The sequence below is a fragment of the Sycon ciliatum genome, chromosome 4, assembly GCF_964019385.1.
Source record: "Sycon ciliatum chromosome 4, ocSycCili1.1, whole genome shotgun sequence".
Taxonomy (NCBI): Eukaryota; Metazoa; Porifera; class Calcarea; order Leucosolenida; family Sycettidae; genus Sycon; species Sycon ciliatum.
Genome location: NC_088646.1, coordinates 2799687 through 2940526, shown reverse-complemented (window position 1 = coordinate 2940526; position 140840 = coordinate 2799687). Strand labels below are relative to the sequence as shown.

Sequence of the window (140840 nt, the reverse complement as noted above, 5' to 3'; positions counted from 1 at the left end):
CAGGGCTGGTATGATTTCGCACTAGCTCAAGGATTCCAGATGTTCAGTGCTAATTTGTTCTCTGTTCCACTAGTCTTGTTGCTGTGGTGCCCCCCCCCCCCCCCCCCCCCGTTGAGAGTACATCTAGGCTAGAGGTGTACATGCACATGGACCACCACGTCACTCATTGTCTTCACCTACATGTATAATTATAGACCTATACAGACTAGATTAGCTGGCAGACTGCCTAGCAGATGCTGAGCATGCAATAAGTACCAGTACAAAGTACAAAGTACAAAGTACATGATTGTGTACATGTCGAGGGTCAGTTTTCCCAGGGATCTCTCCATAGCTTCTTGTGGGTTTCCATGACTGTATATGAATATAAATTTATAATACAATTCATTCCTACTCGCTGCTGAGTGCTGGCTGGCCGGCTGGCCTCTCACTGCTTTCCTCATTGTCGCTGGGTTTCTTCTTCTTCTTATTATTATAAACTAGGGGTGAAACAATTATACCGAGTACTCGAGTACTCGCTCGGTTTTTTCAAAAATAATTGTACTCGGAATAAATCAGAGTACTCGTTCATACATGGTACATGCATTTACTACAGAAATCTGCAGTTTCAGGGCAGCAGTCGGCAGATGGTGATGTGCAGGCTGTGTGGTGAACATTTGTTCACGAGTAGAGAGAGCCCAAATGACCCACCAACCGATATACCCGAGAAAAATGACTGCTACTCGGTTCAATCAGGGTTGTATCATGTTATTTTAAAGCCCTTGGTGTGCATTTTTTAGGAGATGAAAAATACTCGAATACTCGAATATTCGATCGGAGAAAATCAGAGTACTCGAACTCAGGATCTCAGTGCCAACTTCCACCCTTATTATAAACGCTTGATGCATTACAGTTGAACTGTTCCTGTGCAATTACTCTTGCGTCTTGTCAGTGCTCTACACGCCTATATGTACATGACTACATGTAGGCGTGTAGAGCACTGAAGTAAGGTTAGTGTTGGCATCGTGTGTGGTGAGGCCTGAAGGTGCCATAAATTTTAGGAATGGATGCCTTGACCGTCTTGGTACCAGTCCAGCAAGAACCTGAGACTTGAATGTCCTGAAAGCATGCAGCCTGTCTGGCCCATTCCCTGGTCATGATATCACTATTTCAGGAAGTTGTATCAGCGGGGGGGGGGGGGGGGGGGGCGCTAGTGCCGGAACTGTAAGGGTAATGAGTAGTACTTACTGCCTGGTTACCATGGTTACCGCTACGTCACGTACACGTACATGTACATGTACATGTTGTATAGGCACTCTGACTGTCTGAGCTAGGGCATGAGTCGCTGCATGGTCAGTGGTCACGGTCTTACTCAAGACAAAACCCTGTAGTCTTCCGCACTGACGCTAGCTGATGTCATGAGGCTCAGTGCTAGCCCGGATCAGAGATCATAGTGTGCTCATGCTTGTCAAAGGTTTCACAGGCGCTTGTCACACACTGGCCTGTCAAAGCCTGTCATGTCTGCCAACTGCTCCTTCATGATTAGTGACGATGAATGTACAAGTAGAAGGTTGGACGTAAAATTAAAAGCACGTTCGACGTCGTGGTGTAATTTACTTCTAAATGCCACCACCATCACCACCTGCACTCACAATACATGACTGTACAGTACATAATTATACATATAAAGAAGAGAAAAACCTGAGTGTAGAATCTAACCTCCTTCCCCCTCCCCCGTTACTGCCAGGACTCAGTGCATAACCAAGACTACACACACACTGCGACTGCGAGTATAACCAAGACTACGTATTCATCATAACAGACATACATGTAAGCTCCCTGGCCTGGGAACTTACTTTACTATTGATGTACATGAGTTTTGACAGTGACGTTTTGTACATGTACATGTATAATGACTACTTCAGTGCTAGTAATACTACATCATCTACATGTACATGTACATACATGCAGTATGAAACTATGAGAGTATAAGTAACTATAACTATTACTTACTACTGAAGTAGTAGTATAAGCCAAGCCAGATGTGGATGGCCAAGCTGAGACGCATGTCAACAAAAAAGAACACTGACGGGCTTGGCTAGTTTCTTTCGGAGCCTCCCCCTTGTGTAATGGGTTCGGTGGGGGGTGGGTAGGAAGAGGGGCGGAGGGGAAACGAGGGGGGCGGGGGGAGTCGTTGACCAAGCAGCTAACAACTGCGAGCACGGCTATGCATGCAGTCTACATCACGTGATTCGAAGAGTGAGACTTGCAGAGTTGAGTAGCTGCTTGCGCATTGTGCATGACTTGTTGACTTGTGTCCTGCATCATGCGCATTCATGGCAGGACTCCAGATCATTGGCATTGCTCCCTGATAATGATATACACTGGCCTGGTGTCATGTACGACATGAACATTGTAGATGTATGGGAAGTCGCGAGTCGTGACGAAAAACACAATAAATCACGTGTTACTGTTAGATTGTTGTACGAATAATAATATAATCGTTTCCCAGACTGACATGATTATCAGAATCGACTACCGCCACTGCCAGTAATACTGGCAGCCTGGTACTGTGGTAGTGTGTGTGGTAGATCTACGTACATTGTAGCTACACGAAGTATCTCATCGTGACTGACGTGACCAGTGACCTGGTGACAGTACAATGTATACAGCCTATAAGTATAGTATGCCTAGCTAGCCCTCCTGCGCAAATAATATTATGCGTGCTAAATCTGTGATTATCAGCACAATCATCATCATCATCATCACATGCACATGCAGTGTATATCAGCGAGCCGGCTCATGCCGCATGCGCCTGGCTGTTATGTACCAGGCATCAAAATCTGTATGGCGCGACCCGGCAACCATTTCTCCACACTCTGTCGTCAGTATCGCTCGCGCTTCCTCGGGCTCAGGTTCTTGTGAAAGAGATCATTCCCAGTGTTGAGAACTCAAGTCAAGTCCTCTTCAAGTGGACAACCAAGCCGCCGAGCGTCCCCGGTAGAGTTCTACTCCGCGAGCAAAGCTTTGTCTATGATTTCGCCTGACGGTCGAGAGCTGATCAGACAAGACAGCGCCACAAATCCTAGCCCCTCAACTCAGCCGTCGCACTAACGTTTTCCAGGAAAGAAGAGAAGCAGCGACCTGCGTTCCGGAGACCAAAGCGAAGCTGGTCTATTTCAACTGTTTGGAAGGTAAGCTTTAGGAATCTTCGCTCAGATCAGATAGGCTGAGTTCTGACATTATGAGCCGCAGATTGCTGATCATGACTGTGCTGGTTGTTGGTGACATGGATTCACATGCATCACATCAGCACACATACCGACAGTAGTACCACCGCCCGGTAGACAGTCCTTACCCCTGCGTTTCATGGTTTGGGCGTGCATCACAGGGATATTCAGAACATGTGTTGCCCATCCGTGGGCACATGGCACGTTGTTCGTCTGCAGTAGATCATGACATGAGTGAGTCTATCTACTCTGCTGATCTATCACAGGGATCATGCAGGATAGAGGGCGGGTAGAGGGGGGGGGGGGGGGGGAGTAAATACTCAAAAATAGACAGAGGGTAACAGGCAAACCTGGGCGACTGCATCAAGCAAAAACGGCTACAGAAGTTATTTGAAGAAGAGGTTGGTGCGACTTCGGCGATACTCGGTGGGGAATTGTGTGTTGCTCCCTACGTGGGAGCTCGCAGTTTTCCTGCCGACTTGAATTCTCACTTGACTGACTCATGACTGCCATCCAGAGCACACAAGAAGTCCATCGAACCGAGAAATTATTTGGCAGAAACAATGGGCAAATCTTGAAAATGCCAATTCTGTCGGAAGTCCCCAGGGAAATTTGTTACTGATCAGCTGGAGACACACGTACATGCCAGTAGCAATGCTGCTCTACCATGTACCAACAGCATGCTGATGATAGAAATGTTCAACCCAGGGTTGGCGGAACCGGTCCGGTTGGTCAGGCCATCGCCGGGCCTGGCCGACTTTTGGACCACCGACGTGTGTTTACTGCTGGTTAGGTCATGTGCAGCCACCAGCCACCATCTCATATACAAACTGTATGACAGGCTAGGGTGTGGCCGGATCAATCAAAACCTCCTTCCGCCGGTCCTGCAACAGTTTAACGCAGCTATTATACCATACCTCATGTATAGCTCCAGTGCCCTCTCCAGTGTATAGCTCCAGTGACGCTGTAACCAGGGCTAACAGTTGCGGATGCCAAAACATCACTGATCAAACTGGAAAATAGCACAATGCACTCCAATATTTTCCCTGCCATACCATGCAGTCGACCATGCACTGCCGCACCACTTTAGTCAATGCCATCAATGAGCACCACTGGATGACCCATTCTGGGTCAAGCTGCCAGTTCTTGCGGGAAGCAAAGTTAGGAAGGTGTACCTCCTTCGTGTAGCCTTCCGTCCCTCTCCCACAACAGGCTGAAACTGGGCAGGATATAGGAGGTGCGACTAGTTGAGCCATTGTTGTGCCACTGACCGGAAACTTGTCCGCTGAAAAAGTGTCCAGAAAGTAGCCGGATGTCACGTGGGCTCTGGAGCAAGCCATCCTGTTGTGTATCCTACTACCAATGGTAAACGTGAGCTGGGTCTGCATCTACCGTCCGTGATGCCAGCCTTATAATCTTGTTTGCTTTTGAATTGGCAGGGCAAAAACAAAAAAAAGAGCCCTTCGCCTTTTTTTCAAAATTGGGTTTCAGCTGGTTTAGGTAGTTTGGTATCTCAATATGCCAGCAGAACGGATAATATAGTTAAATGGCCGAAAGTGCTGAAAAGCTTAAGTTATAACTGTAGCAGTTGGGTCGCGGCTTGTTTCTCAAGACTTTGGCAATGGTGTATGCGAACATTTTACCCTGCCCGCCGGCTCACATTTTCTTTCTGCTTTCAAACTGAGTACACAGTCTGGTTCAACAGAATATGATGTCTTGTGACATCGCAGTGCTTTCACTCAGTCTATTGGGTGCTGGCAATATGTTTCTGCTCTTTCTCCGCATGTCTGTCCTGCTCACTTCATTTGCCCCCCCCCCCCCCACACACACACACACATACACAGCCTTGCTGTGCGAATTAAATAGGCCTCTGTTCCTGTGTTGCACAAGACTTTAAAGAAAAGCTGTAGAACAAGAACAAAGTTTATGTACTCTTCGGCAAACACTGCTGGCTGTTGTGAGGACATTGGAGGACTAAGACATGTCCCTAGCGATCCTGTGTGAAGCCAAGGTCAATAAGTAGAGTCTCCCCGCCCTTGCTCATTCCATTCCGCTATTAAAGCAGGCAAGGCTATGCCAACCGTACAGGTCTGCCAAGTACCTTTCAGCTATCCCTGCCCACGGCTTGAAGCAGCGGCTGTACAACTCCTCAGCAGCTATCGTGTGTGGAGTGAGCATTGCAGAGCTCGATGTGCATGTGCATTCTTACAAAACAACTCTTTTAACTTACTCGCCTCTGTCTCCTTCAAAGGAGCAACCAGCAAACTTACTTTCACCCTCATTTTCACCGCCATTCGCCATCAGTGGCCGGTAATTCTCCTACAAGGTACAGTCAGACCTCGCATAACCGCACACATCCGTTTTCCACAAAAATATCCGGATAGGCGAGGGAACCGGATAACTGAACACACACACTGTATCTGTATGTGGCATATCAAAAGCAGTGACATCGTACATACATGTAGACGGGTCCTATGCAGTACAACTAGCGTGCACAATATGTAAAACAAGCGACAAAAATGACAAGTGCATGCAACTGAGTGCTAATCGCATGCATCCAGCAGGTCAAGGACCTCATATTGTTTGTACGAGTACAACTCCCTGATTCTAGCTTCTTTTTTTTCCCAATTTCTATACTTTTTTCTGAAAAACGTAAAATATTTGGCACCTATGATCAGGGGATGGCCCACGCCTGGTAAAAAAAGTAAATAATTAAAGAAAAAATTAAGATTCTAGCTTCTGCAAGCCACGTGCAACCGGATACAACGAAGCTTTGTGTACACATTTCAACCAGTTTGTACACAAAATCATGCACCGGTGTGCGGATTGCGAGGTCCGGTTATGTTGTATGCGCAACGTACGCTGCACATCGGTAACCAGCGATTTTCTTCCGGATGGCGAGGTCTGACTGTAGTATAATCAGAAGTCCCCAGACGGCTACATAATTATACCAAGAGTCCGTAAACATTGCTTTCAGAGTGTGATGGAGGCATGCTACGTAAGGAAGGCAGCGCGAAGCATACTGACCCCTAACCACAGTCGCATACTCTTATTTATGGACTCTTGATTGTACTGAGATGTCTTGGTCCAAGGAGGCTGCGGCCGATGGCTTGTCTAACAGGAGGGGCTTGACATGTCCTTACAGAAGCCACTGCAGCAACACCCAGGCACATCTGCTATCTAATTTGTTGAAAGCTCTTTTATTCATTCATTCCCTCAGACCAATGAGTATTCATTGGCTTACAATTTTTTTAAACTGTAAAAAAGCATTTCATATCCAGTACATGTACATGTACCGCAATGAGAAGACTTGCCTTTTATCCAGGGTACTTTATACAGAATATTCACTGTGCCTAACGTTTTTAACTTATGCTACCTGGCGATTACTAACTTAGCAACAAACTCCCAGTACGGTAGCTAGGTATGCCATGCCCATTATTTCTTCTCCTGCGTCATACGGCATGCTTCTGGAATTAGTGCATCAAGCTCTGGGCACTTTTCGGGGGCATTCCCAGTGAATATGGTGCTAATCAGTATGTGCATACACGTGTTGGGGAGGTGCTACGCTGGTGTGGTGGTTGCGCTGTATCAAGTCGGTGTAAGGATCGGGTTCCTGCAGAGAGGTGTCCCGCAGAAACAGCAACTTTTCTTTAGTTCACATAACGATGGATGCCTAGTGCGAATATACAATACCGGTACCTGATATAAAATTGCTTCTTACACCTTGAAATGAGTGCGACCACTCACATGGGCACTTGACACCAGGCAGTGAGTAGTAGTACAGTTTGACACAACAAAACAGGTAACCCTCTGTTATCCCTGACAAGGCAGACTGTTTACGGACACCCATCCGATTCCATGTTTGTGCATATCATATCCCTTCCAGGCATGTTGTTTGTCTTGCACTGTAACTATTCAATTCCTGTCTCATTTCTCACCTCCGCTTCCTCCTCCCCTCCCCCTTCCCCTCCCTTCTTTGTATGCTAGCACCTATCAACGCCTTCTCGTGAGCTACAGTATGGGACTATGGGTCTCAGCAGTCAATCAAGGGCTAACAAATAACAAATTGATATTTTTAACAAGTACTAGTAGTACAAGTTGATTGCTAGATTCTGTGATGCAGATTCCTCATAATCAGGTACGGCTCATCACTGTACACTGACTGTACTCTTTCTAAGCATTGCATTGTTGCAGGCTACAAGTACAACTAACTTAGTTACTTGACAAACTGGCTTCCAGTGCTATTCTCTTCCGGTAATTGCAATGCTGTCATTGTGGACAGCATACACCACACAGTACATGACGTAATGACAAATATTCTTCTTACTGCAATAGTAGTCAATACTGGGCCAGTGCCCAGTGCCCACTGTACTGGCACTGCACTGGCGTCCCACGTGAGATGGCTGGGTGTGCAGACTGATGTGGCTCATGGTACTCTATAAAACAATTCGGATAGTGCTGTGGAGTGTAGTGCTGTGGAGTGGAGTGTAGTGTAGTGACCTCAATGCAGAGAACAACGATAACGTTCTTTGACGAATACGCATTTGTGGGAAGTGGAGAGTCTGCAGTGACGCCTGCTGTTGAACGTTGGTAAAGACTTTGCCAGTTTGGTTGTCGGATGCGCAAGTCTAGGAGTCGCACTCAAACCACGACATGGCCATAATAATGGGTAATCCGTCTTGACTAAAGTCACTTCCAGCTTGGAAGGTACTGACTCAGTGACTGCGGTGCATGCAGATCTACACTTCCAGCCACGTACTGACTGTATGCCCCTCCGTGGCCATACGAGTACATGACGTGTGACTCGAGATACGAGTGTGTTGATGCCCGTAGTGTGCACCGAAGTGTAATTCTGCATTGCACGAGACGGACATGTATGCTCCTCCCCCCCCCCCCTCTCTCTCACCCCCTCTCTCACCCTCTCGCTCCCTTTCTCCCTCCCTCTGTGGTGACTAGACGCTTGCCTGCAGCCCGGAGCTCTAGCAATCAATGCTGCTCAACAGTAGTGCCACTACCAGGTAACCTACCTTTCAAGTGTCTACATGTGCGGTACTTTGCTGCACATACCCTCATTACGAGAGGGAGTCCGTGGTATGTACGATACCCTGCACGCACTCCTTTCTCGTCAGACTCAAAGTCCGTTTGACTCCTTTGAGGCCTTTCCTAGGCATGGGACATTTGCATCGAGCCAACAACCCCATTGCACATCGGTCCTCTTCTTTTCGTCCACCCTGTGTTTCCGCTCCTGCAACAGGGACCCCGCTGTGACTATCCAACAATGCACTACTACTAGTAATCCAGGAGCGAAACAATATTAAGTACACGTAGCGTGCTAACGAGTATTCAGTTGCTAAACTACAATGACCACAAGTCCAACATGATCAATACTTCTCTTAGAAACGCTATCGGAGAGAGGTGTTTTCAAGTGCTCGTGTAGACTACCTCACAGCCAAGTCACAACTACTGTACTACTACTAGTACTTGAACATCCGCCTGTTGCAAACACCGCCTCCAGCAAACGCCGCCTCCTTTGGTTCGATCATTGTTATCCGGGACGGGGAGTGACCAGTTAGAGCATCACACAAGGCTTCGCTGCTTACCCTGAAGTTGCTGAACACAGATGATGTCAAACGGCCGCGGGGCTATCCTCCAAAGTCCTGGGTGGACGTCCTGATGTAGTGCAGAACGCTGACAATCTAACGATCGAGTCCAGAGGACCGGAACACCAGAGTGCTCAGCTTCCCCTTGGCCTAGCTTGGGACAAATGCGACCTGTTGACAGATGTGTTCACGGAATGTAGTTCTCATGAGTCATGACTCATGTGAACGACTTACGTACAGGAACTGCCAGGCTGTGGCGGTGCACTTGTCCCCAGCAGGCCAGAGCTCTAGAGCCTGGCAGAGGCGTACACAACAGTGTAGGAGGTGTCTCGATACATGTAGTATGTACGCACATTGACTCACACGCGCGCGCATGCACGCACGTACATACAGATACACGCGCGCACAGCCACCCACACGCGCGCGCGCGCACACACACACACACACACACGCGCGCGCTCCTTGCGCTTGTGGCAGAAACTCGATCAGCCCTCGGCCTCGGTCTCGCTCTGTCCTGCGGGCTGCTGCCATTGAAAGGGGTCACACAGGAGTAGCGCCATCTGCCAACTGGACCCGCACCCACTACCAGCTCCAGCCAAACTCGGCTGTCACAGAGTCAGGGTTTGTCCAGTGCTGGCCGTGGTTGACAGTGCTAGTGCCAACACGCCGTGCTGAGTGCTGTTGTGGGCTGCACTACCGCACTTCAACCGGCACTCTCAGTACAACCGTGATAATGCTCTACACGAATAGCCTTCACCTGTTCACTACAAATCGTCATAATAATTGTACCACTACTGGCACTAGTAGTAGATCTACGTACCGATATCAGCCGTGCATCCCACATTCCCAGGCTGCTGCGGCTTGACCGACGCATACAGCCTCACGCTTGGCAGCTCACAGACACCTGATGTGCCGAGGCAACGAATCGATGGGTATGTCTGCTCATTTCGCCAGCATTAGGATATCGATAAGGTGAGCATCGGCTCGGCAGAGAGTATGCGGATCTGCCGAACACAGTCTCGTACATCTACAACAAACCCACAACTCGGCGGGTGTGATGTGCCCACTGACCTGCCAATGCCGAACCAGACTTTTTGTGTCGGTAGCCTTGGGACTTGGGTTGTCGCCCCGTGCGGTGCTGCCTGGGCGACTGCTCAACCACAGCGCATGCGCTCTCGACTTGCTTATGCGGAGACTGGACAAGTCGACTCAGGATTTGAGATCGAGAGTGAGTGGAGTTCCCGTGCGTTTGTTGACTCGTCAGGTAGTTGGAGGTTCAGATTGGTGTTTCCGCAACAGGAGCGCATGTTTCTAGCAGTTCTCTTTAGCTTGACACAGGTCATCGGGAACCATTAAAAAGAAGCACCACAAGTGGGAGAGCACCTTTCCTGTGTAATACTTGTGCCTCGGCCAGCCGTTCTTTGTCGTGAAGTCAGACGGGTTTGTATGGTAAGTATTTATTGTATAGTCGCATGCTGGCATAATCACGCTTACTTCGTTATCTGTGTGTGGTGTAGTTAGGGTTTTGTGTGAAAGAACTCATGCCGTCATGGCATGGTCTGCCTCCGACTCCTAGATCCTTGAGGGCTTGACCCTTGCTTTGCAGAGCTAGAGGTGCTAGCAGCTAGCGGTTTCTTCGTGCAACACAGGCTTGAGTAAATTGGCTACCGGTAGCGTGGTGGTGCCAGTGCAGTTCTGTTGCATGTTGGGACTTCTTCTGTGTTGGAGTTGTCAGCAGCTTGCACTACGAGTCTCGTAGGCTACTGAAACATTTGCGTTCAGTTGCATGCACTTGACTCGCTTTTGGATGTGCATGTCCGTAAACTGCCTTCTGCGCGTGTACTGTCGCTGGTTTTGCCTGCTGTTTGGGAACGCGCGTGGGTTTTCTCGTGTCCTCTTCCCAGTGCAGCCCAAGTGGTTTCTAGACTTTAGAGGTCACGGCTAGGTTTGGTGAGGAGCAGCCTGAGAAGCTTGACATTGAGCTTTCCTTCAGCGGAAGCCTTGGCCGGGGAGCGCAAGAGTTCAGTGGTGGTTGGTGTGCTTTGAGTCGCCCAGATTTGAAAAGGTATGCAGTATGTTGTCGGGAACGTGGATCAGATGATTCCTGATGATGTGAGTGCGTGTGGCCTGGGACCATTGAGTTGATGAGGACTGCCACACGTCGTCACTGAAGCCGGCAGTCTTGCTTCTTTTCTCTTTCCTGTTCGTCTAACCCACTAACCATTCATGCGACCCTGACCTGGGACTCCTCTGGCTGCAGCTGTGGAGTTTCGAATCAGGGCTGAATACATGACTACTGTATCATTCTTTCCTGAACTGGGTTTGAGTCAAAATAATAATAATAATGAGTCCTGAGGCCGTGACGGTTGCGCCTGGTTCTAGGGTCGCTGTGTGGTCAGTGAATTGACATCTTGGGGTTTGTTCTCTACTGGATGCGGGATTTTGCGTGCGTGTCAGCTTACAAGATTGTGTATTTCCTGGTACATGTACTGTATAGCAGCTGGTCACCTCAGTGATGAAACTTATCAGTCATGAAAAGAAAGACCTTGAGCCAGGTCACAGCAGCGACTAGAGATCAACACTGAGTAACTGATCCCAGAGATGAAGGATTGGTGGCTCAGAGGACTTGTCACGTAGTGCTTTGGGCGCCGACTCGTGCAGTTCAGATGTGTGTTGGTGTTCTCTGCCGTTATTGTCCTGACTACTCCGTTCATAATACATACACTGACGAGTACATACAGCGCGGCCGAGCACAATCGACTGCCTATCAATACATGTGTATTCAACAGCACACCTCAGCCCGGTACACCTCAGTCCCAGGCAGTTATCATCGTGACTTGCGCATCATCAGCTCAAATTCCGCAATCTAGAGTAGACAATGCATCCCAGCCTCCTCAAACCATGATCTCTCGACTCCGTATCCAAAAGACCGCGAGTTCAGCTGGTTTTTGGTCTTAGCTTCCCTTTTAGATCGTTTCGATGTGCGTGCCAATATCGGTACGAGACTTAGGGGCGTTCGTTTTTGATCTACAGGTTTGGGTAGAAACTACTTCTTTCGGTAGAGGTCACAGTGTTCGTTTTTTTTTAAATATTCTACTCCAAAGGGTAGATTCTACTTTCCTCTACCGGCTCTACCAGGAAAAAGTTGGTAGAATCTGGTAGAAGTTGGTAGGGCTCTAGAGCTACGGGATTTCCAGCAAGATCAAGGATTTGTACACATCTCCATCCAAAAAAGGAACATTTCACGTACACATCGTGTAAACTACTAAATCCGGTAGAACAGCGTTCGTATACTTGGCTCTACCATCTACCTCTCGGTAGAGTGACTCTACTCTACTCTACCAGGTAGCTAAAAACGAACGCAGCCCTAGTGGTTGTTGCGAATGTCTTTCTACACCTCCCCTGTAAACAGGAGATGCATAGAATTCAGGTGCGTGAGGGGACTGACTTGCTGAATGCCTGAGGACCAGACTATAGTTTAGTCACCTTCGCTACAGTCTATTCAGAAAAGGATGAGCGCTGGCTCTGGAGAGCTCCCGTGTTTGGCGATTTTGTGGTACACTGTGCAGTGCCGCGCGATTCGAAACTTGAAAAAGGGTCCAAAAAAGGCACCTCAACTGGGGTTCGAACCGCAAGTGTACTGTTATGCAAGTGGAGTGAACAGCCTGGATGTTCAGGGTTTTTACCCAATTGAGTGCTTTGGGGGCAAAACCTGGCCGAAATCCTATTCTTGTTATGGCTTGCTTTTTGGAGAAATAGACTTAAAAAACACAATTGGAAGAGCATTCCATGGGGGATTGCCAAAAAAATTGTGACAAAAACTCAAAATTTGACCCGTTTATGGCCAAAAGCTAGGAAATCATCTTTTTCTGAATGGACTGTAGATGACAGTAGTGTTTTGCCGCAATGCCGGACGGGTATGACAGACGGGTATGACAGACACATGTAGAGCGTAGATGCATTGGAACCACTTCGCAGGCAGCCTGGGGACTCGTGACACCGTTTTTTGCCGTACAGTGAAGTCAAAAATGACATAAGCCACGAGCTACTCTGCCTCTAATCCATATGCGGAAATGTACACTCTTGTTTATGTACTCTAGATTGCATGCATTCTTGTACATCTCCAAGTTTCTATTTCTCTCTCTCTCTCTCTCTCTCTCTCTCTCTCTCTCTCTCTCTCTCTCTCTCTCTCTCTCTCTCTCTCTCTCTCTCTCTCTCTCTTGATGCCGTATTCCCACACAAGTACAAATGAAACACATTGTCTAACATTTTAAAGTGTGTGTATGAGATTGGAAAACAGAATTTATCGTTTGCCATTTGTTGTGAGTTATGGAACGTGCGACTGTAGTTTTAGCCTGCACGAATACCATCTATTGCACCAGCTTTACGGTACCCAAACTCCAAAAATTGAGCAAAAGACTAATTCTGCCTTCCAATGTGAAGTTGACCACACATGGATTTGTGTGCTCTTGACACTCTGATGTACATGTACATGTACTTGAAGACTGGTGTTTGCATGCTGTGTGAGAACTGCGTGTGTTATGGTGGCTTGCTATCTGCGACATGGAATGTATGCTGTGTATTAACCCGGACTATGTCTTGTGCACGCTTGTGTGTGTGTGTGTGTGTGTGTGTGTGTGTGTGTGTTCATGTGTGTGTGCGTGTGTCTGTGCGCACACGTGTTATGATCTACTCCCATACACTGTGGTTGCATCATCACGGATCTTCCATACTAGTGACTAGGGTTGGTTGCAGAGGAAGCCATCATGAGCACCACCACAGACAGTCCAACACCATCACAGCCTGCCAGTGCTCCCGCAGCCGTGGCAACCCCCACAGCTGCTGCGGCAACGGCAACAGCAGTGCCCGTTGCTACGACTCCAGCTACTCCTGCCTCATCAAGATCATCTTCAGCGCACAAACCCTCGCGTAGCCGAGGGCCTGGTAGCGGTGGTCGCGGTGCATCAGCAGCTGGACATAGCCCGACAAATCGCCGGTAAGTAGCCATATGGGCTGAATTCCACTTCGAATATGTCATACACAGCAAGCCATTGTACATGTTGTAATCACCAGTTGAGTGGCCGAGTGGTCGTGACCTTGCCTGCGAATCATGACGCCCCGATTCGCTGGTACCAGGGATCATATAATTAGTATACCCTGCTAACTGCTAGCAAATGTGGTGATGCATGCACAAACATCTTAACCAGCAATGAACTGCACCAACACCCATGGTCAACTGACTACTCGAGTATTCAAAGCAGGGAGTAGTAAAATACAGGGAGGTGACACGAGCATGTATGGCCAGTTTGACGATTGCCTCAGCACCGTTTTCACCCGGCGGGTGAGATTGGGGTACAGTACTATGGGTACCGAAGTGTGTAGACACGCGCGCGGATCAGGATTCTCTCGATCAGGGAGTAGTAAAATACCTACCGCCAAAGAGACTCCTACTGCAGCCCGTAGAAACTCAGCGCTGAGAATTTCCAACAATTGTCTGCCTTCACAAAGTTTGGTAGTCGACCAAACTACCACTATGTCAGGATAGAAGTCCAGCAAGAGTGGTATCACTTTGGGAGATATCCCTGCGTGCCGTAGATTATTCCTGTGTCGATACAAGCTGTTTACGACGACGTAGCCCGCATTTCAATCCTTGACAAACTTAGAAACATTTCATTCCGAAAAGTGAACTCCCGAATCTCCAGCATACCATAATATGAAATGCTCATCATCACAAAGAAGGTAGAGAAGCACTGGTTGATCACAACTGAGGAGAAATTAGTGCCGATCGTGTGGTGTCCTAGAGATTTTTTCGACTTCGAAATCGGTGCACTCGCTTTTCATCTCCAATCGTACACGTATTGTTCTCAAGGAAATCACCTTCGTTCTATTGCTCCATGCCGTCGATCGGGACGAATTTCGGAAGGGTGGGACCTTTCCATATGACGATGATACAGATGTATCACAAGAGCAAAACAAATGCTGTTCCATGAGATGGATAGACCTTTTCACGGAATTAGTTCTTCGACAAATACTCAAGATTGATTCAGCAGATCATCTTTTTTTGCGAAAGAAAAAAAAACAAGCGCGAGGCACCCATCAAAAATCACGATTAGTGGCGTGTCACCTCCCTGTATTTTACTACTCCCTGATTCAAAGTAAGACTGGCATGGATGCTGCTAATAAGGTTTTAAAGGGCACAATCCGATCACTCTCGCTGTGAAGCGTTGCATGAGCATTGCATGAGAGCGTGTTTGGACTGATGTTAATAACCTGCAGTGGTAAGGGACAGCGTAAAAACATGAATGACGATCACACTACGGATAACACGCCAATAAGTAGCTGGACGAAGTGTGGGGAATGTGCGGAAGAGGCAACGTGGGCAAATTTTCTCTGGCTTCTGCTTCAACAAAGCCTTATTCTCGTACTTGAAGAACCAAGACTAAGTGTCTATGGCTTGATTTCATCATTTTCTATGGTTGCCATGAAGTCATGTGTGATTCACCATGCAAGATCGTGGACATTTGCCGCCAAGTCACCTAGTCACTGCATGTTCACCTACTACTACGTCTAATAAGCAACAAGCAAATAAGTGAGCAAGATGGAGGGAGCATTGTAGCAAGGCTCCAAAAATAATTCTAAATCAAAGCAGCGCTGAGCCTCACGCTCTGCTTTTTATGCTCCCCGACACCTTTTCCAGGCCACTAGAGGAACCATGCAAGAAGCTTGGAAACGATTCACATTCTATCATTTATGTACACGTCGTAATCCAATGAATTGTTCTTCTGTGCTTCTCGTCTGTTTGCAGAATCCAGAAGGAGCTTGCAGATATCTTAGATGATCCCCCGCCGAATTGCAGGTCAGTATATTTTTAAATTTTTTTATTGAATTAGTCCAAACTCCACCACACCACACGCACTCTCTGGGCAACCTCATTCAGCTACACGACTCCAAGTTCTTATACATGTAGATATTGGGCATGTAGATATTGGCAACACGTAGTGATTGTAAGAATACCGAATGGCTAGAACTTGTGAATAGAAACATGTTATGCAGAGAATGACCCAATGCTGTAGACAGCAAGCTGTTTCGGCCATAAAGGCCTCATCAGTACAGCTGCAGAGAATGACTGAGAGAATGAAGAAGTGCGATCCCACACTTTGAGGTAACGGAAGTGCTAACACACAGAGAATAGGTATATAACCGACACAGCGCCAGAAACAGCTACGATTTGTTTGTAGTGAAATTTCAACTCAAACTGACATCCTACTGCTAATTTTGGTGACTGCTGCTATTATTTCTCGCTTGAATTTTTTCCTTTTCTCAAAGTTGCGTGTGTGTATGTGTGCGTGTGTGTGTATGTGTGCGTGCGTGTGATTGTGTGTGATTGTGCTGGTCCTGTTCAGTGCCTCCCTGATGGGTGACAAGCTAAATGAGTGGATTGCTACCATCATGGGACCCAGTGGGTCTGTATATGAAGGCGGTGTTTTCTTTCTCAGCGTTACGTTCCCATCAAACTATCCCTTTGAGCCGCCAAAGGTTAGTCATGCATTGGCACTCACTGTTTGTTCTCTTCGTACCAGATGCATGGCTTTGTTGCTGCTGCCGGCTGGTACTGTCGTTCTTGCTGGTAGTGCTTGGGATTCTGTTGCTTGTTTTGCAAGACTGAGCTGGAGTTGTGCTTTTGCTACTAGTATCTGATGTACGAATGGTTCTCGTACTTGTATTGTATTTTATTGTATTGCATTGCATTGTATTTTATTATTTACTTAGGCAATCCTAACAGACCCCACTGTCTTATTACAGGGCACCCAATGTATGCAGTGAGTTCCTGGCGAAATGAGTTGGGTGACTTCACTTGCTGCTTGTCATGTGCGTATATATATGGTGTGTTGTTGTTGTTTTCCCCCAGGTGGCATTTAAGACAAGAATATACCATTGCAATATCAACAGTCAAGTAAGAACTGCTTCCAGGTCTTTGTCAATGTGTGTGTGTGTGTGTGTGTGTGTGTGTGTGTGTGTGTGTGTGTGTGTGTGTGTGTGTGTGTGTGTGTGTGTGTGTGTGTGCTTGAGCGTACGCGTGTGTGGCTTGTAAGCCTAGAGCTTCTGTACCTTGTCTATTTTATTTCTTCACCTTGCCTGTTTACAGTGAGCAGTGCATTTTAGCCCCTGGGATGTGCGATGCTGTGAATGCTGCTCCGCTGGTTGCCTGCTTTTGGTGATATAAGTGAGCAACTAGCGTGCGGGAAATGATGTCGTGTTTCATGTTTCTTTACTATCCATGTGTTCGTGCAGGGTGAAATCTGCCTGGACATTCTGAAAGATAACTGGAGTGCAGCGATGACTATCAACAAGGTGCTGCTCTCCGTGTCAGCCTTGCTGACTGATTGCAATCCCAGCGACCCACTGGTGGCCAACATTGCACGCCAGTATCAGGCAGACCGGGCAGAGCATGATCGTGTTGCACGCGATTGGACGCGTCGCTTTGCCAGATGATCCTTGCTTGCTCGGTGCTCGCCCTGTCCGAATTCTGGTAGATCTGGCGTGCCTTCTAAGTTCTAACTAACTAACTTCCCTGCTTCACCCACTTACTGCTGTCATGTTCCTGTGAATTCTTCTAGCCTGCCGCATCCGCGTTATCCTCCTGCCATCCGCTGTGTAAACAAAATAACATTGGTCGTTGATTTATAATCTTCGCAACTGAAGTCCTTCTCAGCCTTACCCTCCAGGAAGCGAGCGCAAGAGAACCAGCAAGAAAGCAACTTGAAACGCCTCTTGCGTCTTCTTCTTCTTCTTTAAACTTGGCTGTTGCGTGTGTCGTATCGTTCGTCTCTCGATCGCCCTCCGTTTTGTCTTTGAGATTATCTTGCAAGTAAAAGGAAGAAAGAGAGGGATTTGGCTTGCAGAGGCCCTTCTCTCTTGATGTAACTTATCCTTTACCCACTATAATCGTTAGGTACATCACTCACTATGATCATTGGGTACACCACTTCTGATTGTTGGTGCTACCCCAGTAAAACATGCATTTCAAGTTCTTTACTTTCACAAGTGTGTCTCTCTGTGGCAAGTTTTTAAAAGTAACTATTTTTATGACAAGTATGTCACCTTTGCTAGATGTTTGGTCTTGATACGTATAGACTCCACTTTAGTGCCAATCGCAGATCATATTTTGTGGAGTATACAGAACCGTAATCCATTCCTTTGTGCAGATCTGTAATACATGTACTTGTACGTGTGATGTTATTTATTGAGAATGCCAAGGTACTTGGTGATGTGATGTTTGCTGTTGTCTAGCTTATGCCCATAACCACCGAAGTTGAAGCACATGACTGTTCCGTGTGTGTGTGTGTGTGGTCAATTCATCAGCCTTGCAAGCTGTTGAATGGTGTAATCCCAGCACAAGTTGCTATGTCTAACATAGCTGTTTGCTATCATCGCTTCCACGATGGGCATGTCTGAGGTGTGTGTGTGTGTGTGTGTGTGTGTGTGTGTGTGTGTGTGTGTGTGTGTGGTGTGTGTGTGTGTGTGTGTGTGTGTGTGTGTGTGTGTGTGTGTGTGTGTGTGTGTGTGTGTGTGTGTGTGTGTGTGTGTGTGTGTGTGTGTGTGTGTCAATGAAGCACAAACATGTTGTTCTTCCTCTCTGACATAGCTCTGAGACCCTCATCCACCAACTACTCGCCTGGTGACGTGTGGCTAATCAACACTGCGCTGCTCCCAACTATTTGCGGAGCTTCCTCGCGGTGACCATTATGATGCTAGATTCCTGCCCATGGACCTGGTCACTGAACATGAAACCTTCCAGTTGGAGAAGAGCCTGTACTGGTGTGCACGACATCAACTCATTTTCGGCTCTAGCTCCACTTCAAACTCATTCCATACACAGTCGTCAGAAGAGATGCGTATACCAGTAGTATACATGTATGTCGCCGACGTTGGGGGGGGGGGGGGGGGGGGGTGTAATGGACTCCAAGGCTTGCTTGATGTACATGACTCGTACTATATGTCCAGGGTGAGTCGGCACGCAGTGTATTCGCTTCCAGTCCAGTGTGTAATGCGGCCAATGGTGTGTGGTACTGGTAGGTCCTACCAGTACCTAAGATTCCAAACGGAAAAGTAGAACGACAGATCTCTGCTTGGCAATGCATGCGAAGGAAACTCCAAGTGACAGTGTCTCAAGACTCAACTGCCACTGGGGCGGTCACCCATTCGGATCCGATCTGAAGTTGACTGAACTTTCTTGGAAATCAGTTACCGGTATCTGCGTGCTCGCTACGTCCGTGTTCTTCTGTAGAACACAGGACACGAGTTACATATACCGGTATGTGCGAGTCCAAGTCAGGTAATACATTGTAGTATTATAATAATTAATGTCAAACTCAAAGTGAAGGGACTCGGGTAATAAGCGCCATCCGATCGATTTAATAAACAACCGTTGAACTCTTCCTCTCCTCTCCTCTCCTCCATCCGCTCTCACAGCCGACTCACTGCTACCCGGTAGCCATTACACACAACAGCCATACAAGGAAGGGTTGCAGGTAGATACTGAAATTCCTCCTGACAGCTGTTTCGCCTTCATAAGGCTCATCAGAGAAGGTGATATTGAGTAGGATGATATCAGGTGGAAATGCCGGTCAAAATTAATGTTAGCAGCTTGTGATTAGATTTCTCACCTGCCATTTTCTTGGAACCCCTGGCACTGTGTTTGCTGGAGAATTGTAACTTCTCATTCTCACACTTTGCCTGTAATCTTGCGCCTATGTTTTGTAGTATAAATCTGACCATCTCCACCTGATATCATCTGTTGTGTCAACAAACGCAAACACACGAGGTAGGGTTTGTGACTTATCTTTCAGAAGACAAAGAGAAAAGACCTCTTGTCCATAGCAAAGGACAGGCAGAAAACCGTGATGCATGTGTGTACTAGTATGCGTACACACGCGAGTGCAAAAGGGCAATGCGTACAACAGGCAGAACATATATGGATACACCACGCCCCTTCTGAGATAAAAGACATATTTATCTGATCAAAACAATCAAAAACAAAACACACAGCAGCAATGAAGTGCATAAGTAACAGCAACAGTCATAGGTCCGGCAGAAGAGCAGAAACAGAATGAGGACAAAGTCATCAGTCATAAGATTGTCCGCGTGTGGATATCACATTAAACGGGACATTCTGCTGCCGATGGCGATGACTGCGGCGTGGTGCAGGCTGTGCTGGGGCATGTACACCAGGGGCAATAGAGGCAACTGGTGTCTGGCCTTGTGCCGCGTCTGGAGCATAAACAGTAGGGACGGCTGCAGCTGGCGGGGGTGTAGGAGAGACTCTTGGTCGGAGGAAACGGCGGTTGCGCCAATAGATGCGGCCGCTTGGAAGTTTCACCAAGTAGTCCCGGTGCTGACCAATGGCTACGATTGAGCCATGAGCTGACCACAACTTGGTCCGGGGATGCTGGATGTCGACATGTGCTCCAAGAGACAGACGAGGAAGGGACCGAGCAGAGCGGTTGTAATGCTGCTGAGTCGACTCCAGGTAGTGTGATGAGCGCTGGTCAACTTCATTAGCGTGTGTTTGCCATGCAGGAGCAAAGCTGGAATGGTGGGCAAACACAAAAGACGACAGAGGCCGGCCGTAGAGAGCTTGGGCTGGACTCTGACCAGTGGCGTTCGGGGTATTCCTCCACTCAAGCAACGCACGTTGAAAGGAATCCACGTCGAGGTCGCCATTACTAGTGGTCTTGTGAATTAGCGACTTCATGGCTTTCACGGCATTCTCGGCAAGCCCATTCGACTGCGGATAATGGGGAGAGGATTTAGCATGACGGATGTGCCAGGTATCACAGAACTTAGCGAACACATGGGACTGGAACTGAGGGCCACCATCACTGGTAAGTACCTCGGGGACACCAATGTCAGGAAACCAGCGGCGAAGAGACCGAATGACGTCTGCAGAGGAGGCAGTGCGTCCGAGCTTGGCAACGCAGGGCCAGCTTGTTAGTCGGTCCACATACACTAGATACTGCAGGCCTTCACACTCAAACAGGTCGGCGCTGCAATGCTGGAATGGCAGATCTGGAGCACGATCATCCACACGGAGTGGCTCCTTCGGTTGTGAGGCGCTGTGCAGGCGGCATTTGTCACAACTACGGACAACATGCTCGATGTCGGCTGACAATCGTGGCCAGAATACAATCTGCCGGGCACGGGACTTCGTGCGCGTCAATCCTTGATGGGATGCGTGTAAATCAGACAAGACACGCTGCCGGAGAGCGACGGGAATCAAGAGACGGGGTCCTTTCATCACTAAACCACTGTCAATAGAGAGGTGCTCGTGACCATTCCAGTACGGCTGGAGTGACTCAGGCATGAGGGACCTCTTAGCAGGGAAACCAGACACGATGAACTGAACTAGGCACTGGTAGTCAGGGTCGGCCTGGGCGGCGGAGCGGAGCGCGTGGTACTTCAGGCCACCAGACGTATCAAGCGTGCACGCACGGATAGCAGCGCCCTGAGAGGCAGTACTCTCACCCAGTTCATCGTCAGGGCAGGGGTCGCTGACTGGATGGCGGGACAGAGCGTCAGGGAAAGCATGATCCGTGCCTTTCCGCCAGGTTGCGTGTAGCTGATAGGGCCGAAGTTTCAGGACGAGCCGCTGCAGCCGGGGATTCTCTATCTGATCCAAGTAGTAGGAGTTCAGAATAGGGATGAGCGGGCGGTGGTCGGTAATAACTTCAAACCGAGCACCGGAGAGATAGATCGAACACTTGCGTACTGCCCAGGTAACTGCAAGGCATTCAAGCTCAATGACGGCGTATCTCGTCTCGGCATCAGAGAGGAACCGGCTTCCACATTGGAGTATGCACCAGGTGTCGCCCTGCTGCTGCCACAAAACATAACCAAGTCCGTTCTTCACGGACGCATCAGTTTCTAACCGAAGCGGTCGGCCAGGCTGAAAGAACGACAATATCGGGGGAGAAGCCAGGGCAGCTTTGACGGCGTTAAACGCGTCAGTATGTGCCGACTCCCACAGGAACACATTCGTGGACTTCAGCAACGGGCGAAGCGGGTCGCTGAGCTGTGCGATACGGGGCGAGAAATCACTACACTGATTGATTAGCCCGAAGAATGAGCGGACGTCAGTGCGATTAACGGGTACTGGGAAATCAGTGATGGCTGCCGTCTTGTCACTGTCAACAGTGTAACCATCCGTGTTGATGTGGTAGCCACAGTAGTCGACTTCTGGGACGCCGAAGACGAATTTCTTGGCGCTCAGGGTAATGCCGTGCTGACGGGCGCGGAGCAGAGCGTCACGAACGTGGGTGAAATGAGTCGTCAGTTCCGTATCGTACACAAGACCATCGTCAACCACTTTTACGAAGTTGGTGAGGCGATCAAACGCTGCGTCGGTACGGGAGTTGAATACATCACCAGCCGAGACAAGGCCCTGCGGGTTGCGAAGAAACTGGTACCGCCCCCACGGTGTGATAAAGGTGGTGAGCGGCTTGGCATCGTCGGACAGCGGGACTTGCCAATAGCCATGTCGGGCGTCGAGCTTCGTGAAGTAGCGGGCTTTGCCGATGGCTGCCACTGCGTCATGTGGTGTACGAGCAGGATGGGTGGGTCTGCGTACCTGATCATTCAGCTTTCGAAGGTCCACAGTCAGTCGCATCTCAGTTGTGCCCTTCTTCTCAACGAGAACGATTGGATGGCACCACGCAGAGGGTTCTGTGACTGGCTCGATAATGCGATCATCGACCATACTGTCCAGTTGGGACTTTATCTGATCCCGGTAGGCAAACGGTATGGTGCGAGCAGTGCGGACGCAGCTGGGTTCTGCACCTGGTTCCAACTGAATGTCCATGGGCGGACCATCCATTGGTGGAAGCTGTGAGCTGTCGAAAACGTCGGCAAACTCTTCCAGAAGCTGCTGTTGGAGCTGCCGGGCCGTGTTGGGTTCAGTACGGGCAGAACGGACAAACACGGAGGGCCAAGAAGCAGGCAACAGATTCAAGGCACAGAGGCTTTGGCGGGATAGCAGTGCCTCATCCAGGCCTTTGTACACGTGCAGTGTGGTGTCGTGTGTGACGGAATCGAGCGTCAAGGTCGCCTGGATCTTGCCAAGACTGGTCAAGGGTGCGCCATCAGCGGTGCGCACAATATCCTTGTCGGTAGGCAGATTCTCAATAAAGTCTCCGAGGAGCTCGAGGTGTGCAGGGCCAATAGCGTTGATGTCGCTGCCGGTGTCAGGAAGCCAGCGCAAACTGGTTGGCTTGTCGGCAGACACGAGCTGCGTGTTGACGGCTATGGTAGCCCCTTCACGGGAGGACGCGGCACGTTGCAGCTTCAGCTGACCGACAGTCCTCTTAGAAGCAGACGGACACATGGATAAGAAGTGACCGGTGCGTTGGCAGCCATTGCATTTGCGATCCGCAGCAGGGCAGGGTCGCTTGCTATGAGCGGTGCGGCCACAGTTGGGACACTTGTCCGGCGAGGGCTTGCTGCCAGACTTGGTATCCTTGGCTGCGGGTGCTCGAGCTTGCTTGGATGCCATTCCTTTCTGCTTCTTATAGCTGGAACGAACGGCACTCACGGACGCGTCTCCAGTGGCCTGACTGGGGATACGTGACGAGGTTTGACTGGCAGCCTCCTCGGCGCGGCATAGGTCGACGCAGGTTGCCAGGGTTAGATCCTTCATTGCCAGCAGCTTGTGTCGAACGTCATCCTGCAGGATGCCGGTAACAATGCGGTCTCGCAGAATTTCATCCGTGTTAGCCTGGAGCGACTGCTGGCATGTTTGACACATACGCCCTGAGCATGTCGAACAGACATCCAACCCGGAGAAGTTGCACGCATGAAACAACTCCCTCAGGGATGTGTACCACGCGTCGAACGTCTCTCCAGGTTGCTGGGCACGGCGGTAAAATTCAATCCTGTCCAGCAGGGGGTTGCGCTGGCGCCGGATGAACTTGCGTAGTTCAACCATGGCCTCCGGGACATCATGGGTGTTTGGCACCACAATCACACCTTCACGAACGAAACGTCGCAGGTCCTCATCCAAGGCCTGCCTAAACGCGGCCATCCTTGTCTCGCGGGGCTGCGCTGACAACAGCTGACACCGGGAGTAGTCCTCCCAGGCCTCGCTCCACGATACAAATTCAGCTAGATTCGCCGACGACAACAATATGGGCCGATCCACAGCGACGAGCTTGGTGGATGGAGCAGGAGCAGACGAAGCAGGTGCACTCGTGCTGCTTGATGATCCTTGCGACATTGACTGCAACAGAGTTTGGAGCTGCGCATCGCGCTGGGCAGATGCTTGCACTTGAGCTTGGATCAGCTGCACCAGTTGGTTGATGTCCGGCTGTGACTTAGCACCATCCGCCATGGCGAAATCACAACTATCGATATCGTACTACAAGGCTACGAAAAAATTCTAGAACTTCGAAACGGACAATTTTCGAAGCGAAACGAAAACGGGCAGAGAGCAACACTACAGGTGGGCTACTCTACAACTGCAATGGAACTACTAGTATACTAAGACTACAGGTAAAGTAAGACGTTCACTGCGCCATGTTGTGTCAACAAACGCAAACACACGAGGTAGGGTTTGTGACTTATCTTTCAGAAGACAAAGAGAAAAGACCTCTTGTCCATAGCAAAGGACAGGCAGAAAACCGTGATGCATGTGTGTACTAGTATGCGTACACACGCGAGTGCAAAAGGGCAATGCGTACAACAGGCAGAACATATATGGATACACCATCATCCTTCTCAATATCACCTTCTCTGATGAGTCTTATGAAGGCGAAACAGCTGTCAGGAGGAATTTCTGTATCTACCTGCAACCCTTCCTTGTATGGCCGCAGTGTTGGTGTGTGTAATGGCTACCGAGGGTAGCAGTGAGTCGGCTGTGAGAGCGCGGAGGAGAGGAGAGGAAGAGTTCTTTACATTTTATTGGCCGAATAGTACCGTTCACCATTTGAAATTAACAACAACAACAATAATGTTCCGTGGACTGCTGTCTCCGCGATGAGGGGTCGGTATGGTCAGCGTCTTTCCACAATGTGCATGTACATCCTCGTCATCAAATACAGTACCGGTACCACGGGACCACGACATCAGGTTTGTTACGTGACTTACAGTGGTGGTCAAAAGTTTTGACCCACCATGCAGATTTTTCTAATTCTGAAGGTTGGGGCTGTAAGCTACTAAATTTTTGGTTGAGGACCTCTGAATCAGGCTGAATAGTGACGTAGAAATGAAAAATGCTGAAACACGGAGTCATCTGGGGACTACTGTGGTCAAGTATATGTAAAAGGTGGGTCAAAACTTATGGCCAACGCCCGCACTATCATAAACCGCCAACAGGATACACGAAATAGTGTGATTTCTAAAAAGTATTCAACTAAACTAAAGTCTAGAAGTCAGTCCCGGCCTATTCCAGATACATCCACCACTTTGTAACCCCTCCCTTGGCCTTGATGATCGCTTGCATACACTGCCGCATTGAATCGACGATCTTCTTGCGCTCGTGAGGAGAAATCAACTTCTATGCCTCCCGGCACACTCGCCACAGCTCATACTGGTTTCTGGGGGTGATTTCGACATCGTGCTGCTTCAGCCCAGCAATTTTGCAGAGATTCTCAGTTGGATTGAGGTCAGGTGGCTGCAGGGGCCATGTCAGGACGGTGATGCCGTTCACCGTCCGCCGCGCCTCCGTTCTGTTTGCGGAGCGTTTGCGGCCATAAGACACCACCCACAAGCTGCATCATGCTCAGCAACATCATGTTTTCGGATGATGCGAGGTACTGGTCCACATTCATCGTATCCATCACCCGGCAAATGCGCGCTACGCCGTTGCTGGCCATGGCTCCCATACATTGATATTGCCGTCGCGGCGCTTCACAGTTTTGCGGGTGCATGTGCCAGCCAGAACCTATCCTGTCCACCTCCTGACGTAAACTGCATCACCAGAGCCCTTGAGGTTGATTTTAGACTCATCAGTCCACAGAAATTACCACCAGTCATCACTGCTCCAGTCCTTGTGCGTCTATACAAATTTAAGGCGTTTTGCCTTATTCACAGCACTGATGAAGGGCCATTTGATGGCCATACAGCCACGTAGGCCTGCTCTCTGCAACTTGCGTCTCACAGAACGCACAGAAATCGCGTTATCACCGTCGCTCACCATCTCAGCTCGCAGGCAGTGACGGATTTGAGGCGATTCGCCATTGACTTCATGATATGGTGGCGATCTTGTCTTGCACTGGTCTCTCTTGGTCGGTCTGATCGTGGTGAAATGAAGTCAATTTTTGTTTCCTGACAATTCTACGTATCGTAGGATTACTCAAATCCAACAGAGGAGCGATACCACGCCAAAAGAGACCGTCAACACTCAGCTTCACGACCATTTCCCTCACATCCTTGCTAATCTGACCTCGGTTCACTAAATTGGCTGAAAATACCATCTCCGTCGTCAAAATAATCAAGTTTGATATCGCAAACTCTCGAAGTGAGAAGTCAAGTGTTGATTTTCAACTTTCCCGGCACGTGCATCAGCCTGACAACTTTTTTGAAACCGTACGGCACGGTACAGCAAAATTTGGTCACGTGGCCATAAGTTTTGACCCACCCAAATGATTATGTATGGTGATCCATCACAAATCTCAGTTGACAACGGATTCTTGCAAATTTTAGTGTCCTTGCCAAGTTTCAATCAGCTTTGGCCTCAAAGAAGTCAAAAACGGCGTGTTTAGGAGCCAGACTGAGCTGTACTGACGATTCCATGGGGTGGGTCAAAACTTTTGGCCACCACTGTATGTCCTCCTCGCGAAGCCGCAGTTACATTATGTAGTTAGTTGCTCCACAAACTGTTACTTGAAAGTCAGGTGTTCATCTTCTCTCCCGATCCCATTCCTTCAACAACCACGCGGAGTCCGCGCCATGCCACCACAAACTAGAGCACTAGCGACTACATGTACAGACTGTACAGTCATGACGATGTAGTCGACTCCCCGAGTCCCCAGACTCCCCACCGACCCCAGACTCCCCACTGCACTGAGTCCCCACTCCCCAGTAGACCTACACGTATACGAGACGAGTACGAGTACTGTAGCTATGTCGCTCACACGTGACTGATCGCATCACGTGACATTTATCCAGTGATGACTCATTGATGATGCAACTGGCAATCGCATTTTCTAGCGCAATGACTATGTTCGAGTTCCGAAACTATTTTTTGATTTTCATTCAAGAACTACCAATGATTATGTGAGTTCATTTCTTATTCTGCTACCTGCAATAGTGATTGTCACACTGTGATGAAGTAGGAAGAACGGGTTGTGTGCTGAAGGCTCCTCTCTGTTCACTTTATTCTCGTCTATCACGGCAGCTCGTGACCAGAATGGCGTGCCAACCGATCAGTATGTTTGCTGCGAAAAGAGCTTCGTTTCTGTCAAGGTCAGTTCATGTTTGGACCAGATAGTTCCTGGAGCTGCCCTGAAGCTGGTTTCAATACAGTGCACGTGGAGTATGACACATTTGTTGGCTCCCAATCCTTTCATGAAGTGAAATACAAGCAATTTGTTCATTCTTCACAAGCCTAGAAAAAGTGCAGACAGGAAAGACATGTCAAAATTAGGGCTGAAACGATTACGGTTTATGCTTATCGGGTAGCCTAAGGGCCGGGTTCCACTGCGGCTCTGCGGATCCGCTGAACTTGGCTGCATGCAGCGGAGCAGCGGTCGTGCTCCACGTTTTTTGATTACGTTTTACCTGCCTCCGTGTGCACGCGAAATCAAATAAATCTTCGTGTTCTGGCCTGCGCAACGAATTAAAATTTGAATTTTAAAATTCTCGCGTGCAAAACAATGCAAAGTACAGGAAACAGGTCGAGCCGCGACCGCGGCTCGCAGTTTTTGATCAAGAAAGCTCGCGGTGAGCCGCGGCCTCGCTGCTCCAGCTCGAGCCGCGGTCATTATGGTAATGATGGCGTTTCAAGCCGCGGATGATGAGCAGCGGAGCCGCAGTGGAACCCGGCCCTAATGCTATATTGGTTCGGTTATCGGTTATGGAAGATTATGGGCGGCTTGCTTTGACACAAGTGTAGCATAGTACATGTACTCAATAATATCATAGTAAATTGTCAGCTGGTGGAATGTGAGAAGCGACTGGCTCTAGGACACTGGTGACATTCAACCAACCGCTGTAACATACTGTAAAAGCCTTATAATTATATTATTGTAACGAAGTGCTAAATATAACGAGTTAACGAGGAGAAATCTGTCGTTAAAATAGAAAACGTTATACAGAAATCGATACTTATACTGTTGGTAGTGAGCGTTGAGAATGAGTGAGAATGGTTACCTTTGGCACACGTAAACTGGTCAATTTTAGGAAATCGTTATGTTCGCGGCTTGTTAGAATAATGGCTTTTACAGTATAGAACGAACTATTGCATCTGGTCGGCACATCTTGTATAAAGTGGCCAACAGAGTGGCCTCGCGTTCGTCTGCGCTTGCTTAAGCTTGGTTGCTATGCGTGAAATGTCCCGCCAGTTGACAACCGACTATGTGGAAAGTGGAATGCAGCTATTAAAATATAAAGATACGGAAAACCACGGACAGTGTGTACGAGTTCACACTAGAAAAAGACAACATACTAGGAAACGCCACGGCATAAGAGGAAAAACAGCGAACAAAACAAATGGACTTTTCCACCTTGTTTCGAGTTGCAAGCTATTCTACAATTGCAGTTACGGGCAGTGCCTGGTCGCAGAGTGGCCGGACATTAGAAGAGTCCTTCTGCCATCCAATTCTGATAGCCACCGTCTTTACCGCGCTGGGGAGATTCTATGTAGAGCCCCAGCTATGCTGTTTTGTGGTTGATTTTTTGTCCTCTGTTGTGCATTGCTGCCGAAATGTTTTGCAGGAGATGTCTCGTCGCCTGCTCACAGCAGTCCAGTTATCAGCACCGCCAGCTGCACACAGCCAAGGCATTGCCGTCGCCGTGTTTGCTCACGGGAACGATCCCACAAGTCGCCAGTGTCCAGAATGCACTGATCTTTTCCAGGTTGGTGGTAATGAAAGAGTTCATAACAGCTTTTCATGTTGTCTTGTGCTGCAAGTATTACATTACCTCCATCCTTGCTTTTCCTGGATGTGTTATTGCCATGGTAATAGCAGGTTCTCTTTGGATTATTCATCCGCTTCATCCCTACTGGTAGTCCTGTTTCTGTTTTGTCTTTGGTGGATACGTGCTAGCCGAGTGTGTTGAATTTACTTTGCGTTGCAGTCTCTTGGAAATGATTTCTGCGGCTGTACTCCTTTGACCTTGTGTGTTGCTGGATAGATCACAGAGCTCTCCTCCAACAGAGTCGCGGCACACCACGAGCCAGGCTGACACGACAGCAACACAAACCCTAGATGATGAGCCACAGCAGCAGCAAGAGGAAGACAGCACACGAAGCAATGGTAGCCAACAGCAGGCGCAGGCTGACACCGGCGGTAACACCAACTGGAAAGAGGAGCTACTGGACCGTGCACTGCGCCTAGTACCCCAGTACGGCTGGAGCATGGCCAGTGTAGAGAAAGCAGCTGAAGAGCTCAACCTGTCATCGTCGTCCGTGGGTATGTTGGAGAATGGTGTCGGCGACCTTGTGCTACATTTTGAACGGCAGTGTAACCAAGATTTGATGACACTGATCACACAGTGGAAGGCGCAGGAAGAGGACGCTGGCCGCAAGTAAGCACTTGGAGTTGCTGCTGTTGATGCGGCTGCTGCTGCCATTGTTGTTGCTGCTGCTGCTAATAACAACTTAGTGGTGGCAGCGGTGGTATCAATGCCGCTGTGTGGTATCAATGCCGCTGTGTGGTGTATGTCTGATGTTCCTGAATCCAAAGGTTCTCTCAAATAATCTGATCCACACTGTAGACCCAGGTGCTCGAAGTCCGGACAGCTATCCTAAGTCCGTACACCCATAATTTCATGTTCTGTATTGTATTCGACTCAAATATTTTATCGAGGGGACACTGTGGTATGTTCTCCTGGCACACCAATTTTCAGGGATCTACGATAAGCAGAAGTCCCATACCGCGCGAGTGGGTTTTCGAGTGTCCATACGAAATACAAATTGGGTTACATTTCATGAAAAAATCAACTTTGCCAAGACCGATTTTGAACGGATACAGCGTCAAACAGACCTTCACTCAATCATCAAAAGCCAGCTTAGAGCTGAGTCTACTGGTTAAAAAAACATGATGCAAATCCGATGTATTGGGTTATCTGCTGGCTTTCTTTTCACAGAGTTGGCATGACAAGACTGATCCGCGAGGCTGTTCGACAGCGTCTGTCTATGATCATTCCTCATCTTGAGTCTTGGCCTGAGGTTAGTGAAATGGGACTCTTACCCGGGTGTCAGTTTTTTCCTAGCTAGGTCCCTGTACTGCCAAGGCCTCTGGAATAATGCATTGCATTGCGCCAGTGCTGCATGTGAAGTACAAGTGGAAGGAATGTTTGGACTCTTCAACGTCCGCTGAAGTTGAAGAGCAGATTGTTTGTTCGTTTCTTTTTTTAGTTCGAACTCTACGTGTAGCTCCGAATTTGCCACAGATGTAACAAAAGATCAAGAGTAGATAAACTCACAAGAGTGTGCAGCTCTGGATAGTGGTGTTCGTAGTGTGTGTTTCCTTCAAAGATGCCAGTGTGGCACAGTCCGGCAGTGACCTGCACAGTGTTGCACCATGCACCTGCCCGGAGTGGTCCATTGCCAGAGCGTGGTCTCCACTGTGGTGCCATGTATATTGCTACTTGTACCTGCTTGTCCAGTAGACGTGTCTCGCAGGGGCTGTGTCTTCCCTTATACCTATTTGTCCTGGTGTGTGAATAGCAAGACGAGGCATGATGGTGCAGTTGACCAAGTAGTTTGTACAGATGCTTAGAAACCGACTCAGCAGACCTCCGACAAGCCAAGCACAGTGAAATGCTCAGAGTCATACTGAACATCTTTGCCCCGCTTGTTATTGTGCCTTTGTCGGAGATTATTACGTCCATTGAGATTAATAATGTGCTATTCCAGCTTGTTGATGTTCAAAGTACGTCTCCTCTCTATGCTGTATTCGATGTGGTAGGCACTCGCTCATTTCAGTCAGCCTTCAGTCACTCCGTACGCGTTTGAGATGCTTCTTCATCTTGTTGATGACATCTGGTATGTGGCTGGCGACCGAAGCACAGATGTAAGTTAACCTTGTGCCACTACTTTGCCTTTCCATTTGAAGCATATTGAGTGTTGATGTTATCGCATAATTGCCACAGTCAACCGTGATACAGGACTTTCTCCATTGTCATGCCTAGTCGATAACAGGGTACACTGCACTGTCTGTAGTGGTTGTGGTGGCAAAGCAGCCTGCTGAGTATGTATGTCACACCAAGTTTCTCACGCACCTCCCTTGCTTTTCTCTGTAACATCCCACCTAATTGAGCGACGCAAGAGTCCGACAGCATTGTGTGCCACACGAATGGGGCGTGTTCTTGTATGCATGCTTGGCAGCATGTGTCTACATTGCTGTAGGTCCATCATCAAGCTTGAGTTGGAACTACTTCCGGCTACAGTGTACTACTAGTACATGGCCCACTCATGACTGTTGATCTATCGGGCCGCTGTAACCCATTCCTTGCACCCAACTAATACTTAGCCAGCTAGCAAGCTTGTGAGGTAATCAGATTGCAAGACAGATGCCCTTTTTCACACTCCCAGTTACCTCTGTCCACGGACGCCCCATTATGTCTAGGCATGCACTTACTTGGACAGGAGAAAGCCACAATGTTTTATACTGATGTAGACCAACTATGGCCTTCCACTCATGCAGTGTTCATTAACGTTATTTTGTTTCCCTCTCTCTCTCTATCTCTCTCTCTCTCTTTCTCTCTCTCCTATAACAGTTCAGTTGGTACACCAAGCGTGCCATGCTAGCAACAGTCTACTGCTCAACCGGTGAGTTTAGAACATTGATCTGTTTCTCCCTTAGTCACAATGATCAGTGATGTCATTGCTGCTGATGCTGGTGCCTGCGTTGATGCTAATGCTATATGCACCAGGCCAGGTTAAAACTTGAAGTGTGCCGCTATTCCCTAATGCCATGCAGAATACCAAATGTTCCAAGTTTGCTATGCCTATTTGTGTGTGTGTGTGTGTGTGTGTGTGTGTGTGTGTGTGTGTGTGTGTGTGCGTGCACGTGTGTGTGCACGTGTGTGTGCATGTGTGTTTTATGCATGTTTGCATGTGTGTAAATACCTGCATGTATGCACACAGAATTGTTCATGTTACAAGACACATCAGCTGACTACAGTGAGACCTGGCAGTTCCTGGACCGGCGCCTTTCAGATGTTGGACAGATTGGCAGTATCCAGGCAACTGTAAGTCGTACTAGTGTGTAACTGCCTGCACTTTTTCTATCCAGTGCTGCAACGCCAGCATCTCACGCACAAGGTTCAAGTACTTGTATGCTGACAAACGGTATAACGTGACCATGAGGGAGTTGTAGCACGGTTGTGTACAACCCTGTGCTCTGTAGATATCGTGCAGAGGGTGCTGGTTGCGCCTACGGGTTTGTCATGGAATGTGAAAATCTGCCGCCGCAGACACCTGACTTTTAAAGGTTTCACACGCTTGGGGGTCATGTAGTCTTGGTATAATGGTATTACGCGATGGAGTCTTGCTGCGCTGGTGATAAGTCGATACATTTGTCAGGCAAGCTGATGAACTTGGTTACTACTCATACAGTGCATGTCACACCCAGCTTTAGAATGTGGCCCAATGATCTCATGCAGGTAGTAGTGCAGATTATCTCTCTGAGTTGGCTGTCCTGGCCACACCATGTCATGCCATCACCTTTTTGAAGTATGTTTATGAACATCTCCTGTAGGTTGCCACATTCCTTTCCAGAATTGCGTCTGTAAAAATGACATCTGCAAGGTGCCACCTATTATTGTACAGTATTGTGCTTTTTGCAAGCATGTCCCGTCATGTCCTGGTCTTATCCCTTATGGTACAGTCATGTACTTTATACAGATTAGATCTGTTATTCAGGACTCGCTGGGGTGATGTTGCCTGAACTATCTATTCATAATACTTAATAGCTACCATTGTAATGTCAACACTCTGTGCTTCATGATGTCCAGCTGACTAGCCCTGTATCCACACTACAATGGTACAAAGCTGCAGTAGCTGACTGGCCCTGTGTTCACAGTACAAAGCTGTAGTAGCTGACTGGCCCTGTGTCCACACTACAAAGCTGTAGTAGCTGACTGGCCCTGTGTAGTGGATGTCATGGTAACACCTGTCAGTACATGGCCACAGCCACCCTGGGTACCCATGTGCATGTGCCATTGTCAGTATTCCTAATGAAAATGGTACTGCCACAGGCATTGCCTGTACTTTGGGTACTGCTGAGTGTTTTCTGGGGTTTCCCCTGGTTCGTTCCCAGGACTTCCTGCCTTGATAGTACAGGCTCTGTGTGTCTGCGGTCATGATGGTGCAGACTGTGCATGTCCACCCATCTGTTGTCTGATGGCTTTAGTAGCAGTCTGTGCGTGTGTCTGTCTTTATGGCAGGTGGTATAGTCTATACAGTCCTGTGCTGCATATGCTTACACACCATACATGTATGATGTAGACACAACTGCCAGCACTGGTATTATAATTATGGCCTGTGATGAGTGGGTCAGGTTACAGTATGGCCTTTGCCAGTGCCAGTGGTACGAATGATAAAGTCAGACCAGGAGCTCTGTGAAACACCTGTCTATGTACACGTCTCCAAACTGAGCTAACTAAGGAAACTTCTCCTTTCCTGATCCTGTTGCAATGAATGTCAGTGATTGCATCACACAGATCAAGATCACTAACATGTGTATAACTTGTGGTCATGTTGATGTCCATGTTATGACTGTAATGCCAGTGCCTTGGCTAGCCAGTTGTACCCAGGCAGTTGTACCCAGGCAGTCATACCCAGGCAGTCATACCCAGCCAGTTGTACCCAGCCAGTCATACCCAGCCAGTTGTACCCAGCCAGTCATACCCAGCAAGTAGTTCCCAGGCAGTCGCACCCAGGCAGTCGTACCCAGCCAATTGTACCCAGGCAGTAGCTACTTACTGACCTATAGGAGTTTTCTATGCCTCACACTTATTGAGCAGATACTGTCTTGGGTGAGTGTGTGTGTGTCCGTGCATGCGTGCGGGTCATAGTGTATTTCCAACCTTGCTGCAGCAGGTGTTTTTGTCTGTAGGGACAGCACGGAAATTATGCGTTTCTTTCCAAAGGGTGTGCAGTCTACATGCAGTCGTGCAGTACGGCGTTTTCTAGCTGATCTAGTCTCGGGCTCAAGGAATACCTCCATGTATAGCATGTATGTCCTGGCCTTCAGAGGCTATTAGGTGACGTGCAATATGCTATTGTCGCATGCTGTGGAAACTGGGCGATACCAAGCTACATTCTGTGCGACTGTGACCATTCGGTGAACGGAAGGAAGAGCTTGATTAGTGGCACTGACTTCTTTCATATACTAATACTGGAAGTAACAAAGCAGAACAACTGAGATCAATATTGTTATCGTGACTCTGCCCTTGTTAGGGTATTGAGCACTATTTTGTAGCAAGGATCTGAGTCACTTTGCCTATTCTTGAAGTAGATAAACCCCGAGCAAACAGATCAAGCCTGGCATGTTTCTCTCTGTGGTGCTGTGCGCAGGTTCGGCAAGCAGTCTGTACGGCCGTGGAGCTAGGCAGTGTCTCACTGTACACGGTAAGCATTGTGGGTGTGCGTGGGTGTGTATTTGGGTGGGTGGGGATGTTTGTAGGGTTATTGTCCCTGCAGGTGTTCTGTAGTCACGATTTTGTTTTGGATGTTGAAGTGAATACTGAATAGACAGTAAGGTATCCATTGTTGTGTGTATATGAACCGCCACAGGCATGTTAGCGCTCTGCATGCCCATCACTACAACTACGCAGACAGTGTTAGGACATGTACACACATGTTCAGTTTTGCCAAATTAGTCGAGCTGTATACTTGTTGGAGTTGTAGATGCGGTGCTGATATTCTGCTGTGGATTGTGAAACTGGCACCCACCATACTCCCTATGAGCAGTGCACTGTAGACAATGCTGGTCTATTGATGTATTAGCAACTTCACGGAGCTACTTCAAACTTTTACACGGCCTTCCAGTTCTAATACTTTTACCGAATATGACCTTCCCTGTGTGAAGAATCCGCATTACTGGGGTTTGGGGAGCACGGCCGGGATCAGCTCTTTTTCAGGGACTCATTTGTAGTGGACAAAAACATCTTAGTGTTCCAGCAGAACATGCCCTTACATGTATGAGCATGTTCTGTACAGCCTGCTAGATTGGGAGTGCATCTGCAGCAGGTGGCAATGCAATCAGTGTGCTGTGTACTCCTGGCTGGGTGTTTTACTACTGTCTTGCTGACAGTTTGACTTAGCCAAGCTTGCTGTTGACTGCCCAAAGTGCTTTACTCAACAGCAATCTGAATAGAGAACAGTAGCATGACTGTGGTGGAGTGGTGGCCTGCGTGCAGAGGAGCATGCAGGCCAGTTGTGGTGGCAGTGGCATGAAACACACACACACACAGGAATGTACTTGTGAATATCAATCCGGCTGGGGACGGGCATGGCTCAGTTAGTAATAGTAGTCAGTTTAGTGGTAGTGCCTGCTGCCGTGCACTTGAGAGTGCCTGTGTCCTCAATTCTCCCCGGGGTCTTGGGCTGCTAATGCTGGTGCCTCAGCATTTCAGGGTTAGGTCTTCTAGCACAGATAGTTGTGGTTTGTGCATGCATGCATCCAGGCAGGTGACACCTGGATAAGAAAATGAGATGCGTGACCGCCCGGTTTGCCCTCTTGGGGAATTGCAGCAAACAAAGATGGGATATTCCCTTTCCTGGCCTGGCCTTTGATCCAGCACCCCCTAGCCTGCAGCACTTCAAAGTGTATTATTCTTGTTCACCCTCTGCCGCACCCATCAACCTTCCCAATTGCTTGACATGTCTTGATGTGCATTGTCATGTGAATCAGTCAATAGTGTGCTGGCTGGCTTGGCCATACAGGAGCAGATATGATTAGGAGCCCTGTCAGTAAACTTGACAGGTGTTTTTGCTTTGCGGCTGGCTCCCTGTCATTATGTGTATGCCATCTTTACTCTGCGAAAATAGTAAACTGCACAGTCTATAGGGTACTACTATCTTGCTGCCTCTTGGTGGTGTGCTGTTGCGGCCTGGGTGAGTGGCTAGTTAGTCCAACCTAGGTGGCATGTGTATGCACTCATATTCCCAGTGTCAAAAGTCAGTAACCCCCTGTGGGTTATCATTGAATCTTGATATCACCTGCACGGGTAGGTCAGGTAGTTACCCAGAAGGCCTCCCTTGCTGTCGCTGTGCGAACAGTCCGCACAACATGCAGTGACCAAGGCTCTGGGTTTGGCCATGAGGAACACAATGGTCTTTGCCCAACACCCAACATGCATGCCAGCTCTGGTCATGCAAACCCTAGAACTCAGGCGTGTGGCAGTGATGGCCAAGTTCAAGTGGCTGCCTTCATGAGTGACATGAGAAGTCAAACTGTCTTCTCTTTGCTGGTGTCCATCTGCACTGACCTGTAGATGAAGAAGTTATACTGGAGGCAGTCTGTACTTCAACTGATGACTCAGCATAATCAAGTGTATTGCTATTTTTGGAGTCTGGAACACAAACTTTGAGGAAGTACTTATCCAAGGGTTAAATTAAATTAGATACTAAAGGTGCTGCCTCTTACCAAAGCAAGTAAGAATAATCTATCCCCATCGTCTATGTACAAGTAAAGCATACTTCTCAAGGTATTATCACAAGTGTCCAAGCACGAAAAGAGCAGTCACATGTTTGCACGCATCTTTGGACATTGTTTCTTTCTGCTTTGTGCTCGGACTGCTGCTACTACAGGCCCAGAAGCTATCAAGGACTCTACCACCATTGAACTCGGACCTGTGGACACGGCCATTCTCTGGCACCAGATGAAAGCAAACTAGACCGGAGAGGCGCTGCTATCCCTCTGAACACCGGCGTTCAGTGCTCCAGACACCTTCAGCTACCAGTGCACACCATCATACTCATTATCAAGAAGCATCACTTCCCATTTAAGTTTTTCAAGTTTTTCATCTCAAGCTTGCTGGACTTCACAGACTATTACAAGTTGACAACTACAATAATGTACACTACACAATACAATACAATCATACTTTGAAGTAGCTAAATAAAAAAATAATAATGGCAATGCATTAGTGAAGACACAAGCAGAAACTCGGTGAGGACCAGCTCAATTATTTTTCGTTGATTTAATATTATAATTAAGACTCAATAGTGTGTTTCATGGCATGATGATGTGTGTGCCTTCCTTAGATCATCTGGCGCAAAAGGGCATTGATGGCTTCGCCTCTATTGCCAGTGTCACCCTTCTCTCGGAATGGCTTGGTGATGCGACGGAAGCCCTCCTTTGGAGCAGTCAATTTGAACGGCCACAGAAACTGGCTTGCACTGCGGAATCTCCGACCTACGGCAAAGATCTCGTGTATGAGATCTTCCATGCAGATAATCCCCGCCTCACCGAGCTGCTTTTCAATGAACGCATTGTCCGAGAGTGCCATTCGCCGTCCGTCCACCATGGCGTGGCCTCGCTTCATGACCAAATCGCGTGTTATCTTCAAATCCGGATACCTATAAAGGGTGAACACACACACACGCACACACACGCACACACACACACACACACACATCCATCGGGGTGCATTCAGCTTGAACAAACCTACCAGCTACATTAAGTCCTCAGCTTAGCGCAGGCTTCAGCTTCATTGCAGTAACATTAGAAGCACTTGTGCATGAGTGAACGCAGCGGTGGTGTACATGTCCATGCGCGTACTCAGCTGACCTGCTCCCAAATAACTTGAAAAAGTTGTCCCCTCTCAGGGTACCAGAGCAGCTGCCTTAATGCACACGCGTACTGGAGGGGCACACATTATTCCAGCCACAGAAACCGAGGCTCTTCCAAAAATTCACAATTTGCGACTCGGCTGGAGGCTGAGTTTTCCGCATCCATAGGAACGCCACCGTCCCCCAAGGATCAAGGTACAGATGCAGCTCCTAAAGCGGTAGGAGGTGAGTAGATCAGACCTACCGCAGTGGTCAAAGACCGAAAATCCCATTCGCTGCATCTATGCTCTTAGCCAACGTGTATGGCAGATCCCAAGTAGGCAACAATATAGAGTTTAAGCGATGACATCATCATTAGTCGACATGTTTTGGCAAAGTCGCGACAGTGAATCACTAGCGACTCACACGGCATACATAGCGCCCATAAGCGGTTCCGCTGACTCGCGGCCATCACTCGCATAACCTCTATAGTGTCAGGTCTTGAAGTAGACTCTAAGTACATGAGTTGACCGATGCCATTGGCTTCTTCTCTAGTCACGTGAACTTTCACCGTTCACATCTGAATTCTAATGTCAGTGCAATTTCCCCAAAACAGGAAGGCTAGTACACGTGCCACTAACTCACCCCCACGTCACATACGGCTCAACCACGCGCAGCAATTCCAACGATTGCTTGCTCAGCTTGATGAAACAACCGGTATATGACTTGTGCAGGCGCAGATGCTGAAGCACCTTCCGTACTGATTGCTCCATGCCACTCGCCCTACAGAAAATGGGCAAAAGGGAAGGTAAATGTACACTTGCTGCTGCTGCATACTACACAAGTGAACATCATGAACAGACAGTCACAGTCACACACTCTCTCTCTCTCTCCCTAAAAAAACTGATATTCATGCGAGGGCAAAAGCACACACTTGAGAGGTACATAGTACCAACTCACCCTCTGATGCGGATAACAAATGCCAATTTCTGGCCCTCCGGCACCTTGATAGATTTCCTCTGGCGGGTTTTACCACGATGCAGGCGTATTTCATCCTTTTGCTTATGACGTTCCGCTCGCACAAATGTTTCTGGGTATTTGAACTTCTCCTGCTTGGTCCCAGATCGGAACTAGTGGTATAACACAGGACATACACACCACATACAGACAGCAGGACATGTATGGTATGGACTGTAAGTCATTGTATAAAGTGACATACGCACAGACAGTGCGTGCACTGATAGCATGTACACAACCACATGAAGCAGTAGGGAGGGTTTACTCCATGTGTGCATACCTCCCTCTATTCTTCCCCCTGCCACACACACACACATTTTCTCACTCCTGTTCTTTTCAACCTGCTATCCAAAGTGCCAGAATCAAGTAATCACGCCATCTTCAGATTGAAAACAACATGTCCGTGTAATTTCTGGCATAGCATTAGCTCTAAGGTGGATCTGAGTTATGTATAAGTTAGTTGTCTGATATTATGTCATCCTGGTGGTGATAATCGATTATTTTCTTCAGACTTTCCCTTCTCAAACATCAAAATAAAGGAGCATATTTAGAAAAATACTATCCATACCGATCTCTGGGCATTCCTGGCTTTCGTTCGTGCCTCTTTCACCTCACGAAGAGTCTTCCGTCTCTTCAAAACAGTCTCCGAGACATGGGGAAGAGCGCTTAGGCCGCTGAAACCAAGTGACAAACGTGCAACGTATACCAAAGTGAGAACTCACGCTAATGCCGTCAATGAGAAGGAAGAAGATTTCTGATAGTACCTTTGCTCGCCGTCCATTGTGATATCACCTCTACGTATCTCTAAGCATTCATTCCTTTATTCCAGTTCGCAACAATCAGACAATGGCAGTGCACTTCTTCCTGATTTTCTTGAACGCCGAGAATGAAAATATTTTTTAGCTACATCATGTTGCACACGTTTTTTTTACATGGATCGTGCATGATTCATTCTTTCTCTTGCTTGCTCTCTGACCCAGATCAGATGCGATTCGTCGATCTCAAGGATTCTTTGTTGATGATTCGTTGTGACGTCACTTATCCAAGGAATGGCCAACATGGACGCCACAGAAGCGGGACGGTATCGATCTCAGCCGAGGTTCTGCTTTCAAAAGTGGCAAGGATTCTTTATTCAGAGAAGCTGATGCTCAACAGGTTCTGGCTCTTCGTGATAGTGTTTGTATGGGAGGAGCAGGCAACTAGAGCTCTGTGAAATGTTTGGTGATGGCAGACCAATCGATGCTGATGAACAGCGAGCAGCCCGAAAATGGGATTGGTTTTCCCATGCAATCCGCTAACAACATGGCCTTTACCAATGGACAAGATATGCAGCAAGGAAAAATGCTCCCTAACGTAAATCCGTTTGGCTACCCCATGTTTGGTGTTGGTGCACCTGGAGATATGTCTACTGCTCATCTCTCAAACCCAGGTTCGCAGATGCTGCAGGTTAGTTCTGTTACTGTTGTGAAGCACTGAGTGCATTGTTGCGTTGACTGAGCCGGTCAGTCAGTGATTGTTTGAATTTTCCCGACGATGCTGGACTCCTACTCACAGTATTGCGCTCTGGCCATTGTTCGCACCTCATTCATGGTGTACTCGTACAGTTTTACTGTATTCCTTGAGATCGGAATAAGTCTGTCGAGCACAGCTCTGCGTCTGTCTGGTGAAATTTCGGGATATCGACTCGTACTCAGTGCTGAGAATAAATTTTCGCGCTTTATTCTATCTCGGAGATAGCGGCGGAAGACATTATCTTTGTCGTAGTCTGATCTGGTGATCCAGCCTCCATTACGCTGTAGAGTGCCGCTGAGCGTGCATAGACAGATCACCGATGTCAAATTTTGATGTTCGCGAAGTCCGCTTCAATTTCCTTGCTATGATTTCAAATTAGTTGTACCCTTTCACAGCGCGTGTACCGCCGTGCACGCCGCATCTTCACCAAGTTTACATCCAGTTCGGATTTGTACGTCTTCAATCCCAGCAGTAAATTGTGATAGTTGCCTAGGGAACTGTAGCCGTGGTGGCAGCACGGAAATAGCAGCTGGCCACTTTTTCTCCTGAAGTCCTTGCCTGTCCTTCAGTCAAGATCGTAATGCGAGCTATACTATCTTCTAGTGTCTGCTGTCGTATCTCGTAGGATAGTGTACTGGTAAAGACGTTATATCTGTGCGTGCACTAGTAGTAGCAGCAGCATATTGAAGTGTGCCAGTGGGCAGGAGATTATAGGTATGTGGCCGTCTAGCTCATCTTAGCTTTGCCTGCCATTGCAGCTAGCGCCAGGCCTTCCGCTGACACCGCCTCCTAGTATTGGTATCCATGCTGTAGCTCAGTACCAATGTGTTCAAATGATTGTGTGACCCTTTTTTTGTGGGTGGCATCATGTTGCATCTGCGCGTAGGCAACATCAGTTTTGACCATTTTCGCGAATTCTCGTGCGTACTTAAGCGTGAATGTATACCTTCAAGAATACATGTTGAATCAGCCAACATGGCGAACAAAGTGATGCATTGGCTCGCACGTATACATACGATGAGAATTCAGATAGGGTGTTGTTGTCCTGGTGATTTGGTTACGTACGTGCACATACCAATTGCTTGGTCTTAGCATGTCCTGATTGTATATATGTATGTGTGGCTGGCACGGTGCCTTTGCATTACGCCTGTCCAGGGTAGTGGTACTGCAGCCGGTGCTGGTGGCAGCGGCGTAGGTGGTGCTGGCGCTCCCAATGCATGGCCGACTGGAATGGGGCAGCAATCTATGATGATGCCACAACAACATGGTGGGCAGGCCGTTCCACCATTCATGATGAACCGGCCATCATTTCCACCGCCAGTAGGTCCCATGCATATGCCACCCAACATGCCTGGTGGCATCATGCCATCTGCCAATCCACAAATGAATCCTAGCATTGGACCGATGGGCATGGGCTCCTTTCCTAACTTTCCTGCCTGGCCCAACGGACCTCAGCCACACGATCCTACAACCTGGGGCCAGTCATCCACAGTTGGTAGCAACTCGCCCGCTCTGAAAGCAGCAGGCATGGGTTTGCCGCCCGCTGCTTCTGGCAACGCTATGGGTGCGTCCAATTCTACTATGCCAACTCCATCACTGCCTGATTTGGGTGGTGATGTGGGCTTACCGCCAACAGAGGACAAGTCACGGCCATCTACAGCTGAAAGTGGAGTGAGGGTTAATGGTGAGATCCCCGGCACTCCTGCCGCTGCTGGTCACCAGGGCTTGCCGTCGCACTTCAATGCAATGATGACGCCTGGCGCTCAGCCCAGTGTTGGTGCCACAACTGCTGCTGCTGCCGGTGGTGGTGCGTCATCAGATGTGTCAGAACAAAAGGTTTGCTACTGCCATTGTCATTGCCATTGTCATTACTTTGCCAGTCGCTCACTATTGAGCCTACTTTAGCCATACAGTAAACATCTCTAGTCCGGATTCTCTAGATCCGTGCACTCCTGCCAGGCACCTTTCTGATCCCCTCGAGTCAAGAATGACGTTTCAACGAAAAACAACTCCAAGAAGTATTCATTGGTATAAGAGGTGTTTACTGCCTACAAGCAGTCTGTGTGTTTTGAATTGTTGGCAATTCTTAGTTGCATGTAGGGAAAGGTCCCAGCGTTCTCAGATAAGGGGAGCCCTACTGTAATTGTCTGCCCAAATGGTGAGGTAATAATTATTATCTAGGCTACATGATCCTGTGCCTTGCTCCGACCCAGACCCAGAGCAGGTGCAGTTGATGTACATGTAGGTCTATACTCTGCCTTGTTTTGAGAATCCACAAGGCATCCTCCGCCTCTGTGTGTCTCATTACTGAATCTTACGTGTGTGTTCTGTAGCGTTGCAGCACTCATATCTGTTCTGTGTTTGGATGTGTGTGTGTGGTGACGGTGGTCGCCGTGTGTGCGCGCGCGCGTGGGTGTTTGTGTGTGCACGTTTACGTGTGTGTGTGTGTGCGTGCGCGTGCATGTTTGTGTATGTGGGCGTGCGTGTGTGCAGATGTATCCTAACCGTTCCTTACTTGGCCAAGATGGCATGATGAACACCAACGCTGGCGCCCTGGCACCTGCGTTCGCGGCTGGTCAGCACCCTAGCACAGTGGCCCTGACTACTCAGCATGCAACTGTTCCCATGCATCCCGATGTGCACAGGCATTCGATGGCTACGGCAAACTCACCTGTCGTCAATCCCCTCATGCATCCTGGTCAGTACACAAGCCGCTTCTTGCTCTTTCTTCTTTTCTCTGTCCATCACTAGCAATCGGTAGTGTCCTGCGTTCAGCTAGACAGGATCTAGGTGGGTGTCAAAAATAGTGAAGTGTTCAGTAAAACACACAAGTCTAGTTGGATATTCATACAAATCAAGTTGCGCACCTACACAGAAGTATAGAAACCAGGCGGGCGTAGTGGTTTGTCTGAAGCGCGATGCACAATGTCACTTCTGGGACGTGATGAGTGAGTACCGATGCGATCGGGAGTTTTTCTACAAAATTGGGTAGCATATGGCTGGGGATGTGGTACTTGTTTTCACTACCGAAATCGCCGGAATTATCGTGTTTTACAGTGTTGTAGGGCGTTGCTATTCTGCGTTTGCTGACTTATTCGGAGTGCGTGCTTGTTGGGCATTGATGGCTTACTTTTTCTGAACTCCCTGATTGACCTTGCATTCCTTTTACATGTTATTGCTTTCAGGTATGATGTACCAGAATCAAATGTTTCCAAGAATGGTACGTGCAGCTCTACTGGTCGTTCTTTGTGTTCTGTGGCACATGTGGCTTACTTGTGCATGCATGCGTGTGAGAGTGAGTGAGTGTGTGCGTGGTAGAAGCTGTACTGGCTCCTCATATAGCAAGAGTACACAACCAAGAGTGTGCAACTCTACGATCTCTAGATCAGGCTTTCGCGGCTGTTTGGCTCGCTTGTTCCATCATGCGTAGCCAGAGATCAATTATTCAATGAACTTAGATATTGTAGGTACGGTTGTCGAAGGAGAACAATGTACAGTACCTCCTAAACCTGTGAACGGACAACGTATCTATGTGGTGGGCATGGGAGGGCATACGCACTTGATCACACTTCTACCGGATGTGCGAATAAAAGAATTTCCAGTGTGGGCGAGCCTGCTTGGCTCAAGATAGGAGTTGCGCACTCTATCTGTAATCATGTGGATTTACGGGAAATGTCAATGAGGCCTTTATCACTGCAATGGTCTCCTCTGCGCTTTCCATGCTGTTTCTGCTGCTGTGAATAAATGAAATTGCTACTATATGCTACTACTAGTAGCTTGAGTATCAATGATCATATGTTCCAGGCTTTATCAGTAGTAAGTCAGTATTTTGTTGATCGGCTAGCCTGACTCACGGGAGATTTGTTGGTGTTGTCTTCTCTGCAGCCCATGGACAACATGCTCCCTCAGCAACCTCATCCACCGCCAACACAGCAGCTACCACATGCAGCCTCCCCATTCCCCGGTAATGCGGGAACTGGATTAGGGACTCCTTCGACTCCCCTGCCACCAGCCGCCAGCTCTGCGTCAGCCCCTGCGCCCACAGCAGCATCTCGTGACACTGTAAGTGTTTGGTTTTAGTTTGTGATATGGGAAAGAGTTCTGCGTGGTTCTGAATCTTGTTCTTGTTTCACTCTCTTTCGTCTTTGGCGCCGTAGCGCGGTGTGTGTGTGTGTGTGTGTGTGTGTGTGTGTGTGTGTGTGTGTGTGTGTGTGTGTGTGTGTGAAGTCACTGGCCAGAAAAAGCCACTTTCAAATAGCTGTGTGGTGGATACCAGGCTAAAATTAGTGGCGGTCAATTCATCAGCCTTGCAAGCTGTTGAATGGTGTAATCTCAGCACAAGTTGCTATGTCTAACATAGCTGTTCGCTATCATTGCTTCCGCGATGGGCATGTCTGAGTCTGAGTGTGTATGTGTGATGCATATGCCGAACTTGCATTTTCAGATACTAGTGATGTGATAACTGTGTCTATGTTCCATCATCCTGTGTACTCAGTCATTCTGCTTTCCTGCTGTTGGTGCGTCCGTGTGTGTGGGTGTGTATGTATGTGGGTGTGTTGTTCACAGGGTACTCCGGCTGGAAACAGCAGATGTCCCAAGAATATATCTGAAGTGGTATGTGCTCTCTTCGCGTTCTATTTTGCATTCTGTATTACATTGTATATGACTTTTTGGGGGAAATGTTCAGGCTTCTGTACAAAACAGGTATTTCTATGTATGTTAACACTAAAACCAGGCTTTATTATGTGCCGACAGTGTATCTTGAAAACCAGGCTTCTGTATGAAACAGGCTTTAATGCATCACACTACGGTAATTATACAAAATACGGTAGTTGCGTGTGCATCATTTTGCAGATAACGAATGATTTGAGTTGTTTTTTTAATAATAATAATGATACTCAATCTGCGGACGGAACTGTTTCGTCCTTTGTGGACTCATCAGCGCAGCACAGAGAAAATGAGGCCGAACCTGATAGCAATGAAAAATAAAATTTTCCAAAGCCAGATTTAAACCAGGCCCGAACGTACCTTGCCAGAGTGCTCAAACTGACAAGTCAGTGAGCTCTGCATAGCTACCCCACATGAGAGTGCTCAACTGCTACAAGAGCAGGAGCGAAATAATAATAATATTCAGCAGTTTTACACATCGTTGCAACGTCTGTTTCCTGCATCCAGATAAGGGATAACTTCTTTCTTCTTTTTGTTTTGCGTGTTCACCACCTCACAGCTACAGCCACTCTATGAGCTTGGTGATGAACCGGGGCGCAAGGAGATGCTCGATAAGCTGGTGGAGCTGTCTCGCGACACCGGTACATGATTGTATTTGCTTTTTTTGTTGTTGTTTTGTTCGGCTGTTATCATTGGATACTAGTACATGTAGCAGGACTGTGGACAGGTCTGTGGGGCTAAGTATTTGGCAGTTTCTGTCCGGATGGATGCTCGTGTCCCCTGTAATGGATACAGAGGTTTGTGACAATTGGGTGTACTGTGGGATTGTAGGGATCTTGCAGTCCACACTACTCCGTATGTGAAATAGTTCATCATTTGACCTTGGCAGTAAGGCGCTGCACTGCACTCAACTGTTGAAATTGTGTTCTGACTATCTTGAACTGGACTGCTTTCATGTTGTGATTAGGTACACCAACACTGTACGTGCCGACGCTGTCAAGTGATCATACCCACGTTGATCTCTATCGTCTGTACGAGGTTATCAAGGGCATGGGTGGACTGTGCACGGTAAGATGTACTGCTTCGCTGCGCTAACATATGCTCATTTGCCACATGTGCACACATGCCATGGTGCTGATAGCTTGCTCCAATGCCTGACTCAGAGTGCTTCCTCGTCCAGAAGACTTCATTATTCTGGTTGTTGGAACTACGCTTTGTTTGAGCAGTGTGATTCATGGATCTTGCTGTGTGCTGAAACTTGTCTGTGTTCTGACTGGTGTGCATGTCCTATGCATTCTTGCAGGTCGTGCGCAAGAAGGTGTGGCGTCGGGTCATTGAGGGCATGGGTATGCCGTCACCATCGAATGTTAGTGCATTAGCCAGCACCCTTCGTACCCACTACCAGAAGCTTCTGCTACCTCTAGAGTGCAAGGAGAAAGGTAAAGACCTGACTGAGGAGACAAACAAAGTGGACTCGTTGCGCCGGACTCGGGCCACACAGAGACACGCGGCAGCCCAAGCAGCAGCGACTCGCAGCAGTTCGTCTCCTCGTCGTGTGGGCTCACCGGAGACCACGTCGGACAATGCTCGCTCGTCCACGACCACAACTGCTACTGCAACTACTGCAGCTGATACTAATGTGACAACAACGCCCGGTGCTGCCGCCTCCACCACTGCTTCATCCAATGTGAAATCTACGCAACAACAGCAGCAACAACGACACCCTGAAAGTGATCAGGCTGATGGGCCTGGCAAGCTAAACCCAACCAGCTCTGACTCTTCTCACGCCAATACCACAGCTCCTGCTACTGCTGCCCCAGCCACCACGACTACCGTTTCTAGTGGTGGTGGCCTGGGTGCTGGGTCTGCTATGATGCCTGGTTTCAGCACTGCACAGCCCACCCCTGCTGGTGTTACGCAGCCTGCTTGGCCCAATCAACCAGCAATGATGCAACCGCCTTCATTTCCACCTCAACAATTTCCGCACGACCCGATGCGGTCTTCTTTGGGGTTGCCTAATTCTGATCCCATGATGTCCTTGTCTGGCGGTGTTGGTGCTCCAGGGATGTTTCCTGATCCGTCCACACCGATGGATGGCGGTATGGGCTTGAATCATCCTCGACCTGGTATGCCTGCCTCTGCACCTATGGCCGATCCCCTTGCAGAGCGAAACATGCTCCAGTACAAACAACAAGTGCAGCAGTGGAAACAGCAGCAACAGCAGCAGCAATTACTGTTGCAGCGGCAGCAGATGATGGCAGAAGCTGCGGCAAAGACACCATCCTCTCTCCCCAGTATCCCATCAGCGATGAACAACACGGGGACACCGCAGTCGCCACGCATTTCTGGCACCCTAGCCAGTGACCCAGCCAATCCTGCTGCAACTCCGGAAAGTCCGGCCGCGGTCTTTGGATCGTCTCGTTCCCATGGCTCAATATGCCAAACACCGACTACAGCTATGCTGCAATCTAACAATGTAAGGTCTAAGGACGATGTACATGGATATCTCTACTCTTTTTACCTCGTGGTGCCTGTCTAGTGTTCTTGTCAGATTATGCATGTGCCACTCTGAGTCTAAGAAGGCCTGTATGGCGAAGTAATGCACAGCAGAGATACAGCCGTCATACAGTAGAGTCGTGCACTGAAGAATGTGGGGCGTGGATGTGGAGCCCAAGAACGTCCAGCCTGGAATACTAAGAATGCCACAGCCTAAAGTTAAGAACGGCGGTGTTGGTTTTCTGACAGTAGGGATATCAGCGAATGCACTACGCAGGTGATCACGTGCACATCTAACGCGTCCGACAAGCCGTGACCATCCACACCCGAAAAAATTTGCTAGTAAATCAGGATGGAAAAGAAGGACCGAATGGCGAAGAAGTGTCTGAGGAAGACGACCAGCTAGAGCCGAGCTACTTCGAAGCTTCCCTCTATGACGCTGGGTGATGGCGACAAAGGTTACTACGAATACATTCATCGCTTATTACACTGTTCTCGTCGTCTACAGGTTTTCCGAGGCACTTTCTTCCAGCTCAAAAATGGACGATCGTCAGCTAGATTTCGTAGTACGTTGGCTGGTAGCTGGCAAGATCTAACCAGGGAAGTCCCCTTTTGAAGATGTCATTGAATTGGCCTGACCATGTGGACTACACGTGCCAAGATTGGAGGAAATCCACGGAGGCGTTCGCGCGAAAATAATTGAAAGATTACTTAGGGCGCGTTCGAATTGTCACTCTTTGACTTTTCGAGGAGTTTCGTTTTTCTGAAGAGGTGGCCTTATTGGCCTCTTCAGAAAAACGAAGCTCCTCGAAACTCCACAACCTCATCCGATGGGAGAGGTGGATTAGTTCCGAAGAGTTTGGAATAGCTACGTCACGTAGTACGTGGAGATGGTCGATCTGATCGGACGTCATCATCGCCATGACAATTCCACTGAAAAACTCTAAAAATGATAGAAACCGTTCTAATGGGACACTTCAACTAATCTCTTTTACAAATTTGTTTGAACAGTTGATGAAGACAATTCGAACGCAGCCTAAGGCACCATGTACATACATGTGCCACGCGTGGTCCTTTTGAAGTTTTGAATGACCGTGACTTGTTCTCGCATGGAGGACCTTTGCCCAAGTAGTTTCTGGTCATGGCTGTCTAGACAAGGGAGTAGGGGCCCAAGTCTTGGAGACTTGCTTGGCATGGCTAGCAACAAGTGAGTTTCAGACGCAACCAAAGGTCACCAGGTGGCCTGTTCGCAAAGAAGTACGAGTACTGTTGTTCTTTGTTGCAAACATAGCTCCGTCCAGCTACGACCGTCTTCTTCCTTTGCCATGTCTTTGCTTGAGAGCATTTACCAGTCATAGGAGACTTGCTTGGCATGGCTAGCAACAAGTAAGTTTCAGACGCAACCAAAGGTCACCAGGTGGCCTGTTCGCAAAGAAGTACGAGTACTGTTGTTGTTCTTTGTTGCAAACATAGCTCCGTCCAGCTACGACCGTCTTCTTCCTTTGCCATGTCTTTGCTTGAGAGCATTTAGCGCCGGAGAATATTAGTTCCTGATGTCTCCTTTCCTGAATGAATCGAGCTCAAGCAAACCAACAAACAGGCTTCTTGTCGAGTGTCGATTTTATTTTTTACTCCTGGCCGGCCTGCGCTGAGGCTGACCCACGACCTGATTCTGCGATTGCCATTTTTTCTTGTCGGCCGTGTGCCTCATAGGTTTTTGTATGACGTAAGACATGCGCGAACATGCTGCCCAGTGCGTTCGCTGATATTCCTACTGACAGCTTGTGGGATACATAGTGTGATTCGGAACGGATAGTTTCCAAGAACGTGCACTGCCAGATTGCTGAAAGATATGAACGCCCCAGGCTAACCCCTTGGAAACAACGTTCTTGGGCGAGCGACTCTACTGTACATCCATATAGCTCTCAGTCAACAACAGGCCTAGTTTCGCCTTTTCCGCTGGTGAATTTTAGGTTGCGTTTGGTTGGGCATTTTCGGAATGTAAATGACAACCATTCTGGAATGGGAATCGGCAAGAATCACCTGACCAAACTAACGCGCCAGAATCAATTAGGAATCACTTGACATAACAATTCTATGATGTCGTTGTGGAACGGCGGCTGTCTTTTCTTTTACCCGACTCTAGTTTCCTTGAGAGAGTCATGGTACTTCTGAGTGCATGATTTGAGGCACTTGAACCTGTTGCAACATTGTTTGGCTCGTGGCAGCCATTATCATTTTTGATTCCGGAATGAGAATGCTCATTCCAGCATGTGAGGTGGAATGATCATTCTCCAAAAAGAATCATTCTCAGCGATTCCCATTCTGGAATCATGTGGAATGTGACCAACCTAACGCACTTTTTTGACCAACCAAACGGGCGAGAATGATTCCGAGTGATTCCAAGTGATTCCCATTTGGGAATGTGACCAACCAAACGTAACCTTAATCATTGTGTACCGATTATTGGCATTGTTGATACAAGTGAAACTGGTTTCAGCAACCTCCAATGGTATGATGTAGTATTCTAGTTTACTTCATCGAATCAACCGCCACCAATGCCTTCTCACCTCCTCACGCAAATGATGAATGGGACTGCCCTATTGTGATCTTTAAACACGGGTGGTCTCTGAAATCAGGATGACTTCTGCACACTCTACACATTTTGTGCCCAAGACTAGTGGTCTAGAGACCCGGTTTCACCTGCCCGTTGCATTGAGCCACTAATGTCGTCTTGCTCTCTGTGCTTTGTGCGTCTGTAGGTGTTTTCTCGGCTTCTGTCCGGCACCAGTGTCGACGGTGGTCTGGCGAATGTTGTACCACGGCCACTTTCTGCCAGAGCAGCAGCGGTGGCGGCTGCTGCAAGGAAGTCCTCAACATCTGAGGCGGCCGATTCCAGCACGAATGTGTCCACTGTGGAGCATGCCGCTCCAAAGTCGGTCAAGCGAAAACATCTCTATGCCAGTCACCTCGCCCAACTCCTAGGTACCGGTATGTACTATGTAGTGCTGAAATGATCACGTTTTTCCTGAGTGGCTTAGCTGAGATCATAACGATCGGCTAAACGATTATTGTTGTATCTACATATGCGTTCCGTGAATTTCAAAATTTCCACGATTTCCGTCATGACAAGTTTACATGGGAACTGTGACCGCAAATCAAAGCACTCTATGTGTGATGTGCAGACATAGAATGCGTATAAGTCCAGTGGAAATCAACACACTATCTCTACTCCAGAGCTTCATGGCTAATAGTAACAGTAATGATCAGGATGTCGGGAGGTATCCTAAATTCCTAATGATTGACATGTTACACTGTAGTTTCCGTAATGGGGTGTTTGCTGAGCTGTGCAAAGATTGCGAATCGTGTTTGCATTCCCATGGAATTTAGTCTTATTTCTTGCTGCTGCTGCTGCTGTTTGTGTTGCCGCTGTGCTTGGATTTGTTGGTGCTCTGCTGCAGGTACTTTGCCAAATCTGTGGAGGTTGCATATGTGTCTGAAAGCTGGCCTGGTTGCTGAGTCATCTCAAGCCATGGACATTTTGTCAATCATTGTAGGCGATGAGCACACTCTGGTTCTCTTCCAGCTCTCGCAGCAGCCCACTGTTCTGGAGACGATTCTTTCACATCTGGCAACCAGCCTGCATGCTGTGTTTGGTGGCTTCAACGACATCTCTGCCATATGTGATGGTGATGCACAGCGCCGCTTCTTTCCCGAGGATCCTTCGAACAAGGAGTTGCAAAGAATACGCGACGAAGAGTACGACGTTATTCAACTTCAAGCAACAGCGCCGGTGGAAGACGACCCTTGTGCCATGGACTGGACACAGGCCCAGGCAGACGCTGACGCCGAAGAAGAGTTGGCGTGTCTTGCAAACGAGCTTCCCGATGGTCTGCGCCACATCCTCTATCCTCTTGACTTCACTGCATCATCTCCTCTGCCTGCACCAGCGAAACAGACTGCGGAGGCTATGGACGTAGAGGAGGAAGTGGCAGATTCTGCAGGTGTTGCCTGTTCCACTGAGGGAGACCCTAGCAGTAACAGTAGCAGCAGCAGCAGCGTAACTGCATCCAAAGCATCCAAGTTTTGTCCTGCGTGGCTTCGACACGGCACAACGGTAGAATCCGAGGCTTGCTCGGTAGCAAGTAGGACGCCCAGTGATCGACTTTTGGCATTGCGTGCTATGTGTTGCAGCAACTTCATCCGCTCCTTGTCTTTTCTTGCTGCCAACGAACGGCCAATGAGCAGACACTACGGTCTGATGACAGTCATTGCACGTGTAGAAGCACTGTTCCAGACTGAGAAGCTGTCCAGTGATTCTCGATCACGCATCGCATCAGCCTGGTGGTGGCCGTGGCTGGAGATAGTACGTGCCGACCTGATGGTGACCTTAGTCAATATCTCTGGCCAAGTTGACCTGTCCTGTCTTCCGACGAAGCTGGTTTCACTGCTTCTACGTGGGTTGTGCCACTGGTGTGTATCAACATCGTCCTCTGCGCGGGACCCACTGCCACCAGCATCTGCCTGTCCTGGCCTCTCTTTGCAACGGTTGGCTTTGGAAGCACTCAGCAAGATCAGCATTGGCCTGGGAAATGTGGAGTGTATGATGGCAGCCCTGGATGAAGACAACTGGCACTGTCTGTGTGGACGCCTGGTGCAGTGGCTGTTGGAGAAGCGGCATAGTGTGCAGTATGAGTTGTCGCTCGTTCTCCTCTGTAGCCTGGCGTGCAATGACGCTGTGAGTCGACACATTTGCCAGCAGCATCATTGCGTGGTGACATTGATGATGGCACTGCTATCGGAGACGGAGCATTACCTTTGCACAATGTCACGCGGCGTAGCAACTGACAGCCACACCGTTGCCAGCCCGGATCTTTTGCGACGCGCAGCGACACTGCTTCTAATCTTGTCGCGGCAGCGCTGCAATCGGCAACACTTTGCTCACCACCAGTCACACCTGCTCATACTGGCGGCCTCTCCCTATTTCTACCCTGTCATACCAGCCATACTAGTGGACCTGCTATTTCAAATAGGCCTGGAATAAGATAACAAGCGAACTCACGGCTTATTCCTGTGTGACTGGGTCCATTCAATGGCCTTTTTATCAGATTTGTCTCCCCATTGTTGACGCCCATTGTTACTGTAAACGTGTGCGTGCGTGTTTCCTGCTCTTTGTATATAGCTATAGAGAGGTTGACTGTATTTTCTTGATCTGCAAGCCAGTAGAGTGCAGCTTTGCGGCTGTATGTTTTGTGTTGTCTACGAGGGGACTGTTTCTCTACTCCTCACGTCTAGGCGAGGCAGGCTAGCTATAGCTGTTCGAATCGATAATGGTCGATGGTCTCGCCTGTCGTTCTAGCTCCTGCTACCAATCTCAGCAGCAGCATCTTCACTGCCATTGCCATTATCTTCTCCATCATCATCATCATCACCATCGTCGTTGTCATCATCATTGTCATGATTGCTGTCATCGTTCTCCTTGCTGTTGCTGCTTTTGTCGTTAGGAAGGCACAGGCTTGCTCGCTGTATGTGCTCAGTTTTTATCGCTTTGTCTTTTTCACACGTTTCACGAAATGCTGTTATATCATGGAATCACATTGTTTTAAACTCATCATCCTCGCCGCATTCATAACAACAATAAAGGAAAGCCTGGATTGAATCACATGCTCGCACTCTCCCACATTCGGAAAAATAGCTCTCTCGCTGTCTCATACATGCCCACGAAACTTCTTCTCTCTTTTTTTTGCTTTCCTAGCATAAGACAGACTGTATATTTTCATTGAATGCTCTTGTTATTGCTAATGTCCATGTGGTTTTCCCTTGCCTGTTTGTCAGTGGTAAGGAGCGCCCTAGCCCTAGGGCCTGTCTCTTCTTGATATCGGTTGAGATGGTAATCGAGCATGCAACAATTCTCAATCTCTGTGTGTTTGTGTTCAACCGTGCCATGATGCGTGTAAGTCCGGCAGACAGGCGTAGTCTTCTGATTTCTGTCTAACCAAGACACAGTCAGACAATCATAGTCTACTCAGCATGATACCAAGTACTCTTCATGATACTAGTAGTCAGCTGAAATCAAGACTTCGTTTGTGCCTAGCGTGTGGTAGGGAAATCTAAGATAGATATTATCTATGGAAAACTCTGGTTAACACTCAGTTGTATTGCTATTTGGCACAGTCCGTCGACGCGTCGGATGTGTTTGCTTTTAAACCGTTCGGTCACTATGTCCAATTTATTTATTTATTAATTTTTGTTTCAGCGAAGTTGCGTGAAACGTTCCGAATTCAATACAGAGAGTTATGTAGACAACTCTCAATCTAAAGTTCAAACTTAGTGGCGTGTGTGTGAAGACCTGTTTCATTCAGATTCAGATCTGCTATCGTTGCTATAACTTTACAAGAGAAAAGCTGTGGGTGCACATCCAGTGTATTTGCAGATTTGCGTGCTTCTCTTGCGACGGGCGTATGAAGGATACGTGGTACATTGGTGTGTTTGTGTGTGTATGCATGTGTGTGTGTGTGTGTGTGTGTGTGTGTGTGTGTGTGTGTGTGTGTGTATGCATGTGTGTGTGTGTGTGGTGTGTATGAGTAATTCAAGCTTCACTGCCAAGTTTGTCACAATCGACGGTTCCGGATGGGACAAGATCTGGATCACCACTTGGAGCATTGCCTTCCTCCCCCCCCCCCCTCCCAACCTCTCTGACAGTACTTTCCATCTGGGAGCGGCGTGGCCAACTCTGGCAGCTGTCAATAGTAGTAGTAGTAGTGTGCGTGTGTGTGTGTGTGTGTGCGCGCGTGTGTGTGTCAGTAATACTAGTAATAGGAAGAGTGTCCCAGCTTTACTCTTGCCTTGTTGGGGAGAGTACATTGTGCATAATTATCAAGAGTACATAACCCCATGGGGTTATGTACTCTTGATAATTATTATAACCCCCAGGTTGGCCCATGCATACCGGTCCGGTTGGTGCACCGGTACGCGGTGCAGACCGTGCAGTGGGTCATCTGATCATCGGCCAGCCTGGGCAAGTGGGCATAAAAAAAAAAGTACGTCGAGCCTGTGACGTAGTGTAAACCAGGGAGTAAACCAGGCCAGGGAGTGGTGTGTGCAGTAAGTACATGCAGAGCAGAGTCAGCACAGAACAGCTTTCGCTCAACCAGATCTCTGCTGTTCTGGTTTCGTAGTTTGTTATTGCTGAGAGAAGATTTGCTTCGCTGTTTGTAGCAGTTTTCGCTCGATTCAGCCAATTCGCGCTAATTATTGTTCTGCTCGCATCAGCCATCAACAACGTGTCCCAAGAAGGATTTTGGAAGTCGGAGTTGCAGATTTCTTTTGGCAGTATGGCAGCTGGATTGCCTAAAAGAATTCTCAAGGTTTGTATTCTGTCGTCTCGTAGAGTGGCTCGAATGGATCCAGCGGTAACTGAGTTTGCCACATAACACTCATCTTGTGTAGGAGACGCAGAGGTTGATGCAGGAGCCTGTTTCTGGTATCGAAGCAGTGCCGGATGACAACAATGCAAGATATTTCCACGTCGTTGTTGCCGGACCGAGAGATGTAAGTGCTGTGAATAGTTTTACGAAGTCCCTCAGTGCCAACGGGTTACGTAGATGTACGTACGCACGCACAAAGTAGAGTCTGAATTTTGATTTATGTCCCTACTGGAGCTGATGCGGAGGTGTTCAACACTGTCGGTGATCTTTTAGTGGTGTTGCCTTCAAATGCGGTACGCCGCCTTCAAAAACGTGCACAATATAGCAGTCATTTTGATTTCCTGGATTCGAAAAACATGAAACAAGAATATCCCTGACATACCAGTAAAACAATTTTGTAACTGGTCTAGGGCCTTTTATGATCATGCAGGCATTATTTTTGACCACTTCCCTGTGCGTAACTGTTGAAGCTGGTGGAGTGCTGAACGCATTGCATAAGACCAAGAGTGCATTAACAGGAGTATGCAACTGTGGTTATGGGTCAGTGCGCGGCGCGCTGCCTTCATTACGTAGCTTGCCTTCATCACGCTCTGAAAAGCATGCATTCAAACTCACAATTTCTCGTACGAGCCCATCCGTTTTTGCTCGATTCGTTCCAGTACCTACGCGATCTCTAAATTTTGGCGCGAGAACTCCAGTTCCGTACGAAAGTTCATTTCAAACCAGAGGGAAAGTGCGGTGTTTGATTTTCCGCAGTGCACAGACTGAATGATGCGATGAAGGCAGCGTGCCGCACATCTGGCCCATAGAAAAGAGATCACAGTTGCATACTCTTGTTTATGGACTCTTGCCAAGACTTCAATGCATTTTCAATACATTTCTGGTTCTAACAGCTGAATTCTAATATTATTCTATTCTTGTGCTGTTATCAAGATAATCATAAAAACATTCATATGCACACAATTACAAGACACACGCATGATTGTGTACATAGTACATGTACGCGTATGTGCTAGCAGACTTGAACAGCACAGCAATGTGTGCATCCCTGTGTTGTGCAAGCCACCTTTATCACAGCTAGACTGGCCGGGAAATTGTAGCACTCACAGCTGCAGGGAGACGGCTTGAGACAGGAACACACAAAATGACGTGCGACTTTTACCCCGGGTTTGGAAGTTCTAGTTGTCCGTCATCCTTGTAAAGCATGCTCGTGTTCAAGGCCAGGGCCTACTACCGTCGAACGTGGCCCATTCCAGTGATGGATTGGCTATAAAAACCCCGCAATCGCCACGCAAAGTGGTCATTGGGCCATGGCTGCACAAGCCTGCGTGAATAGGCCCTGTCTCAAGGGCAACTGGGGCAGATAGTCGCGAGAAGCACACATTGGATCAAGTTTCGATGGCGATGGCTTCTACCATGGCATCGCTATCTTCGCCTTTGGCATTGGGCGTCAATGTTGTGTGTGCATGTGTGTGTGTGTGTGCATTTGTGTGCTTTCGCAGAGCCCATTCGAAGGTGGTACTTTCAAACTTGAACTATTTTTGCCTGAAGAATATCCAATGTCAGCGCCAAAAGTACGTTTCATGACCAAGATTTACCATCCCAATATTGACAAGCTTGGTCGTATATGCTTAGATATTCTAAAAGGTAAGAAAGGAAGGTTATTTAGTAACTTTAATACTGTATTTGTGTGTATCCGCTGATAATATCCATCCAATATGTTCATACAAGTAATATACATGCATGCAAAACTGATGACCAGTGCTTTGGCCGAGTGGTTGTGGGCTTGCCTGCGAATCACAAGATGCCGAGTTCGAGACCCGCGCTAGTAGCAGGGAGCGTGTACTGTGCTAACGAACGCGGCGATGCATGCGTGAACCACCTTACAAGTTTACGTGCAATGAAAGGTGCCGCCATCCACGCTCAACAGGGTACTCTGTACTGGGAGTGAGGGTACGCGCAGGATGCTTAGGCAGTCGTTTGTACATGAACAGTTGCAGTTTGCATTGCGGGGGTTGATTGTGCTTTTCTCCAGCGGATGCCCTGAAGGATGACGTCATTGGTTTTGTGCAAACGATCGATAGAACTACTTCTCATGCTGGCTGTGTCAGAAGTCCACTGTGCTGTTATCATTAAGCCCTGTGTTTTGTTGTGGCCGTCGCTGTCGTTGGTGGTGGTGGTGGTGCTGCTGCTGCTGCTGCTGTTGTTGTTGTTGTAGATAAATGGAGTCCTGCACTCCAAATTCGTACAGTACTGTTGTCTATTCAAGCATTGCTAAGTGCGCCTAATCCCGACGATCCACTCGACACTACTGTCGCCGAGCAATGGAAAACTAATGAAGCAGTTGCTATACAAACTGGTGAGTGCACCATGGGTCTGCTCTATCTGATGTGTGTATGGTCCATTTGGCCCAGGAAGCTTGCATGATGCTACTGTCGTGGACATGGAAATCCGGTCGCACGTCTAGCGGCCCCAGGGCGCTGACCATGCAGCCGTGGGTAAGCACACATATGCAGCCTGCAGCGCGCTGGTCGCATCAGATCAACATGACTGTGCACTGCATGCAACGACTCGACTACGTTCTGTACGCGCTGAGGGCGCTGGCCCCCGGTCAATCGACCGGATCTCCATGTCCACGACAGTACTTGTAGCAGTCACATGAATTGGATATGCGGTGTGTACATGTTGGTCTTCATTGTGCTCAGTTGTCCTGGATGAAATCTGGTCGGCATGAGTAAGCTAGCCTAGCTAGCACTATCACCATGGGTTGTGCACTGGTGCAGGATGTTAACTTATCACTTGCCCGTGTTTCATTGGCCATGACACTAGTGCAGGTACACTATTTTCGTACCATAAGGTTAGATCATACGATGGGGCTATAGGTGTTCTGCACGTACGCGTGGGTGTTTGTGTGGGTGTTTGTGTGGTGGAGGGAAGAGATTTTAGTGCTTGGTTCTTCATTTCTTTGAAAATGAAAACCCTGGTTGGACGTATGGGGTTTGAAGTTCACTTTGAACCCAATCTTGTTGCATTATATATCTTAGATTTGACCATTTTTTGTGTGCGTGCGTGCGTGAGTGTGCAGGTACGGCTCAGCGGCATTGTGCCTCGCTTGAGATATTATGTTGCCAAGCCTGTGATGAAACTTCTATGTTGCCTTTGCTTTGTTTGTTTTTGTGCAGCACGACAATGGACGAGGCAGTATGCACAAAGAACATAATATTTTACCTAATACCCTCCCCATGCCTGTCTTTTGAATTCTAATCTTTGGTGTAGGTGCATGCATATTCGCTCTTTGGCTTTCTTGGCTTGTTTTTTCTTCTTCTTGCTTCTCCCAACACCTGTCTTCTTCACCGCTTGTTCTTGGTCTTGTCGTCAGACATTTTTCCTCACTCTCCGTCTTTGTGTGTCTGTTTGTGTGTGTGTGTGCACGTGTAACTGTGTATGTGTGTACATACTCTAATTTGATGATGCATGTCGAATGTTCGTTGTCTGTACAGTGTATGAGCTGGTTTGCTGGTCCGTTTTTTTGCTGGTGGAGCGGTGGCCAGCTGTGGTATTGTTGCAAGTCTTATGGTAATCACGTAGGTTTTAATGCTGTCTTGTAATTGGTCAGTTACTGCTGGTCGTCGTAGTGTGCGTGTGTGTGTGTGTGTATGTGTGTGTGTGGTGTGGACAATTGCTGGTCGTTGTGTTTTCGCTGCCACTGCTGTTGTTTTTGCGCATTACGTTGATTTGCCAAAAGCATTTTCATGCACGCGTGGCTCGACGTTAGTTTGTGTGCGGGGCAACTTCTTTCATTTACCTTGACCCCACCGTGTTTTGTCATTGTCCATTCATCTCCTGAACATCTTCTGTCACAATGTACGTGGAATGTACCGGTATATGTTCAGTTGTGGTGTCACCTTCGTCCAGACACTGCTGTAGTCGACAACCCGGCGCTCTGGCTTTATCCGTGTTTGCCATTCCAGCAGTAATATATTATTATTGAATACGGAGGGAGCGTGCTTGTCTTGCGTTGACAGTTGAATGGCCTTACTTGACTGGTGTGTGTGTGTGTGTTTGCGTGTGTGTGAGGTCTGTGTGTGTGTGTGTGTGTGTGTGTGTGTGTGTGTGTGTGTGTGTGTGTGTGTGTGTGTGTGTGTGTGTGTGTGTGTGTGTGTTTCAATCAGCTGTGTGGTGGATACCAGGCTGCAAATAGTGGTGGTCAATTCATCAGCCTTGCAAGCTGTTGAATGGTGTAATCCCAGCTTAAGTTGCTATGTCTAACATAGCTGTTCGCTATCATCGCTTCCGCGATGGGCAGGTCTGAGGTGTGTGTTTGTTGGTGTGCGAGTGCACGCGTGTAGGGGTGGGGTGTACGTGTACCATTTGATGGCAAGGGAGTCGTAAAATACCAGTATTTTACGACTCCCTGGTTGAAGAAGAGGTTGGTGCGACGTTGGCGATACTTGGGGGAATTGTGTGTTGCTCCCTACGTGGGAGCTCGTGCTTTTCCTGTCGACTTGAATTCTCACTTGACTGACTCACGACTGCCATCCAGAGCACACGAGAAGTCCATCAAACCATCCACTCGGCAAACCTGCAAGAAAGCACCACTCCCTGCATGCTCAATACACAGTGTTTCGGGCAGGACGCCGTAAAATACCGGTATTTTACGACTCCCTGGTTTCGGGGAATTCACCCCTCATCAGTTGAGCTTGAGTAGGCTGAGGTAGAAAAGCGCGAGCTCTCACGTGACATAGGCTGTGTTTACATGAGAAATTTCAACCCGGGTTGAAAGTCTGTACGATAGACAAAAGAGGTGAGCGTTAACATGAAGACAGTTGACCCAGGTCAAATACTGATATGCCGCCAAAGGTCCACTTCTAGAATCCTGTATAGTCACGTGAATCCGTTCGTGCGAAATTTGCATGTGCAGTGCTGTTCAAACCTGGCACGAGATACGCACAGAAGTACGTTTGTACGATTTTCTTGACCCGGGTTGATTTCAACCCTCCCCTTAGGCTGTGTTTACATGAGAAATTTCAACCCGGGTCGAGTTCAGCCCGGGTTGAAAGTCTGTACGATAGACAAAAGAGGTGAGCATTTACATGAAGACATTTGACCCGGGTCAAATACTGATATGCCGCCAAAAGTCCACTTCTACAGTTCTGTATGGTCACGTGAATCCGTTCGCGCAAAATTTGCATCTGCAGTCACTGCAGTGCCGTTCAAACCTGGCGCGAGATACGCACCGAAGTACGTTTGTACGATTTTCTTGACCCGGGTTGATTTCAACCCTCCCATTGGGGGGAGGGTTGAAATCAACCCGGGGCGAAATTTCAACCCGGGTCAAGCGCAATGCGTCATGTAAACGCGCCATTCATTTTATGCACATGGCGGGTTGAAATCTGACCCGGGTTGAAACGCCTCATGTAAACACCGCCTTAGGGGGAGGATTGAAATCAACCCGGGGCGAAATTTCAACCCCGGGTCAAGGGCAATGCGTCATGTAAACGCGCCATTCATTTTGTGCACATGGCGGGTTGAAATCTGACCCGGGTTGAAACGCCTCATGTAAACACAGCCATAGGCTGTCTCTTTGGAAAACGCGGCCAAGAATTCAAAATTCCGCGGCAAATTCCGCGGAGCAAAGGGAGGTTTTGTGCGGCATTTTCTGCAGTAAAATATAAAATCTGCGGCACTTTCTGCAAGTTTTTCACCCTCCTTGTAGAGGATATGGCAACTAGTTGCCTGATATGAAGGAGTACTTTTCACACTATCCATTGCGGTCCCAAACTGAATTAGAGTGAAGAATCTTGGAGAGACCTGCACTCACCTACACTGGCAAGAGCAATGTGCTCAAACAGATCGCAAAGTAGTTTTTCTGCTGCTTTCTGAGTAGTAATTTTACTAAATTGCCCTGAAAAATTCAGATTCCGCGGGCAAAAGTGTGGATTCCGTGCTTTCCGCGTATGATGGCAATTTCTGCGAAAATTGCCGCGGCCGCGGAATCGCGTTTAACGTTTTTCCAAGGGGGCCGGGACCGCATAGGGAGCAACGCACAATTTCCCTGGTTGAAGCCATGTGTAGTGCAGCTCTGCTGGATCAGGGAGAATTCTCTAGAACTACAAAAACACCTTTTTAGTACTCGCTGCTGTAAACACTGCCTTGTGTGCACCATTCATGTACGAACAGCATGATATGCACACATCAGCACCGTGCTGTAAAGCGATACAGTTTTGTGGCGTGAAAATTTAGCTGGTTCATGCTTAGAAAGTTTCGCAATGTCATCTCCCTCAGTTGGACCATGTACAGAGGAGTTTACGGCGATACATTCACGAATGGGTGATTGTCGTGAAGAGAACAAATTTCAAAGCATTGTTCTAGCGAAATCTTCCTACTTTACAGTGTCCGTGCTGCGGTTGGTTGTGGTGGTCAGGAAGTAGTACAACATTACTAGTACCTAGTACCTGGTGGTGGTGGTACAGGAGGGTGGGGTCTCCGGAATCTCTATACGTAGGTTGAACTGTACTGTGTAGAGACCAGGATCAGGTGCTGCTTTCTTCAAGGCAATGCCACAGTGGCGGCTCGGTACAGTACAGTCGCGCGCTAAAGAACGTGGAGCCCAAGAACGTCCAGCCTGAAACACTAAGAATGCCACAGCCTGAAGTTAAGAACGGCTGTGTTGGTTTTCTGACAGCTTGTGGGATACATAGTATGATTCAGAACGGATTCTTTCTGAGAACGTGCACAGCCAGATTGCTGAAAGATAAGAATGCCCCAGGCAAACCCCTTGGAAACAACGTTCTTGGGCGAGCACCTCTACTATAGAAGCAAGCCGTAATCCTCATCATCGGGCCAGTGGCATAGCCAATCCAGTTTATCAGCTCGGTCTCAAGACCATGTCGTCCACTGAGTCCGAGGCTGGCGTTCTGTGCCCTGGCCCCTGTGGCAATAGTCTGGCCATGCAGCCTGGAATCATGTCCAGTGTGTCCTGCCTTGCATGTACCGGAATTGTCGGTCGACTGGCTCTTTGTTTGTTTGCAAAGACTTTCAAAGTAAGTACAGTACTACATGGATGTGGCAAATGGGATTTAGGCCTTTGGCCTCTGGTTGGTGGATCTGATCTATCCTCCCCCACCGTTTAGGAGCCGCATCTGACGCCTGCTCATGGGGTGGCGGCGTCCCACGGAAGCGGAAAGGTGGTTCTTGACCAGGGAGTAGGGTCCGACGGATTCTGCCGGCAGAAAAATTGGCAGAGTTTCATGCATGTTTGGTATGTGGATAAAGAAATGGAGCAGAATTTGAGGAATTGCCCGCCATAAGGTTTGTATGGTTCTGCCAATTTCACTGCTTTTCGAGCAGAATCTGCCACCTTTTCGAGCATAATCCGCCGGTCCCTACCAGGGAGTTGTACGACTCCTTGTTCTTGACCTGCCCGGTATGCGAACCAGTCGAATTATTTTATTATTTTATTTATTTATTTTTTACAGTACTTTGAAGTAGACTAGAGTGCCGATTATCCGCCGTGACCCCTAGGGACGCGGGCTGTTTTCAGGGTGTTTGGATGAGAAGAACGTTCGGAAAAGGGAGCACACCATTTTTCATTCTCTTCGGCAATACAGCAGGAACTAGGCGCACTCCAGCTCTTGAAAGTAACACTATCGTTTTAATTACTATTTTGACTCGAACCCGTTGTTTACAATACGTCTTGTGCATCGCTTGAATGGTGCACCGAGTGCCGAAAATTAGCAAAAATTTCGAAAAAGCAGCCAATTTTGTATGCTGTCCAGCCCGAGCCGGCAATCCTGATAATCGATCATCCGGATAGTTGACGTCCGGATAATCGGCTTTCTACTTACTGTATAGCCTTAGACTAAAGTTAGAGATTCGAATGCACAGCACGCGACCCCATGGCCGAGGCATGCATGCATGCAGGCTTTCAACTACAGAATGTCAGTGCGTGTAGTAGTTACTGACTGTTACTTCTCGCATGCAAGTAACAGTTAGTTGGAGCACGTCATTTTCAGGCCGGCCGTCATGTTCTCGGCGACTCCCACAATCCCAACCGCCCAAGACTCAAGAGCATGATGACAGCCCTACTAACTATTACTTGTCTGATCATCGATGTCAGCTGTCTGAAATTCCTAAGCGCGGATAAGCCCAGTAAGGATAGGTCAACAAATATCTGATCTTCGCAGCCCCATGTCTGGTGTCTAAAGCCAAAGGCAATTCGAAAGAACCTTTGTTCTTGCATGGTTTCATTGGTAGCGGCTGAAACACCGATCACGAACTTTCTACTATTTTCGGCGGCTTCCATCCGTTCGGAGAGTCTCTGCTGGTGCATGCTATAACGATGGCGTTTGTTCGCCAATAGTCAAGAACAAGCTGCAGCGACGAACAGCCTTGTCAATTCACCATCACTATGCCCCTGACAGCTAAGTCCAAGAAGGTAAGTCGGCAGCCTATTATTTTTTCTTCGACCTTGTCTCCCATTCTTCCTCACTCATTCAAGTCTTGTCACCTGCGTCCATGTGACGCGTATTCATGCTGTCTTCATCTCCCCTCTCCTCTTCATTACAAATTATTTTCTCTTCTCCAGGCTAGCGGCAGCAGCAGCAATAGCACTGACTCGCCCAAGACAAAAGCAAAGAAACGCCCTAAACAAACCAACACCGCCTTACCCGACATTTCTTCACCAATAGCTGTCGTGAGCTCGACTAGGTCCGATCTCCAGCAAAAGAAGACCGCAGAGGAGGAGAGCCAAGACCCTGCGGCAACATCATCACCAGCCCGGCGACGCACGTTGACCTCGCTGCTCTCCAAGAAACTTTCCAAAAAGAAAACGAGCACAGGAGGTGGCACTGGTAGTGCGTCAAAGGCTGCCTCGAGCTCGAGTGCTGACGCTGCCGCTGCTGCAGATCGCACGCCGCCGTCTACTGCGCGGAGTATCACAGATGAAGCGCTGCACAGCTTCAACATTCGCACCGTGGCACTAGCAAGTGCGAGCGGTGGGACTGCAACAAGTGTGAGCATAGAAGTGACAAGGGCGACCACTTGCGGAGACGTAGTGGAGGAGCTTGTTCGGCAAGCTAACGAAGTCCAGCAAAGAGAAAGAGAGACAAGAACTGCCACTGGTGTTGGAGTTGATGTTGGCGGTGGGTCGAATGGACAACTCTGCCACAAAGACTTCTGCCTTTGTCAGGTAAGGCAATGTGTGGGTACTTGAATTCCATTGTGACGATCAGACGGACATACTGGGGCTGTACTTTGTAGTACACTGTGACGACTAATTGTGTACATTCACCAGTGAAAGTAAGGCAAAGAACGGTTCGCACATCCGCTGAAATGTACCATAAAAATCATGTACCATGCACCTTCGCAGTACCATCGAAGTAACTTAGTTGTGGAAATATCAGTGTTAATGTGAATTGAGGTTTGATCAAACCTGTTATTTGGTGAATGGAAATTTGGCCAAACTTGTGAATTGGCGAATGGAGACTGGTCAAACTAATACTTGCCCCCAACGAAGTGTGTGTACAAAGCCCCATGCAAAGCAAACGAATTCTGCATCACAGGACACCACGTACCAGGACGCAGGGATGAACACGCAGCGTTGTAAACTGGTCTACAAGTACAGTCCTGCTCAATGAAATCCAGTCGTGTCGTCACTCAAATACGCCATGCCGGGGCGTTGTGCAGCCCTAGACCTGCAAACACTGGGCTGCGAAATGGTGCAAGGTGTAAACTTGAGTGACACGACTGGATTTCATTGAGCAGGACTGTAGTTATACCAGGGACATGCAGGCCACAAAACAACTGAGGCCAAAACACCTTCTTCACGGTAACTTCGAGTTTCGGAAGAATGGCTTTTGGGATTTTTGGTCTCTGTTATGTTGCTTGTGCGTGGTACACTTTGCCCTAGTTAGAGTTAGGGCATAGAGCACTACATGTATGTATTTGCATCAAGGACCCTAGACACAGACTTGGTCTCATTACATAATTAAATTTAAATTTCACGATTCGCATGAGACTCGGCTGGAAGCCAGGTTTTCTGCATCCGCATCCACAATTATCAATATAAAAATTATGTGCACACTACAATGTAGGAACAGAACTTGGTTGGAAGTAATTAACACACGTTGTGTGCTAACTGAACCGTTAACTTTTTCCGATTGCATGAGAATGGATTTCTGTACAAGTTATTGTATGATCGCTGCTTCTTTGTAGGTGCTACGGGATGGGGACACGTGCCGTTTCAAACAGCTCTCGTCGAAATCGCTCATCGTCACAGAGTGCACTCATTCACCAGCAGTCACTAGTCATAGCCCGGCCAGCACGCAACGGCCCGACAATGATAGCACGCTGTATGTCTGCAGGGAGGCAAAGTTCCCTGGCGCGTATCCGGTCGCCACGGATACGGACACTGCGCAGCTGAAGCAGAACAGCGGTGGTCTCAGCCTGATGGTTGCGGCACTGGCTCGACATCGAGCATTTGTGGACATTGACTTGCCAGCAGGACATAGCTTGATGACGGTGAAAGATGTAATCGAGAACGTAAGTCAATCAAGCTATGCATCCGCATGTGCAGGTCCAGTCCATAAAAACTAAATGGGCCACTAGCATGCGTATGGGTGTTCGTCACGGGAAAGTGCCTGGGTTACATCATAAGCAGCTACACAAAGACCTTTTAAAGTATGTCCGGTGCACGGTGCACTATCAAGTCCTGAGCTTGAGATGTGGGTCAGGAGATCTGCTTGTGCGTGCTTGTATTACACTGAAACCACGAAATAATGTAACCCATGCAGGACGTTGATTTCACCATGGCAGAAAGCTATCTGAGTTGCACATCTGCTTTACCTGTGCTGTCGATGACACCAACAAGACAGTAGTCACGGCTAGATGGCTAAATCAGTCTATGCGTACAGTACTGTTGGGGCCGCCGAAGACCGGAATGCCGAAGAACGACCAGGCTAGAACTTCACCAACTGAGCACAGCATACCAATGCATGCACAGTGACTCAACTGTGCACAGACTGTAATACATGAGAATAAGAATGGTCTAGGCTAGGTGACTGGCCCCCAGTTCTTCGGCGACCAACAGGACTGTAGTTCGTATTTATTTCAACATCTTGTGGCACACTAAGGCCTGTGGAGAATCTATAAAATTAATACAAATACAAAATACAAAAGATAACAGGATGACTGCCAATGTTGTGAGATATGGGTGAGTATGGCATAAGCGGAACGTTGAGACTAAGAACAACAACGGGGAGAGCTAGAGAGGCCACAGAGAGAAAGCAACAAAAACAAAACAATAGATGCATTCATGTGCAGTTGTGCTAGGTGCTAGGTGCATCACTCTATTTGTAGTTTTGTACATGTGTACACCCAGCAACATTCGCACCACTTCCAGGTTGTCAAGGACCGTGTGAGTCCAGGACGCCAAATATGCATTTTGCCTGATCTTTGGGTCGGATTTTACCTAGTGCTACTGTACGTATTGACAGTGCGCATGCACTCAGTGTAAGATGATCATGCCTATTGCATGCACTCAGTGTAAGATGAACATGCCTATTGCATGCACTCAGTGTAAGATGATCATGCCTATTGCATGCACTGTTCTGGTCTGTTTAGGCTCTATCCAAGATTGCATCCAGCAACAGTAGCAGCAGCAACAATGCTAAAGGCAGGTCACAGCTATCCAGCTCTGATTGTCAATTGCTGATGATCAACACTACTGCTGCATGCAGTACAGCACGGGATCGGGCTGTGCGGGATTGCGGGACTGTGCCTTATCGTGACTGGTGTTCTGGTGGCCACCGGCTAAGCAGTAGTTCTAGTAGCAGCAACAGCAGTGCGAGTACGCAACAAGGTTAGTATATACAGTACTGCACAACTGTCCTATGAGAAACAAGTCTATCTCCACTCACGGAGCTCACGTTCACAAACTAGCAACTGTACGCCTTCCATCAGGCATACGTGTATGCAGTAGATCTACTATCAAGCGCCGGAGAACTGGGGGGGGGGGGGGGGGGGCAGAGTCGTAGCCTAGACCATTCTTATTTTTCGTGTACAAGTCGGTGCACAGTTAAGTCACAGGCGTATATATCGGTATGCTGTGCTTGTTGAAGTCCTAGTCTGCTCGTTCCGAAGTTGGGCGTCCGACAGTACTGTGATAAATCAGTCCAGCTGTGTGGTCTTTACTGTGCAATGGAAGTGCCAAACAATATGGATGGGGATAGTACAAACCGGCCACTAAGTTACATTCCCAAATTTCAGTGCAGTTCTCTACTGCAGTGCATGCTAGTTCTAAATGAAAGTGTGTATCTGTCCGTTTGCGTATGTCCGTCCGTGTCCATCTGTGTGTGCATGCATGTACACACGCGTGTGTTCTTGCCAATCTAGACACTGTAGTCAGGCAAGAGATGAGCACAAATGACCTGTGCAAGATGGTGTCAGATAGTCAGCATATTGTCCAGCTTATCAAGTGAGTACTTACTTCCAAGGGTGTACAGATATCGAGTACGGTATTCCCGACCCAATTTCCCATGTGCCATATTTTCCGGAGTATAAGCCGCACCTATTTTTTTTGTCACGAAATACAGATATCTACCCTATTTATAAACTCGGATGTTGAGCCATAAATAAATGTAGAAAGGAAAAGGACATTATCACTCCCCCCTCACGTGACCGCGGACTCCTGCATATACACTCACACAATAACCACACAACTGTTTGGGGATAGCGCGCTTATTGTATTATGCCAAACTTGACACGCTGAGTCCAGCTTGACTCAGCTGAGTCCCTAACTGCAATTTACTGCTCTAACATGAAGCCGTGCCTGGAAGAAGGGAAAGAGCGAAAAAAGAAGAAAAAAATTCTGGCCTTCTGCAAGCAATAGCAAGTAATGAGTGACGGCTGTGTAAAGTCGCACAACCATGCAGTCGACCGGATGATGGTGAGTGTCCGGCACACATCTTGCTCTGCTGCTCCACCTGCGCATACCTGATACGGTGGTGCGCTTACGGGCGGGCTGCCTGGGCCCCAGATGCCTCCTTGATGCGCCACGGAGTGCCGTCGAAGCACCTGTATCACTTCGGTGATCCAAATGCGAATGCAGCCTTGCCGGTCGCCCGCCGGCCTGCCGCCTACGTGACCAGCCTGAGACTGGCCCTGCCGCATTTGGCGCTTCTAAACGCTGCGATCCGGTCGACAGCTCACTGGGCTGCCAAATACGTGACTGGCTTGAGGACAGTTCCATACTGGGCAGGGCGCCCAGCTCAGGTCGCACGCCGTAGCGGCGTGAGCTGGGCGCGGTGAGGGTTGGTGATAACTACAGTTTCCTCCTTCCTCCTCCGGAAACTTCCATTAAGGATACGAGTTAAGAGTAACTCTCCATCACTGTAACTGGATACTATATACAGTCAGAAAGTGCAATAACTAGGCACTGTATATAGTATCATGTTACAGTGATGGAGAGTTACTCTTAACTCGTATCTTTATGTCCTTTTCCTTTCTACCCTATTTATCACCATTGATTTGACCGGCATCACCGTAGTACAAGTAAGCCGCACCAATTTTCTTGGGTGAATTACATTTGTTTAAAGTGCGGCTTATACTCCGGAAAAAAACGGTAGGTTGCATGCCTACCGTGTACAGTGTCTAGGGTCAAGGTAATTGTTTTGACTATTGTCAACATTGGCAGCTGCACAGTGGCTAAGTGGCTAGAGTCAGACGGCGTGTGAACCTCGCGGTTCTGAGCACATGTCCTCTGGACTATTAGGGTCGAAATACCGGTAAGGGCAACATTGTATGTGTGTTGGACCAGCTCAGGGGGCAATGTCATGGAATCCTGCCTGCCGAGGAATGATGCTGATTTGCTGCAGAGCTAGAAACAGTCAAGCGAGGCCGTGTTTGTTTCCGGTCCACTTTCTCCAGTGCATCTCAGGGTCAGATTCCCTTGAGCCAGATCCCCTAGCCTTGTATGTACGCAATGACATGAGCACTAGGCAGGGCTGGACCTAGGGCTGTCAGATAACAGACAACCTGCGATTGCACAGTTGATATGCTCAGTGAAATCTGACCTAAACTGCATATTTGGCGCCCTCAACTTGCACGGCACTTGATGTCTTGGAAGTGCCAAGTGGCACAAAAGCGGCTGGATGTACCAAGTACACATTTACAAATGCAGTGATGTAATCGGAACAGGTTCAAGGCACCAGTTTTGCACTTTGGGTCGGATCTCACCAAGCGCAACTGTACTTCGAAGTAGTCTGAATGGGAAATCGAAATTACTGAATTGAATTCCCTACAGGTGCAGAATAACTGTTAGTTGTTCAGTCACAACTCCAAGTGGTAATCTCAAACTTCTCTGTCCACCCTGCACTCACTCGTTGCGCACACATCCGCACACTCACTCATACGTGTACACCACTATTGAACACGTGAACACTGCCAGTGGGGGCCACCACAGCACAGCGCCCCAACTTATTGTCTTTGCACACAATTCCGCGGTCATGACTATACCGAACCATTGCCTAGTCTAACCAAAAACTCCAGCTACGTACAACCAGAAAACCACGCCCGACCATTATGCATCCGCACACTCTAGAATAATCAAATCACTAGAATAATCAAAGCGATGATGTATGAAATTACATGATGATTACTGGGGTGGGTGGGTGGGCACTCTCACTCAACTCTCCGCACAAAGACAAAAGAGGCCGACCCTGCACTCGTCACCTCCTTTTATCCCACACCGTGCTCCCTCGTACCCGTTCCCGGGTGGACAGAGAACACTACTTCTCTGCTAATTCTTATACTGTGACGTCAACCGCAGAGAAGTGACATTTCTCTGTCCACCCTGCACTCACTCGTTGCGCACACATCCGCACACTCACTCATACGTGTACACCACTATTGAACACGTGAACACTGCCAGTGGGGGCCACCACAGCACAGCAGCAAAGCATAGCCAGGGGCCTCTAATCTAGTGCCAGCTAACGGCACTAGATGGCAAGAGCATATTGTCCAGACTCTCTTTGATGTAGGAGTTGACTGCTTCACTGTGCCAGCCACCATGCCGTTTCAACAGTCGCTGTGGAACCTTGGCTGCGGCCGCTGCCGTCGTACCCCCCGATCGGAGGCTGTGCAGGCCGAACATCTCTGCCTGTAGGCCTGCTCCTGCCACTGCCTCTAGGAACAGCTCTCTTGCTCTGGAGTACTGGAGTGACCCTTTCTTCGTCTTCCAGCCAGACTTCGCTTTCACCAAGTTACTCAGCAAATGATCATCAGCTTGAAGGTTCGTTTCTTCGATCAGCCTCTGCGTCAGAGCTACCGCTCCCAGCTCACCAGGCTGCGTGCTTATGAGGACCAAGCTGCCTTCTCTGAGCTGGTCATTCTTGCGCTTATCCAAACGAACCTCCATGTAGTCTCGACGGAATGCAATGTCCCGCACCCGGATTCTCGCCAAATCGTCCCACCTCATGAAGCCAGCAAATCCAATGGCAAACATAACCGCTGTCCGCAGCTTCAGACAATCGTCGCTCCCGGCAAGTTGACCCACGATCGTAGCCACCTGCTTCTCCTGAGGGGCTCTTTCCGCCTGGGGGTGCAAGCTAACCTCCTTTTTGCCGCTGCTGCAATCTGCTCTACCATGGCATTGACAGGAAGCTGTATGCATGCCTTCTGATGAGCCCATTTGATTGCGGACAGAGCTGCAGAAATTGGGCTTGCGGATGCGCTCGTCTCTACGAGGTGGATCAGGTACAAACTGACTGCCACCGGTGTAGCGGGTATCGCCACAAATCCATGCTCCATAGCCCAGCTTTTCCAACGCGAAAATGCCGACTTGTAGGTCTTCACCGTAGATGACGCATGTGTCTCCATCACCAAGTCCTTGGCTCGTTCCGACAAACTCACTAGGCCCTTGCCTTCAGCTACTTCCTGTAGCTCCTTCCAGCACCCCTGGTCCCAGATCTCTAAAAAATTTAGCAAGCACATGGAAAGAACCACAATATAAGCCTCGTTATTCAGACCGCACAAGCTTGCGCTCCAGCTACAAGCCTCCTCCTATGCCATGTTACATAATAATGGCTAACATGCACCAGCCATACACAACCACATGACCTGCCAAAAAATACAGCTAACAACATTAATAATAATAATAATAATAATAATAAGCAAGAACCAAAACAAGACTTCCCTGTGTTGATATGTTGACAGCTCCATGGTGCAAGATCCACCTACACATTCCCTCCGGACCCTCCAGCCTGCCTCAGGCTATGCACCCTGTGCGTCTTACAGAACTAGCCTCTAGATTCTGCAGCCAATCAACAACACATAGCAGAACACAGAACCTTCTGCAGATACCTAGGCATCATGTCCCACCGCGCTGACACCCCATGATACTACTGGACCTGGTTGCCATGACTTCACACCTTGGAACATGCAAAACACAGCTAATAATAATACAAGGCAAGTCCCAAACCAGACTTCCCTCTGTTGGTATGTTGGCAGCTCCTTGGCGCTGGATCCACCAGCACAGCCCCCAGGACTGTCCAGCCTGCCTCAGGCTATGCACCATGTGCGTCTTGCAGAACTAGCCTCTAGAATCTGCAGCCAATCAACAACCAACACACAGCAAAACACAGAACCATCTGCAGACACCTTGTCTTTAAGTTCAATATCATTCCCGACATTCTGTCTCACAGCACCGACAGCCCATGATACTACAGAACCTGATTGCCATGACTTCACACCTTGGCACCTTCCCATCAAACCAATTCCATTGGCAAGAGCCACTGTCAAACAGACCTGATATTCTAGGCAGGAAAATAAAACTCCTCACCAACGTGGAGCTTTCAGTACCTTTGAATAAGTATGGCCACCACCATGCAGATGTCCATTTTGGGACAACCAATGTCCCATGACTGACAATCACTGAAATTCTGCTAATAACGTCTCCAATAAGGTAAATGGGGGGGGGCACAACCATAAGTTCTCCCCTTCCCAGCACATCGTGAAAGCATCCACGGCCAAACATCCTGGATTCCACCAACGTGAGCAGAAACGAGGCAACTGTGCCGACTCTGCACTGGCAAAGCAGTCAACAGTGTGCGGGCCCCACAAACCGTCTATCTCGTCGAATACCTCAGACGACAATTTCCAGTCATCAGTATCCACTACCTTGGATAAAAAATCTGCCAGAACATTCTCCTCCCTTGGAACCCATTCTGGCACAAGTCGAATGCAATTTTGCCTGCAAAACCTGAAAATCCGACATGCAATCTCCTGCAGTTCTGGAACTTTGCTGCCCACCTGCAGAATACGAGCTGCCGCCTGATTATCCCTCCGTCGCCTACATTCCTTGCCTGCCAATTCTTGGACCACCGATTGCAGCACCAACTCGGTAGCCCTCAATTCCCTCCACGTAGAACTCTTCTGAGCCTCTAACACCTCTTCTGGCCAATTCCCTCTTGAAATCGTTTCCCCGCAGGACACCGCAAAACCTCCCCAGGCTACATCGCTAGCATCTGACCACGTGTCTACAACTGCTGTTATCTTGGGATCACCCACAACCAATCTTCCATGAAACTCATTGAAACAATACCATCAGAAGCTCACTTCTGCATAAGCCTCATCAGACCACTCCTGTCTATGAAACCAGCTTTTCCTCCTGAGAATCATGTCCTACAATGCCCTGGTTCTCAACCTTGCAACTGGCCCAATGGCGAAAGACATTGAAATGATGAACCCAGCCAGCCTAGCACACTCTTTGGCATTCGGTCTCCTCTTGCTATGCAAAACCCTCAAATGCTCCAAAAACCTCAGAACTCTTGCCTCCGCCACACTTACTCTCCCGTGAACCAGGTCCAACACAAAACCCAGAATGGTAGGCTTCTGAGAAGGCACAAGACACGATTTCTCCACATTGATCTTCCAACCCGCTCTTTCCAACGTTTCCGTGAGCACACCTGCTACCCTCCCTGTCTCTTCCACAGTGCCCGCTCCTGCAGAGCCATCGTCAAAGAACATCATGCACTTAATGCCCTGAGCCCTCCAGTAACGAACCATCACACGGACCAGTTTGTTAAAAAGATACGGAGCAGTGGAGAGCCCAAACGGCAATGACTTGAAACAATAAAATTCACCTCCCCATGAGAAACCCAAATATTTCCAATGGTCCCTTGCCATATCAACATGGTGATAACCACTCTTCAAATCGAATGTTACAACAAAGTCGTCTTTCTGAAAAAGCTTCACTGCCATCCTGATATCATCCAATTTAAACCTGAATTTTGCCAAACATTCATTCACTTGCCTCAAGTCTAAAATCAGTCTCAGCTTCCTAGCACCTTCCACCACTCCCAGCGGGCTAACACAATTTAACTCAGATTCGTTTACTTTCATCGCACTCCCGCAGTCTACCAGCCCCTTCACTGCCTCATCAACAAATTGTACATGCTTCCAACAGCTTTTCTGATTCCTTAAAAAACCAGACGGAGGGTCTGTTACAAACGGCAACGCATAACCGACCTCCAAAATACTAATAATCCAAGATGAAGCCCCCATCTCCCTCCAAAACGGTATGCACCGCTTCAATCTCCCATGCATCACAGTTTCACCCTCTGCCCAGATTTCCCCTTCCCCTTCCCCTTCCGCACCATATCCGCTTTCAACCACAACATCTGAATAAGTTTGAACACTCTTTTCATCATCCTCATCCTCATCATCATCATCAACATGCACATCAAACTTATCTTGTTCATCGTGGCTGCTGTTGCTGTTGCATCGGGAATGACCTGGCAGGTGCTGGGCCTGGGGCAGGCTGCGTGCAGTCCCTCTGCACGTGCCCCTTCCCTCCGCACCGCCAACAGGCCAGCTCCTTGAACGGGGCGCCGAATCCGGGTGGCTTCGGTGCGGCCGGCATGGTCTGAGCTCGAGCAGCCGCTCCGAGCCCGACCCCGGCTGGGCGGCCTCCTGGAAAGGGCTTGCCACTGCTCCTCTTCCCCTCCTTGGCCTCCGCCCTGGCCCTCCTCATCCTCCGCTCATCGTCCGTATCGGACCCGCACTCCATTTTACCATCATAAATGTTTGCGGCCGACCACCCTTCGGCGTCCGCAAACAGCAATAACTTGACTCGCCGCTGGAGGACGCTCTCACCTTCCTCTATGTTTCTGGCGATGTCCTTCTCGCCTCGACGCTCCGCCTTCTGCCTTGCCTTGGCTAGAGGCTCCAACGCCTTACGTATCACGCAGAACTGCTCCTCGTGAGCCTTGGCCTTCCAACTTCTCTTTCTTGCCGCCGCCATCCTCTCGTCCTGTCTCTCCCTCTTCACCTGCTTACTTTCCTTGCTCCTCTTGCTCTTCTTGCTGTTTCCCCTCTTGCTACTTCTACTCCTGCCACTTCTCCTGCTCCTCTCTGACTCACTCTCACTCTCACTGTCACTCCTATCCTCTCTTTTCCTCTTACGACTAGACTTCTCCAACTTCCTCTCCAACGTCTCCAATCTCGCAGCCATCTCTCTCATCCTCCTACTCTCCTCAACATACCCTTCACTCTCACTACCACTACCACTCGGCGACACACTTCTCGACATTCTTTTCACAAAATAAAACTTTCAAATTAAATAATTCACAAACTCTCACTCAACTCTCCGCACAAAGACAAAAGAGGCCGACCCTGCACTCGTCACCTCCTTTTATCCCACACCGTGCTCCCTCGTACCCGTTCCCGGGTGGACAGAGAACACTACTTCTCTGCTAATTCTTATACTGTGACGTCAACCGCAGAGAAGTGACATATATTGTTTCCCCTCTGCTTAGTACTGGCACATCTAATGATGGGCGCGAGAGCCGTGTGGGTTATTATACCTACACTTCCTGTGAAGTTCTGCACAAAGTCGGATCGAGCCAGACTACACTCTCAGAATCACAGTTATATACATGTATTTGTTTAAAAGAAGTTGTTATAGGTCTTGTCCACACATACTTCTAATTGTTCCTTGCAATGCAGGCTTGTTGGGTCACCAGCACACCGTTTTGACTCTTCAGAGGGGTATACTTGCAGGGAACGCTGAGTTCCATTGAGTCGGTGTTTAATGTCCAGGACTCTTCACTGCGACAGGGCGCATTGCGGGATGTGAATGGAGTTCAAACTTTCAAGTTCACCAGCACAGTTCATGGGGCTCTTTCGCCGCCCAGCTCTCTCAATCCTTGTAGTGGAACACCGGGGTCCCTGAAGACTGCACTTGAATTTAGATTTCATCTTGGATCCTTTGGTGACTCTCTATACAGAGACTGTACACGGTATGGTCAAGTGTCTTCCAACAAAGCTGATGCTGTGCGTCATAAACTGTGACAGTGCTGGCTCGTGAACATTTCTCCCACGAATAGAATGTGCTGGGCTCCGCACAACCCAAGTAAAAAACAACTCGAGGCTATGAACTTGAGCGCCGCCCTGCTTGATTCGTGGAAGTAACGGCACTGTAGTGATGTCCGGGATCTGGCCTTTCAAAACACACTGACCTATTGAGAAGATTCAATCGCTGCATACATGGGACTCAACGTATTTGCGACCCAAAGTTGGTGCTATTGAAGGAATTCAATCGTACAAAGTACCAGATTGCCTCTGAAAGGATTTCACCGAGTGAACATATAACGGATGTTGCAACATGGAAGGGGTGTATACTACTGCACGTTTAAGTTGTCGCTCTGTAATGCTCCTATACAAGTTCTGCCCGGTGTCCAATACTGTGATTTCACTGTGCGATGATGTCCCTGTGTGCTGTGATTTCCCTGTGCTGCTGTGCAGACGGCCTAGAGGGGAGAAGCACCTGCAGAATGGCCATGGACTTAGCAAGGCCCGCTCACAGCCGCTGGCCAAACCAGACTTCATGCTTCTCCCTCCCGATGCTGTGGTGTCTGGTCCAGCTGATGGAGTCCGTGGCAGTGATGGCGAAAATGAGGATGAGGATGACAACCTCCCAATTGGTAAGACTACAGTCTGTGCAACACTCTCCCATCTTTCACTTGCTACTTGCCATTGTGAAGACCAGCATGGAGACTTTATGGCCGAGTCTGATAGAGCTATTTTTATCGTTTGCCTGCTGCACCCTGGCAGATATCTGGAATTTTCCATGAAATGAACAGCAGTCTTCGACCGTTCGTCACTGTCCCCACCAAGAGAACTCTTCAGCATTCTTCACTCAAGGGCGTCGGAACCGCACCGGCCGGGGCGGCCATGGCCGCCCCACTTTTTCGGCCGTTTTTTTTTTTTTTTTTTTTTTTTTTTAGCACACTGCAACAAAGCGCGATGATCTCAGCGCAAACGTGGCAAATCCTTGTCCCCGATCGTGGTTTGTTGCAGAATCAAAAGTCCATGTAGATCTACACTGAAATGGCACCAAATGCCTGGGAATGCTTGCAATTGGCTTCAATTTTTGAATTTTTTTCCCCGGGGAGGGTAATGTTTGTCCCCGATCGTAGCATCTTCTTGTTTTTTTGCAGAATCAAAAAGTCTTTCATTGTAGTTACCGTACACTGAAATGGCACCAAGTGCCCGGAAATGCTTGCAATTGGCTTTAATTTTTGAAATTTTTTTCCCGGGGGAGGACCCCCGGACCCCCCTTCCATGGCCGCCCCACTTCCAAACTCGTTCCGACGCGCCTGTCACTGGCAGCCGGTTTCCTGAGGGCGGTGTGTGTATCGTGAACCTCACTATGTGTATCCTCTTGTGTATGTGTATTGGTGCGTGTATGTGTGCATGTGTGTGTGTGTGTGTGTGTATGTGTGTGTGTATGTGCATATGTGTGTGTGGATACGTATGTACTATGCAAAACCACCCAGGTATGTTCACGCGCAACGGCGGTAGTCGTCGCAGTGCACGGCTGCGGGCACAGATGAATCGCTCCCTGCGTGGAGGCATCGGTGGCATGATGGCAAGGGTTGCTGATGGCAAGAACTCAGCCAATGCACCCGCACAGTGGACACATTTGCGAATGAGAAAGTCAGAGCACGATCCTCCGACCATTACAGCACTGACCATTACAGCACTGACCATAGCTGAGGAGACTACAACTAGAAGTACTGAAAATTTGAACATCGTCGTAGAGGATGCTTCAATCGAGAGCAGTGGTGCCTCACAAGGAGCAGACCCAGACACACCACCACCCTCTGGTGGAGACCGGCATACACATCACGTGCATGTCACAGCTCCCAACGCAGAGGATAGTGCACCAATGGGAGCAGGACGTGATGTACACAGCAAAGCCAGTATGCATGTACAAACTACTCATGCTCGTACGGATGCTGAGCACACTGTAGAGTTGGGAATGGCAGCTGAAGACACCTGCCAAGATGTCAGGAATTCTAGTGAATCAGAGTTGAAGAATGTCGCCGTAACCAATAGTGCAGAGTGTCAACTCAATCTACCCTCTGATACCTCACACAAGCACGGCGTAGAGTATGCACATGCCCCTACAATAGTTATCACTGCTGTTCCTGCTTGTTCCGTTGACTCTTGCGGACAAGAGCAAGGCGATGAGTGCAATACGGAGCAGCAGGATGAGTGTGGTATGGAGCTAACCAACTCCACAAGTGCAGCAGTGCAGCTAACCAACCATGCAATTTTGTCAGAGGAGCTTCGGCTAGACTCGACGAGTGAGCGAAACGCTGAAGAGGAGCAGGATGATGCGAGGCAGACTAGTGCCGAAGAGCAGGTGATATCCAGTGATGTTATGGAGGACATGGACCCAGGTAACACAATGGAGGGAACCGCTGATACAGCAGCTCTCACACACCCTCACCAGTCAGACGAACAGAAGCAAGAGGCCAACGGATATGGTCAAGATAGAGATGCACACAATACACCAGCGGTTACACACAGCCAGAAAGTTACCATCGATTCCACCTCTGTCAAGCCCGCAATGATAGATGCCGCAGCCGAGGCAGTTACTGTCAAGACAGGGGAGAGTGGTGAGCTGGAGTCAGGAAAGCATGTCAGCCCAACCTCCAGTAATCAGGCTGTACCTAGCACTGTACCTAGCACTGTACCCAGTGAAGTACCTAGTATACCACACCTAGGTACTATCAATAATGTGTCTGAAGAACAGTACCAATCCACCACAACTAATTTTGCAGTGTCACAGCATGACACGAATGAAATTGGCCTAGCTGTTTACACCACTGTAGACATCAACGCACAGATCACCACAGATACCGCCCCTGGCATCTCTGCTGATATCATCCCTGACGTTGCTACTAATCCCACTGATAACACCCCTGATAACATCCCTGTTGACATCACTGGTGCAGCACTTGGTTCCAGTACAGTAGACGCATATCAAGCAATGGTCACGGAGGTAGTAGCAGAAACCACAATGGATCGCACAGGGACACCAGCAGCTAAAACAGCAGTGGAGAGTGGAGGGGCACACACAACAGCATTGGTAACACCGACAGAAGCAGCAGCAGAAGCAGAGGCAGAACCAGCAGCAGAAACAGCGGCAGAAACAGCAGCAGAAACAGCGCCAGAAACAGCAGCAGAAACGGCGGCAGAAACAGAGGCAGAACCAGCAGCAGAACCAGCGGCAGAAACAGCGGCAGAAACAGCAGCAGAAACAGCGCCAGAAACAGCGGCAGAAGCAACAGCAGCAGAGCTAACAAGAGCATCGGCGGCAGAAGCAGCAGTGGTGCATGAGTGCCCAGACCAAGCAGGAGATGGTAGTGTGGTGGTGACTTCTGCTGCTGAACACAGTGACGACACTAGTACCACGTCGTCGCACACTCAGTACACTGAATACACTGAATGTAGTGATGTAGGCCTAAACCAGCAGCCATGTGACATGGATGAGAAGACGGAAAAGCAGGAACCTGAATCTGACACACTTCATAATAGCACTGTCACTGACCAGCTTGCCAACAGCGGAGAACACAGTCAGCTGGAAGAAGTTTCAGCAGTGGAGTCTTTACCCAGTATCAGTGAGTATCATGATGAGCTAGTGATGTGCAGTGAGGTGGCAGCATCAACACCAGCATTAGACTCGCCGCATGACGAATTAGCTGATGCGAAGCATGATGAAGGGGATAATTCTACCTCCACGCCCGCTCATCTGCCCCAGCTTGCCAGTTCTAGCCCCGAAAGCCACGGAACAACCCAAGGAATGAATACAAGCGGCGAATCAGTGAATACTATTTCTGAAGAAATGCAAGACTCAAGTGATGCTCCATCACACCCTTCACCTGCACTGATAGTAAGTGAGAGTGTTGGCATAAGTAGCAACAACATGGCAGCCTGTAAAGACCCTGTGAGCGATGTAGTACTTGACAGCGGCTTAGCTACAGATAGTGCCAGCTCAAGTGCCAAGCTCCAGGAACCTGCCGGCGGTGACGACATCTCTGATTCGCACACTCGTGAGGTGGAGAACCACACCACCGTGGCCGAATCTCTCAGTTCCGACAGCACATTGCCAGAACAACCCAGCACTTCTTTGCCCCTCAGGCCACCCAGTCCACATGGCTGTGATGCACAGGCAGAATGGCTCAGTTTTCAACAAGCCAGCGGGACAAGCACTACTCCTACTATTAATACTCCACTGGACAGCGAAGTTGCAGTCAGCAGTGCGGTGTGCAATACTGAACAGCAGAGCTGCTCAGGGCTTGTGACCAGGCACGACAGCAATGCTTGCAAACATGTCGGTATTGTTGATGCTGATCTAGCCATCACGATGCCAGCACCTGTGCCGAGTGCCCATCAGCAAGCACAATCAATCCTACATGACACTGTACCCGATTGCGCTAGTCGAGAACTTGGCAATTCAGTGACGAATGCGGGTATCCTCAAAGAGGAACTGATGGCTGGTGTAGCATGTAGCGCCCAGCAGCCATCACCTGCACTTTCTGCTCAGACAAATGAAGAAATCCAGCGGAAAAGCACGGTAGAGAAGGATGAAGTGATATCTGTAGACCACCGTCTGGACACAGAGGAACCATCACCATGCAGCAAAGACAGTCATGCTGTTGTAGATAGCCAGCTAATACTATACACTACCGCCTTGGATCCAGATCTGGTCAAGCCTGGTGTGAATACGCAAGAGCGAGGAGCACCCAGCAGTGTATTGGCGACTGATAACGATAATATCATTATCAATACTATTGACCTTCCCCAGGACAAGGACAGTGCCGATGCTGACATGCAAGACTCCACTACAGATTCCATGGCTGGTGAAAACCTCGAAGGCAACAGCCTTGGCATCATGGATGCCAAACATGATGTAACGGAAAGAAAACATGCAGCGGATGGACACTTGGACCCCGGTACCATGGTTGCAGCCAGACCTAACGAGGAATATGAATCCAGTCCAACTCCCCAGCAGACAGAGCTTCGGACAACTGATGGAGATGCATCAGCAACAGAAGTGCTCAGCAATGCTGATGTGCATAGTAAACCTCTGCCACAATGCCAGCAGCAACAGCAGCAGCAGAAAGATCCAATGCAACAACAACACGACGAACAACAAGAGAAGCATCAAGGGACTATTGTATTACAAAATCCACAGCCTGTGCAGCATACAGCAGGGGAAAGCGATGAATTGACCAGCACTAACCAACTCATTACTCCCAGTACTAAAAGCCAGAGCAATGTGGCATCACAAAGTGTCGACAATGAACCAGCAGCAGTTGAAGTGCCACTTGTGAGGCGACGCCACTCCATGCCCATTTTTCCACCAGCCGCCATCACTCGTGTCAAGAAACCAGTCCGTCACTTTGCAAAGCAATGCGACGTGGCCACACCATCTAAGCATGAGTACGAGGCGCAGGAGCAAGGTTCCGTTAACAATGGTGATGCCGGGGAAGAAGAAGACACTGTTCTTGTTGCCGACATGATGGGCAGATTCAAGGCAGCACAGGAACTGTTTGGCACTAGGAATACACCGAAACCGACAGAGAGTGTGCCAGTCCCACCCGTGACAAGACCTGCAGGACGCAGGTATTCTGCTGGAGAGTCGGCTAGGCCTGCCGTGAGGCCGAAGTCAAGTGGCAAAGCAAACCCAGTCAAACCACCTGCTCCTGCAAAGCCCAAGCCTTCAGCGAAACCAACGATTCAGTCAAAAACAGCAGTTTCTTCACCGAGCAATGCAGCAAGTTCGGCAGTGAGTGGAGCAGCTTTGCAACCATTGCCAGTGTCACCGGCGAAACCACAGACAGCAAAAAGACCAGCACCCCCGCCAAAGCCACCGGTTCGAAGTCGTAGCAAGTCCGTGGGAAGTCTACCCGCTGTGACCGCAAGCCGAATAAATCAACGGGCTGCACAAAAGCTAGAGGCCATGTCAGAAGCCACGTGTGATTCTTTGCACGATGAGCAAGACCAACCAGCAAAGCCTGTAGCCACTGCGCTGAAGACCGATAAAGAATTTGATAGAAAAACAGGGACAGAGGACAAGCTTACTGTTGATTCCCAACATTCTCATGATCGCCATCTGCAGCAGCAGCAACAGCAGCAGCAACAGGTGGACAAAGGCCATCATGGTCTAGCTTCAGCATTACCCGAGCAGGATGCACCACAGCACACGGTATATGAAGAGAACGTCGGCATTGACACAAACCTGGAATTGCTGGACCGGGATACAGAAAGCACTGCCAGGTCACTGAGGCATAGCGCCTCGGATGAGGACTTGCCTGCAATTGAACTGCCAGTGCGATCATCACTGGATGATGACACAGATCAACTGATAACCATGCTACTAAGTCTCTCAGGCACAGATCATGACGGTTTGGAACTGGACAGTGATGATGCATTCGGAGAGCTATCAGGAGATGATGGTGACGATGGCGGGACCAGTTCCGCTAAAGGAAGGCTGTCACGATGCCGGAGTCTCGACAGCTCCTTTGAACACAGTCTCAACTCATCAGGGTAGGTAGCCATTATAGGACTTCGGCGGGCTATTATTTCAATACTGTAAAACCGGAAAGTTTAACGACCAAAAGTTAAACGTTTAACATTTTTGTAATTTTCGCATGATAACGTGCAGAAAGTTTAATGATGGCTACCTGGCCACCCATCTGTATGCATACTCAGACATGTCAAACCGGATTCGCGATAACGTTTCTTCAAATAACGAAAAAATGGTCGTTAAAACGTTTTAGACTTTGTGACTCGTTAGACTTTCCCGTTTTACAGTACTCGTTTTTCTTTGCCGCTGCCGTTCACGCGGCACAAATGCACATTTCCAGGGATTTGACTTTGTCAAACAATTTCCGGAAACCTCCTTCATATCCCAAACCCTGACTACTACCACCTCCACACACCTCCTTGAGCAAATTCTTTCCTTCATAGGTAGATCAGCAGCCTCACCCAATTGGAGTCTTTCACTGGCCGTGACTTCCCACCTGCAGCTCTTATCAGGAGTGAGTCAATTTTGGAGCAGAAGTGGGGGAAATAAAACAGTCCAGATCCACAATATTACAATGTAGACTGACGTTCCCACAGTTCTGCCCCCCCCCCCCCCCGTACCTCCAGTCCATGAAGATGCCGGCCCGTGAGAAAGATTTCGGTTGACTGAGTGTTAACAGTAGTAGGGGCGTATCCAGGAGGGGTTCCCAGCGGTGGATCCAGGTGGGGTTCCCAGCGGTGGATCCAGGAGGGGTTCCCAGCGGTGGATCCAGGAGGGGTTCCCAGCGGTGGATCCAGGAGGGGTTCCCAGCGGTGGATCCAGGAGGGGTTCCCAGCGGTGGATCCAGGTGGGGTTCCCAGCGGTGGATCCAGGAGGGGTTCCCAGCGGTGGATCCAGGAGGGGTTCCCAGCGGTGGATCCAGGAGGGGTTCCCAGCGGTGGATCCAGGAGGGGTTCCCAGCGGTGGATCCAGGAGGGGTTCCCAGCGGTGGATCCAGGAGGGGTTCCCAGCGGAGGGGTTCCCAGCGGTGGATCCAGGAGGGGTTCCCAGCGGTGGATCCAGCGATCTCTACAGGGGTTCCAGTGTAGTCAAAACTGAATAGCGGATACATGTACATGGGACACGCATTTAGGGGGTTCCACGGAACCCCTCCTGGATCCGCCCCTGGTTCCAGGGGTTCCATGGAACCCCCTAAATTTCGTAAATGTGCATTATCAGATATTCAGTTTTGACTAAACTGGCACCCCCAGTGGAGATTGCTGGACCTGTATTCAGTAGGCAGGCAGTACGTGGAGGCAGTGTCGAGGGATGCTGCTCTCCTCAAACTGTGATTGACCATCGAACGCCACTGAAACTCATAGTGTGCTTATTTTTGTCCTATTTTTCTGCTCACAGGACCTTTCACAGGTTGCAAGATTTAGAAAGAGAACTTGACCGCATGGAGAACAGGCTACAGGAATTACCAGAAGACTAAGAGAACAAAAACAACTCAAAATATGCATGAGATGATCTTGAATATAGTTTGATATAGAAGTTGAGTAGAAGTTCTATAGGTCTGTGATATACATACAGTTTACAATTTGAGTATCCCATAAGAATTGAGTAGTAATTTTAGTAAGTTTTGAACAATTTAGGCAGCTAGCTTGAGATGATATCTAATTACACAGAAATTTGAAACACTTGCAGATATAGTAGATGTGTTTGTTGCATTTCTTGTTCTCAGTTCAGTGGTTGCTTCTTGGATCTATTTTGATTTTCCTTCGCCCAGAGTGTTCAGTTATGCTGGTATTACAGTCCAGTCCTCTCACATTGTCTGCTGAAGAGCATCTGCATGAAAACACAGCACCACGCGTGCATGCAAGAGCCACCAAACACACAGAATCCGTACGCAAGCGCATAGCCACCACGTGCATGCATTTCCACACTGATTCAGTAATACGGAACCATTGAGGATATTTTCCTTGGTCACATGATGATGATGTCACATGACAATATGGCTGATGTTGTGAACAGAAATCGGGAACAGGACTGGTGTTCCATGTGTGCAAGCAGTGGCGGGCCGTCGTGAGGCAGTCCAAATGAAATCAAGCAGGTCTTACCAATGAATAGCCTCAATATCATTTTAAGATTGCACTTGCCATGTGTTCAAATTTGGAAGTTTTCGCTCAGCTGTACATTGCTTGTCTTCCATAGATGCAATCGGCTAGGCTAGCTGCTAACAAAACGACTTGTTTCCTAGTGAAAGAAGGTGAATTCACTCCTATGTGAAATCTTCCCGGCATAACCGGCAAGTTCTCTAAAATCCCTGTGCACATCAGGATGGATGCCTTGCTCATGATTCTAGGACTAGGGCTAAGGAGTTGCCAAAGGTTTGCCACTGTACCTGAAAGCCACTCTATTCCATCGCTAAGGCCCTCGCCAGTCAACGCATTGCTCGCACTATAGCATAGAAACACGACAGCATACAGGTACAGGTACTGCAATAGAGATCATCAGTTCCAGCTGCTACACTGAGCGGGCAGCACCGGTCCTGCATTCTGACCGGCAAGTGCTCTGGATTTGACACTTACTTGCATTAGCTACTTGAGAGAATACAACCACATGAACCACGCACATGTATGCTAAAAACATGCACAGGCTCAATCTTGCTGAAAGCTGTATGGGCTCACCCTGTAAACAGGGAGGGTAGCCTTTCCGTAAGCCTTATCTGCTTTATGCCAGCTAGGAATCAGACCAAGGAATTCGGTGTGGTCGCCGCATCTGGTCTGTGTGTGTGTATGCCAGTGTGTGTGTGTGTGGGGGGGGGGGGGGGGGACTGCGGAGGACTCAGTGTGCACTGATTTATCTACAGTGGCCTCTCAGCGATCAGACAGGTTATAGAATAGTGTGGCACTCACAAGATATTCCAAGGCTTGGTCTTGATCTCACTCAATCCCAGTTCTTCTGAGCACTGAAGAAGCAAAAAACATTATTTGAACAAAGACAATTAATCACCAAGACTAGTGCTGATCTTCAAGAGTAATTCAGTACACTCCACTAGCCACGTCCAGTGAATGGATCTGTTGACTAGCCTAGATCATTGTCCACACAAGTAAAGTCTGTAGCCAGTGTAGGTCCCAACCCAAGGCCAATACTGTGACGAGTAAAGTCTGTAGGTCCCAACCCATGGCCAGTAGGAGTGCATACTAGTAATACAGACAGCACGGTGAGCCCAGTGTCAGCCGCCAGTCTCACTGAGCTACAGGTACATGCAGTTCCACCTCTACCGACTTGGTTCTGAGGTGTGACACAATACTCCTTTCAGAGAACCTGGTGTACAGCCGGGGATGAGCCCATGGCCGCTCTTCAGCTTTGCATGGAATACAGTACGGATCGGCTATAGCGTTGGTGTTTGATTTTCGTGAAAATATCACTATAGGCGATATTTTACTACAGGCGATATGCATACTTTGGTATGCCTGACACATATGCGTGTATGGTGCCATTCAAATCAGTGCAGCGTGCAGAAGCGTGCTGTGCATGTGACTACAGTCAGTTTCAAAAAGATTAGCAATCCTGGTGATCGCCCGGGGAGTTTGCCGTCTTACCGTATGAGCGCTCGAGCGCTGCCTGCAAAAACTCACTGTGAACTCGAAGAAATATTCCGCGCGAAAGCATGAAAAATGACAACTCACTCAGGTCGATGTCGGTACAGTCGTGTACGTCTGGTTCACAACAAACGAGTTCTTCCTCGTATCGATTATGGACTGGAGTCAGAGAGGACATATCAAAAGTGTAGTAAATGCCAAGGCTGACGAGCGGCATGGGTCCCAATATGTTTTGTGACCAAATAGTTTCTTTGAGCTGCGATGCAATTTACTCTCACCATGTGACGAAAACGACATCGACACAGACTCATTCCCAAGGCCATGACTTGGCGAAGTTATCCGTATGACTTCGACAACATTTTGAGAAAAGCAGACGCCTGTGGAAGCTGATAGAAGACGACGTTGACTTCTAAATTCAAATAAATTGGCGATCTTGAAATACTAAAATAATTCTCAAAAAAAATTCGATCGATCGATGTGCCGGTGTATTCAACACGTAGCTACAGCGCAATGACTTCCGTATTCACTCACACCGTTTCAGTGTTGAGGGTGTGTTCACATGGCGTGAGCCAGTCAAGTGTCAGTCAGTTCGAAAGGAAGCGGGAGCTCCAACAACAACAACCGTGAACAACAACAAGTCTGCTTGATCACCAAAAAAACAATGAACAAAAGTGTGACTTGAAGATAGGTTGGGATTTGAACTCGCAACTTCATGGTCAGCAGACAGCATCCATAACCACAAGGCCAGAAAGGAAAAGATAAATCGTGGGTTTTGATAGAAAAATCGATACTGGCTTCCAGGGCAAATTGTAAACCATGGGAAAAGGCCGGAAACCTGGCCGAAATTCTAACTCCTTAACGGCTGGTCCAATTGTTCCGAAACCTTCACAGAACAATTTGCCGTGCCCTAACCAGCCCTTTTATGTACTTCGTTGTCCAATTTTCCCTTATCTTCATACTTTTTAAGACCAAAACCTGATTGCTAATCTTTTTGAAACAGACTATAAGAGTAGATAAACAAGAGTGTGCAACTCCGGATCTCTCCTGCACAATCTGCAGATACCCCGCCCATGGCGGAATTTTTTGTTGACGTCACCTTTTTTCAGAAGAACGCGCATTTCGCCGCAGAGCAGTGTGAGAGCACGTGCTGGGCACCGACCTTGTAGTGTAAAGCCGGCCAAGAGCACGAGGAAAAACTTTCCGAAAGGCTCGCAGCTCGTTACGTCAACAAAAAATTCTGCCGTGGGCCTACCCATCCGCGAGTTGCACACTCTTGTTTTTCTACTCTTGATGTGACTGTGCAGTACGCGCACGCGCAGTGCAGAGCTACTTCCTGTGGAAACAAAAACTTCGTCACTTTTTGACATGAGTTTTCAGTGTTCAACAAGAAGAGAAGAGAAACATTTCAACACATTCAATCGACATATCAACAATATCTACAGGATCGAATAGTGGGAGTAGAGTCTCAGTCTGGGTCGCCATCGCTCGACTGAAACCGTTCCAAGTGGCAGGTCGATCGACGCGTGATGTCGTATGTCACGGAGAAGCTTCTCCGCGTCCCTGATCATCTTCGCTGTTACCTGAATGCCTTCTCCAACATCTCAGCGGAGACCACAGTAGCGCTTCAGCGCTGGTACTCATACTGCCTCCGCTCTCGCTCGAGGATGCCCCGGAACAAGCACAGCCAACGCCAAACATTCCGAAGTTCCTCCGAGGGATATCATAGTCGTACCAGCGCTTCCTGACTGCCGCGGTCAGATCTCGCCATGTACGATGTATAATTTTTTATGATCAAATCACTATAGCCGATGAAAAATGTATGCAATAAAATCATTTTGACAAAGAAATCCTATCATTATAGCCGATATATTACTATAGCCGATCCAATATGTCTAGAAAGGGGTGGTTTTCGAAAATGAATTTGAGAATACGATCACAATAAGAGGTATATTACTATAGCCGACAACCCTATTGCCGATCCGCACTGTAGCACAGTGTGCCCATGAAGGGTCACAGAGCATAACGTTGCCCTGTCACAGTCTAAAACACCATGTCTAAAGCAACGCTATTCCTCTTCCAGCCTCACCTCAGTCTGCTGCTTTCTTTCCTTTTCTAAGGACTCCAATTGTTCACCAGTAGTGGCAGAGACAGAACCTGCATCTTGCCTGCATTTTTCAATTGAAATCAGAACATTTCCAAAGCTGGAGAATTCATAGAGCGTTTCGTTTTGCTCTGTGCCAGTTTCAGTACCTTCTGCTACGGACGAATATTCTAGGTCTAGTTTGTGAGTTTGTTGATCAGGATCACATGCCAACCTTACACCATCACCACCATGGGCAGAGTGAACACTGGGTGGTGGCCGTGACCTTACAACCACCACTGTGTCCACTCTTCCCATAGGTTAAGGTCAGGGCTCACCACGACCGTACAATGCGTCAATAACGGTCTCCAGGTTTTGACCAATCAGCGCACGGCAAAACGGGCCGTTTCTTGCAATTGTGGGGTGTTTTCCGAGCTGAACTTGGCTGTACTCGTTGGTTTTAGACATTAGGCCATTGTGGATTCGTGATCTTTGGAGGGTTACCGTCTTGAATTTTTCGATTTGGCCTTCGTTTGGCTGAGATCGGATGGTGAAATCACTGAAACTCGAAGACGTGCAAACAAGTGAATGAAGAGAAAAATAGAAATCGGGGACGGTAAACCGATAGAGAATTCCAAGACCGAGAAAATGAGCTTCTTGACGGTGAGAATCGGCGAAGTAGAACCGCTGTTTTACTTTTTTGAAAACATCAAGGTCGGCCGTGCGCACTCACGCGCACCAACAAAACCTGGCAGCCGTGTGCATATCTGCAAGTGCAACAAGAAAAGGCCGAGGCGAAATCGTGTAGATGCCAGGACTCCAGTTCACCAGTATCTCACGGACATATCTTGGTCAAAATGCACCAGCGGATTGAGAAAAATGACCAAGATGGCTTGGAGGACGTCTTCTCCTCGTGTCTTTCCCGGTATCAAACAAGATTCCCTTCGGTACTGGCCCTTCGCTGTACAGACTACACCAGGAACTCGACTGTACATCGCTGTACATTGATCAGCACGAACTCTGGTGCGTAGCCGCTATGACTGCACGAACGCTGGCCTGCGCGGCAATCGCCATTTTTCAAAATGGTTGTCGAAGCTTTTTGAATTTTGTATGGTCGTGGCGGGCCCTGAAGGTTGGTATGCGCTCCTGTTCAATACGGCCAATGCCACCACCCTTGTTCGAGGTGGTGGCAATAGCAGGGATAGCATTGCAGTTGAAATTGCTCACCTCGATAGCAGAAATAGAGTCATGTACATCCATCTTGTTGGCAAAGATCAACAGCGGTATGTGTCGATCCACCACATCTTCAGAACCAAGACCATGGAAACAATACACACACAGCTGCATAGGTAACACGGGGCCGGAGAGGGAAGAATGATCCAAGGAATACTGCGGATAAATCAATAGGCAGAAACAGCTTGGATTCCTATACCAGGGGTGGACTCCGAAATAATTGTACTACCTATTGCCTCAGCAACACACCCGAGTACGAGGGTGAAGATAATTTTCAGTAGACTAAGTGATTGTATCAAAGTGGACAGGATGGGACCCAGCTGTATTTATCCTTGTTCCCAGTGACGTTAGTACATGATACCAGTCATCACAGAGTACACACGACTAAGTCTAGCCAGTAGTAGCCCATTGGTCAACACATGCACACATGCAGGTACAATTCCAAAAACTTGCTATGAGTGCATGTGTGTGTGTGTGGGGGGGGGGGGGCATTAGCAAGCAAGTGAGCACACCCGTGCATGCGTGTGTGTATGTGGAATTGAGGTGTCGAGGTGTCGAGGTGTTACATTTGAAACACCCGGCATTGCTAGGGCAGCACCGCAGCATAGCGTCAACCTACCCTTGTGAGTAAGAAGCCTCTCGAGTTCATCCTTGGCCGTGGCCATGCGCAGGCGTTCACTACTATCCACCACAAAGATGATCCCCTTCACCGTCCTGCAGTGTTCAACAAGAACACACACAGCACACAGCACACAGCATGGAGCATAGGCACATGATATTAGCCCAAGTAGCAACTCAGGAATACCAGAACACTTATCCTCCGTATCCTTACCCTTATCATTCACCACCCAAGATTGGCAAGAAGCTGCTTTCGGCACAGGTTGCATGTCGGGCGGTAATCCTATTTTTAGCTGACGACACAAGTCCTCAGAGGTGGCTGACCTGATGAAGCCTTGTCTGAGTCCTGGGCAAGGTTGCTGCTGCTGCTTCATCTTCTTCTGCTGCTGCTGCTGCTGCTTTCTCTCCATCGACTTCTTCTTCCTCTGCTGCTGCTGCTGGGATAACTGGCCTTGGTGTTGCAAGGTTGCTGAATTTATTGTCCTTAGAAGCCACCATGCTGGTGCCAAGTGCTAGTACGTGCGAAGCCTTCTCACCTCTTTCCCGCCACGTCACTGTGGCTCCACACTGCTGACAGGCTGGTAGCTTGGTGTGAACTCACCTGTTGCCAGTGTGAACAGGAATGGCTCACCGTGACTGGCATGGTGGTGACCAGTGTGAAGGGCTCGTTAGGGCTGACCCAGCATGATCAGGCCCAGTTGCATGTACAGGTACATAAGCATGTATGTGTACATGTACATATGCATGTATGTGTACCTGTACACATACATGCATATGTACCCGCACAGGTACAGGCACACATACATGGTCTAGGTCACGTAGGTGTAAAGTAACACTCTCATGACTCCTATCACACTACAGTCAAACAATACCAAAGTTTATCTTCACATTGGGTACAAACTTATCGGAGGATGCCGCGTGGACATACACTTCTGAAGTACTTTTTTTAGGATCCTGCCTATTCTCTCGCATTGTTGTTTTGTGTCCCTTGGCCGTATGTGTACGAGTCGTACGTTCTATTGCACTGTTTAATATACATGTACATTAAAGTCAACCTCACCAAATGCCAGTAAAAACAGTGACACCAGCCCCAAGGCCAAACCGTGATGTTGGATGCCACAAGGTCAGGCATGCCGCTGACAGTCACTTTACAGCACAAGACGCTGTATTGCCACTAATAACACACCTTGCAACAATCCATCATGGATAGAGTTTCAAGTTTCTTTCATTCGGACTAACCATGGAGCATCCATGGAAACCATTGTTTCATAGTCGATGACATTAGTATATATGGCAGGGGTTAGCATACTACTGCAAGTCTACAAATTTTCGGCCCATTCAAATTTCGGCCTCCCAGGGCTACAACACATTTTGGCCGCATACATTTTCGGCCTGTCCTGCTGCTGACTGTATCTCTGTCACACTGAAACTTGTAAAACAAAATTTCGGCCAAATATGACCAGGCCAAAAATAGACGAAAATAAATATGCGCCAAATATTTGTTGACATAGAGTATGTGCTTCAGTACTGAACAGATACAGTACTATCAGGCGCTGAAGAACGGCCAGGCTAGAATTTCACCTTTTTTTAAAATTAAGAACTGTGCAGGCTGGATTTTTTGCGGATCGGAATGGAAACCGTAACGAGAGAGCTTGGAAGCTCAGGGCCCTACGCTATGCTTTTTTGCCTTGATGACCTAGGCAAAAAAGCACAGGGGTGTTATAAATTTTTCATTTCTCTTTTTTTTTCAAGACATAACCTGGGATTCGAACCCGCACTATCGCCCTGCATGCATCCCCCGATACACTTCGCATACTAATTCTTCCAAGTTGCTTCACGCTATGATCTTGCATTTGAAAGCCCTATTTGAATATCGTGGCCAGCTGTTTGTGGCCAGCTGTCTTTGATGGTACGGTACGGTACGGTACGGGACAGATACGGTCGAGAGTAATACGACACCATCTACCAACTAATTTACTTGATGACCTAGGCAAAAAAAGCATGGGGATGTTATAAATTTTTCAATTCTCCTATTTTATTTTAAGGCATAACCCGGGATTCGAACCCGCGCTATCGCCCTACATGCATTCCCCAATACACTTCGCATTCATACTCATTCTTCCAAGTTGCTTCACGTTATGATCTTGCATTTGAAAGCCCTATTTGAATATTGTGGCCAGCTGTTTGTGGCCAGCTGTGTTTGATGGTACGGTACGGTACGGGACAGATACGGGATAGCGCCAGGCGTGACACAAACACACAAACAAATACCAAATTAAAGCTGTGTGGACCCTGGCTAGCGCCAGACGTTACTGAAGTAACGTCTTCTGCATAGCTACGGGAATAATATACATTATAATGTACACTCAGACGTATAACTCTGCATTAATGTACATGTAAGACTGTACCATCGAATAAGAACGAAACTGCTGTGTTCGCTAAAAATAAGAACGGGCTAGGCTAGAACCCTGACCCCCCCCCCCCCCACAGTTCTTCGCCGCCCAGCAGTACTGTAGGCCTGAGCAACAGGCCGTTGAGCTGGATGACACCAAAGGAATTCTGATGGCGGACGTAAGTAATGCGTTCAGCAGACTGAATCGACAGACTTGCTTAAGAAATGTTCGGCACTTGTGTCCATCACTCGCTACCGTTCTAATTAATACCTACCGTGACCCCGCTCATCTCTACGTGGACGGTGAAAGTATCCTGTCGCAGGAATGGACAACACAGGGTGATCCCCTCGCCATGTATATGTACGCTTTGGGAATAATGCCCTTGATACGTTAAGCGGATGAGGCGGGTGCGGTGCACTCGTGGTTCGCAGACGATTCATCCGCTGCTGCTCATTTTTTCAGGCTCCGTCTATGATGTGACATAATGGACAAGAGAGGACCGGCCTATGGATATTACGTGAACCCAAAGAAATCGGCCCTTGTAAAGGAAAGGTGTTACCAGGAGGCAACTGAATTGTTTCCAGACACTGGTGTTACAATAACGGACGAGGGATCACGACGTCTTGGCGCAGCAATCGGAAGGGACAACTTTCTTCAAAGTTATATCAAAACAAAGGTGGAGGAATGGATGGGAGAACTGAGGAAGTTAGCAGTATTTGCGAAAATCCAACCGCAGGCTGCGTATTCTACGTATGTGATGGGCCTCAGGGGTAGGTGGGTGTTCCTCTGTCGTGCCATGAAGGTACCCGAACCCATGTTCAAACCGCTGGAGGACATTGTCAAGACAGAACTGATTCCCGTCTTAACTTGCCATGCCCCTCCTCCTCCCCCCCCCCCCTCCAGGGGAAACCATCCGGCGGCTTCTGGCTTTGCCGTGTCGTCTCGGTGGGCTCGGTTTGATTAATCCTGTATCCCTATGCCAACAATACGAATCGTCGGTTCGGATGACAAACCCTCTATCTCGGAGAATCTTGTCCAGGGACGGCTCCATCGGTGATTCCGTGACATTAATCAGGTCGGCCAAGAGAGACACCAAGGTATCTTCCCGGCGTCATCAGAAATCGGAATCCGACCCAACACCGGGCAGTGCGTCGGAGTCGCTACGACATGCCATTGCCGTCGCGAAGGAGAAGGGGTCGTCGAACTTCCTCTTAAGAAGTATCATTTTAATTTATCAAAGGGAGAGTTCTGGGACGGACTCTGCCTCCGTTATGGATGGATGCCGGCCCGGGTACCGTCACACTGTTCTTGCGGCCAAGAGGCAACTGTCGCGCATACGTTGTCGTGCGCCTATGGAGGGTTTCCCTCCATTAGACACAATGGAATTCGGGACGTCACAGCCCAGTTGCTGGACGAAGTGTGCACCAGTGTGTCCATTGAGCCCGTACTACAACCACTGACGGGGGAGTGTCTTCGCTACCGGACCGCGAATGTGGAGGACCGTGCCCGGTTGGATATCGCTGCCAATGGTTTGTGGGGCAGTCGTTTTGAGTGTACACTTATTGATATACGGGTTTTTAACCCTCACTCACACTCAAATCGATCTGCACCGCAAACTTTTGTGTATCAGCGACACGAAAAAGAAAAGAAAAGGTGCTATGAGGAGAGGGTGAGGTAGGTTGAGCAAGCCTCATTTGTTCCGGCGATCATGTCAGCCAGTGGCGGAATGGGTGCGGCGTCAACGGCACTCTACAAACGCATTGCTCATCTGTTGAGAAGAGGGGCGAGCACTACTCACATGTTATGGCCTTTGTTAAATGCAGGATTTCATTCAGCCTTCTGAAATCGTGTATTATGTGCATTCGCGGTTGCAGGCGTATACATTTTGGTTTGAAATTTGCACCCTCCTGCGGAGCCCACGCTGCTTTGGCAGTGGCGGAGGCTCGCTTGCCGACGTAACCGTCGGAGACCATCATGAACAATGGACTGACTAATTATTCACTTGTCCTGTCTTTCTAAACAACATGTTAATGCACATGTTCTTGGTTTAGTTTTTGGCCTTTTTTTCGTGCTTTGGAGTTACTTGTTGTTTTGGGGGAGTTGCGCCCTCTCCACCGGATTGGTTTTGCAAAAAGGAAGAAAAAAACACAGACCGTAAAGTACCTAGAACTGTAGGCCTGAGTCAACACTACCCATGTCTCCACTGATGCATTAAAAAGAAACATCTTCCATGTGTGGATCAGCCTAGGAAAGGCTAATTCGCTTACCAATGGGCCGCATTTTGTTTGATTTTTCATTTACTTGTAGTATGAAGAAGCAGCATCATTAATTTTGTCAAGTTTTCCAACTCCTGTGGTCACTTACATGCATATGACTAAACTAACTTGAAGTGCAAATAGAGTTCTAACGCTGGCCTGTTTTCAAATGCAAATACCACAGCCAGCTGGCAATCATTTATTGCAAACAAAAATGTGACGGAACTTACTTGTAGTATCTCTCCCAGACTACTCGATAGCGAGACTGTCCAGCCATATCAAACACGGTGAATGTGACACTAATGCAGCATGACACCAACATAACACACACACACACACACACACACACACACACACACACATACACACACACATACACACACACACACACAGGCAGGGCTGTCATAAGCACACGTCACTGGCAGATCCAGGGGCGGCGAGCAGTGGAAAGTGTACAGCACAGTCTCTCGTCAAGCGTTCGTGCAGGAAAGAGTTGGCGATGTATACGCAATGCGTACTCCTGTACATGTACAGTGTACACTGTACACTACTGCTCAATGGAATCTGATGAAGCGAGCTACAGCCCTGAGTGTACAGGCATGGTCTTCTAATAGGGAATGGTCTTCTAATAGGGAATGGTCTTCTAATAGGGAATGGTCCTCTAATAGGGAATGTTCTTCTAACAGGGAATGGTCCTCTAATAGGGAATGTTCTTCTAATAGGGAATGGTCTTCTAATAGGGAATGGTCCTCTAATAGGGAATGTTCTTCTAATAGGGAATGGTCTTCTAATAGGGAATGGTCCTCTAATAGGGAATGTTCTTCTAACAGGGAATGGTCCTCTAATAGGGAATGTTCTTCTAATAGGGAATGGTCTTCTAATAGGGAATGGTCCTCTAATAGGGAATGTTCTTCTAATAGGGAATGGTCTTCTAGTAGGGAATGGTCCTCTAATAGGGAATGTTCTTCTAATAGGGAATGGTCCTCTAATAGGGAATGTTCTTCTAATAGGGAATGGTCCTTTAATAGGGAATGTTTTTCTAATAGGGAATGGTTTTCTAATAGGGAATGGTCTTCTAATAGGGAATGGTCCTCTAATAGGGAATGTTCTTCTAATAGGGAATGGTCCTCTAATAGGGAATGGTCTTCTAATAGGGAATGGTCCTCTAATAGGGAATGTTCTTCTAATAGGGAATGGTCTTCTAGTAGGGAATGGTCCTCTAATAGGGAATGGTCTTCTAATAGGGAATGGTCCTCTAATAGGGAATGTTCTTCTAATAGGGAATGGTCTTCTAGTAGGGAATGGTCCTCTAATAGGGAATGTTCTTCTAATAGGGAATGGTCCTCTAATAGGGATGGTCTTCTAATATTGAATGGTCCTCTAATAGGGAATGGTCTTCTTACATGGCATGATGGTCTGGCAAGGCATGATACTCTGACAGGGCATGGCCCTCTAACAGGAAATAGTCTTCTAAGGGGCCGTCCATTATTGTCGATCTTTTACACGAAGAGAAAAAGTTTCGTATGGGTGGGTGGGTCAAGGGGAGTTTCATTTTGAAAAATATTGATATGAGAGACATCAAGGCATTCTTGCTGTCAAGTCAATCTATTTTTCGTTCAGGGGGGGGGGTGGGGGAGGGTCCTAACTAAACTTTTTCGTTTCGTGAAAATTATCGATAATGTCGGATAGCCCCTAACAGGGCATGGTCCTCTAACAGGGTATAGTCCTTTAAAAGGGGATGGTCCTCAACATTGAATGGTCTTCTAACAGGGAGTGGTTCTCTAACAGGGAATGGTCCTCTAGCAGGGAATGATCCTCTAACAGTGCCTGATCCTCTGACAGAGAATTCTCCTCTAAGAGGGCATGGTCCTTTGACAGGGCATGATCTACTAATCAAGGAACTACAAAACCGGTATTATACATGTACACAGCCACTTACCCCGATGCAGTGAACTGCTCGACTTTGAATCCGATTGTCGGAACTATGTTATCTAATTGTGCCTGCCCAGAGCAGCGAAACATGAACAACACGTGAGAGAAGCAGAATGAGAGATAACATGTGGTGAGGAGGGAGGGAAGACGCTAGTGAGGCGCTGGTCTACACCGTTTCACAGGGTGTTGGTGGCTGTTTGCCAGTTCAGCTGCAGCAGATACTTCCCGTATGTCAAATGACTGTCGCATTGGAGTCGACATACTCAGTCATCCAGCCCTTGCCGCTATCGCGGCGCGGGCTCGATTCCGCGGTACTGCCCTCGTACTTGTGCAGCAACCTGTACTTGTTGCACAGTTTTCCTTGAAGGACTGGAGTTGTCTGGATTGTAGCCCTGCTGACAGGATGGCCACTGGTAGACTGTTCCACAAGGTAATAATGCAGTCTGGGTAAGAACCCCGGTGGCTGCTACGAGTGCACACGGGCAACATTGACATAAGCTAGAGTGGATGGCAGTGGGCAGTCTCCGGATGGCAGTGGGCAGTCTCCATTGCTAGCCTAGTAGATCGGCAACCCATTGGGCGGGGGTTGGCTATGGATGGGAGGATGGGCTTCAGGGGGCTTGTTGTTGGGAGGTAGGATAGCTTGAAGGTGAACGACAGCGCAGCAACCAGTCAGCGGTGTCTCAGGCTGGGGAGCCAGGCTCCTGGGCTAATCGTTTTTAGTGCCTTGTGCTGTATTCTGTTCAGCCTGGATGTCCATGAACCCACCCACACTAGGCAGCAGTATTCCATTGTCGTACTTGACTGTACTACATGACGTGCAGTATGCCAATGTTTGCCAATGTTTGCCAATGTTTGCCATTGCGATTGGGGATACCATCTTCATGCAGTTGACTACTTCAAAAAAGAAGTACATGCAGTCATCAATACATTGTAGCGTACGAGTATGGACGGCTACTTCTTTTTTTGAAGTATTCACACTATCTTATGCCCACTTCACAAACAAGCCAGGGAACTCAAAATACATTGCGACATGCTGTACATGCACCACACAAGACAACGAGCCATACATGCATTTGGACTTTGTAGCCCGTGAGATTGAGGAGATTGAGGAGCGCTGTAGGGCAGCACGTTTGCGCCAAGAGTATTACTTGAGTGTTTTACATCTCGCGGATACATGAACGTGGATATCGAGAGTTTAACTGCCCAATGCACATCACATACACTCACGGGCGCGCACACACATACCCACTCACACACATAGTGACATACCATGTACACACGCGCCCAAACACACACACACATACACACACCATGTACACACACACACACACATACGCATACACACGGACAAAAAGGACTCGTGGCTACACCAGGTCATCACATCGAGAAGTTCATACTTTGTCGGGCTTCAGCTGGTTGACGATGGTAGACTTTCCACTGTTGTCCAGGCCTACGCACAGCACTTCAGCTTTCCGCTTATTCCAACCAAACAGCTTTCCTAGCGCGTCCATAATCCCCATGGTTGTGCTGGACTCTAGCTACGTGAGTACGTCCTTCACTACTATCAAACAAGTTCGAGTGAGTGCAGCACACGATGTGGCTTGGAACTGCTTCTCTTATGGACGGCTTGAAGCCTATGAAGGGACTCTAATCGTTTGACCTCGTCTGGATCGTCACAACCTAGCCAATGAATGATAATATTATTATTAATTTTTGCAAGTGCTAGCGGAAAACTGGAGAAGGTTCATTGAAAAGGGTCTACGATTCTGTTTTTCTAGTTTTGAACACGTAGGACAATCATGTAGATCTACATAGACTGTCTTAGTTTTGGTAGTTTTACAGCTCTAGCTCCAGATGCTGGATGCTAGGATGGACCCGATCCCAAGTAAAGCTAAAAAAACTAAATCCCGTCGGTGACCATGGTGACCATGGTGACACTGACAGTAAAGTGACTGATTCACGCTGCACTGACTCAGTGCATGAGACTGAGATCAGTGAGTGTCGACATGTCCACGCCCGTGTAGATCTACCAGGTGCAGACTGCAGGTGTACCAACGTTACCCATCCGGGCCGGCCATCGCGTGTACGTGTGCATCTACCATGTCTACTGTAGACCAGTGGCAGTGGCAGTGCACTACTGACAGGCCCTAGCGCCCTCAGGGGATTCTGAGGGGAAGGAAAGCGCAACGAAGAGCAACAGACCACCCAACTTGGGAGGCTCAAGTTTATGTAAAAGTTTATGTAATAAACATAGAAAGGGGAAGCTATTAAAGCGAAGACGAATTGTGACAAACCGAAAGGTCAACATCCTACTGAACTCCACTATCATGTAAAATGATGGACTAGTTATGGTATGTCCAATACTAGTAGTCTTACTAATTTCGTCATCATCCAGTAACTTTCGGCATTCTTTGTTGCCATGGGCATGGGGCGTAACTCATGCTCTTCTTCGTTGCGCTTTCCTTCCCCTCTTGGACCTTTCCGAACCTGAGCCTTCCAAGTTGGAAGGTTGTTGGTTTGCGCCTTGGAGAAGTGTTGGAGCTAGGTGTCAGGGCGCCGATTGTCTCAGTACTCCTTGTCAGTTTTGTGCCATTTGTCGCACTCGCTGACTGTATAAGATCTGGTTACGTTGGTGGACAGTTGGTCATAACTCGTAACATTTTGTCCTTCTCCTTTTTCATCATAATTTTATTTAATTGGCTCACCATCCGAGTTAGACTATTTCAAATTTTCATTTTGATTTCATCGCCGAGTTTCATCCCTTGTATCTTTGGTGTTCTTCCTTCTTTCCACGTCGTATTGTTTGAAAAAACCCCGTTTAGTATGAAGTACATGTACTTGCAAGAACCCAAGCAAAGGATAACATCAATCCGGCAATATATAGAACTAGTACTCGACATGTACTACTTCACAGCATGAAGCAAGCTGGTGGAAATATCACCTCGCCTCTAGGCTAGCATGGGGGATTTTAAAGCCGGCTTCACTGCCTCCTTTCAGCTTCGGCTGCTCATCCTCTACGGCTATCCACATAATTGTTTGCATTGAAGTAAAGCAGCAGGTTCCCGAGTCCTCAGCTTCGCATACTAGTAATGGTATGCTGAATGGCTTGGATCAAGAGTACATAACCCCGTACTCTTGCTTGGATTGATGGGACATGTGTCGTATGACTCTGGTCCCTTCACTGCGAATAAGAGCAGCCCGGCAGTGTTCGTTGCTTAGTTGCTTGGTTGGTATCCAGCAGGGTCCGAACGACGGGCGCCCGGGCAAAGACCCCATGGTTGAGCAGAGCCAGCACAAACCCATCCTAGTGTACGTCATGTAGTAGGCTGTGGTCGTGTGGGAGGCAACGTGTATGCTGCATGCTGCAACCTTGGGGAACGGGAGTCGGGACACACAGGCAGATGAATCATAATCGTGGATGCAGTTTGTTGATCCAGAATCCCGCCCTCTAAAGTACCAAGACAGGCAAGTAACTAAAAAGTGCAGCAATGCATTTTCCTTACTCACGGCCACGCTGTGGTAGTATTACTAGATACTAGGAGGACGACCAGCTGATCACGTGTACGGTGTATGAACTACCCAAAGCTACGTGTAGATTTCCACGTATTACGCTCAACTACACTACAGAGCTGAAGAACATGACCACTGCGATTGCAAAGTCATGCATACCTACCTTGGGAGTCCCGAGTCCCGACCTCAGCCGGGACGGCGCAGCTCCACACTACTGTCAGTAGTGACTACTTCTGTTCTGAGGTTTTTCGTAGATAGACTACGGTCTATCAGAGTTGTGGATATTAGTAGGGAGTAGTGACTAAGTACCTGGTGGATACTATTGTGTGTGCAGACTAGGTGTATCATGATGTATAGGCAAGCAGACCCACACTTGTTCAGTCAACGCGCACACAATCAGTTCATGAACTCGGAAGATCTAGCAGCGACTGTGTGTCCTGCCGTCCTAACTCCAGGCGCTCAGACCCCGGTGATGAAGTGCTTGTGTATCAGGCTGCACGACCACTTTGTCTTAGTACGTGAAAAAACGAACCGCCATCGCCGCTTCCATGCCTAGAGAGCGTCCAGCGCCCCGTGAAGATTGGATAAGCCTCAAGAGGGCGCGAAAGGCGGATTCCCGACCGTACGCACACAGTGTTCTGAGCTACTCAGCTAGGTCGTTAGCCACCGGGATAACAGTCGGAAGTACTGTCACCGAGCATTCGGCGAACGGACATTACTGGACGTTTTTAGCACGTTCCTCGCTCTCTCCTGCGTAGCTAACTAGTTTGTTGGGGTAGCAGGACTTATCGCAGCAGCGCGAGTGGTACGTACGTGGTCATGGTGGTGATGGCAGGACTTGTCGCTGAAGTGCTAGTGGCGGTGGCTGGACGGAGTGGGCATATCACCTGCGCGCCATCACACCATCAGCACAGGACCACAACCGCGAGGGCGTTGGCGACATACACGAGTCGAGTCGAGTCGGTCCACGCCTTCAGAATGGCACAGAATTTCGCGTATGCTATCACGTACTGAGTGGACCACAATGTGTGTGTGTGTGTGTGTGTGTGTGTTTGTGTGTGTGTGTGTGTGTTTGTGTGTGTGTGTGTGTGTGTGTGTGTGTGTGTGTGTGTGTGTGTGTGTGTGTGTGTGTCATAGCAGCACAAGCTGCTATGTCTTCTGCTGTAGCATCGCTATCATCGCCTCCGGTGATGGACGTCAAATTAATGGTCAAATGGTGTGTGTGTGTGTGTGTGTGTGTGTTGGTGGGGGGGGGGGGGGCATGCAAAGCATGATACTATTGGCATGGCATTGACCAAGCTGACAGGAGTGGACTATTGTGAGCGTCGTAATTAGTTGACGGGAGAACCAGGATTTTAACCTTGGTGCGATCTGGCATTCTGCATGCACCGGTACGAGCAGTGAGATACGCGGTTTCATGCACACAGATATCCGCATTCAAGTGCAGTGCCTACATATGGCCTAGCGTGTTGCTAATCATTCGGTCCTGCCTAATGCATCCAGTCCTAGTTTGCCGTCGTCGTTGACTTCGTCTCGCTGCAAGCCAGAGCTGGTACAGGATTGGGGACCAATGATGCGTGATGCTCTCGATCGCATCATTGCCGTCTAGTCCCAGTTGTAGGAAGCCAGGGCTAGTTTAATAGTAGTAACTGTCACATGTGCACACCATGCACAGTCACTGTGGGTAGCTAAGTCACAGTAAGTGCTGTCTGATCTGCGGCTTCTGCTGCTACTGCTTATCTGCACACGAACTGTTCGGGGTATCCGTACTCCATGCATGCTATTCACTGAGTCTGTACTAGCATACTACTACTAGTACTACTACTACTACTAGTACTACTACTACTACTACTACTACTACTGTACTACTAGTACCCCGACGGTGTGGATGTCTTCAGAGCAGGAAACGAGCCATGGCAAAATATAGACCAGCGCGGTATGTAGTCGTTCCGCCGGACAGAGACTGGGGACGATATTGTGTCCCGTGCAACGACGCTTGAAGGAAACGCCGCGTGCTGCATGTAGCCTTCACTATACTATTACTACTAGCCTACACTGGACCCTTGCCTGGCTATCACGTACACTACAGTCTACATAATACACAGTACAGTGCCTTACAATGTAGTCAGTGGTAATTCAGTCACCATTTTTGTGATGGCTGTGTTGAGGTCGCCCCATGATGATTTCCCTGTACGGTCGTGAGACCTGGATTCCATCTAGCATTAGCAATGCCTATGTGCCGACATGCTGCATGCTACGCCAATCAGTAGCAATCGCCTGCAGCTGCCATGCGAAGAGGAATCAATTGCGGCTTTCACTTTCGACGGTTTCACGGCATGTGCAGTCTCCACTGACTATGCTGACTGCAGTGCAGTAGCTAACTGCACTGGCATAGTCTGTGGCGTATGTATCCCGTATTGTGCGTGCCACTATCTGGCCTTCACTGACGTGTTCGACTCGCGTGCAAACAGATTTAAAATTATGCGGCTCTACTAGCTAACATGACAGCGGGGAAAAACTGTCTGCACGATTCGGATGCGTGAACAACACTCCACATGGTCCAGGACTCAAACTACTTGAAGACCTGCAGTGATCCAACTAACTTCTGAGTACTTGTATGAGCTACACCAAGAGTACATACTCTTTGTTACACACACACATACACACACGCACACACACACACACACACACACACGCACGCACACACGCACACACTAGGCGTGCACAGGTGATGTCTTATCTTCAGAAACGTCGGCATGTGTTGCGCTGGGCAAGGAAAACAATGTTGGATGGGAGAACTGTGGGTCCAGTCGCAGGCTCGCAGCGTGAAATTTTTTTTAAACCTTTGGGTAGACCTAAACGCAGCCTGTTGAACGTAAAGAATAATGCAAAACGTCATCTAACCTTCATGGCCATACGTACATATACACGTAACGAGTACCATGGACAGTATCGCCCGAAGAATATTAGTTTTGGCGACAGCGAAGAATATTGAGCGTGGACTCATGATGGAACTAACACAAGTGATTGATAAACTTTTTTCCAACTTCTTGAGCGCTGGAATTGCACAGGCTCTGCAGGAAAAAGTCACGTGTTCGTGTCACCAGTGATTTCAGCAACCCTGTCCAGCGCCCTGCCCACTCGAAAGCACCACTGACAGTCTGTCATCTTTGCAAGAGGGCAAAAAGTCAATGTACATCATGTACTATTTTACACTGGACTCATGCATATGCAGGCCCGTCCTTTGGCTTCGTCCCGATCAGTCTGGCCTGGTTCTAGCCATACCATACTCCATAGCCTAGGGCTAGGGCGCACCAGGTTGAAATGTACCGTAATTCTTCCGTACCACCATGAATGATGCTGTAGAGCTACCAGCGGACCAGCAGCACCACGTCGCGGAGAGATTATTAGTTTTGGCGACAGCGAAGAATATTGAGCATGGACTCATGATGAAACTAACACAAGTGATTGATAAACTTTTTTTCCAACTTTTGAGCGCTGGAATTGCACAGGCTCTGCAGGAAAAAGTCACGTGTTCGTGTCACCAGTGATTTCCAGCACCCCTGTCCAGCGCCCTGCCCACTCGAAAGCACCACCGACAGTCTGTCATCTTTGCAAGAGGGCAAAAAGTCAATATACATCATGGACTATTTTACACTGGACTCATGCATATGCAGGCCCGTCCTTTGGCTTCGTCCCGATCAGTCTGGCCTGGTTCTAGCCATACCATACTCCATAGCCTAGGGCTAGGGCGCACCATGTACCAGGTTGAAATGTACCGTAATAAATTCCTCCGTACCACCATGGTACTGTAGATCTACCAGCGGACCAGCACTGGCAGCAGCACCACGTCGCGGAGAGATGTATGGTGACGCGCGATCACGACGATACGTGGAAAAGAGCTTCCCAATACTAGGCAATACAGACCAGTTGGCAGTTTCCCAGGCCAAGGACACGGAAAGTCATGACTGTAGTGTAGAGTCAGTGCGTGCGTACGCGCGTGTGCACACGTAGGTCTACGTACACAGGACTTTGCGATGACAATGCAATGATTATGTCATGGCGTTTGCATTATCTTCTCGTTTTCTTGCCCAAGTCAGTGGCGGAAACCACGCCATCAGATCAGCGTGCTGTCGTCGAGCCCGCTGCGCTTGCAAGCTTGTCTTAGCGTTAACGCGTTAAAGCGTGATGTTAGCAATTCTAGCACGTATGTTTTTGCAGCAGTGGCACGTGCATGACTGTAATACATGTACAGTCATCTGTAGCGTGTACAATGACTGTAGCCTTTGTCTTTGACTTTGACTTTGTAGGTTTGGGCACAGTTTGTCGCGGTTGTCAATGGCATGGACCCAGGTACTACAAGCTAGGTACGCATCAGTGAGAACCATTACCACAAACTTGACAAAGAGATAGCCTTTGTCATGTCCATGTGTAGGTAGGCACATTTTTATTCGAATTCGCAGAACCAAACGGGCGGTGTCGCCCAATTAATTCAGTGTGCACACCTACCACTGGCACTGGTCCACAAACTCAGTATTTCAGCGTTGAAGTTCGGGACATACGAACAGCAATGCAGTGCGGAGGCGCTGGGCAACCCGCCCTCCACGAGCAGTCGAGTGATCGATTCTTTCTCTGTTGCGACGTGTGAGTGGGGAAGTGGCTAGAAACACACACGTAACTAGATATTGCACTATCGCGGTATCGCGGAACGAACATGGGTCATGGGTCAGACAGATCACTGTTCAGACTGCGACTGTTACATGGTCGCAATGTACTGCATTACTACTATCCAATGACTACCGTAGTCTTCGCTTATATTAATACTATTATTAATAGCACCTGGCGCTGGTCATTTTTTAAGTTAAGCAAAAATCATGGCCAGGTTATGGCATGCCCGCCTCCGCTGGTGACGCGATGTGATTCCTAACTCCTATAGCTCGGTGAACAACTGTCAGTCGGGTGGCAATCCTTGTCGAACATCACCAGAGTAGATCTACGTACGTGGGTTGATCGGAGATCGGGGAATCTCGAAGACCTGTGCAAGAGACCGGGCCAGCGCAGCGGCCATGACCGGTATGCGGATCAAGACTTAGCAACGGATGATCGGCCCTCGAACAAGCCAGGCAGCTTGAACTAATCCAACAATCCAACTAGTTCTGCACACAGTAAAAGCAGCTCGGAGAAAATCACCGAGGCCAGAACTGCACATGAACTAGCGCGTGCTGATCGGCTGCATATTATTGTTGTCCCGTAGAAGCAGGGTGTTCAGACTACTATCGGGTTGTTGTAGAGACGAACGTTCTTTAGCCGGGTGCTAGTTTTCCACATCACGGAGAGAAATAGCTCTTACTAGTCTTAGCGTTGAGGACTGCTAAGTATTAGTTTCTTACTCTTTCGTATCCTCTTGTTCACCACTCTCTGTGGTTGCGCGCTGTTTGAACTACTGACACTGTGCTCTCGTAACTGCTGCCACTGAAGCCGAAGTCGAGAAGGCGAGCTGTGACACGACCTGCGAGTGTACTAGTACTACTACAACAGTGTGGTAGTACTGGCAACTACAGCTCCCTGCCCCCTAGCCCAGCACTGCAGTGACCAACTACTGTCTTCGTCTTGAGTAAGTACGGTTGTGCGGGCCGGGGAAATAATACTAGTAATAGTTGTGTGGTCATTTCCAGACCTGGTTCAACCCAGTGAACGTGTGAGATCGCACCCTAACTAACTATGTTACTTGAACTAACAGACCAGTGACGACGTGTATGGTGTGGTTCTGTTTCACTGCAGTCGGAGTGGAAGCGAGGATATCGAAAGGCCTGCCAGCTGAGCGCATCGGATATTCTTGCCTTCCTTTTGCACGGATTTCGGAGCCAAGTAATAGTTCGCAGTCCCAAGCTCGTGCTGGATACAGCCAGTGGCAGTGGGCAGATAAGTCTAGCCTTAGCGCGCTGCAGTACGCATTGACGGACCAGCTACTGGACAGCGGATTACGGAGCGAAGCGAAGAGCTTGCGCCCTCCAAGGCAAGAACTGTATAGACTGTGCATTAGCGTGCAGCCTTCAAGCATTCTTCTGTAACCTGTGCTCAGTGAGTGCGCTGCAAACTCAACCTCGGACTCGTCTTTTCCGAAACAAGTCGGCCGGCTTTGGAGTTAGAAGTCTCCTGTTGTTGTTGTCTCCTCACCGGAGTACTACTGTGTCTGCTGCTGCACACGTCACCAGTGTATACGACGTAAACATGGACGGGCGGACCGTGTCCCTTTCGACAGACGATACTCTGTACGAGCAACGGCGCTCGATCAGCGATGAACCGACGGAGTCCGACCAAGGCAGTCCCACCCCGGTGATACATGTGAACTTGGATGACGGTGGTGGAGACTACTCAGGTCAAGTCGACACTGGCGACTATCACCAGGTCCATCAACGCCATATTCACCTTCACCACCACCCTAATGACAATGAGGACTACGCAGTCGAAGACGAGCAAAACGAAGAAGAGATTGTCGAGGACGGCGAGGAAGGTACCATGGAAGTTTCCGGACCGAAAGCGCAGCGGCTCGATTTCTGGCAGAGTCAGATACGCCAAAATGTACGCGGCTCTTACTACACTATTGGTCAGGCCTTGTATCGAGTTCTGCACACTGAACGCTTGCTGAAAACAGCCAACTTCATCAAGTGGGCCCATACCAGCTTTGGTTTGACACGTAGCACGGCTTATGAATATATCCGCGCCTACAGAATTGTGCAGTTGTTGCAGACACAAGACGCAGAGCTGCCCGTACCTTCAACTCTTTCGCACTTCCGTGTGTTCAACAAGACAAAGCTGAAGGATGGTGGAATTGAGGTGACCCGACTCTGGCGCACGATTTTGCATGAACTGCCACCGGACAGTCATCAAAAGCCACGCACAGCCAAGGAGGTCCTGTCCAAAGGTAAAGAAATCATGGAACGAGAGAAGCTTGGGGAGCACGCTCAGCGAATGAACGGTCTTCTACCAGGCAGATCGCCAATAAGCAATGGACGTCGCGGCGGCCACCGCTCCTCATCCAGTTCAGCAAGCAGCTGCTCACTAACTCCGGTCAGCAGCGTCGCCATGCCATCATACTCGACGGACACCTCGTCTGCAAGCAGCTGGGCCGGCCATAGTTCCAATGAACCAAGGGCAAAAATGTCGTCCGTGTCGTCAAGATTGGAAGATATGAGTGTGGTCTCTCCAGCCCTCTACAGCCCCAGTGGACAAGCCAATGGTAGAATTACAGATGCTTTTCCTTTGAACCCTCACACACAGGTAGCTCACCATGAACCAGCTAGACCAGTGCATGTCTCAACGTCCAGCCGCTGGCAGCACGCCACCAGAAGTAGTTACCGCAGTGGTGACCACCAGCAGCCGCAGCAGCGTGATTATCCAACTCTGCGGCCCGCCCCGGCACGCCGCGGGCAGCGCGAGCGCACAGCTGGAAGCCGCGTCAGTGTGGAGTCGGATGATATGGATGAGCCGCCAGCGCTAATTCCATTGGCCACCAACCATGTGATTCGAATCCCACTCCTGATCTCAATGGCACAGCGGGTGGTAGCCGGTGGGTGTTTCACGCTCAGCATTACTCCTATCGAGGCGAGCAGCAAGGAGGAGACACAGGCGGCACTTCGCGGCGGGACAAGCAGACTGCCAACTGCACAGCTAAATGATGTTTGGCATGGACGGATTTGGGGAAACTTCACTGGTGCAAAGACGTCTGAAGGCACCGCTATCTCAGTCACCAGATGGATCAACATGGCTGTGGAGAAGTTTGACAGCGGAGAATTTGATGAGGCCGTCCTTCTGACCAACACTGAGTTCAACAGGGATTGGTTTCAGAAGTTGATGCAGTATCCGCATTGCTTCCTGCACAAGTGCATTGCTCCAGTCAGGCACAGCAACAGAAGCAACAAGGATAGCAGCACTGGTGCACCTGCAGCAACCACACCAAGCTCGGTGCTGTTTTATCTTGGCCCGAATGGCCAGCGCTTCATCGAGGAGTTCCGTACCAGTGGGACGATCCCCGGTGTGAACACCTGGTGCAACTACACAGGTGAGGAGAGCGCGCCATAACCGCCTCCATGTCTCACAATTCGCCATGTGTATACAGGTGCGCTAAACAATCATTGTCCGCGTGTGTGCAGTGTGCCTCAGTAAGTCATGCCGCCATCGGAGACCTGCATGTTCCTTTCGGATTTATTCAATACCAAGATATGCATTGCAGTTACGGCTGGATCAAGGCCAGGACCATGGACAGTCGGTGGACAGCTTGTGTTATGCATGTATGTGTGGTGGCATGCCAGCAGCAACAGCATGGCCAGAGAGAAGTAAGTTACCTGTGTCTTGACATGTCTAGACTATCGTGGTGAAGAGATGAACCCACATGTATTCGTGCCTGTCATTAGCGCAACCTCTATCTTGAACTCTTTTTCTTCATCTTCTTGAAGATATCGGTCGTAGTCTTCCTCCTTTCCCGTGCTATGTGCAACTGGTGACACTTCCTTATAATCTCGCTTTGTTGAGTCAGAAATCAATCTATTTCTTCATGTGCAAGCAGAGCCGAGTGATGCGTGATACATTTTTGATCATTGGTAGCTTTTTATTCATCATGCGTTCTTTTCCAAGATAAGTGTTGAAAGTACACGAACATATGTTGAACTATAGTGGTACTCGTATTCTTTCTGGTATACACGATGCAGCATATACTTATTATGATTGTGTGACATGATACATTGCAGTGTGATACATGGTACCCTTTCTGGTGCTTTTGTGTGTGTGTGTGTGTGTGTGTGTTTGTGTGTGTGTAGGTGTGTGTGTGTAGGTGTGTGTATGTCTGTGTGTGTGGCGAGCGCACGTTTGTGCGTGTGTGTGTGGGGGGGGGGGTGTAGGCCCCGTGTCTAGGGGGGGGGGGGCGTAGGCCCCCGTGTGTAGGGGGAGGGGGCGTATAATGCTCGAGAACTTGATGGATTCTGCTTTTCAATATGCTCGCATTCTGCTCCAAAATAGCACTCATAGTGCTTGAATTCTGCTTTGGAAAAATGGAAATAGTGGCATAGATTACCAATGTTGCAGATTGATAACAGCATACGTGTATTTTGCAGCATAAAAATTACAAGAAGCACAGAAAGTTGGTTGCTCCAACGAGGAGCACACGCTTCTTGCCGAACTAAGTTACTTGACACTTGACTGACTCACGACTGCCATCCGGAGCACACGAGTCAAGTCACTCAAGTGTCAAGTTCTGCAAGAAGCGTGTGTTCCTCGTTGGCGCATTACCGCGGAAGTCGCAACTTCTAAAAAGCACAGAATTATTATTACTCAGCAGGCGAAGGCGCGGTGGTACTGGTCGCGAGGGCATTGTGAATTCTCACGAAAATCCCATATTTTGCAGTTAGGAAAAGGACATAAAAAATAATGGAAACGAGTTAAAGGGGAAGTATACCCTAAAATCAAATTTTCACCAGTTGTAGTCTTCGGGGTGCTGAGTCGAATGGTCTTGGTCCGAGGAAGCTGAGACGCTCCCTTCCTACTTGAATCCCAATCGAACTCGCGCACTTCCACCGAAACTGGGTGACTGCGCCCTACTAGATGGGGATTTGTATGCAAAATGTCACTAAAAGCGCCATTTCGTTCTTATAAAAGCACGGATGACCGCGATTGGCCCATATGTTGTAGTCTTTTGGACGCTGAGTCGACTGGTTTTGGTCCGAAAAGGCTGCGATGCAGCGTTCCTCTTTTATTCCCAATCGAACATGGTTGAACAAGCGGTCACGTGCTCCTGCGTACACCAGTCACCTGGTCACCGTGCCTGCAGGGTACAACTTACTAGCCTGTTTGACCTTTTTTGGGTGCAGTCCTGTCACTCGAGTTGAACTCGAGTTGAACCTTGGTGTGAAAGTTGTCGCCTGCTGGGCCCGTGCTGGCGCGGTGACCAGGTGATTTGGGCACCCAGGAGCACGTGACCGCTTGTTCAACCATGTTCGATTGGGAATAAAGGAGGAACGCTGCATCGCAGCCTTTTCGGACCAAAACCAGTCGACTCAGCGTCCAAAAGACTACAACATATGGGCCAATCGCGGTCATCCGTGCTTTTATAAGAACGAAATGGCGCTTTTAGTGACATTTTGCATACAAATCCCCATCTAGTAGGGCGCAGTCACCCAGTTTCGGTGGAAGTGCGCGAGTTCGATTGGGATTCAAGTAGGAAGGGAGCGTCGCAGCTTCCTCGGACCAAGACCATTCGACTCAGCACCCAGAAGACTACAACTGGTGAAAATTTGATTTTAGGGTATACTTCCCCTTTAACCCTTTGCCGGTCTAACTCAATGTATGTGAGGGGTGGTCACGCAAACACATGTACACACAACCAGCAATAACTCAAGAACCATGTGATGTAGGTATGGGTAAACCATATATTTTCAAAATCTGTGTGCCTGAACGCGTCCAGAAAATTCAAATATGACTAGGTCCAGGCAAGGATAGGGCCCATGGTAGCCCTTCAAGTTGAGAGAAAATACAATTGCGAATGAAATACACGAATATCACAGCACGAAGGGCATACCAAGTTCGTGATGGAGCTGAAGTCGTACGATAAACAATCAGGTAAGGGCTACGTCTTTACAAGAAATGTAGGCTCTCTACAATACCGCCATTGAACACCAACACCTCGCCATCGGCGATACGCCAGCAGCAGCAATTCCCATTGCACGATATCGCAGTTTCGTTTTGTTCATCTCAGCGCTGCTCGCGTCAGATTCACTCTCGCTCAGATGAGTACTCAGGCGCGAGCTTACGCATGCCGTGATTCTCACGGCCAGGCGAATCAGCTGATCGCACCTGACGAGTCCTTGTGACAGTCGCTGTCGCCGTGTCGGCAGCAAGAAGGCTTCCTCTCTGTTTGGAGAATTTTGTTTCTTCATTCGTGGACGATATATTTTTGAACTAGCAGGACTCAACGGAGCTCTTTTTCTCAACACACTACACTGCAAAACCTCCCGGGACATCCAGCCTGGACTAGTGATGTTACTGCTCTCAGAGCGCTTGTCAAACACGGCCCCAAGAGATGCACTCGCATTCTTGAAATGCGCGCATGGCGGATGGTCGTCTTTTCCAATTTCAACAAACTTCAGTCGATCGATACGGCAAAAATTTGTATGGTAAGCATGGTTGTTTTGCACATCGTCAGAAAGCCTTGGACCTCAGCTACGCGTAGAGCGCCATTTTAGCTGTCTCCTAGCAACAAGACCCCAAAAAAATGAGGGCCAAACGTACCGATACTATAGTATCGGTACGCTTATGGTAGACCGGTAAAGGGTTAATAACTCTCCACCACTGTAACTAGATACTATACAGTCAGAAAGTGCAACAACTAGAATTGTAGTTAGACCGCTTTGTCAAATCGCCTACTGGTCTCGTCACCGTCCAGTAACAATCGACATTCTTTGTTCCGTTGGGACTGTAGCTTGTGCTCATTTTCGTTGCGCTTGCCTTCCCCTCTTTGGTCTTTCCATAACCTTGAACCTTCCAAGTTGGAAGACTGTCGGTTAGCGCTACGGAGATGTGTTGAAGCTAGGTGTCAGGACGTCGAATGTCCCAGTACTCTGTCATTTTTGTGCCTAGTTGTTGCACTTTCTGACTGTATATAGTATCTAGTTACAGTGGTGGAGAGTTTCCATATAGTTCGTTTCCATATGTCCTTTTCCTTTCTACTTTTATTATTGGCTCAATACCCGAGTTTCAAATATGCTAGTTAAAAAAGGTTTCAGAGCAGACTCGCTCTCTTCCCATTCACTCTGCAAACTCGAACTCATTTCTCCATCAATTTTTACAACGTTTCGGCAAAATTGCCCTCATCAGGTAGAGTGAATGGGAAGAGAGCGAGTCTGCTCTGAAACCCTTTTTCCTATGAATGAAGCTGCAGGAACGTTACTTGGACGTTACAACAGCCTTCCAAGTTGGAAGGCTGTTGGTTTTGCGCATTCCAAACGTGATGCAGCTAAGCATCAGGTTCGTTGCATGCCAGTATCACATCAGTCAGTGTTGTGCTAATTGTTGCACAGTTGGACTAACCACTATCCTGCCTAAAATCGTTAGTGTTGGACAAAACGGATAACTTACTTGTAAACTTTAATTAATGTTCCTCTTTTTTAAAATTTTACTCTGATAAGTCTAATTGTATTCTAATTGTATTCACAAAGGCACACAATGAAAAACCGTTGTGACTCAGAGTTTCATGGCTGAACCAATCATCAGACATCTAATTGTACAAGGGTGTGCGGGATCATTTTTTTTTTTTCTTTTTTAATTGAAAAACCACAAACCTTCAGACATGTGAATGTGCACATGATATACAGTGTACATACGTATGTATCGAGAAGGCAGCACGGAAACGGCAGTGGTGGTGAGGCCTGGGCAGCTCGTCCGACCGTGGGTCTCGGAGTCAACACTGGGCAGACGCACCGGGGGGGGGGGGGGGGGGGGGCGGGGGGTGGTAGCTTAGGAGATAAGGGATGGAGCCAGCATGATCATAGTATGTAATGCATTATGCAGAAGTAATAATTATGTGAATCTTAAAAACAATAGTGCGGTCGACCTGCGCAGAGGAAAGGCATCATGGACATGATCTACGTGTATAACATAATAATAATTCTAAGTGAGCTAGGGCACATCATACACACACATATGCGCATGTTCAAATAGGAGATCAAGCTGATAGGCGTTCGCCGGCGTTGGGTAATCTAAATAAAGATATTAATATTATTGAAGAGATTATTATCATACGCTCACATAAACGCCACATACCAACCATGTGCACTCACCCACACACACACACACACACACACACACACACACACACACACACACACACACACACACACACACACACACACACACACACACACACACACATGCTCGCATGCACGCACACACCACACACACCACACACACACACACACACACACACACACACACACACACACACACACACACACACACACACACACACATGCACACACCACACACACACACACCACACACATACACACACACACGCACGCACACACAGACACACACGTGCACACTCACGCAGACGCGTAATAATACATAATATTTGTGCACAGACTCACTCTCTCACAGTAACGTCCAGAAAACCACCACGCAGAGTCCCTACAGCCGGTCGGTCGCCCAGTCCCAGTGGCTCGAGCGCAGGAATCGGTGGACGCTGCACTTGAAGGACTGCAACCTCTTCTGGTCGGGCTGATCCAGGAGGTGTTGGCGAGGCAGCTGGTTCCAGGTGTCCAGCACTCCTTCAGGGAACGACCGGCGGACGTTGTTGCGAGAATTGGCTGGGATATCAGACTGCAGCTGGTAGCGGTGGCCGGCCGCCACCCGCGCCTGCTGCCTGGTGTTGGCAGGATGTTGGTCGTGGTCTGGTACTGCTTGGGAGGGGGGCAGCATTCGGGTTAGCATCTGTGGGCCTGTCAGGTAGTGGATTTTGTAGAGATAGCAGAGAGCAGCCACTTTGCGCCGGAGTTCGAGGCTTGGCAGATATGCGCCTTCACCGATCAGATGCAGGGCTCTCCGCTGTACAGCATCGAGTTGGGCCAGCACCGTCTGAGAAGCACCCATCCAGACTAGCATGCCATGCTCTAAGACTGGGCGAACAAAGCCGTTGTAGACCGTGAGTCGGCAGCCAGGGTCAAGCACTGCTGAGGCTTTCTTCAGGAAGCCCAGTCGCTGTGTGGCGCGCAGGGCTGACTGTCGAATCTGCTGGCAGAATGTCAGTTGACTGTCGAAGGCTATCCCAAGTAGCTTCAGGCACTGGGTTTCAGGAACCATTTCACCTTGGAATGTGACCGGAGGGCAGTCTCAGGGCCGACGGTGGTGGCTGACGTGGAGTAGGTACGACTTGGCGGGCTCGAATGTCACTCGCCAGGTCGCACCCCAGGCAGCAAGGGCATTGACGGCGGTCTGGAGATCATCACAGTCAGCTGCGAGGTTGCCGAGATACCGAATACACTTGTAGAGCGTTGTGTCGTCTGCGTACGTGGCAAGGCTGGTCGATTGGGGAAGGTGGTCCTCAGCGTCATGAATGTAGATCAAGAAGAGAGTGGGCCCCAGGATGCTTCCTTGAGGCACACCTGCTCGGATGGCGTGTGTGGCTGATGTTTGTCCACCAACCACGGCCCGGATCTGGCGGCTCTCTAGGTAGTTTTTCAACCATGAGAGCAGGTGGCCAGTTAGCCCAAGACATCTGGCCTTGTGAACTACACCGCGGTGCGACACTTTGTCAAATGCGCCGGCCACGTCGACAGCAAGGACTCGCGAGGGTCACACCCCCAGCATTGGACGTCCGACTCCACTCATGCTGAAGTGAGAGGAGAAGATCAGTCGTGCCCAGGCCGCGTCGGAACCCGAATTGCCGTCCGGAGAGAACCTGATGAGGCTTTCCAGGAAGTTAGTGATGCTGCGATTGATGATGGCCTCCATCACCTTAGAGAGTATAGAGAGGAGGGAAATCGGACGGTAGTTCTTCGGGGTAGACTTGGAACCTTTCTTGAAAATAGGGACAACGTTCGCGATCTTCCAGGATGCAGGTTGCACCCCGTCCCGGAAGCACTGGGTGAATAGCTTTGCCAGAGGGCTGGCGAGTGACTGCGCTGACTTCCTGAGCACTTGCTGTCGTGATTACATCACGAAGTTGTACATAATATCACGTGTATGTTTGTGTGACGTTATCGTCCACGTAGCATTAGCCCTTTTGTTTGTTTTGATGGCTTTATGGTTTTACCCAGCTTCTTGATGATTAGAGATTAGAGTAAGTCATGTAGTACTGAATGAGAATTAATCCCAGTCCTTATGAAGTTAGTTATGTTGTGGAACTAAGAGAGTCTAGACTCTAGTCACAACATAAATTGGTGCCGAAACCATGTCCGAGTATCCAGGGAGTCTCCGAGTTTTAGCAAATAAAATCAGTGCATTGTATTCTACTGTCCACGATGACGATACGAAGTGCCAACGTTTAGTTTCAGAAAGTTGTCCATCTGACGACGCAGACCAGTGGGTCGGGATTCGGACCCAGTTTTGTGAACAGCATAGAGATGCCCTCACGAAGTTGGATGCTGACCTAGATAAGTACGGCGCTGCGTTATACGATTTCGTGGCTAGTGGAGCAACTCAAAAAAAGAAAAAGAAAGAAGATGAAGAAGAGTATGAAAGTATGGCCAGTACGTTACCGTCGTACTTCAAAAATCTGTCCCTGCTGAGTGCTCAAGCCAAAAGGGCCACAGCCAACACCAGTACCAGCAGTCAAGCACCTGGAATTGACGTCCAGCAGCTGCTGACAATGCACACCGCAACTCAGCAACAAACACAGCAGTTGCTGTCAGCCATTGGGAAGCACACCAGCACGGTTGGCCAGCTGGCGGCCAACTCGGCACAGCCTGCACAGAGTGCTCATGGATCTGTAAAATTGCCCGTGCTCACAATCAGGAAGTTTGATGGTGACATACTTCATTTCACTGAGTTCATTGACATGTTTCAATCTGCGATCGGTACAAATCAAAGCCTGTCTGCCGTACAGAAACTGTCGTATTTGAGAAGTCATTTGACAGGCATGGCCCTGGATGTTATTGCCGGTATTCCCACCACCGATTCAAATTACCCCGTGGCGTTAGGATTATTGAAGGATCGCTTTGGCAAGAAGGATGCCATCATCGCAGCCCGATACCGCGCAATTACTGAAATGCCAGCGCCATCAAATAAACCTCACATGTTGCGGAGATTTTACAACGAGGTGGAGGCTAATTTGCGCTGTTTGCAAGCGGAAGGTCAAAGTGTGCAACAGGAACTGCTGATTCCTGTCATCACTTCCAAGTTACCAAAGTGCGTCATCGTACAACTTGAGACACAGAAACCCCACAATCAGAGTTGGACTGTTGATGAGCTGCGGAAACAGCTGGGAATCTACCTGGAGGTCCGTGAATCGGCCGAGCGACTGGCAGGAGACACAGCCAGCAAACCAGAGAGCACTCTGCCACGACCACCGCCTGTTTCCGCACAGCCTCATGCTGCCTACTCCCAACCTCCGGCCACGGCAGCCACGTTAGTTAGCTCTGTGCGGCGCGCCACTCCGAGATGCTTCTTCTGCAAGTTGCAACACTTCTCGGACACCTGCCCAACGTTCAACACGGTTTCTACCAGACAGCAGCAGCTACAAGACCACTGCTTTGTATGCTTACGGAAGGGACATTGGGCAAAGGACTGTACTGCTAGAAGACCCTGCTATCACTGCAATCTGTTGACCCATCACCGTGCCCTGTGCCCTCAGAAATTTGGCTCATCACCAGTGTCAGCTGCCGCAAGTACCTTCTATCCTACTCAGCAGCAGCAAGGGCCACAGAAACATACTACCGCTACGGTGCACGTCCAGTCCAAAGGTGTGAATCTCCCAACCGCCATCGCAACTGTCGCCGGGCAAGGCAACATCTCAGACTGCCGACTGTTGTTTGACACCGGCTCAACTCGCACATTTATTCATGAATCGTTAGCTGCCTCTGTCAACGCAGCTGTTGTCGGTGAAGACGTGTTGTCCATCGCTAGTTTTGGATCTGCGTCCCGGCGAACGGTCACCCTGCCGAGAGTGGAGTTTTCCCTCCTATGTCGAGATGGATCAGCCTTGCCCGTAACCGCCAATGTTATGCCGTGGATTTGTTGTCCTGTTGTCAAATCCCCAATCGACATCGACCAGTACCCTGAAGTCAAGAACATCCAACTAGCTGACACCATTGTCACCAAGCGTGAGGAGGTAGAAATTGACCTCCTTATCGGCACGGATTTCTACTTCTCCATCATGGGTAACGGTCACATCCAACTCAACAATGGCCTGGTCTTGCTGAACTCCAAATTGGGATTTGTCCCAGCAGGCCCTACTGACACAGAGACAGATGACACTGCGGGCCACATAATGCTCACAGATGCTACCACCTTGCCAGACCCAGTATTTGATCTCCAACGTTTCTGGCGACTTGAAGATATTGGTATCACCGATGACATCAGTGATCCGCAGACAGCGGACGACATTGCCCTGGAACACTTTCGCAGCTCCTTGCAACTGATCAACGGCCGATATATGGTATCTTGGCCATGGAAAGATAGCCATACTCCACAACCTAATCTACCAGAGAACTACCAGCTCGCCTTCGGCCGTCTCAAATCCTTAGTCAAATGACTCCAGCAGACACCACAAGTGCTAGAGAAGTATCATTGTACCATCACAGAGCAGTTAGCCAATGGCATTATCGAGGAAGTGAACCTTGATCACCAGGATGGGCCGATTCACTACATCCCCCACCACTGTGTTGTTCGCCCCAGCAGTACCACAACAAAGGTCCGTGTGGTATATGATGCTTCCGCCAGAACTCGCGCAGAACACAACAGCCTGAACGACTGCCTGCACCGAGGTCCGATACTTCTGCCGGATCTGTGTGGCATCCTGGTGAGATTTCGGCTACACCCCATTGGCATTGTCAGCGATGTTGAGAAGGCCTTCCTTCAGCTAGGTCTATCTATGACAGATCGCAATGTAACACGGTTCCTATGGCTTCGCGATCCTACAAAACCCGTCACCACAGCCAACCTAGTGATCTACCGCTTTTGCCGAGTTCCATTTGGCATTGTCGCTAGCCCGTTTCTTCTCGCCGCCACAGTTGACCACCATCTCCAACAGCAACAGACAGGGACATGCGATGATGTACGTCGCAGTATCTATGTTGACAACGTTGTCACCGGGCAGAGCAGCGTCCAGGATGCTACTGCATACTACAGAGAGGCAAAGGACGCCTTTGCCAGTGCCACCATGAACTTGCGTGAATGGGGTACCAACGATCCTGACTTCAGAGATGCTCTAGCTCCTGAAGACAAGTCTAGCTGTGATGTAATGAAGGTACTGGGTATGTCATGGGATACCAATCGCGATACTCTGTCGACGGCAAAGTCAGCCACAAACCAGTACTCCGTCATTACCAAAAGAGATGTCCTCCGCAGCATAGCCCAATTCTATGATCCGATGGGCCTGTTCTCCCCGGTCATCATGCGTGCGAAGATCCTAGTACAGAGTATATGGAAGCTACATGTAGACTGGGACTCTCCGCTGCCTGACGCTCTCGTTCATGAATGGAAGGATATCCTGTCCGATCTGTCCTGCGCAAGTGACGTTGCCATTCCTCGCTTCATTGGACCAAAAATCCACGTCGACAAGGTCACCTATGAACTCCACGTCTTCTGTGATGCGTCTCAAGATGGTTACGGTGCAGCCGCGTACCTGTGTGTGAGACAAGTTGACGGTGCCTATTCGTCAGTTGACCTGATCTACAGCCGAACACGAGTCTCGCCCATCAAAGCAACAAGTATACCACGTCTAGAGCTCCTAGCAGCACTCATCGGCGCCAGGATCATCAAATTTCTGAAGAAAGAGCTTCTGGGCGCAGTTCACATCTCAGCTACCCACCTGTGGTCTGACTCACAGTGCGTGCTTGGCTGGATTAAGAATACTGAGAAATCGTACCCTGTCTTCATCGCCAATCGGTTGAAGGAAATCCGTGCAGACCAGAGTGTGTGCTTCAACTATATCCGTACAGCCGACAACCCAGCCGACCTACCATCCCGTGGAGCATCGCTAGCCACACTGACAGACAGTACAGCTTGGTGGTGTGGTCCAGAATGGCTTCGAGATCCTCCTGTACACTGGCCCAAAGACGTCATCGATGCTCCTTCCACAGTACTATTCGCGGCGGAGGGTCCTGCGGAAACCGAGACCAGCAGCAAGCCATCACCGCTGAGTATAGATGAGAGCAAGTATACTTCGTTTGAGAAGCTAGCCCGTGTAACAGCATACGGTATCAAGTTTGTCAAGAGATGCCGTCAACAGACCACATGCGGCACTCATTTGTCTGCTGCTGAAATCGACAACGCCAAACATCTGTGGATTCAACATGTTCAAGCAACACACTATACACCGGAGATTGAGGCTATCAAAAGCAACGCCAAGAACAAGCTGGTCCAAAACCTTGCGCTCTTTCTAGATGAACATAACCTCATCCGCTGCAAGGGTCGATTGGAGAATTCATCCCTACCATACTCAGCGAAGTATCCCATCCTTCTACCTCGTTCACATCCAGTAACCACAGCTATCATCAATGACTGTCACCGCATGGTGCTGCACAGTGGAACTAACCATACCCTATCGCGAGTCAGGTATGACTATTGGGTCCCCAGAGGACGACAAACCGTCAAGACTGTACTCAAGAAATGTGGTGTATGCAAGAGGTTCAATGGTCGGCCGTACTCGCTACCGAAAATGGCACCCTACCCTCCAGAGCGCGTAGCTGAGTCTAAACCGTTCACACACGTTGGCGTCGACTACTTTGGCCCAATGACAGTCAGAGAACATGGACTCATCCACAAGGTATGGGTGTGCCTATTTACGTGCATGGTCACACGTGCCATCCACCTCGAGCTTGTTGCTGATATGACCACAGAACAGTTCCTGATGGCATTGCGCAGATTTGTGGCAAGAAGAGGAGTACCGCGCAAGATCTTCTCTGACAACGCTCAGCAATTCCTGCTTTCGAAATCGACTCTACAGCTTGCTTGGGAAGCCATTGTGAAGGATGACCACACTCTTAATTATGCTGCTTCCCATGGAATCGAATGGATTTGCATTGTGCAACTCTCCCCATGGATGGGCGGGTTCTATGAACGGTTGATTGGAATCGTGAAGAAAGCCCTCCGTAAGTCTATTGGCAGACTAGTTCTCGGAACAACGGAGCTGTCAACCATTCTCGTCGAAGTTGAAGCAGTAGTAAATTCACGACCGCTGGTGTACGTAAGCGATGAGATCTATACGGTCTTGACACCTGCCCACTTCTTATCATTATCAGCCGAAATCAGTCTACCCCAAGGGCATGTAGAAGAGGACCCTGATTTCGCCCCAACAATGTCGTCAGCGGAACTGCTACTTTCTACGTGGAAGAAAGGTCAGAAGCGATTGAATGAGTTTTGTAACTGTTGGAGATCTGAATACCTAACCAGTCTACGAGAACGGCAACAATCGCAGTTGAAACAGGTTGCTCATTCTACCGTGAAGCCAAGGATTGGACATGTGTGCCTCATCAAGGATGACGCGCCCAGAGGTATGTGGAAACTGGGTATCATCAGCGAACTTCACGCTAGTCGTGATGGAGAAACGCGTTCCGCCACTGTGAGGACGCCCAATAACAAGCTCCTACGGCGCTCACTACAGCACCTATATCCGTTGGAGTGTGAGTCTGCTCGACCTGCTGACCACTCGTCGAATGAACCACAGCCTCCCGCTGTAACCAACGACGCACACGTCCCTGCAACAGCTTCTCGACCGGTAAGACGAGCTGCTATCGAAGGCTTAGGACGTGTCCTGGATTTGCACGAGGCAGACTTGGTTTAGTTCACCATGCTGGTGTCTGTCTCAATCAGCTATCATCCACTCAAGCTGTATAATTATGTTCACCCCCCTTTTTATTCGAGTTTTCTTTTCCTCTGCCAACTTGCTCTCCCACTCACTACTTTGGCACTAGGGTGTAGTATGGGCTCCATGACTTATGTGTCCTTGCTCTTCAGTACCTTCGCAATTTGGTTCACAAGATATGTCACATCATTAGCGTAGCCTGTCAGGAGACATGCGTCTGTGGGGACTGCCCTAGTTAACATTAACAATACCCAAATAATAATAATCACCTAAATACGCGGTTCTTATGCGCTATTATAATCTTTCTCCCTTTGGTCACCAGGTCTTTTGTGATTGATCGCTCCACCTGTGTGTGGGAATGTCGTGATTACATCACGAAGTTGTACATAATATCACGTGTATGTTTGTGTGACGTTATCGTCCACGTAGCATTAGCCCTTTTGTTTGTTTTGATGGCTTTATGGTTTTACCCAGCTTCTTGATGATTAGAGATTAGAGTAAGTCATGTAGTACTGAATGAGAATTAATCCCAGTCCTTATGAAGTTAGTTATGTTGTGGAACTAAGAGAGTCTAGACTCTAGTCACAACACTTGCGCCGGAATGCCGTCAGGGCCAGTAGCTTTAGAAGCGTCCAGGTTCTTGAGAGCTCGCTGGACTGTGGCAGGGCGGAAGTGTACGGTCTTCAGCCTATTGCCTGTGCGTAGGCGAATAGGGGGCAGAGGTGTGTCTGGCAGGTCATTGGCACCAAGGCTACATTTCTCCGCGAAGTAGTGACCGAGGCAGTTTGCTTTCTCAATGTTCGTGGCATGTTCTTTGCCAGCAGGGTCGACAAGAATCGGGATGGAGCTATTTCGGGAGGTTCCAATGGACTGCTTGATGGTTGACCACCACTGTTTGTCTCGAAGGCTGCCGGTCTGGAGTCGTGCACGGACTATTGCTAGATGGTGATTCTGGGCATCACGTAGGCAATCAGAAGACCGGTGGACAGCGAGAGTATAGTTAGCTTGACATTGGGGCGAATCTGGTCGTCTCTTGAGGGACTTCCAGGCACTCTGTTTCGCCTTCACGGCCTTGCTGCAAGCTGGCGTCCACCAAGCGGGATCAGAGGGCCGAGTACAGAGAAGTTGGGATGGGATAAACTGGTTCATTCCATCTAGGATGGCAGAGGTAATATTGGTGCAGCTGCTGTTTGCATCCTCAGACATGAGGGCATCCCAGTCCACACTCCTAAGGTGGTAGTTTAGTCTGTCCCAGTCAGCGCGGCCATATTGCCAGACTGTTCTGGCCGTCTTGGGCTCTCGACATAGTTCTGTCTTGAATTCTGCCAAGATGGTGGCGTGGTCAGATCTACCGATTGGGGGGCCGAGCCGGACCGTCGGGTTGCCCAGGTCACTCATGATGAGGTCGAGGAGGGCATTTCCACGAGTAGGCTCCGTCACATGCTGCTGGAGGTGATGTAGTGCGCAGAGGTCCTCCAGTTTCTCCCCAGCTGGAGTTGTTCTACTGCTGCCCAGCCAGGCAGTGTTGTGCGCATTGAAATCGCCAGCGATGATGAGGTGCTGTGCATCCACCCGGGCAACGTCAATGGTCTGGTCCAAGTAATCTACCATACTGATATCGTTGCCAGGAAGAGACCCTGGGCGGTAGGCAGCACACAAGACAACTTTGCGGCCAGGTCTTATGCGGATAGAAAGCCATACAACTTCTTGATCAAGGGTTGGAACAGCTTCCAGCTCTTGGAAAGCTAGGTGGGATTTCACCCACACAGCCACGCCTCCACCCTGTGGTGTTCGGTCTCGTCTTACTGGAGGGGAGTACCCAGGAAGAGTCACTTCGGCTTGCGTCATCTTATCCAGGGTCAGCTTGGTTTCTGTGACTACAGCAATATCTGCATCAGATGCCAGAAGGGTGTGCTGAAATTCGCCAAACTTTGAACGGATACCAAAGGCATTCGTAACCAGCAATTTCAACGTCTTACTGGTCATTGCTCAGGAGAGGGTCGGCAGGTGGGAGACTATCATTGTTCTGAGGAGGAGGGTCAGACTTGGTGATATCATCAGTTTTGGCAGGTGGGCTAGAATTATCATGGCGTGCTCCACTGCTTTCTTTGAAACGCCATTGCCTGGCATAAAGTGGCCGGGGCCAGAAGTTTGCAGCGGTAATTGTAGAAACTGTTGCAGCGTCAACTGTCAGTCTCGCTGAGATTTTGCCCGTTGCTGATTCGTGCATACTGCAATCGTGCACATCCGCAGATGTCCCAACCGCAGCTACTCTGTGTTGCACAAACTCCCTGAGGCGTTCCTCGGTGCATTGGTCGCCTATAGTCCATTTCAAAAAGATTAGCAATCAGGTTTTGGTCTTAAAAAGTATGAAGATAAGGTAAATTTGGAAAACAAAGTACATAGACTGGCTTGTTAGGGCACGGCAAATTGTTCTGTGAATGTTTCGGAACAATTGGAACAGCCGTTAAGGAGTTAGAATTTCGGCCAGGTTTCCGGCCTTTTCCCATGGTTTACAATTTGCCCTGGATGTCAGTATCGATTTTTTATCAAAACCCACGATTTATCCTTTCCTTTTTGGCCTTGTGGTTATGAATGCTGTCTACTGACCATGAAGTTGTGAGTTCAAATCCCAAACTATCTTCAAGTCACACTTTTTTTCTTGTTTTGGTGATCACGCTGGTACAAAAAGTACAAGCCAAAGAAGGTGGCTGCGCCAAACGACTTGTTGTTGTTGGAGCTCGCGTTTCCTGCCGAACTTACTGACATGACACTTGACTGGTTCACGCCATGTGAACACACCCACAACACTGAAACGGTGTGAGTGAACACGGAAGTCATTGCGCTGTAGCTACGTGTTGTTGAATACAACGGCACATCGATCGATCGATTTCTCTTTGAGAATTATTTTAGTATTTCAAGATCGCCAATTTATTTGAATTTAGGAGTCAACGTCGTCTTCTATCAGCTTTCACAGCCGTCTGCTTTTCTCAAAATGTCGTTGAAGTCACATGGATAGCTTTGCCAAGTCATGGCCTTGGGAATGAGTCTGTGTCGATGTCGTTTTCGTCACATCGTGAGCGTATATTGCATCGCAGCTCAAAGAAATTGGGCACGAAACGAATTGGGACCCATCCCGCTCGTCAACATTTACCACACTTTCGACATGTCCTCTCTGACTCCATATCGATACGAGGAAGAACTCGTTTGTTGTAAACCAGACGTTCATGTACCGACGTGAGTGAGTTGTCATTTTTCATGCTTTCGCGCGGATTATTTCTTCGAGTTCACAGTGAGTTTTTCCAGCCAGCTCTCGAGCGCGCGTACGGTAAGACGGCAAACTCCCCGGGCGATCGCCAGGATTTTTAATCTTTTTGAAATTGACTGTACAGTCCATCCTCAAGCGTGCAAAAAACATATCTCTGCCACTAATCGAGACTTACACTGATTTTTGCGCTTTTGGGCCCAAATAAGTCTTGATGACGGCAAAAAATAATTGTCAACTGAATACGGAAGTGAACGAATTTGGTCGAAAGTGTCGAACCACCTTCATGACGAGCAACCGTTTGTGGCCACTGTTTAGTTTGTGAACTTGGAGCTTGTTATGGTGTGTGTCGGCAGGAATTTTTTTATGGCGATCAGGAAACGTTTTTCACATCGAAATCAGTGGTTACCCTTTGAAATTGAGATGTTCAAACAGCGAATTTTCTACGTCGAAATGAAGTTGGAGCACCATCGAGTTTGATCATTCCGATTTCCTTGGTGGGCTAAGGTAAGGGTAATTAACAGCTAGACATAAAAATCTCACCTGTTCACGCCCTGTATAATCCAATTTCGACCTTCAAAGTGGGCGTACTCAAGCAACATAAATCATACATGCCGTATACTACATAAACCTTTGAAGGGAGCATGAAAACACGCAAACGCATAGCTGTGTATACATGTACATTGTGCATGCACATGTACTGTATGTGTGCACATTGTAGACCCTAGTTTGTGTTCCTCTGTGTGTCTCGGTGTGTCGTCAATGCTGTATTCAACAACCGTAAGCATAAGGAGAAAGTTGCCGCTGTACGCGCTCTTGTGTGTAGTATGTGTGCCGCGTTCAGTTGCTGTCTAGTATGAGATATCGGTACATGTAGCTGGGCTGGTGGTGCGTATTGCCTTGATGTGGATCACCTAACTCGTGGCCTTCTAAAGCCTGTCGAAACGCATGCCGTTTCAGATGTATGGTCTCGTGGTGTGTGTGTGTGTGTGTGTGTGTGTGTGTGTTGTGTGTGTGACTGTGTGTGTGTGTGTGTGCATGTGTGCGTGTGTGTGTCAAAATGCATGCCGTTTCAGATTTATGGTCTCGTGGTGTGTGTCTGTGGTAGGGAACGGTGGATTCTGCTCGAAAAGGTGGCAGATTCTGCTCGAAAAGCAGTGAAATTGGCAGAACCATACAAACCTTATGGCGGGCAATTATTCGAATTCTGCTCCATTTCTTTATCCACATACTAAACATGCATGAAACTTACCAGAAAAAGTACCGAATTCTGCCAATTTTCTGCCGGCAGAATCCGCCGGACCCTAGTCTGTGGGGGGGGGGGGGTGTTTGTGTGTGCGCGCGTGTGTGTGTATGTGTGTGTGTGTGTGTGTGTGTGTGTGTGTGTGTGTGTGTGTGTGTGTGTGTGTGTGTGTGTGTGTGTGTGAGTCTGTCGCGCTCACAGTATCTCGTTTTCTGCTTATGAAGCTACATGTACATGTATGTGTTATTTGTAGAAGATTACAATGTAGAGGTGATTGTCTGCTTTGCGATCCTCTCTGCTTGGCCTGCATTATCAATTTATCAGTACTGGTTTTTGCTCTTCACACGTACACGTACCCCCCCCCCCCCCCCCGCACACAAACAAACACACACACACGTGCACGCATGCTTATGTATACGGTTTCAGTTTGAAAAATGCAAAGTGTCCTGTACATGTGTGCGTCTGATGCATTCACACGAACTTCAACGGTCTATGCATATACCATGCACGCGTCACTTCTCCTTTGAGGAAAGAAAACCAAAGCATATCAATACAATCACATACATGTATACAAACTTTTAAAAGTGTGTGAATGTACAACGTACGTTTGTCTTGTTTATGCTGTGTGTCACTTTGCTCTGGGCATGGAAATTCTGTCATATTTGCGAATTGTCGTTATATATATATACGCAGTGGTTATTAGAGAAGTTGACTGTATGTGAATGTACAAAGTATGTTTGTCTTGTTTATGCTTTATGTCACTTGCTCGGCCACCCGTGTTGCGTTCTCTCTGTTTCGGCTATTGCTACTGCACTGTTCTAGCCAGAAATGATTGTTGATAGGGAAACCGAGTGCGAACCTGGCTAGGCTTTGTTGGTGAGGTACTCTCATGTGTGCGTATCCGTGCTCGTTTGTATTCCTCCGACGGTGTGGCACACGCATGTGATGTATGCGAAGTGTATCCGGCATGTACGAACAATGTGTGTGCATCCGCGGCACGCATGTTTGACATGTTTGTGCTCCACGTGTGCATGTAGGATCTAAACGTGTGTAACGCAAGCGTGTGGGGCACGCCCATTACGTCTGCGGCACCGTGACATGGCCCGTATGTGATGTCCGACACGGGTCTGCAGGAGTGGCGCGTGGGCGTGTTCGCAGTGTGCACGTCTATACTCCAGCGTATTGTCCACTTTCCTGGTCCCAGGAGGGTTTTGAATCTGTGGAAAACACGTGAACTGAATACAGTGGAGTTAGTTTGAACTCTTGTGTGCTTTCTGTGCACAGGTATATCTACGGAATTGAGTATGGTCAAGAAATGCGTCTGAAAAACCTGGAGCACCATCGATTTTGCCATAACCATTACTCGAATGTCCGAGAGCAGGGTCGAGGGCAACCACATTGTCGAAAATTACACCTGTTCACGCCCTCCTTTCAGGTTACTGGCTCGTTTTCGCCGACTGCTCTGAATCGTACGAAAAATTCAAATGTTCTCCGCCGAATGGCACCATCACAAAGTCTTTCGGATCATTTTCGATATGCACCTCGCGAACATACCACCTTCCTGCACCCATACACCACAAACAATGCATGCTCCATTCGACGAGGTGGGTGTCATGAGTGTTCTTTCACGTCAGTCGCCGAAAGTCATTTCAGGGTGAGAATCGTTCTCAAGAAAAAGATCGCAAAAATCAGTGTAAGTCTCGATGGAACGCTTGAGGATGGACTGGTAGGTTGCCAACGTACAGCACAGCTTTCTTCGCCCTGGGAGGCTCTGACGACACCATCTTCCAGCTGTCATCTGCGATCACCTGGAGCACGCACTGCTTCTTGCTCCGCTTTGCGTTCTGGACTGGTTGGAATCTGTCTTCGTCTACACAGGTTGCATCTTGGTCGCCATCCCCTTCACACTCGTCACTGCTACGGGAGATGTTGCAGGGGACGCTGCCATCCTCTTCACACTCGTCACCGCTACGGAAAATGTTGCTGGGGACGCTACGGGACATCGTGGTGTCATGCTTTCGAGTACCTGTACCCGCACTGCCTGCTTTGGTACGCCTACGCGAAGGTTGACCCGCACCCGTACCCTGCTGTGTTTGAACTGGCCTTGGGGTAGCTTTTCGCAAGGCAATGATCATGCTGGCGCGGAACTGGCGGAGCGTGGAGATGGCACGTATGTCGCTGGGTTAGGGCCGGGTTCCACTGCGGCTCCGCTGCTCCGCGGCACTTGGCTGCATGCAGCGGAGCAGCGCGGTTCTGTAGCAACCCGCTGCGCGCTTTATGGATTATTTGTGTTTCGTCTGGTTTACCATAGATTTTCAGTTTTTTTCCCTTTTGCGTCACACTTGCTTTTGCGGAGGTGTACAGCACAGCGTACACCATGTTTGTAACTCACGTTGTATTCCCGTATACGATTTTCTTGCACATGCCGCGCGTTCGTATGAACCTTGAACTCTGCGGTACAACCCAGTCCCGTACGGCAGGCATTTGTACACACTGAGTTATCCGACTTGTTTATTTTTCTCCTCTGCCGTTGCCTTTCGGCTTCTTCCCCACTCGATTGACAACAACAAGTACTCTATTTTCTACTCTCACAGTCTTGGTGTTCGTGGGTGAATTAGTATAGTAATTGGAGCCGCTATCCTCCAAATTGGTGACCCCGTACAACCGGTCAGCATCAGGCTACCGCGTTGTGTAGCCCAAGTGCCGGTATCCCGAACTCTCGCTGCAAGTAATTTTCGTTCGTGTGTGGTTGAAGACCCTGCCTAGTACTAGTAGTAGTAATGGAGCGCGATACCTCAGCCCACGCTAAAGGCACTCCCATGCCCAGCACACCTATCGGTAGCAGCAAATTGCTAGCTCGCACCGAGACCGCGCTGGCCGCCAAGAGCACAGGGACACCGAGCAGGTTGGCCGCCAAGCAGGCGCCTTCGTCCACAGAGACAGAACAAGGCACAGGTACTCTTGTCGCTGCCAACGCCGACCCGCCCGCACACCGTGCTGGCAGTCCCGATGTGTCAGCCATTACTGCGGTGAAGCTACCGCCTTACTACGCGAGCGACCCACAAGTCTGGTTCGGCGTGGTGGAAAGTTTGTTCCGGACTAGGAATATCAGCAGGCAGTCCACGAAATTCCACCATGTCATCAGCAGTTTGAGCGCTGACTTCGCCACCGAGGTACGCGACCTCATCCTCAACCCGCCAGAGGATGCACCGTTTGACCAGCTGAAAGCTCGCTTGATACAGCGTACGCAGCTGAGTGAGCAGCGCCGCATACGCCTGCTCCTCTCCGAAGAAGAATTGGGTGACAGGAAGCCCACACAGCTGTTGCGGCGGATGCAACAACTCCTGGACGACCACACAATGGACGACGGACTGTTCCACGAGTTGTTCATCCAGCGGCTGCCAGAGAAAGCCCGCCTGATCCTCGCGTCAAGCTCAGAGGCACTGCCCCTGGAGGATCTGGCCACCATGGCCGACCGGATTTTGGCAGTTTCGCCCGAAGCGAACGCAATCATGGCTCTTCGTCCCGCCGCAGCAAGTATGCCGGACAGTACTGTGGCACGCCTGGAGCGGCAAATTGCTGAACTGACTGCAGCAGTGTCCGCCCTTGCTGAGCCTCGTTTCCGTGGTCGTTCTACAAGTAGGAGCAGCACACCTTCGCACTCCCGGTCCAGCACACCAACACGTGACGTGTGCTTTTATCACCACCGATTCGGCGATCGTGCTCGCCATTGCCGGAGCCCCTGCTCTTTCAAGCGGCAGGAAAACGCGCAGGCCAGCAAGTAGTGGCACCCTTGTCTGGCCTAGCTGGAAGTCGCCGCCTGCACGTCCGTGATCGGCTCTCCAAGATGCAGTTCTTGGTGGACACCGGAGCCGCTGTCAGTGTAGTGCCGCCGACCTCCCAGGAGCGTCACCGTTGCCGTGGCACTCCACCACTACGAGCAGCTAACGGCAGCACCATTGTCACCTATGGGATGCGATCCCTGACTATTGACATTGGTCTCCGTCGCCGTTTTCAGTGGGTGTTTGTCGTGGCCGACATTATGCAGCCCATTCTCGGTGCAGATTTCCTGGCTAATTTCCAGCTGCAGGTTGATCTGCACAGCCGCCGCTTGCTGGATGCCCGCACCTCACTGCATATCTCTGTGCCTGTTTCTGCCTCCGCTCAGCCGTCTGTACATGCGTTAATGCCTGACTCTTTGCCGCCGCCTATTCGCTCCATGCTGGCTCGCTATCAGTCTGTCACGCAACCTCCTGCGTTTGATCGGCCCGTTCTGCATAACGTGGCGCATCACATCGTCACCAGTGGACCTCCTGTTTTCGCCAAGCCACGCCGCCTCGCTCCTGAACGCTTGGCAGCGGCGAAGCAGGAATTTCAGCACATGCTTGACCTTGGCATCATCCGGCCATCCGAGTCACCCTGGGCCAGCCCACTCCACATGGTCCCCAAACCCAACGGAGATTGGCGACCTTGCGGCGACTACCGCGCCCTCAATCTGGCCACTCAACCAGACCGGTACCCAATTCCTCACATACAGGATTTTACGGTACGACTCGCCGGCTGCAAGGTTTTCACCAAGATCGACCTGGTCCGGGCGTACCACCAAATCCCTGTCGATCCCGCCGATATTGCAAAAACTGCTGTCACGACGCCATTTGGCCTCTTCGAGTTTGTGCGCATGCCGTTTGGCCTTTGCAACGCTGCACAATCCTTCCAGCGATTTATGGATCAGGTGCTCGCCGGCCTCGACTGCAGCTTCGACTATATTGATGACTTGCTCGTCGGCAGCCCAGACCTGTCCACCCACCTCAGCCACGTGGAGCAGGTTCTGCAACGCCTCGATAAGCATGGGCTCGTCATTAATGTCACCAAGTCCGTATTTGCCGTGCCCACCGTGGAATTCCTGAGCCACACTGTGTCTGCCGATGGAATCTGCCCTCCTGCCAGTCGGGTCGACGCCATCCAGCAGTTCTGTGCACCCACCTCGCTAACCCAGCTCCGTAAGTTCTTGGGGATGCTGAACTACTATCGACGCTTCATCCCGCATTGTGCGGAGATTGTTCAGCCCCTAACGGATCTGCTATGCACCAAGGTCGGCAAACAGTCTGCTCGTCCGCCACGTAAGCCACCTGATTTTGTCTGGCCACCAGCTGCTGCTGATGCATTTCTCGCCGCTAAAGCTGCTCTGGCCTCCGCTACCCTGCTCTGTCATCCCTGTGTGCAAGCGCCGATTTGCATAATGGCTGACGCATCTGACCTGTGTGTGGGCGCAGTACTGCAACAATACGTGCACAGCTCCTGGCAACCGCTGGCCTTCTTCAGCAAGAAGTTGTCTGACACCGAGCGCCGATATAGCACCTTCGGCCGAGAGCTATTGTCGGTGTATCTGGCTGTCAAACACTTCCGCTACTACATCGAAGGTCGTGTGTTCCGCGTCTTAACGGACCACAAGCCGTTGACGTTTGCTCTGAAGCAGACCACCACAGCATCACACTCGCCCCGTGTCCTCCGTCAGCTGTCATTCATCGCAGAATTTACCACGGACATTCGTTTCGTTAAGGGTGAGCACAATCCGGTTGCAGATGCTTTGTCTCGTATTGCTGTCTCTGCTGTCTCAGCTGTCTCGCCGCCTGCCGCTGTTGACTTTGCTAGTCTCGCTGCTGCGCAACAAGCTGATGCTGAAACTCAGTCTTATCTCAATCATCCTGACTCTGCCTTGCGTCTTCAGTCTCTTGCTCTGCCTGGCTCTGCTGCTCCTGTGCTGTGCGATGCTGCAACATTGCCCGCCCGTCCGTTTGTACCGCTGCAGTTCCGCCGTGCTGTCTTTGACTCGCTTCATGGCCTTAGTCACCCTGGGATCCGCGCCAGCAACCGCCTCATTGCCGCTCGTTTTGTTTGGCCGCACATGCACCGTGATATCACCACCTGGACCCGCACGTGTGAGCAGTGTCAGCGCGCCAAAGTGTTCCGTCATGTGAAAAGCCCGGTTGGCCAGTTTCTGCCACCCGACGACCGCTTTGCACAGGTACATGTTGACCTAGTTGGCCCTCTGCCTACCTGCCAGGGTTATACATACCTGCTAACCTGCATCGACCGCTTCACCCGCTGGCCAGAAGCCTTCCCTATTGCTGATTCAACTGCCGCTACAGTAGCCGCTGCCTTCGTCTATGGCTGGGTTTCCCGATTTGGCGTTCCGTCCTCCCTTGTGTCGGACCGTGGCGCTCAGTTCGAGTCCAATCTCTGGTCAGAACTGATGAAGTTACTTGGATGTCACCGCTCCCGCACCACCTCCTACCATCCCCAATCGAATGGTATGGTGGAACGCTTTCACCGCCACTTGAAGTCGTCACTGAAAGCTCTCAATGGTCCAACCCACTGGCTGACATCACTACCGTTGATCCTCCTCAGTATCCGCTCCTCCACGAAGACTGACACTGATTGTTCCGCCGCTGAGCTTGTGTATGGGACTAGTCTCCGGCTCCCAGGTGAATTCTTCCCTGGCACGTCTGCTCCCATCCGCTCTGGTGGAGCCGATTATGTCGCTCGTCTTGCTAACGCCCTGCACCGCTTGCAGCCACTGCCTGTTCGCCAGGTGTCCGACTCTACTCCTATCCATCTGCCCGCTGATCTGCAATCTGCTGCTAAAGTGTTTATCCGCTGCGATGCAGTTCGAAAGCCACTTCAGCCACCCTATGATGGTCCCTACCCTGTTGTTCGCCGCAGTGCTAAATATTTTAAAGTGCTGGTGAAAGGCAAGGAGCAGGTTGTCTCAGTAGACCGTCTTAAGCCTGCTCACTTGCTCTCCTGACTCTCTTTGTGTCATTGCTCACTACCCAGTCATACTTAATAACTCTGGTTTTCTTCTTTCGTTTTCTCTCTATTCTCTGAGTTTATCGTGTTCGTATCGTGCCTCTCGTCCACTGGCGGGGGAGTGATGTAGCAACCCGCTGCGCGCTTTATGGATTATTTGTGTTTCGTCTGGTTTACCATAGATTTTCAGTTTTTTTCCCTTTTGCGTCACACTTGCTTTTGCGGAGGTGTACAGCACAGCGTACACCATGTTTGTAACTCACGTTGTATTCCCGTATACGATTTTCTTGCACATGCCGCGCGTTCGTATGAACCTTGAACTCTGCGGTACAACCCAGTCCCGTACGGCAGGCATTTGTACACACTGAGTTATCCGACTTGTTTATTTTTCTCCTCTGCCGTTGCCTTTCGGCTTCTTCCCCACTCGATTGACAACAACAAGTACTCTATTTTCTACTCTCACAGTCTTGGTGTTCGTGGGTGAATTAGTATAGTAATTGGAGCCGCTATCCTCCAAAGTTCCACTGTCACTCGCCATTCGCGGTACCGCGGTCGTGGTCCACACTTTTTGATGACGTTTCACCTGCCTGCGCGCGCGAAATCAAACAAATCCTCGTGTTCTGGCCTGCGCAGCGAATTAAAATTTGAATTTTAAAATTCTGGCGTACAAAACAATGCAAAGTACGGGAAACAGGTCGAGGCGCGACCGCGGCTCGCAGTTTTTGGTCAAGAATCGTAGCAAAAGCTCGCGGTGAGCCGCGGACTCGCTGCTCCAGCTCTAGCCGCGGTCACTATGGTAATGATGACGTTTCAAGCCGCGAAAGACGAGCAGCGGGGCAGCGGAGCCGCAGTGGAACCCGGCCCTAAGGTGTTCCACAGCTGGGCGCCCCGGAACGCGAGGCAACCCTTGCCGAACCTGTTGGAAACTGGCGGTTGGCGCAGACCCCAGTGTCTGCTCCAGCGCCGGGTGAGCCGGGTAATCCACCCGGTTGGGCGGCGCTTGCACCCGGTTGAAAAGATAGTACCGGGTCACCTGTGACCCGGTTGGTACTTTACACTTTCGAACTTTGAAAGGACTAACTACATGGCTTGTATCAAGAGTACTCTTGCTTGTATGTGTCAGATACTTCTTCTTCTTTCGTAATTTTCTAATTCCTGTCCTCTCTTTTTCTAAATGCGGCTTAGCCATTCGCCTTTATATCATTGGGCCTAGTTCCCGTTTATTGTCCGAATTAAAATAAACCAACCAACCAGTTAAAGCATGTGACTCGGCTGGTGAGACAGCGCCAGGTACATGTGTGCCCGGCTCCGACCCGGTTGAAATGGTTGCGCCAGGTACACGTGTACCTGGCTGTCCTACAATCCTAGAGCAGACACTGGACCCATGGTGGAGTGCAACCTAGTTGGGCCAGCTGACGAAGGAACTAGGAGGGGGGAGCTAAAGCCGTTTGCAACAATACCAAGAGTACATAACCCCCCAGAGTGTGCAACTCCCACATACCCTGCTGTCCGTCCCGACAGAATTTCAAGTTGACGTCATTATTTATGACGCAATGCTCCTTGCACCAGTGATTTACAACATGTGTACAGGTGTCAACGCATCACACGTTATTCTTTGCAATAATTTGTACAGGATCGATCGGCTTCGGTCAACCACAGGTTCCGGATTCGTCTGATAATCCGTGTACAGTGCGCATTGCATCATCAAAATGACGTCAACTTGAAATTCTGTCGGGACAGCACCCATAGTGGAGTTGCACACTCTGGGGGGTTATGTACTCTTGACAATACCAATCGGACTTACGGAAACCTTATCGAAAGTAGGGGGGGGGTCACCGGATCGTCACTGGAATCGACGCCCATCTCCTCGAACTACCACTTGACTTTACCACCTACCACGTGACACAGCACATACACAATACTGAAGTACATACCGGTACTCCAGTACTTTACACGTAAAAGAGAAACCGCTCAATCAATGCTGGATGCTTACGCGGCCAACCATGCAGCTCAGAAGAGTAGCTCATGAGTCATGATGGCCTCCGACGGTTACGTTGGCAAGCGAGCCTCCGCCATTGCCAAAGCAGCCTGATACTCGCCGGCCAAGAAATGCCTACGCGGCCATCATATGGCTATCGTCTGGATATATAAGCAGTGCCTTGAAATTATTTCTAGCCATTCTTGATTCTTACCTTCAGTGAAATGGGAAATTGTTGGAGTGAGAAGTCTCCTGTTGTTGTTGTCTCCTCACCAGAGTACTACTACATGTATGTATGGGGCTGCACACACCAGTGTATACGACGTGAACATGGACGGGCGGACCGTATCCCTTTCGACAGACGATACTCTGTACGAGCAACGGAGCTTGATCAACGATGAACCGATGGCGTCCCACCAAAGCAGCAGTCCCAGCCCGGTGATATATGTGAACTTGGATGACGGTTGTGGAGACTACTCAGGAGGTCAAGTCGACACCGGTGACTATCACCAGGTCGACCAACTCCATCTTCATCGTCACCACCATCCTAATGATAATGAGGACTACGCGATCGAAGACGAGCAAAATGAAGAAGAGATTGTCAAGGAAGGTACCATGGAAGTTTCCGGACATAAAGCGCAGCGGCTCGATTTCTGGCAGAGTCAGATACGCCAAAATGTACGCGGCTCTTACTACACTATTGGTCAGGCCTTGTATCAAGTTCTGTACACTGAACACTTGCTGAAACGAGCTGACTTCATTCAATGGGTCAAAAAACATTTTACTTTTGTACGTTCTACGGCCTACGAATATATGCATGCATACAGAATTGCGAAGTTGTTGCAGACACAAGACCCAGAGCTGCCCGTACCTTCAACACTTTCGCATTTCCGTGTGTTCAACAAGACAAAGCTGAACGATGGTGGAATTGAGGTGACCCGACTCTGGCGCACGATTTTGCATGAACTGCCACCGGACAGTCATCAAAAGCCACGCACAGCCAAGGAGATCCTGTCCAAAGGTAAAGAAATCATGGAACGAGAGAAGCTTGGGGAGCACGCCCAGCGAATGAACGGTCTTCTACCAGGCAGATCGCCAATGAGCAATGGACGTCGCGGCAGCCAACGCTCCTCATCCAGTTCAGCAAGCAGCTGCTCACTAACTCCGGTCAGCAACGTCACCATGCCATCATACTCGACGGACACCTGGTCTGCAAGCAGCTGGGCCGGCCATAGTTCCAATGAACCAAGGGCAAAAATATCGTCCGTGTCGTCTGGATTGGAAGATATGAGTGTGGTTTCTCCAGTCCTCTACAGCCCCAGTGGACAAGCCAATGGTAGAATTACAGATGCTTTTCCCGGTTTGGACCCCCACACACAGGTATCTCACCATGAACCATCTAGATCAGTGCATGTCTCAACGTCCAGTCGCTGGCATCACGCAACCAGAAGTAGTTCCCGCAGTGGTGACTACCAGCAGCCGCAGCAGCGTGATTATCCAACTCTGCGGCCGGCCCCGGCACGTCGTGGACAACTTGAACGCACAGTTGTAAGCCACGTCAGTGTGGAGGCTGAAGGTATTGGTGAGCCGCCACCGCTAACTCCATTGCCAACCAACCAAGTGCGACCGGCCCCGACACGCCCTGGACGACTTGAACGCACAGTTGTAAGCCGCGTCAGTGCGGAGTCTAATGATATCGGTGAGCCGCCACCGCTAACTCCATTGCCCGCCAACCATGTGATTCGAATCCACTACTGATCTCATTGGCACAGGGTGTGATAGCCGGCGGGTATTTCTCGCTCAGCATTACTCCTATATCAAAAAGATCGACTTTACATGGCCCACGTATTTCTAAACTCTTGCTGTATGAAATATTCATACTTCCCCCGCCGCCAGAAGGACTGGCTGTGAGCCACAGACGGTAACTAAGATCAGAGAAGAAACATAACACTTTACAAACGCCCTTCACCTTAATTTGACTTTCTACTTTATGCTGCTATTTTAGTACCATTCCTCTCCCCCCCCCCCAACCTGGTGCGCACATCCAGTGCTGCTTCCAAGACCTCTGGTCGGACTAGCTGGACTCGCCTCACCTGCACCTTGCTTTAGCATGTCCAACCCCTTTTGTCTGTTTGTCCTAGTATTCTGTCCCACTTAACTGTTGCCCCACATCATCCGTACTAGGATCTTTCATTGGTGAGGATTGGGGAGCACACTTCACCTCACTGGCACAGCTCTTATACTGCACCTACACGCCCTTTGTTGTCCCCATTTGTTCTCGTGCTGTTGTTGTTGTTGTTGTTTAAATTCTTTTATTCTCACGATGGTTGTTGTTGTTGTTGTTGTTGTTGTTGTTCTCTTCCTTTCAATGTAGGCATGTGCACTTTCATAAAAAAAACCCGTGGCGTAGAACTGTCTCCCACCCACTATAACTCTACTCACGTCCCTTCCTTTGTTCTGTAAAACTCTTCGCGAACACTTGCAAAGCAAGCCCGCCTCCATCTGTTTCTGTGTGTGTGTGTGTGTGTGTGTGTGTGTGTGTGTGTGTGTGTGTGTGTGTGTGTGTGTGTGTGTGTGTGTGTGTGTGTGTGTGTGTGTGTGTGTGTGTGTGTGTGTGTGTGTGTGTGTGTGTGTGTGTGTGTGTGTGTGTGTGTGTGTGTGTGTGTGTGTGTGTGTGTGTGTGTGTGTGTGTGTGTGCAAGCTGCTATGGCTTCTGCTGTAGCATCGCTATCATCGCCTTCGGCGATGGGCGTCCAATGGTCCAATGGTGTGTGTGTGTCTCCTTGTACTCGTGGGGGACGGTTTGCCTTTTTCGAGCTCCAGTTTTCTATGGCCAAAACCTTTCAGTAAACTCTCTCAGGGCCAGCAAAGCGCTTTCGACGAGGGGACCGACACAGCTAAAGGACGGGACGGCGTTTGATGCCGTCACCTTTGACTGCGCCCTTCATCGCCACTCGCGGAGGTTTGACAAGCCCCCGAGCGGATTCCATCACGCGCCATGAAATTTGTTGAAGAGAGGAGAGAGAGAAGGAGACGCCATCTGTTGCGCTTTGGATGCTGGAATGTCAGGTCTCTGGTGGAGCGAGACGGAGCCATTGAGACGGCAAGCGTTTCTGGCCGAGTAGTTGAAAACAAAAAAATTAATCGGGTTGTGGCGGAACTACGGAGATTTGATATCGCCGCAGCAGGCCTGCAGGAGACTCACTGGTTTGGACAGGAAAGCTACGTTGTGGACGGTTTCACTATCCTCAGCTCTGGCCGTCCAGCTCCTGGCGCAGACGACTCTCGCCGCCGAGGAGAAGGAGTCGCAATTGTTTTGGATAGTTGCGCTGCGAGCGCGTGGAGAGCTGGTGGCTGCGTCTGGAAGGCGGTGAGTTCTCGCGTTGTATCTGCCCGCCTACAGTTCGCCCTCGTTGATGGGTCAGCTAAGAGTTTCACTGTGGTTTGTGACTTACGCAGCTAGTCGCACTGTGAAAGAAAAACTCTTTGACGATGTCCAAAGTGTATTGTACGACGTTCCACCATCTGATTGTTGTATCGATCAAAGCTAAAGCTCAGGCGGCCACCGACGCCCGTTTCAATGGCGCTGTCGTGTGGAAATGTATCCATGACCTCCAGTCTGCTGGGCGCGGCCTTCAACCAGTACGGACAGCAGCGATCGTTGACGAGAACGGAAATATATGCACGTCACCACGTGAGCAGGGACAGCGCTGGGGAAGGCACTTCTCTGGAGTGCTCAACGTCATGAGCACTTGGACACCGAACGCGCTGAATGGTATCCCTCAACTACCGCTTGCCGAAGACCTCGCTGAACCTCCCACGCTGCGCGAAGTGTGCCGCGCCGTTGCTCGCTTGAAGAATGGCAAGGCTGCTGGAGCCTCGGGCGTCTTGCCGGAGATGGTAAAGGCAGGGGGTGAGTCGCTGAACAACACGCTTGTGGAGCTATTCGGAGATGTGTGGCGTGCCGGCCAAGTGCCGCAGGAGTGGGTAGACGCTACCCTGGTACCAATTCCGAAGAAAGGGGACCTGACCCGATGCGACAACTGGCGTGGCATCGCGCTGCTCGATGTTGCCGGCAAGGTCCTGGCGAGTCTCATTCAGACGAGACTCCAGGGCCTGGCCAGCAGCTTCCTCCCGGAATCACAATGCGGCTTTCGGCGAGGTAGATCCTGCACGGACATGGTGTTCAGCGTACGGCAGCTGCTCGAGAAGACCATCGAGCATACAGCCAAGGGTTTCTTCGTCTTCATTGACCTGAAGAAGGCCTACGACTCCGTGCCCCGTGAGTGCCTCTGGCAGGTGCTCTCCCGTGCTGGTGTCCCTCCCCCCATGATTGCAGTAATCCGGTCTTTCCACCATGAGATGTCTGCAGTATTGCGCGTGAGTGGCACAGACGTGGATCCGTTTAGCGTTACCAACGGCCTGCGGCAAGGCTGCACTATGGCTCCTGTCCTCTTCAACATCTTCATGTGGGCAGTAGTCACCAAGTGGCAACAGAGGGTCAGGTATTCCTGGCAATGGTTTCGAGTTCAGCTACCACTATGGTGAGGTTCAACTGTATCGCAAGGCAGGCCGGGCTGACACCGCTGCCACCGCCCTAGAGGCACAGTTCGCGGACGATTCCTCCCTGTTTGCAACATCGCGTGCTGGTGCTGAGATTGCCTTGGACCTGTTCAACTCGACCGCTTCAGAGTTCGGCCTCACCGTGAGCGCGACCAAAACCAAGTTCTTGGTTGCGGGAGCTGGCATCACGGCTGCGGACCAGGCGCCCATACAGCTTGCCGGTGTGGACATTTAGTGTGTGCCGGAGTTCAAGTACCTGGGGTGTATCATCCACTGTGGCGGCCGATCTTCGCAGGATATCAGTGCTCGGGTGGCAAGTGCGTCCCGGGCTTGTGGTGCTCTGCAGCAATCTGTTTTCAGGAACAAGAACTTAGATCTTCATATTAAACGCTGTGTGTTTAATGCTTGTGTCCTGTCTCTGCTCCTGTATGTGTCCGAGTGCTGGACGCCGCTGAAGCAGGACCTCCGTCGCATGTCTGTTTTCCACATGCGATGCGTGCGGTCGATATTGGGTATCACACGCCATCGTTGCTGGGATGACCACATATCCAACAGCCAGCTGCTTGAGTGGTGGGGTGACTCTGAAACCATCGTCACCAAGGTTCAGCATCGGCGCCTCGAGTGGCTAGGCCATGTCGCCCGCATGGATGACGTGCGATTGCCCAAACAGTTGCTGTTCGGCACCCTGCCATCTCGTCGCCCGGCACATGGCTCACGTCGGCGGTGGAAAGACTGCGCTTTAAAGGACCTTCGCTCACGAGACCTTGAAGCGGACTGGTACAAAGTGGCCTGTGACTCTCGCCCAGACTGGAGGTTGGCTTACACCTCGGACGGCCCCGGATCCCCTCGTACCGGCGCCGGTGACTTGTTTCACATGCGCCCGGCACTTCGCACGTCAGGGTGACCTCGCTAGGCACAAGTGCACGGCTGAACGGCAGAAGCCGGTTTCGGAGCAGAGAGGTGCATGTCAGTGCCCTCGGTGTCATCTTTGGTTCCGGAGTCGCGGAGGCTTGGCTGTGCATCGTTGCTCCGCTTCTACCTCGTGCCCAGTACTGACCGAACCAGCTGCTGTTGTCACCGGTGACACTACCGCTCGGAGGTGCTGCAATGCTCACTGTGACACCTGCAATCGTTGTTTCCGCTCAACCCAGGGACGCAACCACCATCGCTGTTCAACGCCCTGCCACCGACCAACGGCCAGAGAACGGGACAAGTTCCCGCATATGTGTATCTGCAGTGTCTGCTCCAGCGCCGGGTGAGCCGGGTAATCCACCCGGTTGGGCGGCGCTTGGACCGGGTTGAAAATATAGTACCGGGTCACCTGTGAACCGGTTGGTACTTTACACTTTCGAACTTCGAAAGGACTGACTACATGGCTTGTAGGTGTCAGATACTTCTTCTTCTTTCGTAATTTTCTAATTCCTGTCCTCTCTTTTCTAAATGCGGCTTATCCATTCGCCTTTATATCATTGGGCCTAGTTCCCGTTTATTGTCCGAATTAAAATAAACCAACCAACCAGTTAAAGCATGTGACTCGGCTGGTGAGACAGCGCCAGGTACATGTGTGCCCGGCTCCGACCCGGTTGAAATGGTTGTGCCAGGTACACGTGTACCCGGCTGTCCTACAATCCTGGAGCAGACACTGATCTGCTCTCGCCGGTTCCGGCTAGTCTCGCATCTGGAGCGCCATCGGGTGGCGTGCTCTTTCTCTCTCTCTGCTTCCCCTCCGGGGCCCACGTGACTGACCCTAGTGGTAGTGGCTCTACAGGACAGGACAGGTGTGTGTGTGTGTGTCGATCCGGGGCTTTGCTATCCACAACTGCAACCGATCCACCAGGCGCCCAACTGCTGATGAAAGGGACAAGTTCCAATTGCAATGTCAGAATTGCCAGAGGCGTTTCAAAAGGCGAAACGACTTATCCCGTCACCAACGCTCATGTCTCCTCTCGTCTCCGTCTCGCTCAACGAGAAACACGTGACCTACGTGGCAGTGTATACCAGGACCAGGTGTGTGTGTGTGTGTGTACTTTATTTATAGTGGAAATCAAAACAGGCATACAGTCAACTTTGCGAATAATGACACTCGGTACTCACGGAGTCGAATCTTTGGAGATGCGCTGTGGCCATTTGATGCCAAGGAGAGATTGCAACTGACGTCGGTGGAAGGCATCCAACTTCTGGTGAGCAGATTGTGTGAGGCCCCAAGTGCCACAGTTGTATGTTAGAACGGGTACCTTAGGACGAACGCCGAGTATACTCGCAGGTGCAGACGCTCACTCACAGCAGATCTCCGTTTCCAGAGGCAGAGGCTAAACATTGATGTGAAGGCCGCTGTAGCAAGCTGCTTCCGCCGTGCTACGTCAGCCTCGTCGCCAAGCAGAGATCCTAGTTTTCGGACCATTCTCCACTCCTCACCAATCCTGTCGTTGCTTCTGTGCACCTGAGTACGTTCTGTTTTACTTGGGTTGACACTCAGTGACCAGTTGGCAAGACGGAAATCGCAGTAGCTTCCAGGTCATTCAGCCAGCCTGGAGATGTACTGATGAAATCAACGTCATAATTATTTGTTGATGAAATCAACGTCATCAGCATACGCTAGTTCAATCGGTAGGCCCGCATCAGCAACTGGACGGGGTGGTGCCGCTGCGCGCAGTTATTGGGTAGAGAAATGGTAGCCCAAATACAACAAATCTGATCCAGGCATAAAGAATGGTGGGTGCCTGCCACTCCGAGAACGAATGCCCATTTGGTGGGGGATATCATAGTAGTGTACTTGAAGTGGTGCACATTTCAATGTGGCATTTGGAAGTTTATTAGTGATCTACGGTCAATGCAACATACTATAGCCTATAGCCATCATGAACTACAGGCCTCACCTTTCTATCTCTTCTTTAATAATAATACCACAGCACGCGTACAAAGGCCAAAGAACAATGCATGAGAATACACTGAAATTAAGCCAAGTCCGCTTCTGTCTCTGCAGCAAATGCTCGTGCTCCTTCTAGGTCGCTGGCATTCAAAGGGATGTCTCTCTTCTTTACAGACAGTAAATCACTTGGCGTGCATACTATTACTAGTACTTCTACTGCTACTACACCAGGTGCAGGTGGAG

The 140840-nt window shown here is 49.2% G+C and overlaps 13 protein-coding genes across 18 annotated transcripts; 9 read left to right on the top strand and 4 right to left on the bottom strand.

Moving 5' to 3' along the window:
- Positions 1-2853: 2853 nt before the first annotated feature.
- LOC135813906 (uncharacterized) lies at positions 2854-18129 on the top strand. 4 transcript variants are annotated; one of them, XM_065326932.1, is made up of 7 exons: positions 9630-10255; positions 10716-10871; positions 13543-13802; positions 15612-15662; positions 16210-16342; positions 16716-16760; positions 17099-18129. In XM_065326932.1, the coding sequence occupies exons 3-7, from the start codon at positions 13573-13575 to the stop codon at positions 17297-17299; spliced, it is 660 nt and encodes a 219-aa protein (XP_065183004.1). In that variant the 5' UTR covers positions 9630-10255; positions 10716-10871; positions 13543-13572; the 3' UTR covers positions 17300-18129. The 4 variants fall into 4 exon arrangements, with proteins under 4 accessions (XP_065183003.1, XP_065183004.1, XP_065183005.1 ...); XM_065326933.1 differs by having other exon boundaries at positions 10711-10871; XM_065326931.1 differs by lacking the exons at positions 9630-10255; positions 10716-10871 and adding an exon at positions 2854-3170.
- Positions 18130-19931: 1802 nt separating this feature from the next.
- Positions 19932-24188, bottom strand: LOC135813365 (uncharacterized protein K02A2.6-like). The gene has a single exon (XM_065326464.1). It carries the CDS (start codon positions 24186-24188, stop codon positions 19932-19934), a length of 4257 nt encoding a protein of 1418 aa, XP_065182536.1.
- A 2859-nt stretch (positions 24189-27047) lies between these two features.
- LOC135813904 (ubiquinone biosynthesis protein COQ9-B, mitochondrial-like) lies at positions 27048-37204 on the top strand. Its single transcript, XM_065326929.1, has 9 exons — positions 27048-27262; positions 28733-28873; positions 29153-29545; positions 30107-30188; positions 30931-31035; positions 31742-31793; positions 32112-32215; positions 34545-34598; positions 36783-37204. Exons 1-9 carry the CDS (start codon positions 27207-27209, stop codon positions 36855-36857), a joined length of 1062 nt encoding a protein of 353 aa, XP_065183001.1. The 5' UTR covers positions 27048-27206; the 3' UTR covers positions 36858-37204.
- Positions 36976-39664, bottom strand: LOC135813905 (large ribosomal subunit protein uL30-like). Its single transcript, XM_065326930.1, has 5 exons — positions 39527-39664; positions 39331-39436; positions 38706-38875; positions 38391-38528; positions 36976-37553 (listed from the first exon to the last, which is right to left on the bottom strand). Exons 1-5 carry the CDS (start codon positions 39541-39543, stop codon positions 37235-37237), a joined length of 750 nt encoding a protein of 249 aa, XP_065183002.1. The 5' UTR covers positions 39544-39664; the 3' UTR covers positions 36976-37234.
- A 157-nt stretch (positions 39665-39821) lies between these two features.
- On the top strand, positions 39822-53354 carry LOC135813903 (AT-rich interactive domain-containing protein 1A-like). Of its 3 annotated transcripts, none has more exons than XM_065326926.1 (11): positions 39822-40208; positions 41430-42110; positions 42768-42972; positions 43460-43494; positions 44160-44336; positions 44841-44888; positions 45502-45583; positions 45910-46010; positions 46246-47418; positions 50201-50423; positions 50900-53354. In XM_065326926.1, exons 1-11 carry the CDS (start codon positions 39987-39989, stop codon positions 52480-52482), a joined length of 4530 nt encoding a protein of 1509 aa, XP_065182998.1. In that variant the 5' UTR covers positions 39822-39986; the 3' UTR covers positions 52483-53354. The 3 variants fall into 3 exon arrangements, with proteins under 3 accessions (XP_065182998.1, XP_065182997.1, XP_065183000.1); XM_065326925.1 differs by having other exon boundaries at positions 39823-40208; positions 50201-50429; XM_065326928.1 differs by lacking the exon at positions 41430-42110 and having other exon boundaries at positions 39824-40208; positions 50201-50429.
- Positions 53355-54567: 1213 nt separating this feature from the next.
- On the top strand, positions 54568-58895 carry LOC135813902 (ubiquitin-conjugating enzyme E2 N). Its single transcript, XM_065326924.1, has 5 exons — positions 54568-54805; positions 54888-54989; positions 56368-56512; positions 57084-57224; positions 58048-58895. Exons 1-5 carry the CDS (start codon positions 54773-54775, stop codon positions 58083-58085), a joined length of 459 nt encoding a protein of 152 aa, XP_065182996.1. The 5' UTR covers positions 54568-54772; the 3' UTR covers positions 58086-58895.
- Positions 58896-63075: 4180 nt separating this feature from the next.
- On the top strand, positions 63076-83774 carry LOC135813899 (serine-rich adhesin for platelets-like). Its single transcript, XM_065326922.1, has 8 exons — positions 63076-63302; positions 63453-64055; positions 65081-65407; positions 66488-66725; positions 67259-67340; positions 75668-75846; positions 76702-81766; positions 83142-83774. The coding sequence occupies exons 1-8, from the start codon at positions 63276-63278 to the stop codon at positions 83218-83220; spliced, it is 6600 nt and encodes a 2199-aa protein (XP_065182994.1). The 5' UTR covers positions 63076-63275; the 3' UTR covers positions 83221-83774.
- LOC135813901 (ADP-ribosylation factor-like protein 6) lies at positions 83102-97633 on the bottom strand. Its single transcript, XM_065326923.1, has 8 exons — positions 97245-97633; positions 95852-95913; positions 94143-94211; positions 89266-89360; positions 88641-88717; positions 84644-84696; positions 84130-84185; positions 83102-83573 (listed from the first exon to the last, which is right to left on the bottom strand). Exons 1-8 carry the CDS (start codon positions 97365-97367, stop codon positions 83551-83553), a joined length of 558 nt encoding a protein of 185 aa, XP_065182995.1. The 5' UTR covers positions 97368-97633; the 3' UTR covers positions 83102-83550.
- Positions 97634-104541: 6908 nt separating this feature from the next.
- LOC135813898 (uncharacterized) lies at positions 104542-108118 on the top strand. The gene is made up of 2 exons (XM_065326921.1): positions 104542-104971; positions 105139-108118. The coding sequence occupies exon 2, from the start codon at positions 105589-105591 to the stop codon at positions 107437-107439; it is 1851 nt and encodes a 616-aa protein (XP_065182993.1). The 5' UTR covers positions 104542-104971; positions 105139-105588; the 3' UTR covers positions 107440-108118.
- A 6468-nt stretch (positions 108119-114586) lies between these two features.
- LOC135813363 (uncharacterized) lies at positions 114587-116596 on the top strand. The gene has a single exon (XM_065326463.1). The coding sequence runs from the start codon at positions 114587-114589 to the stop codon at positions 116594-116596; it is 2010 nt and encodes a 669-aa protein (XP_065182535.1).
- A 339-nt stretch (positions 116597-116935) lies between these two features.
- On the top strand, positions 116936-119848 carry LOC135813362 (uncharacterized). Its single transcript, XM_065326462.1, has one exon. The coding sequence runs from the start codon at positions 116936-116938 to the stop codon at positions 119846-119848; it is 2913 nt and encodes a 970-aa protein (XP_065182534.1).
- Positions 119849-120451: 603 nt separating this feature from the next.
- Positions 120452-121855, bottom strand: LOC135813361 (uncharacterized). The gene has a single exon (XM_065326461.1). It carries the CDS (start codon positions 121853-121855, stop codon positions 120452-120454), a length of 1404 nt encoding a protein of 467 aa, XP_065182533.1.
- A 5302-nt stretch (positions 121856-127157) lies between these two features.
- Positions 127158-128162, top strand: LOC135813360 (uncharacterized). The gene has a single exon (XM_065326460.1). The coding sequence runs from the start codon at positions 127158-127160 to the stop codon at positions 128160-128162; it is 1005 nt and encodes a 334-aa protein (XP_065182532.1).
- The last annotated feature ends 12678 nt before the right edge of the window (positions 128163-140840 follow it).

Excerpts from the sequence above, each read along its gene's own strand:
- LOC135813906 (XM_065326931.1), top strand. The coding sequence starts at position 13,573 with ATGAGCACCACCACAGACAGTCCAACACCATCACAGCCTGCCAGTGCT. Across the intron at positions 13,803-15,611 it reads CATAGCCCGACAAATCGCCG|AATCCAGAAGGAGCTTGCAG; the intron begins GTAAGTAGCCAT and ends GTCTGTTTGCAG. Across the intron at positions 15,663-16,209 it reads GATCCCCCGCCGAATTGCAG|TGCCTCCCTGATGGGTGACA; the intron begins GTCAGTATATTT and ends GGTCCTGTTCAG.
- LOC135813365 (XM_065326464.1), bottom strand. The coding sequence starts at position 24,188 with ATGGCGGATGGTGCTAAGTCACAGCCGGACATCAACCAACTGGTGCAG.
- LOC135813904 (XM_065326929.1), top strand. The coding sequence starts at position 27,207 with ATGGCGTGCCAACCGATCAGTATGTTTGCTGCGAAAAGAGCTTCGTTT. Across the intron at positions 28,874-29,152 it reads AATGCACTGATCTTTTCCAG|ATCACAGAGCTCTCCTCCAA; the intron begins GTTGGTGGTAAT and ends GTTGCTGGATAG. Across the intron at positions 31,036-31,741 it reads CTGGCGACCGAAGCACAGAT|TTCAGTTGGTACACCAAGCG; the intron begins GTAAGTTAACCT and ends CTCCTATAACAG.
- LOC135813905 (XM_065326930.1), bottom strand. Across the intron at positions 38,876-39,330 it reads CCAGGAATGCCCAGAGATCG|TTCCGATCTGGGACCAAGCA; the intron begins GTATGGATAGTA and ends TTATACCACTAG. Across the intron at positions 37,554-38,390 it reads GAGCCGTATGTGACGTGGGG|GTATCCGGATTTGAAGATAA; the intron begins GTGAGTTAGTGG and ends CACCCTTTATAG.
- LOC135813903 (XM_065326925.1), top strand. The coding sequence starts at position 39,987 with ATGGCAGACCAATCGATGCTGATGAACAGCGAGCAGCCCGAAAATGGG. Across the intron at positions 42,111-42,767 it reads CAGATGTGTCAGAACAAAAG|ATGTATCCTAACCGTTCCTT; the intron begins GTTTGCTACTGC and ends GCGTGTGTGCAG. Across the intron at positions 46,011-46,245 it reads GCATGGGTGGACTGTGCACG|GTCGTGCGCAAGAAGGTGTG; the intron begins GTAAGATGTACT and ends GCATTCTTGCAG.
- LOC135813902 (XM_065326924.1), top strand. The coding sequence starts at position 54,773 with ATGGCAGCTGGATTGCCTAAAAGAATTCTCAAG. Across the intron at positions 54,990-56,367 it reads TTGTTGCCGGACCGAGAGAT|AGCCCATTCGAAGGTGGTAC; the intron begins GTAAGTGCTGTG and ends GTGCTTTCGCAG. Across the intron at positions 56,513-57,083 it reads ATGCTTAGATATTCTAAAAG|ATAAATGGAGTCCTGCACTC; the intron begins GTAAGAAAGGAA and ends TTGTTGTTGTAG.
- LOC135813899 (XM_065326922.1), top strand. The coding sequence starts at position 63,276 with ATGCCCCTGACAGCTAAGTCCAAGAAG. Across the intron at positions 63,303-63,452 it reads TGACAGCTAAGTCCAAGAAG|GCTAGCGGCAGCAGCAGCAA; the intron begins GTAAGTCGGCAG and ends TCTCTTCTCCAG. Across the intron at positions 81,767-83,141 it reads CACAGTCTCAACTCATCAGG|GACCTTTCACAGGTTGCAAG; the intron begins GTAGGTAGCCAT and ends TTCTGCTCACAG.
- LOC135813901 (XM_065326923.1), bottom strand. The coding sequence starts at position 97,367 with ATGGGGATTATGGACGCGCTAGGAAAGCTGTTTGGTTGGAATAAGCGG. Across the intron at positions 89,361-94,142 it reads GTCTGGGAGAGATACTACAA|GACGGTGAAGGGGATCATCT; the intron begins GTAAGTTCCGTC and ends TGAACACTGCAG. Across the intron at positions 83,574-84,129 it reads TGGAATAGAGTGGCTTTCAG|ATGCTCTTCAGCAGACAATG; the intron begins GTACAGTGGCAA and ends GTTTTCATGCAG.
- LOC135813898 (XM_065326921.1), top strand. The coding sequence starts at position 105,589 with ATGGACGGGCGGACCGTGTCCCTTTCGACAGACGATACTCTGTACGAG.
- LOC135813363 (XM_065326463.1), top strand. The coding sequence starts at position 114,587 with ATGGCCAGTACGTTACCGTCGTACTTCAAAAATCTGTCCCTGCTGAGT.
- LOC135813362 (XM_065326462.1), top strand. The coding sequence starts at position 116,936 with ATGACAGATCGCAATGTAACACGGTTCCTATGGCTTCGCGATCCTACA.
- LOC135813361 (XM_065326461.1), bottom strand. The coding sequence starts at position 121,855 with ATGACCAGTAAGACGTTGAAATTGCTGGTTACGAATGCCTTTGGTATC.
- LOC135813360 (XM_065326460.1), top strand. The coding sequence starts at position 127,158 with ATGGAGCGCGATACCTCAGCCCACGCTAAAGGCACTCCCATGCCCAGC.